This window comes from Lissotriton helveticus, chromosome 1_1 (assembly GCF_964261635.1).
Source record: "Lissotriton helveticus chromosome 1_1, aLisHel1.1, whole genome shotgun sequence".
Lineage (NCBI taxonomy): Eukaryota > Metazoa > Chordata > Amphibia > Caudata > Salamandridae > Lissotriton > Lissotriton helveticus.
The window spans coordinates 865982-1010160 of NC_136057.1; the positions used below are offsets into that span (position 1 = coordinate 865982).

At 45.4% G+C, this 144179-nt stretch overlaps 1 protein-coding gene across 1 annotated transcript; it reads left to right on the forward strand.

Annotated features, from left to right (window-relative positions):
- The first annotated feature begins 22587 nt into the window (after positions 1-22587).
- Positions 22588-101436, forward strand: LOC144766743 (glycine amidinotransferase, mitochondrial-like). The gene is made up of 8 exons (XM_078650494.1): positions 22588-22709; positions 37326-37521; positions 67295-67485; positions 77280-77417; positions 84781-84945; positions 85060-85123; positions 85217-85333; positions 101115-101436. Exons 2-8 carry the CDS (start codon positions 37425-37427, stop codon positions 101225-101227), a joined length of 885 nt encoding a protein of 294 aa, XP_078506620.1. The 5' UTR covers positions 22588-22709; positions 37326-37424; the 3' UTR covers positions 101228-101436.
- The last annotated feature ends 42743 nt before the right edge of the window (positions 101437-144179 follow it).

Consider the following 144179-nt stretch of genomic DNA (forward strand, 5'->3'; position numbering starts at 1 on the left):
CAGTGAGAGAGAGCCAGTGAGAGAGAGACAGTGAGAGAGCAAGAGTCAGTGAGAGAGAGCCAGTGAGAGAGAGTCAGTGAGAGAGCAAGAGTCAGTGAGAGAGAGCCAGTGAGAGAGAGTCAGTGAGAGAGCAAGAGTCAGTGAGAGAGAGCCAGTGAGAGAGAGTCAGTGAGAGAGCAAGAGTCAGTGAGAGAGAGCCAGTGAGAGAGAGTCAGTGAGAGAGCAAGAGTCAGTGAGAGAGAGCCAGTGAGAGAGAGACAGTGAGAGAGCAAGAGTCAGTGAGAGAGAGCCAGTGAGAGAAAGTCAGTGAGAGAGCAAGAGTCAGTGAGAGAGAGCCAGTGAGAGAGAGTCAGTGAGAGAGATCCAGTGAGAGAGTGTCAGTGTGAGAGAGAGCCAGTGAGAGAGACAGTGAGAGAGCAAGAGTCACTGAGAGAGCAAGAGTCAGTGAGAGAGAGCCAGTGAGAGAGAGACAGTGAGAGAGCAAGAGTCAGTGAGAGAGAGCCAGTGAGAGAGAGACAGTGAGAGAGCAAGAGTCAGTGAGAGAAAGCCAGTGAGAGAGAGTCAGTGAGAGAGCAAGAGTCAGTGAGACAGAGCCAGTGAGAGAGAGTCGGTGAGAGAGCAAGAGCCAGTGAGAGAGAGCCAGTGAGAGAGAGTCAGTGAGAGAGCAAGAGTCAGTGAGAGAAAGCCAGTGAGAGAGAGTCGGTGAGAGAGCAAGAGTCAGTGAGAGAAAGCCAGTGAGAGAGAGTCAGTGAGAGAGCAAGAGTCAGTGAGAGAAAGCCAGTGAGAGAGAGACAGTGAGAGAGCAAGAGTCAGTGAGAGAGAGCCAGTGAGAGAGAGTCGGTGAGAGAGCAAGAGTCAGTGAGAGAGAGCCAGTAAGAGAAAGTCAGTGAGAGAGCAAGAGTCAGTGAGAGAGAGCCAGTGAGAGAGAGTCAGTGAGAGAGCAAGAGTCAGTGAGAGAGAGCCAGTGAGAGAGAGTCAGTGAGAGAGAGACAGTGAGAGAGCAAGAGTCAGTGAGAGAGAGCCAATGAGAGAGAGTCAGTGAGAGAGCAAGAGTCAGTGAGAGAGAGCCAGTGAGAGAGAGTCAGTGAGAGAGCAAGAGTCAGTGAGAGAAAGCCAGTGAGAGAGAGTCAGTGAGAGAGCAAGAGCCAGTGAGAGAGAGCCAGTGAGAGAGAGACAGTGAGAGAGCAAGAGTCAGTGAGAGAGAGCCAGTGAGAGAGAGTCAGTGAGAGAGCAAGAGTCAGTGAGAGAGAGCCAGTGAGAGAGAGTCAGTGAGAGAGCAAGAGTCAGTGAGAGAGAGCCAGTGAGAGAAAGTCAGTGAGAGAGCAAGAGTCAGTGAGAGAGAGCCAGTGAGAGAGAGACAGTGAGAGAGCAAGAGTCAGTGAGAGAGAGCCAGTGAGAGAGCAAGAGTCAGTGAGAGAGAGCCAGTGAGAGAGAGACAGTGAGAGAGCAAGAATCAGTGAGAGAGAGCCAGTGAAAGAGAGTCGGTGAGGGAGCAAGAGTCAGTGAGAGTGAGCCAGTGAAAGAGAGACAGTGAGAGAGCAAGAGTCAGTGAGAGAGAGCCAGTGAGAGAAAGTCAGTGAGAGAGCAAGAGCCAGTGAGAGAGAGCCAGTGAGAGAGAGTCAGTGAGAGAGCAAGAGTCAGTGAGAGAAAGCCAGTGAGAGAGAGTCAGTGAGAGAGCAAGAGTCAGTGAGAGAGAGCCAGTGAGAGAGAGTCAGTGAGAGAGCAAGAGTCAGTGAGAGAGAGCCAGTGAGAGAGAGTCAGTGAGAGAGCAAGAGTCAGTGAGAGAGAGCCAGTGAGAGAGAGACAGTGAGAGAGCAAGAGTCAGTCAGACAGAGCCAGTGAGAGAGAGTCGGTGAGAGAGCAAGAGCCAGTGAGAGAGAGCCAGTGAGAGAGAGTCAGTGAGAGAGCAAGAGTCAGTGAGAGAAAGCCAGTGAGAGAGAGTCAGTGAGAGAGCAAGAGTCAGTGAGAGAAAGCCAGTGAGAGAGAGTCAGTGAGAGAGCAAGAGTCAGTGAGAGAAAGCCAGTGAGAGAGAGACAGTGAGAGAGCAAGAGTCAGTGAGAGAGAGCCAGTGAGAGAGAGTCGGTGAGAGAGCAAGAGTCAGTGAGAGAGAGCCAGTGAGAGAAAGTCAGTGAGAGAGCAAGAGTCAGTGAGAGAGAGCCAGTGAGAGAGAGTCAGTGAGAGAGCAAGAGTCAGTGAGTGAGAGCCAGTGAGAGAGAGTCAGTGAGAGAGAGACAGTGAGAGAGCAAGAGTCAGTGAGAGAGAGCCAGTGAGAGAGAGTCAGTGAGAGAGCAAGAGTCAGTGAGAGAGAGCCAGTGAGAGAGAGTCAGTGAGAGAGCAAGAGTCAGTGAGAGAGAGCCAGTGAAAGAGAGTCAGTGAGAGAGCAAGAGTCAGTGAGAGAGAGCCAGTGAGAGAGAGACAGTGAGAGAGCAAGAGTCAGTGAGAGAGCAAGAGTCAGTGGGAGAGAGCCAGTGAGAGAGCAAGAGTCAGTGAGAGAGCAAGAGTCAGTGGGAGAGAGCCAGTGAGAGAGAGCCAGTGAGAGAGAGTCAAGGAGAGAGCAAGAGTCAGTGAGAGAATGCCAGTGAGAGAGAGTCAGTGAGAGAGCAAGAGTCAGTGAGCGAGAGCCAGTGAGAGAGAGCCAGTGAGAGAGAGTCCAGTGAGAGAGCAAGAGTCAGTGAGAGAGAGCCAGTGAGAGAGAGACAGTGAGAGAGCAAGAGTCAGTGAGACAGAGCCAGTGAGAGAGAGTCGGTGAGAGAGCAAGAGCCAGTGAGAGAGAGCCAGTGAGAGAGAGTCAGTGAGAGAGCAAGAGTCAGTGAGAGAAAGCCAGTGAGAGAGAGTCAGTGAGAGAGCAAGAGTCAGTGAGAGAAAGCCAGTGAGAGAGAGTCAGTGAGAGAGCAAGAGTCAGTGAGAGAGAGCCAGTGAGAGAAAGTCAGTGAGAGAGCAAGAGTCAGTGAGAGAGAGCCAGTGAGAGAGAGTCAGTGAGAGAGCAAGAGTCAGTGAGAGAGAGCCAGTGAGAGAGAGTCAGTGAGAGAGAGACAGTGAGAGAGCAAGAGTCAGTGAGAGAGAGCCAATGAGAGAGAGTCAGTGAGAGAGCAAGAGTCAGTGAGAGAGAGCCAGTGAGAGAGAGTCAGTGAGAGAGCAAGAGTCAGTGAGAGAAAGCCAGTGAGAGAGAGTCAGTGAGAGAGCAAGAGCCAGTGAGAGAGAGCCAGTGAGAGAGAGACAGTGAGAGAGCAAGAGTCAGTGAGAGAGAGCCAGTGAGAGAGAGTCAGTGAGAGAGCAAGAGTCAGTGAGAGAGAGCCAGTGAGAGAGAGTCAGTGAGAGAGCAAGAGTCAGTGAGAGAGAGCCAGTGAGAGAAAGTCAGTGAGAGAGCAAGAGTCAGTGAGAGAGAGCCAGTGAGAGAGAGACAGTGAGAGAGCAAGAGTCAGTGAGAGAGAGCCAGTGAGAGAGCAAGAGTCAGTGAGAGAGAGCCAGTGAGAGAGAGACAGTGAGAGAGCAAGAATCAGTGAGAGAGAGCCAGTGAAAGAGAGTCGGTGAGGGAGCAAGAGTCAGTGAGAGTGAGCCAGTGAAAGAGAGACAGTGAGAGAGCAAGAGTCAGTGAGAGAGAGCCAGTGAGAGAAAGTCAGTGAGAGAGCAAGAGCCAGTGAGAGAGAGCCAGTGAGAGAGAGTCAGTGAGAGAGCAAGAGTCAGTGAGAGAAAGCCAGTGAGAGAGAGTCAGTGAGAGAGCAAGAGTCAGTGAGAGAGAGCCAGTGAGAGAGAGTCAGTGAGAGAGCAAGAGTCAGTGAGAGAGAGCCAGTGAGAGAGAGTCAGTGAGAGAGCAAGAGTCAGTGAGAGAGAGCCAGTGAGAGAGAGACAGTGAGAGAGCAAGAGTCAGTCAGACAGAGCCAGTGAGAGAGAGTCGGTGAGAGAGCAAGAGCCAGTGAGAGAGAGCCAGTGAGAGAGAGTCAGTGAGAGAGCAAGAGTCAGTGAGAGAAAGCCAGTGAGAGAGAGTCAGTGAGAGAGCAAGAGTCAGTGAGAGAGAGTCAGTGAGAGAGCAAGAGTCAGTGAGAGAAAGCCAGTGAGAGGAGAGACAGTGAGAGAGCAAGAGTCAGTGAGAGAGAGCCAGTGAGAGAGAGTCGGTGAGAGAGCAAGAGTCAGTGAGAGAGAGCCAGTGAGAGAAAGTCAGTGAGAGAGAGCCAGTGAGAGAAAGTCAGTGAGAGAGCAAGAGTCAGTGAGAGAGAGCCAGTGAGAGAGAGTCAGTGAGAGAGCAAGAGTCAGTGAGTGAGAGCCAGTGAAAGAGAGTCAGTGAGAGAGAGACAGTGAGAGAGCAAGAGTCAGTGAGAGAGAGCCCGTGAGAGAGAGTCAGTGAGAGAGCAAGAGTCAGTGAGAGAGAGCCAGTGAGAGAGAGTCAGTGAGAGAGCAAGAGTCAGTGAGAGAGAGCCAGTGAAAGAGAGTCAGTGAGAGAGCAAGAGTCAGTGAGAGAGAGCCAGTGAGAGAGAGACAGTGAGAGAGCAAGAGTCAGTGAGAGAGAGCCAGTGAGAGAGAGCCAGTGAGAGAGAGTCAATGAGAGAGCAAGAGTCAGTGAGAGAGAGTCAGTGAGAGAGCAAGAGTCAGTGAGAGAGAGCCAGTGAGAGAGAGCCAGTGAGAGAGAGTCAGTGAGAGAGCAAGAGTCAGTGAGAGAGAGCCAGTGAGAGAGAGACAGTGAGAGAGCAAGAGTCAGTGAGACAGAGCCAGTGAGAGAGAGTCGGTGAGAGAGCAAGAGCCAGTGAGAGAGAGCCAGTGAGAGAGAGTCAGTGAGAGAGCAAGAGTCAGTGAGAGAAAGCCAGTGAGAGAGAGTCAGTGAGAGAGCAAGAGTCAGTGAGAGAAAGCCAGTGAGAGAGAGTCAGTGAGAGAGCAAGAGTCAGTGAGAGAAAGCCAGTGAGAGAGAGACAGTGAGAGAGCAAGAGTCAGTGAGAGAGAGCCAGTGAGAGAGAGTCGGTGAGAGAGCAAGAGTCAGTGAGAGAGAGGCAGTGAGAGAAAGTCAGTGAGAGAGCAAGAGTCAGTGAGAGAGAGCCAGTGAGAGAGAGTCAGTGAGAGAGCAAGAGTCAGTGAGAGAGAGCCAGTGAGAGAGAGTCAGTGAGAGAGAGACAGTGAGAGAGCAAGAGTCAGTGAGAGAGAGCCAGTGAGAGAGAGTCAGTGAGAGAGCAAGAGTCAGTGAGAGAGAGCCAGTGAGAGAGAGTCAGTGAGAGAGCAAGAGTCAGTGAGATTAGGGGTAAGGATAAAAGTGATGTTTTTAATGTAAATAAGGAACTGAAAGAACAGAATAAACAAAAGATGTTTTCCAGTCAAGGGAGTAACACTTCCAACAAATTTGATACTAATCATAAGAGTATGAATCAATATAGTGAGAAACGCAGTCATACATTGTTGTGTTTTAGATGTGGTAGTAATTCGCACTTAGCCAATTACAAGAATTGTCCGGGCTTTGATAAAGTTTGTGCTAAATGTAATAGAAACGGGCATTTCACTAAATTCTGTAAGTCATCACAAAAAAAAGTTAATTACATGGATTATTGTGTGGAAGGTGTTTCCAAATTTCCATCTTGTATCGTCAAAGTAGATGTTATCGAGTTAGACTTCTATGTTGACTCTTGTGCTTGGTTACTATTATTTCCCGCAAGATCTTTGAGGACAATTGGCCTGGGAGGTGTTTAACATCACCAGATGTATCTCCTGGTGGATATACGGGCCATAAAATGGATTTAGTGGGATATTTTTCAGCTGAGTTAGTATTTGGCAAAAACCATGCATCAGGCAAAGTTTATGTGACAAAAAGTGGGAAATCATTACTTGGATGGTCACAACAATTTGATTTAGGAATTAAGCTTGACCCTAGAGCAAACCCTCCTGTGTTTGCTATTGAACTACCAACGCAAAATAGTAATGCCTTGGTTGAGAAGCTAGGAAGGGAATTTCCTGAACTGTTCAGTGGGAAATTAGGCAAGTATCTTGGGTTTGAGCACACCATCAAGCTACACGAAAATTCTGTTCCCATACGACATAGGGTAAGAAATGTTCCAATTTCTTATCGTGGTAAATTAAAGGATATGTTGAAAAATTTATGTAATGATGGTATAATAGAGCCTATTGAATCCTCACCGTGGGTTTCTCCGATTGTGATTTCGGTCAAACCTTCTGGTGAGCTCAGATTGTGTGTCGATCTACGCAGTTTGAATCGCTCTATTTGGGTTGATGCTCATCCCTTACCTAATTTACATGAGATGGTTTCCACTTTAGCGGATGCGAAGGTCTTTTCTTGCATTGACTTGACTAGTGCGTACCACCAAGTGGTATTGTCGGAAGAATCTAAAAATATGACTGCTTTTATCACTCCTGAGGGTCTCTACAGGTATTGCCGAATGCCTTTTGGTCTTGCGAGTGCAGCCTCTGTCTTTCAGAGGCTAATGAAGGATACCTTGGACGGATTGGACGGGGCTGTCGCTTTCCAAGATGACATCTTGGTATATGGGAAATGTGATGAGGATCATGATAGCAATTTGTACTGTGTTATTGCTGCATTAGCCAAGAAGGGTCTCACGCTCAGGTTAGAAAAATGCAACATCAAGGCGAAGGAAGTTGAGTACCTTGGTCATACTATTAGTGGGGACGGCATTAGGCCTAAGGGAAAGCATGTTAAAAGCATTGTGAATGCGCCTTTTCCATCTTCTAAGGAACAATTAGTGGCGTTTTGGGGGTTAACTGAGTTTTATGCTAAATTCATTCCTAACTACTCAGTCAAGGTTGATCCTTTTAGATGTCTACTTAAGAAGAATGCTGTTTTTAAATGGTCTGAAGAGATGTCTGTTGCATTTAATGTGCTGAAGGAGTTCATTGTTAATGCTCCATGCTTAAAACCTTTCATCCCTGGGATAAAATGCATTGTGATGGTGGATGCAAGTTGTTTAGGACTGGGTGGAGTTCTTTTACAAAGGGACGATCACAATGAATGGATAGTTGCTTATGCATCTAGGGCGTTGAGGGAAGCTGAAAAAAATTATTCTGTGATCGAAAGAGAATTACTAGCTTGTGTGTGGGGGGCCGAGCATTTTAGAAGTTTCCATTGGGGAACTGAGTTTGTAATTAAAACGGACCATAAGCCTCTTGTGTTTCTGATGTCCCCGGGTGGAGGTAGGTCTATGTCGGCGCGGTTGGCAAGACTTTCCTCAAGATTACAATCCTTTCGATTCTCTATTGAGTATGTCCAGGGGAAAGCCAATTTCCACGCTGATTGCATGTCCAGGTTGCCCATTGTAGAAGAAGGTGTTTTTCAGGAAGATGATTGTGAGGTAGCATTTACTGTTCGTGATGTGAACTTGATTGGTAGTGATAAGCATTTTTTGAAGGAAGAAACTTGGATCTCTGAAATGGAGAAAGATGTGGTGATAAGTGAAGTAAAGAAGTTTATTGTTCAAGGTTGGCCTGAGACGAGGAAATTGTCTGGGGAGTTAATGAGTTTCGCTAAGGTTAATGGTGAGTTAGCTATTGAAAATGGTATTGTTCTAAGGGAAGATAAAATAATTCCTCCTTTTAATCTTAGGCGCACCATCATGGAGATTGGCCACGAGGGACATTTGGGTATCTCTTTAACGCGGAGACGTATTAAGGATATGTTTTGGTGGCCGGGGATTGACTCTTCTATTGAACAATTTGTACGACTCTGTAGTAGTTGTGCGAATAGTGACAAGTCTGCTTTTCCTCTGCCTGCTGAATCTATCCCTGTGGAATTCCCAGACGGGCCGTGGAGGAAGTTGGGCATTGATATTGTCGGACCATTTCATGTGTTGCCTAGGGAAGAGAGTTTTGGTATTGTTTTGATCGATTACTTTTCTAAGTGGCCGGAAATAAAAATGGTCAGAGAGGTCACGTCTCAGAGAATTATTGAGTTTTTAGATAGTGTTTTTTGTAGAGAGGGTATTCCGCAAGTAATCGTCACAGACAATGGTCCGCAATTTATTAGTAAGGACATGGAAGTTTTTTTCAATAAGTGTGGAATAACTCACAAGAGGATTGCTGTTTTCCATCCTGAAGCAAATGGACAGGTGGAGCGCTTTAATCGGGTGGTGAAAGAGGCCATTCAACTTTCTATTAAGAGTGGTCTGAATTGGAAGAATGCTTTAGGTTCCATGCTCCTGTCTTACAGGACCTCTCCTAATTCGGTTACTTTAGTCAGTCCATTTGAACTTTTGAGGGGGAGGAAGCCTAGTACTACTTTGGTTCCTTGGTGGTTAAAAGGGAAAGTTTCAAGTGGTAAATGGAACAACGTTGATTATGATGTAGTAAAGGGAAGAGTTGAGAAGTACAAAAGTAAAATGAAAGTGGACATGGACAACAAAAGAGGTCATCCGAGCCAGCAAAAGGTGGTCACTGGTGATTTTGTTCGAGTTAAAAGAAACAACAATGTCTCTAAGGGATCTCAGTGTTGGTCAGATCCTAAGGAAGTTATTGAGGTCTTTAATAATGCGGTCAGGATAGAAGAGGGAAGTGTGTGGAATTTCAATAGGATTTCATTGTATAAAGGATTTGATCGTTCTTGTAAAACTGCAAGAGGATTAGAGTTGGGGGAAACTGTACGATCTTGTGCTCCTCCTAGTTCTAATCCAGGTTGTTCAAATGGAAATGTGGAAAAACAAAGGGAGAAAAGGGATCATCATGTGCCGGGTAGGTTCAAAGATTTTGTTATGACTATTAAAGGGTAAAAAAAAAAGGGGGAAGATGTGTTACATATGTATTGTTATGTATTTATCTTCCACGTGCACTCCGTGCTCGTGGAAGATAGTGTTCTATTTAGGAATTGTTATGGTTTGCTTGGCGAGTGGGATCACGGGGGAGAATACGGTATTAACTGATAACCTATGACATGAGAGGCTGCATTAAATCTCTCCTCTATAAACACAGTTGTCAATGTGTTTTATTTGACGGATTCAACTTCCCTACAGAATGCATACAAGGAACAATCAAAAGGTGATATATTTTCTACCATGCTTGCAATATCGAGGGCACCAAGTGTATATTTCTCCGCCTCGGAAAAACTGTGAGTGTTGACTGAGAGACTGGTAGGCAGTTGTATTTCTGGCAGGAGTGTGACAACTCTGTTTGCTTAACTAAGCAGGAGTTTTTTTCCCCAATGCATTTGCTAATGTGTGACCATGCAATTTGGGCTCAGAGGAAAGTTGTGATAGAGCGCGGTCACCCAACTATAAATATACCAAATACTCACCTAGGCCCATATTCAAATAAAATCAAATTTTCTTAGATCAGGTAACCTGGGCTCTGACTATCAGATATTTGTACTTCCTAGGTCTATACCTTTGACTTACACTCCTAGTCACCAGTATCTGTGGACCTATGGGATCAGGGAGTCTAGCATAATGGGTATTGTAGCAATACGACAATATGCACTCATATAATACAAACAGACTCGAGAAGTTTTGAAAACCTTTGTCTAATCTTCATCAAAAGTCATAAGTCAAAGATTAACAGCAAGCAAACTATCAATACTCAGAATCACAAACAGCGTATAACTATGCAAAAGATATATTATGCCAACCATTTAGAATTCTAAAAGGAAGGTAGGAACAAGGAACATACTGAAACGAACTTCTTAGAAATCAGACTTGAAATGATACTTTCTAAAGGACCGCGAAAAATAAGGGACATGCTATAAGTCACAGTTTAATCGCTTTCAAGAGGGTGGGTAAGAAGAGGGAACACAAATTATAATGACGTATCTGAATTTACCTATAGGGAAGGTAAGAAAATGGAACACACTAATAATTCAGGATAACCACTTCAGATTTCCTTAAAGGGAGGGTAAAGAAAGAGATCATCTATTTATTCAAAGACGGTACTTAACATCCGATTCTAAGGAAGGGAAAAAATGGAACATGCTAATAAAGGCAAGATTCATGATTTAGTAATTTGTCACAAGGGAAAGGTAAGAGAAAAGAAAATATGCAATTAAGACTTTGGCAAAACTTCAGGGAGGGTGAGAAAAGGACATAATTGATACTATTTGTTCCCCTTACAGATTTATATTTACCTAGAACGGAGTGAAGACCAACCCTGGCCTCGGGTAAGTTAAGGACAGAAACCCCGAAAGTTGCAAACGCCAGTAGGCCAGCAAGTGTAGGTCAGAATCAGGGCAGGAAAGCCAGATTTGGATCAGAACCGGACCACCAAAAGTTAAGACCAGCACCCGCAGTTCAGTTGCAATGCCTGCGCTACTCCCTCTCTGCAGCTATCAGTCAAAACCCTGATTTGGTTATCGAATTCCCCAGCACTTCAGGTCCCAGAACCCCGATTGGGTCAGCGAGTCTTCTGACAGAGTGCTTCGCAGCACCTCTGTTCTCGATGAGATATTGAGTGCGTTGGGTCAGTGACAGGTCAGCTTTTCGGACAAGTCGGACAATTCCTTTAGCTAAACGTAGGCTAGTTATACTATTTTCCAGGTCAGTGTACCACCCCCCAATGTTGCAAGTGTAAGAATCCCCAATTTCGATTGGACAAAAGAAGAGGACAGGTCATCACCCCATCTTAACATTTCGAATTTTCCTGTCTCAAATTCAAATTTGCGCTCCCGCCCATCAAATTCAGGTTCACATAACTTCTTTATTTCAAATAACAATGGATGTTCTATTGACAAATACAATGTAATTTCCCAGAGTTCACTAGGTGAGGTTCCCAGGAGCATCTTCCCAGTCAAACAGCTCCTTGGCTGGATTTCAAAGTTTACTGATATGGAGACTCGCGTATCTCGCGCAGACGCAGTTTTAAGAAAGACGGGGTGCAGCATAGGACAATAGGCCATGTTTCAAAGAGCAACATATAATGGAAAAGAAACAGTTTTAGAACACAGAATAAATGAATACACTGTATACCATGGATCTCTACACTATTCCCATTACTTTATAATAAACTATAGCATTAAGATTAAGCAGAACGAACAGCTTAGCAAAAGCAGCAGTGCAAGCTTCTCGCATGTGAGAACACAAAGCAGCCATTTTATCTCTAGTACGCAGATGCGAACAGTTTCCCACCAAGACAACGAATACGTCACATGGGTATGACCGACGCATGCGCAGTCCTAATTACCGCGTAGCAGCGGCCATTTTAGATGCAAGCGTTTTAGTATTAGTAAACATATAAGCAAGCTTCTCTCGTACACCCGGTATGTACGGGAAAATGTAAGTTTAGTAGGACAAACATGTTGGTTACTTATTAATACTGTTATTCGAGGTTCTTGAATACAAGCAAGTCGCTTTACGTGCGAATCCTTGCTCCATCAGTTGTACTAAAGAAAAATCCAAATCCCAACCTGAGAGTCGAGGGATGTATTTTGTCTGGTTCTTCCCTGAAAAATACAGTACTAACTTTTAAGCAATGCGCTACCTAGAACTTTCAGTGTGCAAACCCTCCATCTCGTTTTCCGAGATGGAGGGTTAGCACACAAGCACCCAACAAACGAAAGTGAAACTGCATTCTACATGGTAAAATACTTATATGGTCCCAAAGATGATGCGAGGACCCAATTGAAACCATGTGGGGTGGACAAGCTGCTGTTTACATAGCATTAAGTCAGGCAGCTCCCTGCTAAGGTCCTCAGAATATTGTTTGGCTTGTGCCCAGCTCACTCATGTCCAAGGTCCACCCTGGCCTGGACATAAGGCAGGCATTTAGGTATGGCAGCAGCCCTTCAGATGCTCTATGCCCTTCAATCAATGAATCAATCAGGGTCTCAAGGCATTGAGGGTGGGGGTCCGCAGATCTGCTTAGCCGAAGAATATCGAAGCGTTATGGGAAACAAAGTGCCTCCTCTCTCTTCACATTCTGCGGGAATAAAGGGGGCATCATTTAGTGTTACATCACTGCTAATTTCCATGGTGTCTTCTAGGAGAGACTGCCACATACACTCTTTGATTTACTGCTGCACTAGTGACCAATGTGTCAACATTGGCTCTAGTTTTCCGCTATGAAGGAGCAGACAATGGTAATACCACCCAGGACATTTTTTACCTTGGTTGTGTATTTCTGCTAGGTTTAGAGTGCATGTTTAAATGAGAGATTTAGACACCTGTTACATTGACTGTAACATCCATTCTGTGGGCTGTCAAATCAAACAAGCATTGGCACAGTGAATATATCTCACCCATGGATGAGCTACTATCTTTGGCAATCAGATGGGGTGGCTAACATTGGGGGACGGGGGATGGGGTAAGAAACCAAAATGAGGCAGATGTGAGGAGTATCAGAAACAGGGACAGGATGATAAGAAACTGCGCCTGGAGTGCAAGTGGGAAAGGATAAGAAACCAGGGCTTAGGGAATAAGAAACAACTATGGCACTCCTCCTTGTGTGTGTCCCTTGCCAAACCCCAGGTCACTCGGGCCACAACTACTAAAGGTTTAGTAGGAGGGGTAGCCAGTGGCACTACCCATGAGGAGGAAAGTGGTGTAAAGTTGGAGCATAGGCTTGATTCTTTCTCCACCAGTGTACCCCATGAGCAGTGAAGAGTCCTGTTGTGGGGCTCGCCGGAAATTTAGTACAACCACAATGGGTCAATTTTGTGGTGTTGTACCCCCTATGGATGTGGGTATTCATGCACACAGAAAAGGGAAGGGGAGACTCTAGGGTGGTCTAGTGATCGGGGTGAAAATTGCACTTCTGTGCAAAGTCAAACTATTCCCTATTGACTGCCAGGAAATCTTGGCAATTAATTTTACTTTATACACATGCTTAAAAATGTAACTTTTTATGTATATAATAGTGGACCTGGGTACAGAGGAAACTAGTACTATAGGCATTTTGGATCACATCCTGACTGCATGCATTGGGAATACCCCATTATTGGTAGAAAAGGATTTTAATTTAACTCTAGAACCTCTTGCCCCTGCCCTTTTAGATTTGACTGAGGAGTGGGACAGTTCTTAACTAATTACAGAGTTAGATCTCCCTGTGGTTGGGTGGATAAAGGGAGAAGGCCAAGTGTTGGCCCTTACATTGCAGCATGCTTTGAAGGCCACAAATGGCAGGATGACATCAGATCCTAATTGTGAAATGACCTTCAATTGACCTGGCTATCCCAGTATGATCAATTACTGTTTGCTTAACCTTAGCCTATGGGCCACTGTGTCCGATATGATAGTGGTTAAAAAATCTCACTGTGTCACACCACAGCTGGGACTGCTAAACATCTGGGCAGCGGCTGACCTTACTGAAATTGAACAACAGCTGGTGATGCTAGGATGCACACTGGTCAAGCGGGAACTGGCAAGAGGGTGGGGGGGGGCAACTTCATCTTCCACTCCGGTATGAGCAAAATAATTAGACAAGTGCATGATAGCGGAGAAGGAAGTATTTATAACCTGAAGGTGCCCCAAAATATGGGAGGGAAATGGACCAAATGGAATGTTTATCGTGGAGACATGTCTATCCCCAACGGTGGAGTTGGAAATGCGCAGAAGCGAGAACAGAGATGTAATCAATTAATGTATATGCTTTGCTTACCCCTGCATAATATTCAAATGTATTAGTAACTGTGCTTTCTACAAATCGCTACTATGTGCATGATTGATGTTGAATTCAATAAAAATAATAAAATAATAATAATCTGACAGTGCCCTGAGCCTTTCCCTATTAAATCATGGCGAATGCGAACCTGATATTAGTAGTTAGACGGATGTGGGCAAGATATCCATTACCAATAACCTGAGAACAATTAAATGGAATTGGGTGGAGGAAAACCCAGGGTTTTTGGAAGATGTTAAATCCAAAGTCTTTGAGGAGGTGGAGGTGCTGTCTAAACTTTCAAAATTGGAAATAATATAGAATTTGAGTAACCAGCATAGGATTCTTTATATGCAGATCAGGGAAATCAGTGGCCAATTTAAACAAGCATTGAAAATGCAATCGGTCTCACCTTTGATTAAGTTAAAGCCATTTGCTTTGCTATACAATACCAATAGTTCCCTGTCTTGTGCACTGATGCCCTGCTGGCATGCTCTCTCTCTCTATCAAATGTTAAACATATCGTGAAAATACAAATTTTACCCCAGAACTATCCCTCTTTGGTGTACACTGTAGGTTTTCGCAGTTAAACGTGTTGGCTATACAACCGAAAAAAGCAAGGTTTCTGTGTACCATTTACAAGTCTTGTCACACAAGCATCATTTCATTCTTTGGTGTGCAGGATAGACAAGAGAAAGAGACAAAGGGAAAGAAAGGGAAGCAATGGAATGTGTCAAAGTTAAAAGTGGAAAAGTGAAGTAAATGAGAGAAAGGGCTACAAGAGATAGCAAGGAGAGAGGGAATAAAAAAATATAAGGAGGAGGAGGAACATGACTCCTTGTAGACTTTTAGCCCATGCTCCCTACAATTAATCATACATGGTGCAGCAGGATATTCGTTTGGCGCACTAACTTTGTGCATACAAAATTCAACATTCCTGGCTTCTAACTTCTTGTCCACAGAAAGAAAACAAGCATTTCAAATGCAATATGAAGCACTCCGAAAGATTTGGGTTGAGTTTGACGCAAGGAGAAGAGGAATATGAGATGCTATTTCGCATGCCATTACTTTGCATGCTATTACTACGTGGTTATTACTTAGCAATAACCGTTACTATCCAAGTTTTTACTTTGCATACACAAAACAAACAAAACACAACACTACAGAAAATACACTACCCTACATATCTAAAACACTAAAACACTACCGAAACACTACACTACCCTACACTACTGAAACAACACAACACATCCCTAAACCCTAAATCACTACCCCCTGAACTAACATACACATTCCCCTACTATGCTCCCTACACTCATTCATTACCCACCACAACCCCCAACACTACACTAAACACTAAAACAATACACTTCACTACACTAGTACTACAACATTACCCTAAACCCCAAAACACTACCCCCATCACGACCCTGCCCCTATCCCCAATCCTGTCCCTACTCCCAAACGCTCCCCTGCACAACCCTGACAATACCCTAAACCCTAAAACCCTACACATACCCCACAACACTACCCTAAACCCTAAAACTATACCCCCAGCACAACCATGCCCCTAGCCCCTGTTCTGTCCCTACTCCCAAACACTACCCTGTACAACCCCTGACACTACCGTAAACCCTAAAACACTATACTACACTAACCCCACAACACTACCCTAAACCCTAAAACCCTACAGTACACTAACCCCACATCACTACCTTAACCCTAAAACTGTACCCCCAGTACGACCCTGCCCTTAGCCCCAGTCCTGTCCCTATTTCCAATCACTACCCTGCACAACCAACGGCACTACCCTAAACCCTAAAACACTACTCCATACTATACTAACTCCACAACACTACCCAAAACCCTAAAACACTACCCCCAGCACGGCCCTGCCCCTAGCCCCAGTCCTTTCTCTACTCCTATGCACTACCCTGCACACCCTCGACACTACTCTAAACCTTAAAACACTACCCTACACTATACTAACCCCACAACATTACCCTAAACCCTAACACACTACCACCAACACAACACTGCCCCAATACCCAGTCCTGTCCCTACTCCTAAACACTACCCTGCCAAACCCTCCAATCGTCTCCCCCTTCTGGCTCCCTCCGTCATGGGCAGGCAGGATATAAGGCTGATTGGGTGCTAGAGGGCAGGCACAGAGAGTGACACTGGGAAAAGCAGCAGCAGACCCCTCACATCCTCACTTGAGCAAATGGCTGCTGTGACGACCTCCAAAAGAGGTGCCAGCCCCCTAAGCATGCGGCGTTACTACACATGCGATGTAACAGCACGCTTACTAAAGGCAATTCGTTGTTACAGCGCATGCGTAGTAACGCTTGCAAAGTAACGGCATGCGCACAAACAGCCACGCACTAATGGCTGTTCACCGGAGAAGGGAGATAGAGATGTGAAATCAGCTCTAAAAAATCTGGGAGGGAAGAAACTGAGAGGAAAGAAAGGAAGGAAAAGGGGCAATGGACATGTGGCCGTTAGGGGGGAGTATCCTCCGATGGCTCTGTGGAAATATTTGCTTGCGTAGGCTCCATCTGCCATCTGCCCTTCTCCCTACAATTAATACCACATGGTGCAGCACGACATTCATTCGGCATACTAACTTTATGCGTAAAAAATTCAATGTTCTTGTCTTCTAACTTCTCATCCATAGAAAGAAAACAAGCATTAAAAATGCAATGAGAAGCGCTCTGCCCGTGCTCCCTACAATTAATCACACATGGTGCAGCGGGAGATTTGTTCGGCACACTAACTTTGTACATTCAAAATTCAACTTTCCTGGCTTCCAAGTTCTTGTCCACAGAAAGAAAACAAGAATTAAAAATGCAATGTGAAGCGCTCCAAAAGCTTGGGGTCGAGTTTGCGCTATATAAATGTTAAGAAAAACAAACAAGCCATGTGCACCTTGGAAAGACGCACAAACATGTGGGCGTCCTACCAAAAGAAGCCTGTTAAGAATGGACAAGCATTCTCAGAGTGCCCAATAAGAGAGCCTGACTGGCTCGTGCACAGCTGCTTGACAAAGCTTCTGATAAGAAACTTCGTCACAACAGCCATAATGCAGGCGACTGAGTCCTTAGGGGCCGTCCAAAAAAACAAAGGGCGGAAACCAAGAACCCTCCTTTTCAATGGGAAGCCAGCGTTTAACATAAACGCTGACGCTACCCAATGAAAATGAGTGGTGGGGCTCGAGTCCCCTTCTCAAAACTGACTTGTTGACTATTGCTCTCGCAGGCGAGGAGCGCATGTGCGCTCCAACGCCAGGCAAGACCTAAAAAGGAAGCGGTTGGCATGTAAAAAATTGGAGGGAAAAGGCGGGCCCCTATGGCAGACTGGTATAATCAGGAATGTAGAGAAGCCAATGGTAAGCTCCTACAAGCAGTGAAATCTAAGATCCGCTAGATACGGACAGGTATTAGATTATGCAAAAAAACGATGGGAATTTCCCCTATGGCCCCTTTCTTCATAGCGCTCTGGTAGCCAAAGACAATAAGTCCTTTTGGAGGAAAGCATCACTATGTCTGGATGGACCTAAGTCTGCTTTGGAGTTTACAGTCTAGCTAGAAGATTTAGTATCCCACTTTGGAGGCCTACATGCTCCAGGAAATAAGGAGGAAGAGGAGACTGTAGGCATGAGAGAGATTGTACCATCTGGCACTGTGGAAGCTCTAGAAATATCCTTTGCGGAAATCTGTGTAGCTATAAGCTCCTGTATCCCAGCCAGAGCTCCAGGCCCTGAGTGAATCCCTACTGACGCATATATAGACAAGGATTTAGAAGTTTGGGTACCATACATTATGTTTCTAACGCCATCCTTTCGGGTATGAACATCTATTTCCTGGAATTCAGCTGAGTTCATACCTATTTATAAGAAAGGAGATAGGGAAACCCTGGCCAGCTAGAGACCTATTAGCTTAATTGACTCTGCAGAACATCTTCTGCAAAGAGTTATTGGCCTGTGTCCAGGACTGGATCTTAGAAAGAAATATCCTGTCCGATTACCAGGCGGATTTTCATGCCGACATCAGTACCCCGGACTAGGTCTTCTACTTTCTCTGCATTTATTGGAAAGATGTTTTTATAAAGAGGGTGGGGGGGCTATAAGTAGCCTTTGTGGGTTTGTGCATGGCTTTTGACTTAGTCCCTCAATCTAAACTCTAGAAGTCGGTGGCATAGTTGGGACTCCCTCTCAATGTATTAGATATTCCTATTTGCACGCAAACTTTTCCTCCAATTCAGATATACGACCCTTCGTACCAAATTGTTCTGTAGCAAGTCGCAAACTAATGTATCCCTTGATGATAAATGTCTGAGCTGTAAAGGTAGCTCTGAATCCTAAGCACATTTGTTATTTTTTTGCACACATTATGAGAACTTGAAGGTCAAGTGGATTATTCCACCGCATAGGCTTGTCGGACCTGGCCACTATCTAGATGTGCTAAGAATTCTTGCTACAGACTCCCGTAGAGTAAAAGTCTTCTTTCTAGCAAACTTTTTTATTAACTCTATGGATCAGTTACTCAAAGTGTTTTTTTCTGTAATAACTTTTTTATTGTTGTTTTTAATTGTATATACAGATTTTACATGCCTCTTATTCTTTAATGATATTTTCAACTGTATTTATAAAATCCTATATTTTTGGGTTTCTTTATAGTCAATCAGGTGTATGTAATTTATACTCGAATGTATTGGGCTGTGATATACTTTTTATCAACTCTAGGAGTTCGAATTCTAAATTTAACTGAATCATTAAAAATATGGGTAGTATGTCCGAATAAACCTTTAAGTATGGGAAGATACTTTATGGAGCGTTGTGTTTTTTTATCAGGAACAGGAATATCTACTATCTCTTGAAAAAAGTTGTCTTTTTGCTGGTTTTACATGTTCCCGAGGGGACCTGGTGAAGATTTTTTCCTGTATCAGGGTGAAGCAATATAGAGTTTTTGCCAAGAATCTAGTTGCTGAGTTAATACCTCGAGTACTGGATGAATGTGCAACTGCTTGTTTTTCATCTCTGATCCTAGTTTATCTCTAGCAACCTTTGTTGCTGAGTTTTTCGGATTCCAAAGCCATCTTTTTTTATGCAAAGTCTGGTCGTTTTTCAGGTCCAAAAATGTTGGTTCTGAAAATGTGCAAGTGTCTGCTTTTGATTGTCGTGGTGCAGAAAGTAGAGTCTATTCCAATGTGGATAGTTTTGGATCGAAGACTTTTGCCTTGGGCTTTTGTTTTAGAGCCGAGCCTAGGCCAGACATTCCAGAATCAGCCAATTGATATCCACCATGTCCTGAAGACAGTGGCATCCCAACAGCAGACCTTTGGAGTGTTTGTTTGGGTGGAGGCATACGGGGCAGTTTTTTCACGGTTTGTTTCCCTGATGTGATGGTATCTTGTTCTGCCTCTCGAGTCAGAGCATTGTTACGGAGAGTACCCTCCTCTGCAGCCAACGGATGTGCCTCCATTTCTTTTTCCTGTTCCTCCAAACCAAAAATGTCCAGTGTGTCTTCGATGCAGCATCAAGACATTTAAAGTCATCTGAGTTTACGATCCCCTTAAGTCTTCTTTGATTGGAACCACTTGTAGCTGTGTAAAAAGTCTTCTTGATGACAAGGAGATTAACAGTAATTACACAAATTGTGTAAATCTGTGTGTGGGAATTTTGTGTAACACAAAGGACAAAATTTGAAAGGTGTCCGTTCTACCATCTTTTGGTAATTTTGTTAGAAAAACATATAAGAGAATTTTCGCCCAGAAGGGCGCGATCAAATCGAGTCCCCCTGGACAAATTCAATGTTAATTTAATATGTCTTAAACCAGTGATGAATCTCAATCAAAAACAATACTAACGGTATTTGAAACAATCCTAATGGCAGTGTGTTTAGAGCACCTTCTGCCACAGAATCTGGTTGGGAAAAGAACACATGCAACTCAATGGATTGATTGATGTGGAAGGCAGAAACAACTTTAGGTAGAAATGTATGGTTAGTGCAAAGAACCACTTTGTTTTGGTGTACTTGTAAAAATGGTTAATGTCCGAAGCTCACTCACTCTCCTCAGTGATGTAATGAAATGAGGAAAGCAATTTCCAAGTGAGAAATTGCATTTCGCAATTATGCAATGGCTCGAAGTGTGAACCCATTAGTCTGGTAAGGACAACATTAAGATTCCAGGCTGGGGCCAGTGGAAGTCTGGGAGGAATAACTCTTTTGAGCCCTTCCATGAAAGCTTTAATAAAAGGCACTCTGAAAAGAAACAGTTGTTGTCTATTTTGAAGAAAAGCAGCTATTGCAGCAAAATGAAAGCGTTTAGATGTGTACGCTAAATATGAGCGTTGTAAATGTAGTAAATAGCAAATGATATCTTGAACGGAAGTATCAAGCGGGTTGATATGGTTATTACAAAAACAATGAACCACTTCCATTTTGCTGCATAGCATGCTCTTGCAGTAGGTCTTCTGGCTAGATCGCAAGGTTGAGAGGCTTGGGGTCAGGATGTCTTACCTCTCCATGGCTCTGAGTGAGGAGAATGGAGGGGAGATGTAGTTTTTGATGAGAAGCTACTCAGAGATCCAACAGGGTAGTAAACCAGGGCATACGGGCCCAAGTGGGAGCTACCAGGATAAGTTTGAGGGATGTTTGCTTGAGCTTCAGAACTACTAGTGGATTGAGTGGGAGAGGTGGAAAAGCGTAAGCAATTATCCTTAACCAGTTCATCCATAGAGCATTGCCTTTGGATAACAGGTGTGGATACCTTTGAGGCAAAGTTTGGGTATTTTGCTTTCTCATGTGTGGCAGACATATCTATATCTGGGAAACCACACATCTGAAAGAATGAGAGGAGAACTTGAGGGTGAAGTTCCCACACGTGGATCTGTTATCTATGAGTCTATCGGACATTGGGCGTTATGGTCCGATAGACTCATATAGGTTATATGACCTCATGTCTTTTATATTTCATTTTTTTAATTACAGTATTATTGCCAGGGTATAAAAGCATTAAGATAACAACAGACTCAACTTCAGTATTTACAGCAAGGATTAAAAGTCGAATATACTCGAGGAGGTGAGCTTTTCATATGTGAATATAAGAAATACTAATTGACCAAATGTCACCTGCAGGATAGATTTGGGATATTTGATAACAGTACTGTCCGAAAGGGGTCACTAGGATCCAAGTTTCAAGTTTGTAGGATTGCTTTACTTTGTATAATAGAACTATTTTCCATTCAGACAAATGTTGGAGTATCCCAATTAGGACTTAAATGGTATGAATCCGATTTAGAATTGTCAGGTTTCTCCTTTCCTTTGGAATGTTAATTCACTAAAGATACAGGTTGCTGTACTGATGTATATTTCAATTTTAGAATGTTCAATAGGTAGACTGGGTATGTGATTGGTGCTTTGTTAAAAGAAAGTAGACTGGTTGTATTTATTTCTGTACTATCTATTCTGTTCTTTTTATAATTTTTATGATATATTGTTTTCCTTATTTTCAGCCCTGATGATGTCCCAAATGGGGACGAAACGCGTTGGCTGTTAATTGTGTTGTATCTGTAATAATCTTGGTTGGAATCTGACTGACATCATTCAGAATAAAGAAAATGAATTGAACATGTGCAGCTTGGAGGACTTTTCTTTGGAGTTAATATCTCTGAATATAAGTTGTGAAATTGTATAATGAGAGGAGAACTTGAGGGTGAAGTTCCCACACGTGTATATTTTTCTTTGTCTTATATTTAACGCTGCTTCTGTATATTGTTTTTTACACTAAAAGTAGTATACTTACTCCAAAGTTTAAGTTACTTTTGTGAATCACGCCCACACTATACTGGTCTGAGACAGGTCAGAAAACCTCAGTCACATCTATCAAGTTCATCAAGTTCAATCTTTGCCGCAGTTTATGGGCAGATTTGTCATATGGGGTGGTAGGGATTAGTAATAGAAAAACATTACTATGACCTAACAACTGAGCCATTACCACAGTGTTGCAATCACTGAATTGGTTACTGATACAAAGAAGATTGGCTACATTTTAAGGCTGAGATGTATGGAACCTTGTGTACAAATGTGTTTTGCAGGCGCAACGTCTGCAAGTCACAAAAACACAGAGGTTATGAGTGCAACATAACATTAAAGCCCTTTTATGGATCAGAAAATGATTAGGCTTTATGCAAACTTTTACTACTCACAAATTAGAGGGAACGTGAAAGAAGTTTTCATCTTCTGTTTGATGTTTGTTATTGAATGTGTTATGGACTTTTATGCACCGTTGACATGGCAAACCATTAATAAGTCTGTTGCCCTGGGTTGGGGGTGGTTACTGGTAAGCAAGGGGAAGTTGTTCCCAGGTCCCTTTCAGGTCTATATACCTGCATTTGCTCCCAAGAACAATGAGTCGCAATTACGAGAATCCTATTTAATATTCATTAAGTAGGTTATTTTGCGAGCCCCTGCGAATGTACAATTTGCAATGCAGCATGATATTGTAAAGGTCACATCCAAATCCACATGCACTATCCCAATCTGCAACCCACGCATTAGGCCAGGCCATTAACTCTGCTGTTGTGGCTCATGCACCTATGTATGTTTTATTACTTTATGGTTATACTGTGATCTATGGGAACTATCTTTAGTGTGCATTTAGGGTATGATACTGAAATCTTACTATCTGAACGAATTACAGGTCTACATTTTCCTCCTTGTTTTGAACATCAACTAAAGTCCTATGCATGTGCTTACTATGGACATTGTTTATGAAGGTATATATGCTATGGATGCAATGCATTAAGAAGGAGGCACAATATACTTAAAGTGCGTCCACAGCAGGGCAGGGCACAAGCCTAGTTGAACGATGTATTGCACTGGCATCAGAAGACTCCACCATATGCAGTATATTTTCGGATCATCGTTTGTGAATGATTATTAACCGTTATTGTTCTCTATGTCTGGTTTTCTTAGTTGAGTCAAGGATTTACAGGATGGGTGCAGCAAACTTTCCAGAGCACCCAAGAAGCATCCGCATCCCAGAGTCCTTGTGCTGCTGATGAGAAGGTCACAGACCCTATTCCAGAGGACTCTCCTGTCTGCTCATATAATGAATGGGACCCATTAGAGGAAGTCATTGTGGGAAGAGCTGAAAATGCCTGTGTGCCTCCTTTCTCACTGGAAGTTAAGGTAACAATCTGAACCAATGGATGTAAATAGGTTTGCCTTTATCAGTGAGTTGTTTATCCTTCAGCAGATATGATAAGCGTATGAAGTAAAGTTAGGGCATCATGTCGAGATGTACCTCTGTAAGAAAATGTCACATCCCCTTAACTCTACGCTCTCCACCATGTTACAAGGTTGTGAGAAGTCATGTGGTCCTCAGCCATCCTGATGGTGGAGCGTGCCGGAAATACCGTCAGCCAAACTGCCTGGCGAGAGCTGGCAGGTATGTCAGCAGTTTTGGCGATACCGTCCCTGAAGGCAGTGTTTGTCAGGTCATCTCAAATATTCATCGAGTGGGGCTTCAAATAAGCGACATCCATAGAAGCTAAAAAGCTTTCTTATTTTCACTCTGGCGGTGACTGCACTTGTTGCGGTGAGTCTCCCTACCTGGATGTATAAAATGGCTCTCCAAATCCTTCACTGCTGGGCCACACTGTAAAGCGTCTGACATTGAGTGACCCACTCAATGTCAGGCCCTTTTCAGTGCAGCACAGTAGTGCCGGATGGTGTAACTACAATGTATTAGTCTCCTTAATCCTATCGGGTGATGTAACATCTTTTTAGATGCGATTTGGCAGTTTAATTTTCTCAATTTATGAACATTAATCCTTAATTTAAGGTGTAAAATAATGTATCATCCATAGACATTGTTTATCTGTAGTAGGCACACATTGGCATCATCATACAACTTTGTGCCTTTCATTGGAATTTTAGATATTGCTCCTAAGAGGGACAATCTTTGTTGTCCTGAAGAAGTTGGTGCTATATTTCATTTCCACTGAAACTCGTCGACGCAATTACTGTACTAAATTTGTGGAAAAGACTCACATTAGATAAGGAGTTGGTTTCCACTATGTGCGTTTTCATCGATTCCCACAAATTAGTCCAAACCAATGACAAATGTTATTATATGTTTTCTCTCTTTCAATTATTGTGTCCATGTTTGTAGGATTGTCTGATTTCTAAGTTGTCATGAATTGTTTTTTGAGTTTATTGTATTCTATTTTTTGATACATTGATTGAATATATATATTTTTTTAATATTGAATTGTTTATGCAACCTCTTACTCAGTGAAGGTTGGGAATAGGAATGTGTTTTGTTAGGGTGTCTGGATGTTCAATTAATAATATAGTTGTTTCTAAAGGGAATTATTTTTTACTGGTAAGCAATTCTTCTCTGCCCTGCCCCACTCTACTCTGCTTCCCTCTACTTTGCACCACTTCTAAACTATGCCACTTCATTATACGCCACAGCATACCACTAAATTCAATGCCACTAGGCCCCACGCCACTATACTCCCAAACACTCTAAGCCAGTGCACTCTACACCAGTCCACTCTACTCTATGCCACTCAAGTGTATGCCACTCTACTCAACTCCACACTATGCCACTACAATACATAACACTCTCTGCCACTCCACACTGCAACACTCTATTCTGCTCTTTTGCCATTCCACTCTACAACACTGCACACAACTCTCCTCTATACCACTAACGTTTAGCCATGCTGAAAAGCAGCCACACTAGTGTACTACGTGGCTAAAACAGATTGGAAAATCCAATAGCTCTTGCATTGGCAAGACATATTGGATTTACCAGTGTGTGGTTTCCACCTATATCCACCACCAAGGCCTAACTATTAGCCTAATAAGTATGCAGTTTCGTCTTGGTACATTATTGATCTTACCAAGTAAAAAAGCATTGCATTTTGTCTAGCATTTTTTAGATCATTAAGTTTAGCACTACATTTTCAATCCACACACCCTCTCAGTCCAAACTCAAACCACAGATTTCCTTTTTCATTCTCTTTTCCTTATTTTCCTATTGCTGCTAAAGAATATATTCTTAACAGACAAGATTATCTTCCAGCTCTTATACTCCATTCATACAGCTTCCATAGGCAGTGTATTTCTTCCAGTATCCAGGCTTTCACCCTAGATGTCATAATTGACTAATTTTTCTCTATTCAATAGTCCTATGAGCTAGCCCAACCATGGAACATCTTCCTTAACACAGCACACAATCCACCTATTATATCCCCAAATGGAAAGAACACTCACCCAGTCCATTGTTTTGTCACCAAGAATTAAAAATGTCCTAGCTACTGTAACGGAACGTTTCAATTCTATTTAGGACTCAGATTATGCCTTCTTTCTTCACTTTATTTCGAATAGCAGCTCACTTTAACAGTTATAAAAACTATATTTCCCATGAACCCTTGGTAAAAGGTAGTTTAGGAAAAACATGGTAACAACATATCAGGACATTATACCACTGTCCAATCATGTTGTCATGGACCCAACATAGTCCTTTCTCACTGGCCCTTCACCCTCTTTCGTTGTGCGAAGTCAGCCGTCGCATCACCTTCATGCATCCTGTCTGTCTGCATCAGAACCTGCAAAGATAGAGAACATATTACCATCTGAACACAAATTACAAAACCTGCAACAGCTAGCAGTGAAAGTAGTGAGTGCGCAATAGAGCAAACTTGTCCCACCGAGCCCCTTATAGACAAGCAAGATTACTTACTTAAATATGGAGAGGGATGTCCTTCTTTGAAACCCTAGAGTGGTATAATCCTTGCCTTTAAGTCCATAATAGAATTGAAATGTTCCGTTAAGGTACCTAGGACTAGAGGTGAAGAATATGCCAGTTAACAGCTTGCTCATACAAGGTAAGCCATGCCCAGCACTGGCTTTAAATAGAACTTTTTAAATTTGGAGTCCAAAGACCAAACTGCCGCGTTGAGAATATCCTCCAAACAAGCACCCAAGCCAAATGCCATTGTCCCCCGGTGTCAAATGTGCCCCAAAGTACCAAAGGCTAATGCCTACCTCCTGCATCACCCTTCTGACCCACCTAGCAATGGCAGGAGATGAGACAACCTGAAAAGTCTTATGGAGTGCAATGAGTAGCTGGCTTTTTCTTGGGAGACAAAACACCTCGTCATTTCTTCATAAACCTTGAGGCATCTGACAAAACACAGTTTTGGAGAGTCTGAAAGTACTGGGAAGGAAGTAGCCCTAGTGTGACACTTTGTTCTTCAATTGAAAGTGAACTTCACTCCATCAGGAGTAAACATTCTGTTTGTGATGTGTAAAGCTTTGACATTGGAGACTTGCCAGCATATGAGACAAAGGCGCGTAGCCAGCTTAACCAATAACTCTTTCCTTGAGAGAAAACGGTTCGGCTGCCAGGACAGAAACAAGTTAAGCACTTGGTTAATGTCCCAAAATGTGGAGTAACAAGGCTTTGGAGGTAAAGAAAGCCAAATACCACATAATAACCTGCAAACCATTGGGTGTTCACCCACAATTGTGCTGTTAATTGGCATATGGCCAGAAGAGATGGCTGACAGAAATAGTTTATCGACCTGTAAGCTATCCCATTGGAAGCTAGTTGTGCCAGGAAATTCATACCATGCACTACATCTGTCACCCGAGGAGTAAGACCCCACCGCATACACCAATGGAACCATCTGCCCCAAACAGATCTGTACGTCTTGACAGTACTGTCTGCCCAAGCCATGGAAATGAAGATTTCAGCCTCCAGCGAAATGCCTTGGACCTCCCAATATCCTCTGAAATCCACCACGCCATAAGCCACAGTGATTTTGCTTGAACCAGAGGGTGTGGAGCCCTGTTAGGACTTAAGAGGATAGTCAGAAACTAGGGGAATAGGATTGGAGAATCCCAGGAAAGTTCCAAAAGAATTGGAGACCAGATTTGCGACCTCCTAGGCGGGGTGATCATGACTAAATCCGCCCACTGTTATCGACCCTGTGCTGTTCAACTGATTGCTGCGTAGGGAGGAAAGGCGTACCCCTTCTCTGAGCTCCAGTCCTGGAGGGAGGTATCCGTGGCCACTGCCGGAGGGTCTGCCTCTAGCTGAAGAAGCGGGGGAGTTGATAGTCCAGTGTAAAGGGAAACAAGTCCACAGAGGAAGGACCGCAGCGGTCATCAACATCACAAAGATGTTTGGGTCGAGCTTCCAGAGGCTAACATCTCTGAAATTGCGGGACTGAAAGTCCGCCTCCTGGGTCTCTCATCCTGGCAAGTATTCCACTGTGACCAAAACTTGGATGTCCATGCAGTACTGCCAGAAACTCGCAGCTAAGTCTAAAAGAGCTCTGGATCTGGTGCCTCCCAAGTGATTTATATATTGGACTGCCGAAATGTTGACCATCTTGAGAGGGACGCATGACGGAACCGAGTCTCTCGTTCAACAACAGACGGCAAAGTAGCCTGCCAGAAGTTCCAAACAATTGATATGCAACTTCTGTTCTTCAGGAGACCACAATCCTCCCTGAGAGAGGTTGCTGCACCTGGCTCCCCAGCCTGACCTACTGGTCAGATCCGGTGCCAAAATGAAAATTGCACAGCCGTTCCAGGCCTCCGTGTGGTACAACCACCAGTTGATCTCCTCTTGCGCTTTGCCGATCAGGGAAACCTTGTGTGAGTAGGGATACCCCTTGCAAAGGTAATATGCCTTGAGGCCCAATAGTGGAGCGGTCTTTGGACGATGGCCTAAATCAATGCAGATAGGAGGCCCACCGCCTGAGCAAATTGGCGGAGAGACACCTGTGTCTGGAATGGGTGCGTCTTAGCTTGTGCCGGATCTTTGCCATTTTCCTGGAAGGAAGCGTTATAGAGGAAGAGGGGGAGTCTATTACGAACCCCAAAAAGGTCACAGACTGAGAGGGCTTTAAAAGTGACTTTGAGAACGAAGCCTAAACTCTGAAGAAGGCAAACCGCCATTTAGAGGTAGGATGACAGCTGGAGAGGGCTAATACCCATTAGTAGCAGGTCATCCAGATACACAATCATTCGTATGCCACAAGCTCTCAGGAACTCCACCACTGGCTTGAGGACCTTGGTGATCACCAAGAGGCTTAGGACAGGCCAAATGGAAGATCTGTAAACTCGTAAGTCTGGTGGCACCAGATGTACTGGAGAAACCGCTGATGAGGCAAAAAAATCAGGATCACTATATAGGCATCTTTGAAGTCTAGACAGACCATTCAATCCAGAGGATGTAAGACATCTCTGAGGTGGTGAATACTCTCCATTTTGAAATGGCAGTTTAGCAGCCACTTGTTGAATTCGCTTAAATTTATATCCGACCTTAGGCCCCATCGGTCTTGTCGACCAAAAATATGATGCTGATGAACCTCCTGGGGTGTGGTGAGGAAATGGAGATGGCACCCTTGTTGAGGAGGGATGAAACTTCCTTGTCTACCAGGATGGCGTCTTTGAGGGAAAACTGAATGGGATGGAGCCTGGTCTGCTGGGTGGGGATCCCATGATGTTCTATGTGGAAGTCCTGCAATGTCTGAAGTACCCACGCATCTCGTGATGGGAAAATCCAAGACAGGAAAAAATTTGCCAGCCGCCCCCCTATTTTTAGTTGGGAAGAAGGGAGAACACTCACCTGGACTTGCGGAAGGCGCTACTACTCAGAAACCTATGCCCTTGCCACAACGTCCTCTAGTGGAGTGGAAATTCCTGAATCAGGACTAATCCTGATACTGGCCTGTCTAGAGCAGTGCCCCCTTTGGGAGTTCTGGTGTGACCGGCGACCAGTCAAGCGGTCCCTACCACGACCGGCCACATGAAAAACATGAGGGAACACCCTTTTAATGGTTGTTTGGGCCTAGTCAAGTGACGTGAAAGTATTGACAAATTTTCCTAATTCTTTCACGAAAGGCTCCCCAAAGAGACCCCCTGGTTCTATGGCACCAGCATCTGAATCCTCCAGGTCCCCCAATTTTGGGGTGACTTCAATGCGGAAGGAGCAGCAGCGCTCGGTGGACAGGGAGTATTTAGTGTTGCCCAAAAAAGTTAAGACTCTCTGGACCCACCCTGATGTGTCTGGAGAAATTATGGAGCTTGAATCCTTGTCCACATCAGCCATATCCGAGATTTTTGTCATGGGCCTAAGGCATCCAGGAGCCATAACCTGTCAATACCCTTCTTACGGTCCCTGATGAATTTATGCAAGAAAGTGGCCATGCGAGGGTCAATCTCAGGGGTAAGTGCCACCTTCCCCTTGAGGGAAGGGTAGGGACACTCCGCCTAGAGGCAATTACAGGCCTCCTCCTCCAGTGGCCTACGAATGCGACCCGCCACATAATTACCAACCTTGTCAGCTGGGGGCCATTTGGAGTAATGTGGGTGTATGAAATTATCAGGGTCAAGCATGTCTGATGCATTCTGGGTAGTCTGGGAAGGGTGAGATGGAAGCCATGGCATGGATGGGCCTGGCTCCTCATCTGCATCCCCTGCAGCATTTATATGTCATTACCAGTGGTGGAGTAGGGGAATTTCCTGCTGGCAGCACAGGTTGACTGTCTAGGAAAGCCTGTTTAAGCCTGGCAAAGGCATCTAAACCACCCAAATCGCACTACCATTTGGGTAGAGCCAGGCTGGTTCCCCATTCCCATTCCCATTATCCATTCGGGATAGAAGTGGGGGGCTTGGTGGATTTGGGCTTTAGCCTCTCAAAGGCTTGATCAATCTGGCAGGAGAGTCTAGCCTCTAACAGAGTCATGTCCTCTGCCACTGCGCGGTAGATTCAGGTGTCTACTGCCTCAGGAAAAGGGTCCTCCATGTCCTAGTAGTCCTCTTGATACTCCATGTTGTAAAAAGTGAATTGGAGGGTCCGGCACAAATTAGGGGTGTCTGGGTAACAACAAGGTTAAAGGTAAGGTAGGCAGTATATTTATTAGGGCTGGTTGTCAGCCTGTTCTTAGTGCGAGCATCTTACAATATTAGGATGGGTTTCTAGCCCCTAGGACACTCATGCTGGTGTATAACCAATTTTTATCAGAAAATTATCCCTGTCACCAGGGAGCCGGTCTGGGCAGTGTCTCCACAGGCCTCTAGACCTCAATAATACAGACCCAATTCAGGGTATATGAAAAACAATGGTACATCCTCTGCTGCCAACTCAAAACTGGGCAGCAGCGTGTTTATTGTCATTCAAATCGATCGGCTGCTAGGAGAGCTGCGCGATCACGTACAGACACAGCAGGGCGTCTTTCCTCAGAGGAGCATCTCATAGGGGAATACACAACCTGACAGGAATTCCCAGAGAGACTTTCTGAGGAATTCAAATCATTATTATTATTATTATTATTATTATTATTACAAGCTTGTACCGCGCTGGGAATCGACTCCCGAAGGAGTATCTCCGCGCCCCTGGCGTCATCTTTGAACAGAGCAGGCCCTACAGTGTAAATCATTGCGCTGCACTCCGCGTTGCCGCCCACGTCCCCTGGCGGTGGAAGATCAGCGCTGCAAGCCAAACACCAGCACAGCCTTGTAGGAGTGAGGAACGCTTTAGATAATATAGATGGAAAAGAGGCTATTGAGGGAACAATGGCGCAATAAGTAAATGACAGCGGCGCGAGCACTCGGTAATAAACAACGCGCCTCCTACAAACAGTGGCAGCAATAAGAACAAGACGCGTTGACATGCGCGAATCAAGGTAACAATTATTGGCACAATTTCCTGACAAGCACCAAAATATAAGCACAATCTCAATAAATTAAGCACCAACAGTAAGACAAACTGAAAGGTACTTATCTCGGCTGCATAGCAGCGAACACAGATGGCAAAGGGCCAGTGAGAGGGGACTATGGTGGGGCCATGAGCCCCCTGATTGGACATAGTTGTACTGTCCTAATTGGTTGTTACCATGTTGTTCCTAAACGACCTTTCCCAAGGGTTCATAGGAAATGTAGTTCTTGTTACCTTTAAAGTGAGCTGCTATTCCACATAAAGGAAAGAAAGAAGGCAATATTCCTCCCCTTCAATCCTGACATAAAATTGTGCAGCCTTCAATCCTTAGGCCTTGAGGCTCTCTCCTTGTAGTTCTGCACAGTTGCAGGAGCCATGTTTCCAGACGTTTCTGATATCACATGTTAGCTGCCCTACAAACTCTCTGTTGTCAACACTTTGTGACACAAAATCCCTTTTGTCCATCTCAAGCTTCTTTACTCAACAAGACCAGTCTTCATACCCCCCATCATTCCATGATACACTGCAACTTTAAAGGATAGAACATGGAGAATTCATGTTTGTAGAGACAGGCACACACAATCATTCTTCCCCTCCCAACTAGAATAGCGCCTACATCCTCGAGCCTCACATTTTTAGTAGAGTCCAAGATCCTCTGCTTCTCAAATCAGACAATCAGATTGTCTATAGATCTGATTCTCTCACTCTCTATGTTAAGTCTTAGCGAGAACAAGTACCTTCTTGTGTCTGCTTTATTGAAAAGCGTATATAGTGCCCAGATCAGACTAGGTAATGAGAGCCACCTCATTTTAAGCCTTATAACCCAGTCAGCTTTTTGTCGACTGCTGCAGGCATGCCTATCGTAGGGGCAGGAGGGCATGCCCGCCTCCGATTCTTGCAGTGGCGGCTGCTAATATTTGAAAATGGTGAGGCATAACAATTGTGGATGAGTTTAAAGTAGCAAGTGAGCAAAGGGAGTGAACCTGAGAGATTAAAGCAGGGTTTGCAGGCTACTTCCCCTGGGAGACCAAATGGGGCCAATTATGAACAGCTGGAGGCATTTCAGTTTGACGTATGCACTATTTAAGAGTGATATTGCAACACGCAAAACTTTTCATTCGTGGATTGCGCACTCACAAACACTGGCTACTCAGTTAAAAGCATGCATTAGACAAGAGTAATATTCAAAACACAAAAAACACAGAAACGCAAGATCTTTTAAATATAAAACTCCTAGTGAATGCAAGATACATTCATGAAATGTAAATGACAGGCACTAAAACGCTAAGGATTGCTTTAATGTTATTAGCATTCATTGTTTAGAAGTTCTTCAGTGTTGTTGCCAGGCAAGAGTTTACTGGCAAAAAACAGTGCATGATTTCTGAACATTGAATGTTTAAAACTTTAAGTATAAGGACATGAAGATAGTGCCCGAAAGGGACCCGTTTCCCTGTCAGTTTTGAATTGCTCACATTCCTGGGTGAAGCTCAAGACAGGAAAGCCTTGTCCTCCATCCAGTCCGTGCAGTCTTGGGCAGTCCAGTCCCAGCAGTAGTCAGTGGTTGCTGTACACCAGTCCAGTCCCAGCAGTAGTCAGTGGTTGCTGTACACCAGTCCAGTCCCAGCAGTAGTCAGTGGTTGCTGTACACCAGTCCAGTCCCAGCAGTAGTCAGTGGTTGCTGTACACCAGTCCAGTCCCAGCAGTAGTCAGTGGTTGCTGTACACCAGTCCAGTCCCAGCAGTAGTCAGTGGTTGCTGTACACCAGTCCAGTCCCAGCAGTAGTCAGTGGTTGCTGTACACCAGTCCAGTCCCAGCAGTAGTCAGTGGTTGCTGTACACCAGTCCAGTCCCAGCAGTAGTCAGTGGTTGCTGTACACCAGTCCAGTCCCAGCAGTAGTCAGTGGTTGCTGTACACCAGTCCAGTCCCAGCAGTAGTCAGTGGTTGCTGTACACCAGTCCAGTCCCAGCAGTAGTCAGTGGTTGCTGTACACCAGTCCAGTCCCAGCAGTAGTCAGTGGTTGCTGTACACCAGTCCAGTCCCAGCAGTAGTCAGTGGTTGCTGTACACCAGTCCAGTCCCAGCAGTTGTCAGTGGTTGCTGTACACCAGTCCAGTCCCAGCAGTAGTCAGTGGTTGCTGTACACCAGTCCAGTCCCAGCAGTAGTCAGTGGTTGCTGTACACCAGTCCAGTCCCAGCAGTAGTCAGTGGTTGCTGTACACCAGTCCAGTCCCAGCAGTAGTCAGTGGTTGCTGTACACCAGTCCAGTCCCAGCAGTAGTCAGTGGTTGCTGTACACCAGTCCAGTCCCAGCAGTAGTCAGTGGTTGCTGTACACCAGTCCAGTCCCAGCAGTAGTCAGTGGTTGCTGTACACCAGTCCAGTCCCAGCAGTAGTCAGTGGTTGCTGTACACCAGTCCAGTCCCAGCAGTAGTCAGTGGTTGCTGTACACCAGTCCAGTCCCAGCAGTAGTCAGTGGTTGCTGTACACCAGTCCAGTCCCAGCAGTAGTCAGTGGTTACTGTACACCAGTCCAGTCCCAGCAGTAGTCAGTGGTTTCTGTACACCAGTCCAGTCCCAGCAGTAGTCAGTGGTTGCTATACACCAGTCCAGTCCCCGCAGTAGTCAGTGGTTGCTGTACACCAGTCCAGTCCCAGCAGTAGTCAGTGGTTGCTGTACACCAGTCCAGTCCCAGCAGTAGTCAGTGGTTGCTGTACACCAGTCCAGTCCCAGCAGTAGTCAGTGGTTGCTGTACACCAGTCCAGTCCCAGCAGTAGTCAGTGGTTACTGTACACCAGTCCAGTCCCAGCAGTAGTCAGTGGTTGCTGTACACCAGTCCAGTCCCAGCAGTAGTCAGTGGTTGCTGTACACCAGTCCAGTCCCAGCAGTAGTCAGTGGTTGCTGTACACCAGTCCAGTCCCAGCAGTAGTCAGTGGTTGCTGTACACCAGTCCAGTCCCAGCAGTAGTCAGTGGTTGCTGTACACCAGTCCAGTCCCAGCAGTAGTCAGTGGTTGCTGTACACCAGTCCAGTTCAAGAGACGAAAGCACTCTCTAGCTGAAAGGCTCTGAACAGACCCATGAGGCACAGTGGAAGCATGCTCTATGTATCTGTTTACAGCTTTTGACAGAGTGACATCCTGTCACTCACAGACTGGTATGTCCCATTGCAATGACCGCCTCTGGTAGCCCCTCCATTTCTCAACTCCTCACAGGCTTGGGTGGGTGATGTCAATATTGTTTGATGACCACACTGAGTGACGACTTGGGAGCAGGGTGGGCTAGAGGCAGCTAAAGCAATAAAGGGACCGCCCCAGGAGGACAAGGCTGACACTTCAAAATCTGACACTTCTTAGTGTCATCAGTGGGTGGTCCACAAAGACCCTCAAGTAGTGATAGCCGGGGCTCGCTTACTAGTCACAATGACTGGGATATGTACAATTAGACATGTGTCTTGGAAAAACTGTCTGGCTTGTGTGACGGCATCCGTGTTAACATGCATCACATCAGGCAAACACAGGCACTGTTTTATTAAAGAAATATGGATGGGAATTAATTTTTGCAGTTACAATCCACATATCTGTCAAACATTGGGTGGGTGTGGCCCATTACCAGCAACTGCCCCAGGATTCTTGATTGAGTCACAACAGTTACATTTACAGGTAATGACTCTAAACGAAACTAAATTGCTAAAACCGTGATTAGCCTGAAAATCTGTCATGAATCCAGCCCTTCTGAATCTAAACCGGTCACTACTCTAATGGCTTCACATATAAAAGTCAGTTAGTTGCCCTCAAAATTTTAGAGTAGGAAAACAAACTACTCAAATAACGAAGTCAGATTGGAGGATGGGTACTTGGGCTAAGATTCACTTTTTCTAGAACAGTTTACCCTCAAACATTTATAAATTTAGCATTGCTAACCCCACCATTTACCTGGAATATTCATTTAGAACCATTACATGTCTAGAGCTTTTTTCTAGATGAACAGTGAAAAGCAGTCAAGAGATATTTATGGGAAAATGTTATTTCTACACGCTGTAGGTAATATAGGAAAGCCCGATTCACTTTTCGGGGTTTCTATAAATTCTGAGTTACAGCAATTTTTTAAATGCGACTTGCATTAAGCTTATTCTAATATCTTTTTTCAACAAATATATTCATTTTAAGGTACTTTATTTTTGCATTTATAACAGTGGCCGTCAACACTGTAACGGTAAACTAACATATAGAGGCAAAGAAAACAAAAAACAAGAGAACAGCCATAAGAAAAAAGTTGTAGGTAGATGAAACATGTGCATATACTGCAAATCAGTGACTCATGAAGATATCCCCAATACTATTTCGCATGTGTAAACTGGGGTAGTAATACAGTTTGCAAAAAATATCTAACTGCTTTTTACTGTATTTAATTTTTCACTTGAGATTCTAATTGTGTTAGGGATTTGCCTAGAATCATAGAAAATTGAACCAATGCCAGGACTCTAACCTGGTTCCCCATTTTTTAGAGTCAGCAGGTCTGGCCATAACACCCTATGCCCTCCCAAGTGTTATGGGGAATCCATGCATTCTAAGGAATAAAGTACTCCCTGATGTACATTATAAGGGTATTTTAAATCATCTCAGAGTTTCATGACCATATTAAGGAACCTGGGGGCATATTATCAAGGGGGTTTATCTCCGCTTTTCTGGCTTTAAAAGCCAAGAAAGCGGAGATAAAATTATCTCCCTATTACCTAGCTGTCGCTAACACCAGTTAGCGACAGCTAGTAGGAGATAGCGACCATCTTGGGCCCCGCTTTGCATAGTGGAGAAGTGTGGCTCAGGGGTTAGAGGCAGCAGACCCGGAAGCTGAGATCGGTCCTAGACCAGGGTTCAATTCCCCGCCTCGGCGGGTCTTGGGCTAAAAATTCCACGGACTCGATAATTCTCGCCCCGGTGCCTCCTCGACTCACGGGTTCACACTCTGCGACTCTGGGCAATAGCTTGCTTAATATCCACAACGGCCCCTCGCGGCGGGATGCCTGACTTTCACCTTGTGGATACCCTGCTATCTCACAGGGGAATACCAGGACGGGTTCCCTAAGCAAGCGCCGGGAAACCCACTGCGGGTAGCTGTGCGCTATATAAGCTCAACTACATTTACATGTCGGAGATATTTATCACTAATGACATGCAAAGTGGGCATCTCCTATTACCAACTTTTGGAGATATTCGCGCTAAGCGCGAATATCTCCAAAAACTAACACCTGCCCTGAGCAGTTCTTAGCCATGTTATCCAATGGGAGGTGGATAACATGGCTAAGAGCATTAGCTCGGTAATGCATGAATATCGCAGACTTTTCAGCGATATTCATGCATTGCGGCCGTTTTTTATCGCATTTGCGATAAACCTTGATAATAGCAAGGTTTATCTGCGATAATTTCTGACGATGCTTAGCGTTAAAAAATTCGTTGCTAAGCATCGTTAGCGATAAATATCGCTTAACGTTGGTAATATGCCCCCTGGGCTTTTGCCTTGTTTCACTGTTAGGTCATACAGCAGGGGATGCTTTATCCCATAAAAATTGACCCCTCGGGTTGGTGGTGAGTTTATAATATACAGAGCAGAAAGCTGGATGGTTTGTAAATGTCACCAGAACCTTGAGATAGCAATATAAGAATGTTTCAAAAAAGTTACCTGACATATATGTTGTGTATTACATGTTATAGTGCACTTAGTATAAATGATTTTCTTAAACAGGGTAAGATTGTTTGAAGGCAGCTAGTAAAATACTAAACTATATTGATTGTCTGTAGTCAAAAGAAGAGGGAATATTTAATAATGTAGCTAAGAATAATACATGGTTCCAATGTTTGCTTTCTTAAAATTCTGACTATATGAATCAGAGATTATTGAGCCCTCTGTCAGCATTCTAGAACTAACAAAGCCTTGATTGCTTTCACTGTGTTTTGCTTTCAATAATAGCATTAATAGACTATTGATTAAATAATATGCTGTGGTTGTGCTGAGAGATTCTTTAGACTACTTCTGCAGTATTCAACTAACAATGGCCCCTCATTGTAGATAGGATTTTCAGATTTTGCTTACCTTTCTCAATAGCCTGCCAACTAAACAATAAACATTTACTAAATTCAGAGGTGTTTGAAATTTCTCCTGGGACGTTCATTTAACAATGAGCAATGATTTCAGTTTAAATTATCTGGTTTTGCTTCAGCTTTCATGAAGAGTTTACAAATTAAACAATGGGCAATAGCCCATTTCTTCAGAGGCTGGCATTATGTCTTTTCCTCAATACTTTGAAAAATATCTGTCCCTTTAAAATATGGGGGCATATTACCAACAACTAGCGATAATTTTTGTCTCTAACTTGTTTAGAGACAAAAATTATCGCCGCACATCGGCGATTTTTATCGCAGATAAACCTTGGTATTATCAAGGTTTATCGCAAATGCGATAAAAAACGGCCGCAATGCATGAATATCGCTGAAAAGTCAGCGATATTCATGCATTATCGAGCAAATGCTCTTAGCCATGTTATCCACCTCCCATTGGATAACATGGTGAAGAACTGCTCAGGGCAGGTGTTAGCTTTTGGAGATATTCGCGCTTAGCGCGAATATCTCCAAAAGTTGGTAATAGGAGATAGCGATGTTAGCAACTGTTTCCAGTCGCTAACATCTTGGCACGCCCACTTTGCATGTCATTAGTGATAAATATCACTGACATGCAAAGCGGGGCCCAAGATGGTCGCTATCTCCTATTAGCTGTCACTAACTGGTGTTAGCGACAGCTTGATAATAGGGAGATAATTTTATCTCCGCTTTCTTGGCTTTTAAAGCCAAAAAAGCGGAGATAAACCCCTTGATAATATGCCCCATGGTTTTTGAAGCAATTGCATTTTAGTGCAATTAAAGCACTGAAACATATAGACTGTTTGTGCACAAAAAGAGGAAATAGCATTTTAGAAAACATGCTTTGCAAGATCGTGTTCCATTGATTTAAGATGTTGGAGAGAGAACGTTTGACTTTTTCTTTTTTTATTAATATGTCCTATTCTCTTTTAGGCAAACATTCATGAAAAACTCTGGCCATTTTACCAGAAGCATGGGGGGCAGAGCTTCCCTTGTGAACATGTCAAAAAGGCTGTTGCTGAGATAGAGGAAATGTGCCATATACTGAAAATGGAAGGGGTGACTGTGAGGAGACCAGAAATAGTTGACTGGTCAGTCCAGTATAAAACTCCGGATTTTGAGTCTTCTGGTAAGCCACAGCGATATAACATAGATACTTCCCAAAACACCTAAAAGAGCACCAGTAAGGGATGGTTTGCAGTTTCTGAACTCGATATCTAATGGCCCCTTTAACATTCTGTTATTCAAGGGTGTGATGACGTGTTTGCTTGAGATGCAAAAGATCGAGGGGGCGTGCATCCTGGTGTTTGAATCTGGTCTGCAGGTTTGCCGTTATAATACATTAATATGTGTGGATTTTTATTTCTTCTTTTCTTTTCTTTTTAGGTCGAGCTGTTGTAAGTGTGGCTTACAGCTATACTCCTGCTTTTGATTTGTTTGTTTTAGTGTCCTCCAAAAATCCTTGCTTGCCAGTGGTCTGTCCTGCCTCTTTGTCCCTCCTTTTTCTCTTCCGTTCCTCCCATGCAGCAGGAACTAAGTACTATTTCATCACACTACAGTTATTTGTCTGTTCTCAGGGGACTACTTTTTTTCCGTTTCCTGCTCTGTTTCTATTTGCCATAGCTGATTACATTTAAATATAGTTTTCCTGCCTCCCACCTCCTCCTAATTCCAGAGTTGTATTGGGAGTATGTCTTTTGCAATGATCCTCTTTGTTGGTTTCAGTTTCAGTTTATTTAGCTTTATTCGATTTTTAGACAAAATCATAAAAGCACATACATACAATATATTCAATAAAATCAATTCAATTAATCAGCAAAGTTCACAAAGATATACTATGTTCCCAGCAGTGTACCTATTGTTACGAATAACAAGACATACTGAAAAGCTAGCTAATCTAATATTACATACGTTAAATAAAACTGTTAACGCGTACTTTAAAAACAGATAAAATTCCTTATATTACATAAAAGTTGTTTAGTGTAAGAACAAGATTAAAAAGGTCACAATAAAAAACATGAATTTGCTAACACTCTGAACAATTCTCCTAAGTTACATGGTCTTCCTCAAGGCAATCAAAATTCTTAGATAAGAAGCCACTGCTTTGACCTCCAGGGCTGCTTCCAGCTGCTTTAATTTATAATGCACTGCCCGGCATCCTCTTGTGCCCCAATTTATAAAGATTGGTTTCAAAAACAATATCCCGGGTCCCTCAAAAAATGTACAGAAAAGAATCGAATGAATATTCGATTGCTGGGAACGACCGCCACAAGGGCATTTCCCCAGATGTTTTGACCAGTCATTACGATTGGAGAATGTTATCAGTCGGAAAAAAGTGTCGGCCCGAAACCTGGTCAGTAGCATTCTCGAAAAAGGACTAGGGTCCAGCAATAGATATGGCTGTATGCCTGTGTAGTAAAGTAAAACCCTGACACATTTTGGCAGTGAGCTTGTGTTTTACGGAGAGCCATCTTTTATTATCTAAGAAGTCCATGATCATCTTTTTCAACACCCGTCTTGGGACAAATTCCAAACACAGAGGATTCTCAAAACATTCTATATGACCAATATCTATTGCTATAGTTTTTACATATTGCAGCCATTTAATATTTCTCCCTCCATCTAACTGTAAGCAGTCTGAGATAACCTCTCTATTAAGTGATGTTTCTGGGGTAACCCAGATTTTGTACCACATGAGGAGTGGAGCGGATTTAATTGTATCTTCTATGTGTGCAATGCCCAGTTCCCTATGGCTAAAAAAAATAGACATAGATGTTGGTGTCGCGAGCAGGTAGCGAATAAAATCATTTTCTGTGCGTTGTATCTGGTCGGTTTTAACAAAACCCCAGATGCCCGCTCCATAAGTGCCAGTAGGGATACACTTAGCTTTATATATTTGCAAAAGTTCTTTGACGGGGCGACCACCTAACTTCCTTGAAAAGTTTTTCAAGGCTCCCTATGCTCTAGTGATCGCCAGATTTCTGGCCTGTACCGCCTTAGTCCAGTTACCCCCACTATCGAAGGTTACTCCCAAGTAGTTCAAATTAGTAGTATTTTCGATTTTTCTTTTATTCAGGTAGATTGCCTTATTAGATTTTAAAGAGGTACCACATCTCATGGAGTATGTCTTGGAGACATTGATCTCTAGCCCCCGCATATCCATATAATCTGAGAACTTGACCACTGCCCGTTGGAGACCAATAACTGTTCGTTATATAATAGCGGCGTCATCCGCGTAAAGGAGGATGGGGATAGGAATCCCCCCACCGCCGGGTAATCGCATTGGAAGGACTTGAGGTGCTGGCCCACACTATTAATATAAAGAATGAATAGGAAGGGTGCCAGAATGCACCCCTGCCTTACTCCTCTTTTGATTTTAAATTTGTTAGAGCATGCACCATCCCTCCCATACCTCACCCTCGCACCTGCGTCCCTATATAGTTCTTTAATGAATGTTATAATCTGCAACTCCATGCCTATGTCGGCTAATGTCTCCCATAGCATGGAGTGGTCTACGCAGTCGAACGCGGAGCTTAAATCCACGAACGTTACGAAAAGGGCTTCATTTTTTGCTTGTGTGTATTTTGCTGCTAGCAAGGCTATGTTAAGGCCCTGTCCAATCGTCCGTTTACCTGAGCGGAAGCCATATTGTAAATTAGGGATAATCTCATTCTCTTCCGCCCACTCCGGTAACTTTTTAAGAACGATCCTGCCTGCTACCTTCATTAAAGCGTCCAAGAGGGATATTGGTCGGTAGCAGGCAGGATCGTTCCTGTCTCCCTTCTTCCAAATCGGCACCACTATAGCCTCCGGCCAAATTGGAATAAAGCCTAAGGCATTAACACTATTTAAGACGTTAGTTATGATAGGTGACCACAATGCTAGTTCCGATTTGTATATATCAATCGGGACGCAGTCTGGTCCCGGTGCCTTTCCAGGGGCACTTTCTTTAATGGCCCTTATAACCTCCTTATGGTCAAAAATAATCCCCAAAGGAAACGCCTCTGAATTCTCTTGATTATCAATGGGATTATTATGCAGCCTTGTGTCAGATCTTTTATACAAGTTAGAATAATGGTTAACCCATACATCTCCTGGGACTACTACTTCAATGATGTCAGTGTCTCTTTCTGAGAAAAAGGGAGCATTTACTGCCCTCCAGAATGCAGTTTTATCATTTTTTAAACAAGCTTCATGGAGGCTCTGCCAAATTTCTTGCTTTAGTTCTAACTTCCTGTTAGCTATGGCATCTCTGTATGATTTTCTTGCCTGTCTGACTAATTCCAGTGACCTTGGGGATTCATGCAAAGCTGATATTAATTTTTTGTGGGCCTTCGAGCAATTTCCCTTTAGGAGGGCGGTTTATGTAGGTGGCAATCAACAGATTCTTTATCTCGCCCGTAATCACCATAAAGGATGCAAGGATTTGTTGATGACCTTCAGTTTCAGACAAACAGATTAACAAATGCTCAAAATCTTTGGTGACCAGCCTCTCTAGGAAGATTTTTGGGTCAATTCTCCCCCACTTGATGGTGTAACCATTTGTGCAACCTAAAGTTATAGGCTTGTGATAAGTCATCTTGTTAGGTTTTGCCTGTGCCTGAGATGTCAGGGAGACCGCTATTGGGTAATGATCACTATATGCAAGATCTAGAGTCTCCCAGGATCGCACTAATAACCTGTGCATACGTGACAGAAGGGTAAAGTCAATTATCGAGTTTACCCCTCTTCCATTGGAAGTTGGTGCAATATCCGCCATTGGGGTGCAAAATTCGTTAATAAAACCCATATCGAACTCAGAAATCAAACTGTTCAACAGGTCCCCTATCCCTGAGTGAATGAAGTGGGTCAAAGCTTCTTCTCTATTATCCTTCAGAAGGCATGTACCTGTATTATTGCTGGTACAAATAAAACTATTGAAATCGCCCAGCCAAAAGAGAATCAAATCACCGCCACCTAATTGCTCTAATGTTTTTATATGCCTTCGTAAGTTACAAATAATGCCGTCCCATAAGGGAGCATGGGCGTTGTTATAAAAATTTATGATAGCTTGCTTTTTTATTCCCGGCCAGCTCACTAATATAATTTGATAGTACTCTGCTGAGATAAATTTGAGAACTGTTATGTCGGATGTGTTTAAGGTATAGGTGCACAACCCACCTTTATTTCTACCGTTGATACTATTTTTGCTTGGGGTGGCTGGTGTATTGAAGGTTCGATAGCCCCTCAGATGTAACTCATAAGCCAGCCACGTTTCTTGGAAACACAGAATGTTATATTTAAGATATTGTATCTTGCCATTCCTGATCTCCCATTTTATTCCTTAATCCCGCGATGTTCCAGGAAATAACTAATTGACTTTTGTATGTATTATTTACAATATTACCTGCCCCTTCCACCATGCTATTTACATTAGTTTGCCCGGTTTTCTTACTTGCTTTCTTATCACCTGAGATTGGGAGGAGTCCACAATCCCTCACAATGTTATCACTACCTGACGGCAGTCAGTCGACCCCCTCCATCCCCATCAATGAAGAGAAGCGATTTGAGGTAGCGACATTAAACATGGGGGGCATATCAAAGAGGGTGTTACAATTTCTTGGTCTCTGTGGGTTTCCCATTAGGGCTTTTGGGTAAAAATAACCTAAGTCTCTGGTAGATATCCCTCCCTCGCAGTCTCCTGGAAACTAGTCTCGGATGTAGTTTGACACCCTACGATCCCTAAAGTTTATAACAATTATATTCCCCAATACATCCTTCGGTCTTTTTCCCATCCAGTCCAGCCTTCTGACATGTAGAATTTCACCATCCAGATTGGGCGGTAAAGGCCTATTAGCTCTTAGTCAGTACATGACTTTGTTTTTAAGAGTCTGGTAACTTTCAAATGATCCTGCCGTCAGCTGTGGTACCCCGGTAAGGACAATAACAAAGGGTTCAGCCTCCGGTGGGAGGTCTATGTACTGAGCATGTCCTATGATCTGTCTCTCCTTGTGGGTATTCTTCTGATTCTTACCCTGTATTTCCTGATTTATCAATTTGACTTGCATTTTTTCTGATGTTTCCCCAAGGGTGATAGGCTTGGGGGCTGGGTTCCTTGTATGAGCGCCCGTAATGGTTTCAACATGGGTTTTAGGTGGCAGCTTTCTATTAGCTACATTATTGGGGGCATTTGACACTATCGTTGTCTCCGCTACAGTGGGGGTGTTTCTTTTATTTGCCATTTCTTTCAGTAGATTAGAGTTGGCAATTCCCATGTCTGTAATGGACCCTTTTTGCTTAGTCATACATTTAATCCTCTCAATTAGAGGCAAAGACAACAACATATTCAGATGTTCAAAATTTTTCATGAAAACTTGCTCAAGATATGTTATAAGGTGACCCTGGATGGATTCACTTGTTTCTACGCTTTTAGACTTGATGGGCGTCCCTTCAGCTCGGCAAGCTTTAGCTCGACTTCCCTTTTGTTTTGTCCCACCTCTCTTTCTTTTCATGGGGATAGGCGGCCCTGGTTGTTTAATACTGGTCGGCTTTTCTAAAGCCTGGCTACTAGGAACTGATATTAACGATTCTTCCGGTGAGGAAAGAGATATAGTGTCCAGGCTAATGTCAATGCTAGCGGAATCATGTTGGTTCAATAAGGATGCTGGGAGATCCTGTAACTGAGGGGGAATACCTATAACGCTAGTTAGTACAGAGCGGGAGCTAACAGGGCCGGACTGGGAACATAAACCGGCCCTGGCAAACTGCTCAGCTGCCCCCCCCCCCGGGTGAGGGGGAGTGCAGCCGAGCAGTTTGCGAGGGTCAGTTCCGGCCGAATTTGTTACCCGGGCCGATATTGCTGACCCCCGGTAACAAAAACGGCCCCCAGGGACCCAAAACCGGCCCCTGCCCTAGCGGCCTACCGGGGAAACGCCCGGTGCCCGCTATGGCCAGTCCGGCCCTGGGTGCTAACATGCGTTGGGGTTTTGACTGATTGAATAGTCCCTATAGATGAGCGTTTTCTCTGCAGTTCTAGCGATATACGTCGCTCAGTTAACATAATTTCTTTCTCTAAAACTGAGCTAGCCCTTGTGATAAATGAGTCCCTTGCACAGATCCTCCTATAGAAAATCTTTGTCCTAAGCTCAGGATATCAGTCATGGTGTATGTATAGATTCCACCACGTAAACCTTGAATAAATGTCAAAAAGTCTTACCTCCAGGTTCTGTGTTGGTGAAGAGTCAAGGGGGGTGGCCCAGCCCAGCCCATCCGGCCCCGGATGGCTACAGACGACCTGCCCTTCGCCCGGGCCTCACCCGGCGCTGCCTGCGCGCTCCAGCGATGCAGGGAGTCACGCTGATCTTTATGCGCCTCCTGGCGCGATTGACTGATGTGCGGCTTCCGGACGCAAAGGGTGCTGGGAGTTGGAGTCCCCTGGAGCACCTGGACCCGCTCTCCGCACAGCAGCCGCACTCAGGGTGACAGAGTGTGTGGCAGCGGGAGGCAGGCTGACGCGGCGGCTCCGGTGTCTAACAAGCAATTTAACTGCCACAGGTAAGATCACGGCAGTTCCAAATGTTTCCGTGAAAGCTCCCTGCTCCGCAAAGAGTCGCGCTGATCTTTATGCGCCTCCTGGCGCGATTGACTGATGCGCGGCTTCCGGCCCCAAAGGGTGCTGGGAGTTGGAGTCCCCTGGAGCACCTGGACCCGCTCTCCGCACAGCGGCCGCACTCAGGGTGACAGAGTGTGCAGCGGCGGGAGGCAGGCTGACGCGGCGGCTCCGGCGTCTATCAAGCAATTTAACTGCCACAGGTAAGATCACGGCAGTTCCAAATGTTTCCGTGAAAGTTCCCCACTCCGCAACGAGTCACGCTGATCTTTATGCGCCTCCTGGCGCGTTTGAATGATGCGCGGCTTCCGGCCGCAAAGGGTGCTGGGAGTTGGAGTACCCTGGAGCACCTGGACCCGCTCTCCGCACAGCGGCCGCACTCAGGGTGACAGAGTGTGCGGCGGCGGGAGGCAGGCTGACGCGGCGGCTCCGGTGTCTAACAAGCAATTTAACTGCCACAGGTAAGATCACGATTCAAAAAGGGGGTGGTGATGGACAGAGTATCTGAGTTAATCAGAACACTCCTACCCAGTCAACAGATCAGGGCTTGATCCATCACCGTTTTTTAGATCACTGCACCATCCCAGTTCGGAACCTGGCTATATGCAAATTAGTCTGTCCCTGGCCCAGTGCATCATGGGAACAGGGCAGACCAAACTACCAAGCCAATTCTTTACTGGAAAGGAAACAAGCTTCCGGGGACCGGTTTCTGGCATTACAGCCGTCTTCGGCCCGGCTTGCTTGAATCCTGATGGTGCAGTGAGCAAGGGACTCACATCTGAGCATACCCTTCCATGCTTGTGGTGGCGAAAACGATTCAAAAAGGGGGTGGTGATGGACAGAGTATCTGAGTTAATCAGAACACTCCTACCCAGTCAACAGATCAGGGATTGATCCATCACCGTTTTTTAGCTCACTGCACCATCCCAGTTCAGAACCTGGCTATATGCAAATTAGTCTGGCCCTGGCCCAGTGCATCATGGGAACAGGGCAGACCAAACTACCAAGCCAATTCTTTACTGGAAAGGAAACAAGCTTCCAGGGACCGGTTTCTGGCATTACAGCCGTCTTCGGCCCGGCTTGCTTGAATCCTGATGGTGCAGTGAGCAAGGGACTCACATCTGAGCATACCCGTCCACGCTTGTGGTGGCCAAAACGATTCAAAAAGGGGGTGGTGATGGACAGAGTATCTGAGTTAATCAGAACACTCCTACCCAGGCAACAGATCAGAGCTTGATCCATCACCGTTTTTTAGCTCACTGCACCATCCCAGTTCAGAACCTGGCTATATGCAAATTAGTCTGTCCCTGACCCAGTGCCTCATGGGAACTAGGGCAGACCAAACTACCAAGCCAATTCTTTACTGGAAAGGAAACAAGCTTCCGGGGACCGGTTTCTGGCATTACAGCCGTCTTCGGCCCGGCTTGCTTGAATCTTGATGGTGCAGTGAGCAAGGGACTCCCATCTGAGCATACCCTTTCACGCTTGTGGTGGCCAAAACGATTCAAAAAGGGGGTGGTGATGGACAGAGTATCTGAGTTAATCAGGACACTCCTACCCAGTCAACAGATCAGAGCTTGATCCATCACCGTTTTTTAGCTCACTGCACCATCCCAGTTCAGAACCTGGCTATATGCAAATTAGTCTGTCCCTGGCCCAGTGCATCATGGGAACAGGGCAGACCAAACTACCAAGCCAATTCTTTACTGGAAAGGAAACAAGCTTCCGGGGACCGGTTTCTGGCATTACAGCCGTCTTCGGCCTGGCTTGCTTGAATCCTGATGGTGCAGTGAGCAAGGGACTCACATCTGAGTATACCCTTCCACGCTTATGGTGGCCAAAACGATTCAAAAAGGGGGTGGTGATGGACAGAGTATCTGAATTAAGCAGAACACTCCTACCCAGTCAACAGATCAAGCCCTGATCTGACTCAGATACTCTGTCCATCACCACCCCCTTTTTGAACAGGTAAAATCACGGCAGTTCCAAATGTTTCCGTGAAGGTTATATTTGTTAGGCTTTTAACAGTTTTTTTTGTTGAATGTCATTTGGGCTTTTTTTTAGTAAGGTGTTAGTTGTTTTGGGGCTTTGTTTTAAGGAGTCTTGGACTTGTTACTCTTGTGAAGCTGCTACTGCAGTGCCCCCTCTGTACAAGCAGCATGCTTTATAGGCGCGAGCACTAGGCACTTGGTGATGAGAGCGTGCCCAACCCCTTTGCTTCTGTGCGGGGCAGTCGCAGAGCTCGGCCAACAGTCTTTAGGTATGAGCAGCCTATATACTGGCATGCAGTGCAGGCTGTTCACTCTGGGCGGTTCCCATCGCGTTCTTGCCTTCAACAAGTGGCAAGGTTTTTTTCCCCTGTTTTTTAGATTTTGTTTTAACCGTAATTTTTAAACAAATGTTATTTAAAATGATTTTAAATACTGTATGTATCGATTTTCATGCTCTTTAATGGTATCTTTTTAAGTACCGAATAAAGAAAATTTGAATTTGAAGTGGCAAGGTTAAAGGTAATCTAAAATGAGTTATACAGTGAAAAATAAACAGTAGACATCTTGATATAAACAGAGGCACTGAAGTCCCTCTTTCAGCTAGGTTAGCGCTCTCCCCACAAAACATTTGCCCCAGGTGCGATACTCATATCAGTGTTCAAGCTTTAGGGCACTCCTTCTTTTCAGACAATCCTCCCCCAGGCATTCACGCTTTGTGTATCAGCTGAAAATGTCACGGTTCTGGTGGAAACACGTGTCTTTTAGAACTTCAGAAACGTGAGTATATATTTAAAAAAGTCTTAATTAACGGTTAATTAATTTTTGTGGACACAGGTATGCAAATTTATACCATGTTTTTAAATAGTTAACAGTTGGTAAATTTTGGGAGGTGCTTGTTGAAGGTTTTTTCCAGTAACTGGTGTGAGGTTGTCAAGACAGACTCCTAGGTTAACGCTCCCGTAATTCCGGACACTCTCAAATATTTGCCTGAGACGCGTTCCTCACATCCGTTTTCAGGCTCTCAGGGCAGGACTACTTTTCACACAATCCTCCCCCAGGCATTCACGCTTTGTGTATCAGCTGAAAATGTCACGGTTCTGGTGGAAACACGTGTCTTTTAGAACTTCAGAAACGTGAGTATATATTTAAAAAAGTCTTAATTAACGGTTAATTAATTTTTGTGGACACAGGTATGCAAATTTATACCATGTTTTTAAATAGTTAACAGTTGGTAAATTTTGGGAGGTGCTTGTTGAAGGTTTTTTCCAGTAACTGGTGTGAGGTTGTCAAGACAGACTCCTAGGTTAACGCTCCCGTAATTCCGGACACTCTCAAATATTTGCCTGAGACGCGTTCCTCACATCCGTTTTCAGGCTCTCAGGGCAGGACTACTTTTCACACAATCCTCCCCCACGCATTCACGCTTTGTGTATCAGCTCACGACTGCCGCTAAAGAGGTCACATGTCTGCGAGAAATACGTTTTGGAACTTCAAAAACATAAGTTTACACAAAATCTTCTTTTTCACAATTATCAGTCGGTCAATTTTTACAAAGAGTTTGTGGAACTTAGTTTTTTTGACAGTAACTCGTGTGAGGTTGTTAGACACACGGGCTGCTTTCACTTTACACATCTATTTACTGAGTTGGTGAAACGGAGTTTATTTAAAATGGGCTCCTGATTATCATTTTACGCTTGCTTGCGTTTATTTTTCCTACTGGATTTTAGGACTCTATTTCAAATTCTTTGCCTTTACTGAGTTATGTTTCTTCCCCAGGTATAGCGCCGGGACGCCCCTTTGCTGGGGCAGCTGTGCGCTTTAGAAATGGAAGTAACATAACATAACATAGCTTGCCATCTAAACAAAAGAGAGAAAGTTATCTTGTTGCAGCTTGTTTGATAATGGGCCACAGCTGCCGGCTCTGATTGTCTCATTCCACAGGTGATTTACCTGCACTTCCTGCCAGCTCCAGCCGGCATACTGTTTACTCAGTGCTTGTCAGGCACAACCTACACTGACCCACGTACATCTTGAAGCCTGGGCAACGCAGCATGTCAGCGTTAATGCACATCAGTGTTGTTTGAAGTGACCATTCATTTATTTTTTAATAGTGTGGTGTGCAATTAGGCCTGTAACCCAGTTAGGTATTTATGATTGTGACACTAAATATTTAATACAAACAGATTGAAAGGGTGAACACTTAACATGCGGGCTGCAAAGTGAAATAAACAGTGATCACTTGCATTTTTTAATGCATGTCACATTTCACCTCTCTTACTCATCTAAAAAACATAAACTGTAATACTCACTGAAATGTCTCGGGCATTGCATAACTCCATCACTAGAAGTTAATATATTGTCAAACATAATGGCTACTGAGAAGTGCTCATCTCTAAAAGTTGCCTTACATTTCACAGACAGAACAGAGAACCACATAATTTAGGCTAATGTGCTCAAGATCTCAAATCTTGCTCTATAGTTTTTCTAATGTAGCCAGTCTGAAACAGTCTTGAGTCTTGGTTTAGACATAGCACATGTTAGAACACTGCTTTTGAAAACATTTGTTGCTGAGAGGGCTGCTGGAGAGCCAGATGGTCTACTCGCTTTGACTAGTTCATTGAATTCAGTGTTATAAAACAGTTTGAGAGAAGGACGCAAATACCACATAAATAAACTCTTCAAAACTACACTCTATGCCATGTAGCAACACTCCGCATAAATAGCCTCAACGCCACACTGCATGCCAGTCTATTTAACTCCACACAAATGCATTCTACACCACATAATTCAACACCAACCCACACAATTCCACTCCACAACACAATTCCACTACAACCCACATATATCCGATTCACAACACATAATTCAAGTTCTTACCACAAAATTCAACAGCACACCACATAATTACACTCCACTATATACCACTCAACAATACAAAATACCATTCCACATGATTACACTCCATGACACACAATCCCACTCCACATAATTCAAGGACACTCAATACCACATAATAACTATCCACATAATTCCACAGCCCCAGATGCCAGATAATACCTCTACACAAAACAACTCCACAGCATTCAATGCCACACAATTACACAACTAGCAAAATCAATTCAAAAGTAACTTTATTCGATTGAATTTACAATCATAAAAGTAAATCGTACAATACATATACAGTTATTTACAACATTTTGTTCTTCATATAGTAGTTGGCTGCTATGTACAATAATATGTCAGTTTTGGCATAAAATCAGTTTTCTTTATAACAACAGTATAAAAATAATATTTACTGTGCAGACGCCGCGAGGTTAGACCGAATTTTGATACAAGCTTTTAAATAATAAGCAACTGTTTTTGCAACATAAGGAGAGTCTAAGCATTGTAGTGCCAGGAGGGCAGGTCTGCATCTTCTCAGTCCTAGTGATCTAAGCAAAGGGACCAACCAACGTTTGCGCGGAATTTCATAAAAAGTACAAAATAAAGTTGCATGTAACATAGACTGAGGGGTAGAGTCATCACAGGGACATTTGGCCAATTCACGTGACCAATCTGAGGGTATAGGAAATGAGACAAGGCGGTAGAAAGAGTTAAATCTAAAACGAGTTAAAACATATCTGTCATAGTTAGACAAGTAAAAAGACAGGTAGGGTTGCAGGCCATATGAGGATTGAATCGACATTAGATGGATAGTCGACTGCTTGCTGATTTCAGCGCACAAGCGTAGATCACTCAGATGCGAGACACATAGCTTCTTTAAAGACTTTCTAGATATGGTCAAGAGTGAAGTAGGGTTTATAAAAAACTCTAGGCAGTTCAAATCATTCAGAAATTTATATACATACAACAGCCAATGAATCTTTTTCCAATGGGTCAAGGTGAGGCAGTCCGTTATTAGTGACCGAGTTAGGAGACATTGTTCCTTGGTCCATATACGGTGCCACAGGAGAATCGGTTGATACCTTATGGTGTCAGATAGGTACTCCCAACCGAGTTCCATATGGCTACCGTAATTGGAGGCACTTCTGGGTAGAGCTAATATGTACTTCAGGAAGTCATTTTCGACTACCTGGAGTTCTTGGACAGGGGCATAGCCCCATACACCCGCTCCGTAGGTAGCCACACTGATGCATTTAGCTTGATAGATTTGCAATATTGCTGCAGGAGCGGGCTTGCCCAGTTTCCTTGAGAATGAGGTTAGTGCTGATGTTGTGCGCTGAAGCTGCAGTTTTCTACTAGATATGGCAGGTTTCCACGACATTTGATAGTCAATGAGAATTCCTAAGTACGGATAGTACCTAGCGCTATCTAGCCTAGTGTTCTCAATATAGATGGACTTACATTTCTGGGCTTTCTTACCAATATGCATTACAAAGGTCTTAGATTTGTTGACTTTAAGACCAAGTGAAAGCATATATTGGCAATACTTGTTAAGTTGTAGCTGGAGCTGGTTGGGCGTCCTTGCTAAAATTACCGAATCATCGGCGTAAAGAAGTGCTGGAACCGGGCGAGCTTTTATACAGGGGAGGTCCTTGTTCCCTATCAGCATTGCTTGTTCCAAGCCATTAGTATAGATGTTGAATAGGAATGGGGCAAGGACACACCCTTGTCTAACTCCTTTTGTGATTCCAAATGAATCCGTAAGTTCTCCGTTAATACCAAACCTCACACAGGCTTTGGCATCCGAATAGAGCTCTCGGAGGAACTTCAGGATTGGAGGGTCTACTCCCAGTTTGCTTAGGATCTCCCATAGCTTGGAATGTATCACACAGTCGAATGCGGAAGTTAAATCCACATAGACCAAATAAAGATTGCCACCTTTGGCCCAAGCATATTTCCCCATAAGTAAGGTGAGATTAAGAGCCTGTTCCACTGTACCTAATCCCTCTTGGAACCCAAACTGGAGGTCTGTGATTATCTTATTCTCCTTCGCCCAGTCCTGGAGACGTTCCAAAAGAAGTCTCCCAGCGACCTTACCCAGCGAGTCCAAGAGGGAAATTGGTCGGTAGCAAGCTGGATTGTCTCTATCTCCCTTCTTGAAGATAGGGAGAAGGACAGAAGTGGACCAGGAATTGATTAAACCAACCTGAGAGGCTGCGGACATAACTTGAGTTACTATTGGGGACCATAATTCGAGGTTGTTTACAAAGATATCTAGGGGAACCCCATCAGGGCCGGGGGCTTTACCAGTCTTGGAAGACGTTAGCGCTGTGTTCACGTCTCCAAGGTCAAAATGAATGTCTATTGGGTAGATGTTATTACTATTGGTACAGGTCTCCCCAGATGTGATATCATCAGTAGTTGGTGATGGATCCCCAAATATCTGGGAGAAATGGGTTACCCATTTTTCAGCAGGTACCGCCACATCTAGATGGGAAGAGGCGGTATCGTCTGCCAAAAAAGGGGACTTAACTGTTTGCCAAAATAACGTGCTATCCTTTGATTTTATACTCTCATGAAGTTGAGCCCAAAGGTTATTTTTTATTTCACGTTTGCGAGCTTTTATGGCCAGTTTATATTGCCTTCTTAAAAATGAAATTTGAACTGTGCCCCTGTCTTGGCTATGAAGGGCTCGTTTGAGTGCGTTATGGGCCCTACGACAATCGGAGTCAAACCACCCCCGACTATCTTTATCTTTTTTCATGCTGTGATGGCGGGTAAGTTCCTGCCGCATGGTTTCTAGGATCTTTGCAAAACTACACAAAACCAGCTGTGGAGGTGAAGTCTCATCTAAACAGGTGTATATTTGAGAGAGGGTTTGTTGGATAACCTTTTCAGTGACCTCTTTGGGGTTAATCTTAGACCACTTTACTGTGTAACCATTAGTTCGACCCATCTCCAGTGATTGCTGCATTAAAATACTGGACTTGGTGCTAGATACGGGAACCAAGGTAAAAGTTATTGTAATACTATTGGGAAAGTGGTCACTAGAAGGGTCTGTACCGGTAGAAAAGTTTTTTAATCTGGGTCCTAGAATCTGCGAACACAGTATAAAGTCGATCGTTGACAACAATCCTCTACCATGGAATGTTGGCTTAAAGTCGACGGCAGGTGTTACAAGTTCGTTCGCAAATTCGAGTTCCAGTGAGAATAAAGATGTATTAAAAGCTGACCCTAAGCTAGAATGGACAAAGTGGGTGATGGGAGAATCATGCTCATCTTGGAGGCCACATACACCTTTGTTGTAATTACTACATAAATAGATATTAAAGTCCCCACCCCACACAAAATAACATTGTGACTGAGCATTTATGGCTTTCTGGTCATGCAGAAATAGAGTAATTTCCGTCAATGACTTTACACTGTCAACCGATGGCACATTGTTATACATATTTATAACATAGTAAACAGAGCTTTTAACAGTAAACTTAAGGATTTGAGAGATTGCGGACACCTGAGATAATTCGGTCATGCTAAACGGAATTTGGTTCGAGACATAGATAGCCAGTCCGCCCTTGTGTCTACCTTGAGCAGATGGAGTAGCGGACATGTGAAAGGTTTTAAATCCGTGGATGTGAATCGGCTCAATGGCCCAGGTTTCCTGGAGGCAGACTATGTCATGGCTGTTAACCAGGTCGATCCAGGGTTGTAAATGTGTTTTTGACCTAAGGCCCGCTACATTCCAGTACATGATAGCAAGATCCCTAGTGGAGGGTGAAGGGGTATATGAGGTCAAGGGGTGATCAGGCGGTGTTAGATCACAAATGTGAGGGGACGGAGTGGTGGGAAAGACAATGTTATTAGGTAGACTAGTTGATATAGATAAACTAGTTTGTAGGCTTATATGTATCTCCTCCGAAGTAATAGGAGGAGCAGAGCTGAGAACACAAACCTGCGAAGATGACAAATGTAAAGAGGATTTTGACAGTGGAGTGAGGGGTTCAATGACAGCACCGGGCAGGGAAAAATAATTGGGTGTTGCCACCCAATTGTTGCCTAAAGAATGGGTTGTGGGGATCTGGGTATCTATGGTGTCTTGGATGTTGTCGGAGAGAACTGATGGTCAGTCAACCATGTCCAGACATTCATATCTGTTGGATAATGGTGGACCTCTCCAGTTGGAAGGATGTCCAAAGACTGAGTTGGAAGAGCCATAACCTGCCCAGTGACCTTGGTCTCTGTTCCCATCCCAGTTACCCACTCTCGTCCAGCTCCAAGGGGGGACTGTGTTGTGACGTGGAACCGGGGGGTAGAAATATGACAGGTTATGGGGGGCTATCCCTTCAGCAGAAGTGCGATCGCCCCAGGAGCAAATGTGCTCTACCGTATTGGGATCATCAAAGTTCACTATGATGCAGTCGCCCTGAATGTTTTTGGGCACAGTACCGAGCCATGGTACTCTACGAACGGTGGTAACTCTGTTGTCCAAAAAAGTTGGTAAGGGTCTATTGTTGGACAACCAGTAGATAACTTTGTTCTTGAGTGACCAAATTGGCTCGTCTTGACTGGGGGGGAGTTCAGGGACACCTGTCATAATTACCACATAAGGAGATGCCTCAGGTGGAAGATGTACCGGACGGGGCCCTCTCTTTCGGTTCTTAGGGATGTTGTTAAAGCCAACCAATTGTTGCTTCGGATGGGAGGGTGCTGGGGTGGGAAGGGAAGACTGAGAAGGGGTTTTTTGTTGAATAAGCTGTTGATCATTTGGTTTGTTAGAATTGATCAGGGATTTGGGTGGTAAGAGTTTCGGTGCCTTCGGTGGAGGTTGAGGCTTAGACTGGGCAGGTGGTGGTTGTTTTTGAATAGGTTTCGGCACGGACATTTGGTTAGTGTTGTTGTTAGGAGAAATCGTTGTTGTTGCCAAGCTAGGCTTAGTGATTTTACTATTATTTGATAGGGGTTTCCCTGAAGCAGGATTTGAAATTTGTATACTAGTCTTGATTTGGTCGGGAGCGGAGGACAATTGAGTTAGTTGAACTAGTTGGATTTGCACCTGATGTAATACCTTTTCAATTGGAATAAGGTACGACTTAAGTAGTTCACCTATTTTATTAAGCAATAGGGTATCGTTACCACAGGTGATGTTAGTTGTATTCCCGTTGTCATCCAGGCTACTGTCGCTATCGTAGCTACTAGAACTGCTAAGATTTAAGTTATCATCGGTGAGAATCGTTGCAGGTGCTAGCATGAGAGAGGATGGTTGGTCAGGGGTTGGTACAAGGTTAATAGGTTGGAGGGGGAGATGTGAAGTAGAAAGGGTATTGGGGATAGTCGTGGATGGAAAGGTAGTGAAGTTCTGTAAATGAGCAGTTTTCCTTCTTTTTGACTTTCTTTTAGGAATGGCCCCTTCTCGTATACCCCTATCTGTGACTGGAGAGGGATCGGGGGCACTGTGAGTGGCAAATATAAGTGGGGATTTTTCAAGAGACAGGTGAGATTCTGACAAATCTAGAGTTGCCGAGAGGTCCACTGTACTGGGCACCGTGTTTACCTCGGCGTGGACTAACACTGGCAGAGGTAGTTCTGCTGAACGTAGCGGAGTTACCGCAGTGGCCAGTAGGCCAATAGAGGAACGTCTCGCTATGGCCAGGTCCTGGGAGACTCGGCGATTTAATAAAATAATACCCTGCTCGATGGCATCGTTAGCCTTAGTTATAAATTGGTCAATCGGACCGATGACTTCGGCAGCGGCCAAAGCCTGTTTTTTAACAGTGTTTCTAGTATTTCGAGGAGACATACTATAGATCAGTTAATGGCTCACTAGTACTAGTGTAGCTAAGAGAAGCAAGTTAAGAGATAAAAGTTAAAATACTCTGACAGTAACAAATGAAGGGAGGAACATAGAACGAACAACCATAAATGAGGTAGCCCAGTCCAGTCTTGCACAGGCTTGAACGGGCTTAAACGGGCCCGCCCTTTGCCCGGGCTTCGCCCCGCGCTGCGTCCCGCGCTGCGGGAGGGACTGAACTGGTTTATATGTTGTATTATAATAAGGGGGCGTGGCCGCCGGGGGAAGAGGCACCAGCTGTGCAAGCTAGAGGCTGCTGGTCCTCGCAGTCCCCCGGTGTGGTCGGCAGTAGTTTGGTTTTAATCTTTGGTCCAGCGCACACTGGGAGCATGCAGAGTTGCCGCCGAATGCGGAACTGCTCCCACCAGCAGCGCGACCTGGCAGCAGAGCCCCTTTGAACTGAGGATCCCTCCGTGGGTGATGAACAGCTTCCTTGTCCTAAAATCCGGCAAAACAGAGTAAGTGAGCGGCACCCGCGGAGCGGGTGTCGCGAAAGTTAAATGAACAGTGATGAGGGGGCGTGGCCGCCGGGGGAAGAGGCACCAGCTGTGCAAGCTAGAGGCTGCTGGTCCTCGCAGTCCCCCGGTGTGGTCGGCAGTAGTTTGGTTTTAATCTTTGGTCCAGCGCACACTGGGAGCATGCAGAGTTGCCGCCGAATGCGGAACTGCTCCCACCAGCAGCGCGACCTGGCAGCAGAGCCCCTTTGAACTGAGGATCCCTCCGTGGGTGATGAACAGCTTCCTTGTCCTAAAATCCGGCAAAACAGAGTAAGTGAGCGGCACCCGCGGAGCGGGTGTTGCGAAAGTTAAATGAACAGTGATGAGGGGGCGTGGCCGCCGGGGGAAGAGGCACCAGCTGTGCAAGCTAGAGGCTGCTGGTCCTCGCAGTCCCCCGGTGTGGTCGGCAGTAGTTTGGTTTTAATCTTTGGTCCAGCGCACACTGGGAGCATGCAGAGTTGCCGCCGAATGCGGAACTGCTCCCACCAGCAGCGCGACCTGGCAGCAGAGCCCCTTTGAACTGAGGATCCCTCCGTGGGTGATGAACAGCTTCCTTGTCCTAAAATCCGGCAAAACAGAGTAAGTGAGCGGCACCCGCGGAGCGGGTGTCGCGAAAGTTAAATGAACAGTGATGAGGGGGCGTGGCCGCCGGGGGAAGAGGCACCAGCTGTGCAAGCTAGAGGCTGCTGGTCCTCGCAGTCCCCCGGTGTGGTCGGCAGTAGTTTGGTTTTAATCTTTGGTCCAGCGCACACTGGGAGCATGCAGAGTTGCCGCCGAATGCGGAACTGCTCCCACCAGCAGCGCGACCTGGCAGCAGAGCCCCTTTGAACTGAGGATCCCTCCGTGGGTGATGAACAGCTTCCTTGTCCTAAAATCCGGCAAAACAGAGTAAGTGAGCGGCACCCGCGGAGCGGGTGTCGCGAAAGTTAAATGAACAGTGATGAGGGGGCGTGGCCGCCGGGGGAAGAGGCACCAGCTGTGCAAGCTAGAGGCTGCTGGTCCTCGCAGTCCCCCGGTGTGGTCGGCAGTAGTTTGGTTTTAATCTTTGGTCCAGCGCACACTGGGAGCATGCAGAGTTGCCGCCGAATGCGGAACTGCTCCCACCAGCAGCGCGACCTGGCAGCAGAGCCCCTTTGAACTGAGGATCCCTCCGTGGGTGATGAACAGCTTCCTTGTCCTAAAATCCGGCAAAACAGAGTAAGTGAGCGGCACCCGCGGAGCGGGTGTCGCGAAAGTTAAATGAACAGTGATGAGGGGGCGTGGCCGCCGGGGGAAGAGGCACCAGCTGTGCAAGCTAGAGGCTGCTGGTCCTCGCAGTCCCCCGGTGTGGTCGGCAGTAGTTTGGTTTTAATCTTTGGTCCAGCGCACACTGGGAGCATGCAGAGTTGCCGCCGAATGCGGAACTGCTCCCACCAGCAGCGCGACCTGGCAGCAGAGCCCCTTTGAACTGAGGATCCCTCCGTGGGTGATGAACAGCTTCCTTGTCCTTGTATCAGGAGCACAACTACAACTTTCCAACTAGCAAAATCAATCCCACCCTCATAATTCCAATACATACCACATACATACACTCCATAATACATAGGAAAAAGACTTAGCCAATTACAATGACAATAGCTATTGCATTTCTAATGCTTGTTTTTTATTATTATTATTATTTTTCTTACCAGTTTTATTTAGCGCAAACTTGACTTGAAGGTATTGGGTAGCAGAGTGTTTTACACAAGAACCAGTTGTGTTACATGAGCACACATTCAGTTTTGTTAGGCACTGGGAGATTAAAAGTGATTTGTCCAGAATCACAGGCGTTTGTAAATTCATCAGAGTAATTTAGCCGCTTAACCGTGGCATGAATTGAGCTGCGCTGCGGCAGTTTGAATAAGTGTGCGGTGCCGCATCTGCCAACGGACGTGGGCAGCACTATGGGGGTAGTGCTCACAATGGCCGTTGGCCGGCGGGCGCAGCGAAGGGGTTAGTCTTGTTTTAAGGCTTTCTTCCTAGTAAGGTACATACTAGATCCAGCTCCCCTGTTGCATATCTTATATTTTTAGTGTTTGATTTCCACTGCTAGACCGGTGTCTTGGTGCTCATTGCACAAGTGACGAGCCTCTCTGCCGATCTGGTCATGTAGATGAGTCCACACATGTAGTAAAGTGCACCCTGCCATAGTGTTGTAAGGCCTGCTGTGTGGGTAGCTTACCTATACTGCATGCAAAGTCTGCAGGAATGGCACACAAGGGGTGTGCCATATTGTGTTTTTACTTTTCTCTGCACAATGGCACATAGGCTGCAATGACAGTGTGCATCCATTAGGATGGCACAATACATGCTGCAGTTGTTAGAGACCCTCTTTACTCTCCTTGCCCTAGGTACCAGGGGTACTATTTACGAGGGATGAACAAGGGGTGATAAAGGTATTGCCAAATGGGGAACCAATTGTACAGAATTGGTAAAGAGATCTGGCACATGGCAACTGGACAGCAGGAACCCAGTGTGTTTTCTGTCAAAATTGCATCGGGTACCCTGCTAAAAAGTGGCACTTTTCTACAGTAATCCTACGCATGGAAAAGGGTGAATCCTAGAGATTTCCTTGCAAGTACCATTTATGAAGTTTGTGAGAGGAAAGCTAGTAGAGTGCAGAGTCAGTGATGCCCGACTTGGCACAATAGTGAATAGCACATCATGATCAACTACTTGGAGGTTGAGAAGGATGAGGATGGAGGAGAGAGGATTATGTGCAAAGGTTATGATCTATCAATGTTGGGTTTGGACCATTCGGACTTTTCAGATTGGGGTGACTTTGGAATATTTGTAGCTGGTAGTCAAAGAAACTATGAGGGAAAGAAGAGACGTATAAGAGAGAATATCCCCCTTGCGTCAGCAACATTCTGAAATTCTTTTTTGTAGCTCCGCGCCAACGTGGACGACGTCATAGAGGCATGGCATCGCGCGCGACTCCGCTGACGTCACCGACACCATAATAGGCCCACGCCGGTGTGATGACATCAGTTCCGCCCTTTTTTCCATGCCTTCGAGGCACACGGACAGGCCAATGACAAAATGATATGTACACAGTATACAAAGTACATAAATGTCAAGATAACACACACAGTGTGAAGCAAATGCAGGAAACCAATTGAAACAAAACATTTCCTTGACAATAAAATATATATACATTACATTACAGCAACTCAGGTATAGAAAAGTGGACAACGGGGAGGCGGGTGGGTCAGTGAGGAATCCACAGGCAGATACTGTATCTACCAGAAAAAGCGTTACCGAAGGTAAGTAACTTGTTCTTCTGATAGATACATCTGCCAGTGGATTCTTCACCTTGTGAATAGAGTCCCACAGCCGTCCCCACTCCCAGAGGAGGGTGTCCACTCTCCTATACCAGAAAATCCTGGAGGACAGAGCGCGCAAAGTGACTGTCCCTCCTCACCTCAGCATCCAAACAGTAATGCTTTGCAAAAGTGTGGAGGGAGGCCCAAGTAGCCGCCCTACAAATGTCCTCAACAGGTACACCTCCAGACAAAGCATATGTTGCTGACTTTGCGCTAGTAGAGTTAGCTCTTATACCCTCTGGAGGGTCCTTACCCGCCAAGGAGTAGCAGATCTTGATGAATAGAATAATCCATCTTGAAAGAGTGCGCTTGTGCACCGCTCTTCCTTTCTTGCTGCCAGCAAATCCCACAAAGAGCTGGCCATCCACACAATAGTCTTTAGTCCTATCGAGATAAAAGCTCACCGCCCTCTTAAGGTCCAGACAGTGTAGTCTCTCCTCCTCCTTGGAAGGGTGAGGGGGAGGATAAAAGGTAGGAAGGGTAATAATAGACTGTACTAGATGGAAGGGAGTTACCACCTTAGGCAGAAAAGCAGCCCTGGTCCTAAGAACCATTCGTTCATCATGAATGGTCAAGAATGGGGGCTTTGAACTAAGAAACTGATGCTCACTTACCCTCCTTGCCGAGATAATTGCGACCAGGAAGACCGTCTTAAAGGACAAAAGTCTCCTGGGACACTTGTGCAAGGGTTCAAAGTGAGAACCAATCAAGTAGGTTAAGACAAGTTTTAAGTCACATTGAGGCACAATAAAGGGAGTAGGAGGGTATTTATTAGTGAGACCCCTAAGAAACCTTATAAACCACAGGAGATTTGAATAGAGACGGCTGATCTGGCAAACAGAGAAATGCCGACAATGCCGAAAGATAACCCTTGACTGTACCCACAGCAAAACCTTGCTGTGGCAAAGAAAGTGCAAATTGTAGTATATCAGACAAACAAGCCTTCAATGGGTCAACGGATTTCTCTCCACACCAAGATACAAATTTAGACCATCTGTACGAATAGATAGATTTAGTGGAGTCCTGCCTGGCTGAAAGAATGGCATCCACCACATCGTGTGGGAGAGAAAAGGAATTCAGGTTGCCCCGTTCAATCTCCAGGCATGAAGGTGTAAGGTCTTGAGGTGGGGGTGTAGAACCTGCCCCTCCATCTGAGAGAGGAGATCTGCCCTGAAAGGGAGACGGAGCCGTGGGCATGAGGAGAGGTGAATAAGATCTGTGTACCACACCCTTCTTGGCCAATCCGGGGCGATCAATATAACTTGGGCCCGGTCTTGGCGAATCTTCCTCAGAACACGAGGAATCAAGGGTATGGGGGAAATGCGTACAGGAGCTGTGAGTCCCAAATCAACTGAAACACGTCCCCCAAGGCTCCCCGCATCAGATACTGAAGGCTGCAGAATGACAGGCAGTGAGCATTCTCGCGAGTGTCGAACAGGTCCATCTGAGGACACCCCCATGTCCGAAAGACGTGACAAACCACCTCTGGATGAAGCCTCCACTCGTGGTTGGCCGAAAACTGCTGACTGAGACTGTCTGCACGCAGGTTCGGAACCCCGGCCAGATGATTTGCCATCAGACAAATCTAATGGTCCTGAACCCAGGACCAGAGATGCAGAGCATCTCTGCAGAGACACTGCGACCCTACTCCTCCCTGCTTGTTGACATACCACATCGCGGTGGTGTTGTCCGTCAGGACTTGAGCCGACGGACCGCGAAGGGAAGGGAGGAAGGCCGTGAGCGCCAAACGTATCGCCCGCAATTCCAGAAGGTTGATGTGAAGCAACCTTTCCTTTGGAGACCAAAGACCCTTGACCTCCAGATCCCCCAGATGAGCACCCCAACGTAGAGTGGATGCATCCGTTATCACTGTGGCCACCGGAGGAGGCAACTGAAAAGGCTTCCCCTGAGACAGGTTGCCTTCCACGCCCCTCCAAGACAGATCCGCTGCAGTTTCTCTGGAGACCCTCACTGACTCCCTGAGATCTCCGCTGTGCTGATACCACTGCCTGCGGAGGCACCACTGGAGCGCCCTCATGTGCCAGCGTGCATGGTTGACCAACAGAATGCAAGAAGCCATCAGACCGAGCAGGAGAAGGACCTTCAGGACTGGAACGACCGCTCCATTGTGAAATAAAGGAATTAAGTCCTGTATGTCGCGAATCCTTTGAGGTGGAGGGAATGCACGACACACAGTTGTGTCCAGTATCGCACCTATGAACAGGTTGCGCTGGGTGGGCACCAGGTAAGATTTGGGTACATTTATCGAAAAACCCAACCTGTGTAACAACTGAGTTGTTTCTTCCAAATGATGGAGCACTATCTCTGGGGATTCGGCTTTGATCAGCCAAACGTCCAGATACGGGAATACCGCTATCCCCAATCTTCTGAGATGTGCCGCCACCACAGCCATCACCTTGGTGAAAACTCGAGGCGCAGTAGTAGTAAGACCAAACGGTAGGACCACAGACTGGTAGTTCTGTGAACCCACTGTAAAACGGCGCGGCTGTTGAAGGAGAGATCTAGGAGGGATGCTCAGCGCCTCATGGAAGAACAAATGTATAGTGAGGCTGAGGCTGAGATGGAGGAAGGTGAGCTTCAAGATGATTGTTTTGAAGAGAATGCTCACTGCCTGTCATTCTGCAGCCTCCAGTATCCGATGCGGGGAGCCTTGGGGGACACGTTTCAGTTGAGTAGGGACTCGCGGCTCCTTTAAGCGTTTCCCCCATACCCTTGATTCCTCGGGTTCTGAGGAAGATTCGCCGAGACCGGGCCCAAGTTATATTGATCGCCCCGGATTGGCCAAGAAGGGTGTTGTACACAGATCTTCTCCACCTCTCCTTGTGCCCACCGCTCCGTCTCCCTCGCAGGGCAAATCTCCTCTCTCAGATGGGAGGGCAGGTTCTACACCCCCACCTCCAGACCTTACACCTTCATGCCTGGAGATTGAACGGGGCAACCTGAATTCCTTTTCTCTCCCACACGATGTGGTGGATGTCATTTTTTCGGCCAGGCGTGACTCCACTAAATCTATCTATTCGTACAGATGGTCTAAATTTGTATCTTGGTGTGGAGAGAAATCCTAACCAGCAGCGTTGACCCTTTGAAGGCTCGTTTGTCTGATATACTACAGTTTGCACTTTCTTTGCCACAGCAAGGTTTTGCTGTGGGTACAGTCAAGGGTTATCTTTCGGCATTGTCGGCATTTCTCTGTTTGCCAGATCAGCCGTCTCTATTCAAATCTCCTGTGGTTTTAAGGTTTCTTAAGGATCTCACTAATAAATTCCCTCCTACTCCCTTTATTGTGCCTCCATGGGACTTAAATCTTGTCGTAACCTACTTGATGGGTTCTCCCATTGAACCCTTGCACAAGTGTCCCAGGAGACTTTTGTCTTTTAAGATGGTCTTCCTGGTCGCAATTACCTTGGCAAGGAGGGTAAGTGAGCTTCAAGCTCTTAGTTCAAAGCCCCCATTCTTGACCATTGATGATGAACGAATGGTTCTTAGGACCAGGGCTGCTTTTCTCCCTAAGGTGGTAACTCCCTTCCATCTAGGACAGTCTATTACCCTTCCTACCTTTTATCCTCCCCCTCACCCTTCCAAGGAGGAGGAGAGACTACACCGTCTGGACCCAGAGCAGTGGCGGTGCGTCCATTGGGGGCGTTGGGGCGTTGCCCCACTAGCCATGGACGACCGCACTGCCAACACATGCAAATAAAAAGGATTTTTTTAAATAAATCTGAGTAAAATAAATCTCAGCGCACTGCTCCCTACCGGCCCCGGGACAAACCTGACAGACTCGGGCATCGCATAGGAAGTGGGCCGTGGGGGGCGGGGCTGCGGCAGAGAGTGACAGGCAGCGCACAGGCAGAGCTGAATAGCGGAGGAGTAGTAGACTTCACTGCGCATGTAAAATCCAGGAGTACTCGCTATTTAGACTGGCCCGCGCATGCGCACAGTGGTAGACCTTCAGAATCTGTCAGGCAGGGACCCGGGGCTCCGGTCTCATCATGGGGCAGATAGTATCCTGCTCTTAGCCAATCCTGGCGCAGTGGCGCATGCGCACAGTGGTAGACCTTCAGAATCTGTCAGGCAGGGACCCGGGGCTCCGGTCTCATCATGGGGCAGATAGTATCCTGCTCTTAGCCAATCCTGGCGCAGTGGCACATGCGCACAGTGGTAGACCTTCAGACTCTGTCAGGCAGGGACCCGGGGCTCCGGTCTCATCATGGGGCAGATAGTATCCTGCTCTTAGCCAATCCTGGCGCAGTGGCGCATGCGCACAGTGGTAGACCTTCAGACTCTGTCAGGCAGGGACCCGGGGCTCCGGTCTCATCATGGGGCAGATAGTATCCTGCTCTTAGCCAATCCTGGCGCAGTGGCGCATGCGCACAGTGGTAGACCTTCAGACTCTGTCAGGCAGGGACCCGGGGCTCCGGTCTCATCATGGGGCAGATAGTATCCTGCTCTTAGCCAATCCTGGCGCAGTGGCGCATGCGCACAGTGGTAGACCTTCAGACTTTGTCAGGCAGGGACCCGGGGCTCCGGTCTCATCATGGGGCAGATAGTATCCTGCTCTTAGCCAATCCTGGCACAGTGGCGCTGTTAACGCTGCACCAGGATTGGCTGCTGCAGCAGGATGGTGCCGCCCGTGGGTGTTGGTTGCTCTGCTGAGGGGCCGCACTGTATGGCCAATCACATATGGCTATATCCAGCCATGTCGAGGTGATTGGCCATTTCCTACGTCACCGCGCGTGGCGCCCACTGCCAACACAACAACTAAAGTGAAAGTAGAAGAAGTAAGTAGATGACGAGTCAGAGTCTGAGAAAGCGTGACCCCAGGCCAGTTTGTCGTTGTTGTTGTGTGCCTACTACGGAGTCCGGACGGTCCGGACCACCTGGTGCTTTGTTGTGAATGTGTGTACCACTCACTGTCTGCACTGCCACTGAGTCTGCGAATCTGCGTCGTCGGTCGGAAGTCGGAAGACATCGAGTAGAAGTCGACGTCATCATGGTAACCACCGCGTCCACGTAAGTTTTTTACTGTGCCACCAGGCCTCCTCTGAGTCACTCTGACGGACCTCTGCATTGCCATCCCTAATCAGCATTGGACCAATGCTACTCCAGTCCAGCTGTTTTGGAGAGACGAGTAGAACAAATTGAAGTGGTAAGAGCCCAGAACATAAGTGTGAGCTGACGGCTAGCCCTACTTCTATGTCTACTTCACTGTTTTCGGTTCTCTAATTATGGTCACCTTATTCATGGTGTTAGCGGTTTGTGGTTTTTTGGACCCCAGTGCTCATGGTGTTTGACAGAATTTGTTCATGATGTTGAAGAGCGGCGCTTGATTTATGGTTTTGGAGTCAGACCCCAGTGTATAGCAAATGGTGTTGGACAGAAGTGTTTAGTTTGTGGGGACAACACAGTGCTTTGCTCAGTTTGTTGGACAGTAGCACTTCATGGTGTAAGACAACAGCAGCTTCTTGCGGTATTTGCCAGCGGCGCGTGGTTGAGTGCTTTGCACAGCAGGCCTAGTGCTGGCCCAGGAGAGGTTGTCTGAATGGGTTTGTGCCGCACAGAAGCCAGAAGAGTATGTGGGGTGCAAGATCATTTTCGGAGGAAATCAAAGCAACGCGATCTAAGGCAATCATCCTCATATCCAGGGAGACTGAACCACACCTCTTTATTCTGAAATTAAATGCTGCCCGTAAACACGTTTGCTTTTTCAAAGAAGGGCTATTTGGTTTATTTATTTGTTGCACCTCAAAGAAAAAGTGCGCCCATGGACTGCAACTTGTATAGTAAACTGAATTGTGTAATGTTTAATGCAACTGTATATTTAAAAGTACTTTCTTCTGACATTAAATGCTGCCCTTAAACACGTTTCCATCTTCAAAGGAAGGCTATTTAGTTTATTTATTGAACTTGTGCATCACTCAACAGCTCGCGGTAGGCGGTGTCACCATCATGGGCACTGGCAGACTCATATCCCGAACACCCTGTAGCCTTAACCAATCATTGCTCATCTATAGCCCCCGGGCCCTAATGGAAACCCCATCCATCTATTTATTGCTGATACTAAATGTGCTTCATTGAAAGCTTGGAGTCCCATGCTGGGCCTAAAGGAACCCCGGGTCTAACTTACTGACTTATAGGCTGTGTTAGATCAGCTCAGCTGCTATGAGTGTGACCGCTGCCAGCAAAGGGAACTTCTGCCGGAAGCTTGCATCTCCGTAGACAGGGCAGGATGGGTCACGTGTAAAGGCAGGTACTGGGGAAGAATCGGGCAACTTGAAGGCAGGTACAGGCCAGTTCTACCTCCTGCTCACCATTTCGAAGTTCTAATTTCATGACAATCGCTCATTTAGTTTATTTGGAGCGAACCTCAGGTCAGGAAAGAAAGTGTGCACATGATTATGACAACACGGTTCAGCAGCAAGCAAGCCAATTATGCTTTTGCCTATCTTTTTGTGTGAATGTTCGGTGTTCAGTTTATTTATGTTTGCACTGTACCAAGTACTGACCTTGGCAGGATTGTGCTATTTTGTGTTGTTTATGTTTAGTGAGGCTTGAAACAGGATGATAAAATTGACCTTGGTGTGGGTGTGGCACAGGGAAGCACTGCTGCCAGTATCATGCCAGCTCCAGAGCCGTAACCTTCCCTTTCCAGTGCTTTCCAACCCTGTGCCTCACTAGTGGCAATTTGAAAAAGAAAGCATGCACTGTGTTCTCGTAAACAGGCCTGTGAGTTAGCATAGCAGTTCTCTGATTATACATAATAAGCAGTTACCACCGACAATATCATAGGAAATATTTTTATTGATATCATAACTACAGTTTCACAATTGCTTTTCTAATTTGTACTTGAAAATGCACCATTTGCCCACACATTTTACAAAATGTTCCCAGGGGAGAATCCCTGGAACCCTTGTAATGACAGTCAGGCTCACTCGCTACGCTTGTGAACTTTTACGCCCCACCACTTTCAAATGTCACCAGTCGCCACTGCCTAAGAGGGCGGTAAGGTTTTATCTCAATAGGACTAAAGACTATCGTGTGGATGACCAGCTCTTTGTTGGATTTGCTGGCAACAAGAAAGGAAGAGCGGTGCACAAGCGCACTCTTTCAATATGGATTATTCTATGCATCAAGATCTGCTACTCCTTGGCGGGTAAGGACCCTCCAGAGGGTATAAGAGCTAACTCTACTAGAGCAAAGTCAGCAACATCTGCTTTGTCTGGAGGTGTACCTGTTGAGGACATTTGTAGGGGGGCTACTTGGGCCTCCCTCCACACTTTTGCAAAGCATTACTGTTTGGATGCTGAGGTGAGGAGGGACAGTCACTTTGCGCGCTCTTTCCTCCAGGATTTCCTGGTATAGAGGAGTGGACACCCTCCTCCGGGAGTGGGGACTGCTGTGGGAATCTATTCACAAGGTGAGGAATCCACTGGCAGATGTATCTATCAGAAGAACAAATTACTTACCTTTGGTAATGTTTTTTCTGGTAGATACAGTATCTGCCTGTGGATTCCTCACTGACCCGCCCGCCTCCCCGTTGTCCACTTTTCTATACCTGAGTTGCTGTAATGTAATGTATATATATTTTATTGTCAAGGAAATGTTTTGTTTCAATTGCTTTCCTTCATTTGCTTCACACTGTGTGTGTTATCTTGACATTTATGTACTGTTTATACTGTGTATATATCTACTGTCATTGGTCCGTTCGTGTGCCTCGAAGGCACGGAAAAAAGGGCGAAACTGATGTCATCACGCCAGCGTGAGCCTATTATGGTGTCGGTGACGTCAGCGGAGTTGCATGTGATGCCGTGCCTCTATGACGTCGTCCACTTCAGCGCGAAGCTACAAAAAAGAATTTCCGAATGTTGCTGACGCAACATATTTACGATAAAAGGAATTCAGGTTGCCCCATTCAATCTCCAGGCATGAAGGTGTAAGGTCTGGATTTGGGGTTGTAGAACCTACCCCTCCATCTGAGAGAGGAGATCTGCCCTGAAAGGGAGACGGAGCGGCGGAAACGAGGTGAGGTGGATAAGATCTGTGTACCACACCCTTCTTGGCCAATCCAGGGCGATCAATATAATTTGGGCCCGGTCATGGATGCAAGAAAAGATGTCAAACAAATGATTGCTGCTTCAGATCTCTCACATACTGGTAAAGCGGACAAAAGGAGAAAATGTGGAGTCATTCACAAAGGGTTAAAGCAAAGGCTGCTTTAAATTGTATTTTCTCTCTAAAGACATCAATAGTACAGTCTTATCTTACGTCTTGTCTATTTATCATCTATCTCTATACCTCGCCTTTACTACTAGGTCACTTGCTGTCACATAAAATCGGGTGAAAGGTTCATTGAGGAGAAGAAGACCTGGCAGAAGTCAGGTGTCTTGCATTTCTTCTCGAAGGCCTCTCTCAGAATTATAAGAGTGCTAAGAAAGTTCTTCCCGTCAATACAGTTGTGGGCCTGCCAAGAGTCCCAAGATTCTGCGCACAACACTTAGGTGCCATGTATTAACCATGAATTATCCATGAAGTGAAGTGGCGTTCATGGAAATTGTTATATCAATGCCATTGCAATGATATTCAGCGCCATAGTTCAAACGTCAATTGCAAGGAAGTAGAGTTTCACAACCTGGTCTTAAGGAACAGTGGACCCTTATTGAAAAAAGAGCTTTATGATGTGATTACATGCTGTTATTCCCATGTATTTTAAATAGGATTATATTTGTTATGCAGGCCTTTATGCTGCAATGCCAAGAGACATTCTACTGGTGGTTGGAAATGAAATAATTGAGGCACCTATGGCGTGGCGTTCTCGCTTCTTTGAATACAGAGCATATCGACCTCTTATCAAGGAATACTTTCGCCGCGGTGCCAAATGGACCACTGCACCAAAACCCACGATGGCTGATGAACTTTATGACCAGGTATCTCAATGACTTCTATTTATGTGCACGGTGGTGATTGGCCTACAGACATGCAACCCTTTGGATCACATGTGATGTTACCAGTGACCGACTTCTAGCATGTCCAGTCCTGGGTTTTAAACTACGGAATCTAGGGTTAATCCCATCCCTGAATGTCTGGAAAAGGAGTAAAAGAGCAGAATTGGACCCTGGATCTAAGGCCAGCTTCAATCTCGGTTCAACACTCCTTTTATCAAGAAAGATTATTTTTAGGATGAACCTAGTGCAGTGGCAGCAGCCCAACGGTGCAGCACCGCGCGTCTGCAACCCTCTACTCTTACATATGACCTGTGTATAACTGCACAAGTAAACTGCAAAGAGAAAATGAAATACACCAATTCTACCCTCTTCCCGCCGTCCCCACTTCTTAAGGCAGGCAGTCGACTCTCCGTAGACGTTCTCTCTTCAGCATGGCTTTCATGTCCCCACCAATCACAGCCTGTCTCGCCTGTCACCTGCAAAATATATACCCTGTCGCCCACATGTCCTCGTGCTGTGACGGTCACTACTCTGTATTCACCAACCACCCCTTGCCCAACAGTCTTCGCTGCTCGTCTCACAACCTCCACCTCACTCTTGCTCTCTCCTCCTCGTTTAAGTTCCTCAGCTGTTCTTTCCTCTCATATTCAGACTCGTGCTAGCCAGTGTGCCCGCCCCTCTCTCTGGCTGGGCCCTCTCCTCGTCAAACTTTTCTTCTCTCCCGGTACCGATGTCCCCCTTTCATCTTGCGTCACATCTCCCTCTGTGTCACTATCTCTTTCCCCTTTAACCTCCCCTCGATCACTTCCTGCCCTCTCACCCTTACCTCCCGGTGTCTCTGCCGGTTAGGCCGTCTCTCGGCCTCTGCTCCCCTGGGCACCTTCCCTCCAAGACTGATGCACTCATAAAGGCATGCAGAGTGGCGGGTGGAAAGTAAACATGGCCGGGGAATCCCCGCTCCGGGCCCTCGGCCATCAGTCCTCCACTGGCAACATCAAATCCTACCTCGACAGCACCCCACCACCCTTTAAAACAGGATCGCAGGGTAAGGGTGTTGTAAAGAGGTGTTGTTTTATGCAGGAAATAATCCACAGAAAGTATTCAGGTAAAAGAGTAGATTTAATCCAGTAATTTGCAGAACATCACGGGAGTGCGTCCTTTCTCTCCGGAGCATGAACGGTAACTGACAAGTACAACCGTCCATGCCAGAGAGTCAGGCCGCCCTCACGAGAATGCATATTTAAATAATAATACACAATGCTAACAACATTAGACTTCATGCACACCTAACAGAAAGTGTGCGCATGAAGTCGGAATTGAAAGGAAACAATGGCGCGTGCAACTGCACGTGTACATGTATACATATTATATCACCCTTCCCCTTTCATAAACAAATAAACAAAAATTAAGAATCTTTGTACCTTGAAGGAAAAGAGCAATTACGTGTGGGTCTTATTTGTTCAGTACACTCCAGATCATTACTTAAAGAACTTGAAATTGTCGGACTAACTGAAAAGTTTCCCAACTCCTGATCCTGAGGAGGAGCAGGTTGAACCTGACAGTCTAAACTATTTTTCAAACCTGTGTTTTGGGAAACCGGTTCAATAGGAAACTCACTTTGTACACCTAAATCTTCCAAGAAATGTGAAAAGTGTAAATCATCTTGTAACACTTCTTTTTTTCCAATAATCCTTTTAGCTTGATCTGGTGTCAACCTCACCAAAACTCTTTTACTCCACCAACCTCTTTGACCAAGGAATAAAGATCCCTTTGAAGTTTTTAAAACCTGTACAGGAAGAGAAAACCTAGAGAGACCCTTCTTGACTTTCATTGGAGACTTAATCAACACCCAATCTCCAATTTCAAAATCAGAATCATTTTTAAATTTCCTGCCACCATAATATTTCTTTTGAACAGCTTGTTTGGAACCAACATTCTTGAGCATCCTCTCTTTATCTTTACAAACCAAACATGAATTGCCACTTTTCTTCAAATCCCTGATCCATGAAGGACACAGAGTACCATTGGGTTCCCTTTTCCTCAAAAGTCTAAAGGGAGAAACACCAGATGTTGTGTGTGGGGTAACAAGATATGCCCAAAGTTTTTTTTTTAGAAAAATATCCACAGGAACTCTCTCAGTTAAAGCTGTCTGTATCCCCTCTTTTATGTCTCTATTCATGCGTTCAACTAAACCGTTGGCTGCTGGGGAATACAAAGCAACTTTTAAATGTTTGACATCATGAGACAACAAAAAAATTTCCGTACTAGATGAGGTAAAATGTGAACCATTGTCCGTGACCAACTCTTTGGGAAAACCCTCAGTCATAAAAATTCTTGCCAAGAAGTTAATCACAGAAGCAGAAGAGGCTGAAGAACAAAACTCAAATTCCACCTATTTTGAGTAATAATCTACTAACACCAAAATGTATTTTTTATCATTAGGAAGGAGATCAAACGGGCCTGCAAAATCTAGTGCCAATTTCACCCATGCTTCCTCAGGTGTTGGTACGTTGTGATAGAGCGCGCGGGTCACCCGACCAATAATTTCGCCACTTCCGGCTTCGGGCCCATATATTTCAAATCACCATATACATTGATTGGATGACCTCACGGTCTGCTATCAAAGTTTGTGAGTTCCTTTCGTTATTCTTCAGAGTACCCGACTTACAGTCCACCGATGCGGGTACCTATGACCACAATGGATCAGGGAGCTAGCTGTAAAAGGAAAGGCAGCAAAATACAAACCCCACAATATCATTCAAATTCTTAGCAAATGACCACGGACAACTGGAAGTTTTAAAGTCTTTATCTAAAGTTCGTTCTCAGAAATCATTAGATTTACAAGAATAAGACAATCAATAATCAAGATAATGAAAAGTACATAACTATAGAGAAATAAAGTCAGGGTAATCATTGAAATGCTAATATGAGATGCAACGGGAATATGCTATGCATTTAGGGCAAAAGTTCTTTAGACAGTTTAAGTAAGGAGGTTCTAGACCATATCAGAAAATGACAAACTGCAATGCAAAATATAATTTCTAGCAGGTAGGGTAACATAGGAACACTTTATGAAATGAATGCAAATGACTTTATGATTCAATGGTTGCGGAAAAAGCATGGAAATTTAACATATGCAAAGGTATGTCTTTATTAAAGCAAAAGACAGAAATTCAGGAAGGTGCAAGATTTAAAGATTCAGACCAATATTTACCTAGACTGGTGTGGAAACCAAACCCTGGCCACGGGTCAGTTAAGGGCAGGAAACCCTCAAGGAAGGATACCCCTCAGTGGGCAGCAGGTGCAGAATGGACACCCAGGACAGGACAGGAAACCCTCAGATTAGGAATCAGGACAGGAAACCCTCAGGACAGGAAACCCTCTGGACAGGACCCTCTGGACAGGACCGGCACCCGCAGTTCGGAAGCAACGCCTGCGCTCCACCCTCTCTGCAGCTATCGATCAAGACCCCGATTTGGGTCAGCGAACTCCCAGCAAAGTGCTCCGCCAGCACTTTAAGGTTTAGTAAAACCTTAGTCTATGGTCAATTTCGAACAGAGTGCTCCGCAGTACTCTGTATCTTCAGTCACCTATTGAGTGCGTTGGGTCAGTGACAGGTCAGCTAAACCAGACAAGTCGGACAATTTCCCTAGGTGAACCCAGGGTAGTTATACTGTTTTGGGACGGTGTACCACCCCCCAATGTTGCAAAGTGTCTGAATCCCTCAATTTGGATTGGTCCTAAGGTAGGATTTGGGTAACACACCAATCAGAATAGACTATTTGGAGGCCTAATTTACATCTCTGGGCACCGCCTAGCAAGATTGGGGTTCCCATGAGAAAGTCGCGCAGAATACAATGAAGAGAATACATTTTCGTTACAATTGAACAAATCATGATGCCTCGGCTGGTCGAAGGTGTCCTTTCCCAGGGTGGCTCTGGCATCAACCTTCTTTGGCCTCAGTTCAATGCCATAGTAGCTTCTGGCGAGTCTGCGCAGAAATACCCTCCAAGATGGACTCCCCAGCCCAGCACCCCTCCGAGTCGAGGATACATGAAAAGTAGGCGAAAACAAATTAAAACATAGAAGTGACGGTATGAAAACACATCATTGGTTTTGTACTTTAAACTTATCATTATAAAAATATACTATGCAGTTTAAATGTTAGCAACATATACACTTGTCACAAGAGCATCACCACGTTATTCACGAAAGCTGTGTATTACGCATCTTTTCCCACCAAACTTATAACTACGTCAGGACACGTGAGTGTGACTGACGCATGCGCAGAAGAGATTTTCCAAGCGGCGGCCATGTTTTAGAGACATGGATTAGTTATATTAGAAAACACATAGAAAAGCTTCATCTACTTCGGTCGAATATAAAAATAAACATTAGTAAGACGTACAAAATGTATTAATTGATTACACACGGGCGAGGTTCATGACTCGAGCAAGTCGCGATGCGAATCTTGCTCTATCAGTTGTATAGAGGGAGTTTCGCAATCTTCCAGTGCTTGTCTGAGACAAGACATGTACCACAGGCATTTATCCAATCAGTAACATTAGACTCTAGAGCAGGCCACCAAAAACTTTCTTTTAATCTTCTAGCCGTTGCTCCTATGCCTAAATGGCCCTCATGCGCTATGTCAAAAATCCTTTTCCGTAAAGAAACAGGGGGTACTGCCAAATCTCCACGCATAACTAAACCTCCTACTATAGAAAGTTCTTCACTGACTTGTGCAAAAGATTTCAAAGTGGATGGTAAGGACCTTTCTTTAGGCCAGCCAGTCACAATCATGTTCTTAACTGCCTGAAGAGTAGAATCCTCTACAAAAGCTTTTAACCAATCGTCCTTTGTTACATGAGGAAGGTTAGAAATAACATCCTCAATAGTGGCAACCACACTTTCTACATCATCAAACCTTGTGGGCAAGTAGCTATCTTTTAATGATAATCTAGATAAACAGTCCGCTCTACCATTACGACCACCTGGTATATACTTGATAATAAAATTATATTCATGCAAGCGAGACAATAATCTTACCAGCCTTGATGACGCTTTACCTGTGCCATTTCCTGACAATAAATGAATTAAAGGTGTGTGGCCTGAGAAAATTTCAAACTGTGTGCCCCAAATAAAAGTTCTAAATTTTTCAACAACCCAGGTACAAGCCAGAGCCTCCCTCTCTATTGTGCTGTAGTTAGATTCGGCAATAGAGAGAGATCTGGAAGAGAAACCCACAGTGTTCTCTTTCCCATTTACCCATTGGGATAAGACTGCCCCAGTCCTTTTTGGCTCGCACCCACTGATAATAAACATTTAAAACCAGGTGAAAATGGAGACAAAGCAGGAGCCTGAATAATTAATTTCTTCACTAATTCAAACGCTCTTTGTGCATCATCATTCCATGTAAAATGAACATTTTTCTTCAGTAAAAGGCGTAGTGGTTGGACAACCAGTGCATAGTTCGATATAAATCTAGAATAGTATTCCGTCATACCCAGAAATGACCTAAGTAAATCCTTGCTATGAGGAACCACCACTTTGTCAATAGCCTTTGTAAGGGAAAATTTGGGACTGATTCCAGAAGCTGAAATGGTGTGTCCTAAATAATCTAGTGATTGAACCATAAATTTGCACTTATCTGCACCCAGTGTGACTCCAAATTCTTTAAACTTCTCAAGTACTTTTCTTAAAGTAATAATGTGTTCATTCTTATTTTTTGAGAAAATCAGGACATCATCCTGGTAAGCTTGAACTGAAGTAATACCTGCCAACATGTGATCCATGAACCTCTGTAAGACGCTAGCCGCAGAGGCTAAGCCAAAAGGCAGCCTGAGGTACTTATATGCACCAAAGGGTGTTATAAATGTCGTGAGGTCAGTGGAAGAAGTGGAAAGAGGAATCTGGTAATAAGCCGATTTTAAATCTAAAATGGAAAAGCAAGTGGCACCAGAGATATTTGATAAAAGATCCTGAATTTTCGGTAATGGGTGACAATCTACTAGTATGTTTTTATTCAGTGAGCGTAAATCAGCACACAAACTAATCGAATTATCTTTTTTGCGCACAATAACAATGGGACTCACCCATTCAGAGGAGTCTGTGGGAGTTATGATCCCTTCTTCCACTAATTTATCAAGTAAGATCTTCAAATCAGACCTCACGCTTAAAGGAATGGGCCTGGCCTTATGTACAACGGGGATAGCATTCTCCTTTAGCTTTATAAAATGCTCTACCTTTGTGATCTTACCAATGCGTGTTGTGAACACATCCGAAAATTCACTTAACATTTTTGTTTTGAAAGATGAAACATCATTCTCTTCAGAATTATCAATAACATCAATAGAAACGTCATAATTGATTTGAATGGGATTTTCAGCACCAGGAACTAACTTTAGTCCCATCTTAGCCAGATCTTGCCATCCAATAATGTGCTTACCCTTGAGGAGCCACATACACTTTTGTATACATTTTTCTCCCCAAACAAGACACAAATTCAAGGAAATAACCATGCATTTCAATGATTTTACCCCCATAACCTTTAGGAATAATATCTAATGTTTCCAATTCTTTGCCAGGCCAATGTTTTTCAAATAGTATGTCTGAAATGATCGTAACTGGTGCTCCAGAATCACCCATCATTTCTATTTTTAAATCACCAATTATAAATTCACCTAAAGGTTCCTTGACCTTTTTCTCAGAGATACTCATATTTACAATATCAATATCAATAGAAAGCATCATTCTTTCCATACTATTAGAAAGAATGAGATTATGTTCAGAAGGATCTTCATTTGAAATTTCTCTAGTATCTAAAGCACTCACTCTAACAATTCTCTTGCTTCTACAAACACTATAAAAATGACCAGTTTTACCACATTTTGTGCATTTTCTACCTAACGCTGGGCAAATGGGGCTGTCACCCAAGTGCGATTTCGCTCCACATCTGTAACATAATGATGAACCTTTGTTTTGTCTTGTTTGAAAAGGCTTGCTAAAGCATGACCTGTAAGAAATATTGTTAACAGAAGAATCATGTACAACAACATTAATAGGAGAAACATTTTCCTGATTCAGACAAGTAGACGTAATGATGGATCGTTCTATTCCCTTTGCTATCATAATAACTTCAGTTAATGTTGGATCTCTGCAACTAAGAATTCTCTCCTGTATTTTTTTATGAAAACAAGAGTATACAAATTGGTCTCTGATGTGATAGTCTAGTTCTGCTCCAAAGTTACATTCAGATGCCAAATTCCTGAGAATCGATATATAGTCTTCAACTGACTCGTCTGAACTCTGTTTCTTCTTTCTAAAGTTAAATCTTTCTAGCATTACACTTGTTCCAGAAATTTCTTATTTAATCTCTGAACAGTAGCTGTATAGACATTCCATCCTTCACCACCACTTGGAAGTGGAATAGTGACCGGTAAGTTATTAAAAGTTTCACGTCCAACTCTCCCTAAGAAATTGTATAGGATGGCAAGTTTGCGTTTAGCTGAGTAGTCCTCTGCATCTATGGCTACTAAATAGTTTTCAAAAGATTTAATCCAGAGTTTCCAAGGTTCTTTAGGTTTACCTTGGTGAGGTAAAAAATGTTCCAATTGAAATATTTCTTGTTTTGCCATTAGTGATAAAGGCTTTGCCTTTTAGAAAATAAAGTTTAAGCACTTCCTTCATTTTACAAGGTCAAATATGTATTTTAGGTTCAGTTTCCACAAGTAAGCATTATTCTTTTTTAAAAGAAAGTATGTCTCTTAAGAAAACAGTCTTAGGAATGAAGAGAATAAGAAAGTAATTTTTTTTTTTTTTAACTTACAGTTCCTTTCTGTCTCAAAATTGTGCTCCGGTTTGCTCCAAAAGCCAGTAAAATCGTTTTCCAGAGAACGATTGTGCTTTAGTACTTTAAACAACAAGGAACAAGTGATAAGCCAATCACTTGATTTGGGGGCGTGGTCGCACGAGGGAAAACCAATAGAAATGGGTTTACCAGCAAGGCGCCCCCTTGGCTTGAAGGAAGAATCATGTGTTTCCTCTCCGGTCAGGATGCCTGCCGGGTAAACAGAGATGCAGGAAGCAGATCGAAGGAAACTTGAAGCACAAAAGACTGGTGATGTTCGTGCAAAAAATGCCGAAAACGTCGCCAATTGTAAAGAGGTGTTGTTTTATGCAGGAAATAATCCACAGAAAGTATTCAGGTAAAAGAGTAGATTTAATCCAGTAATTTGCAGAACATCACGGGAGTGCGTCCTTTCTCTCCGGAGCATGAGCGGTAACTGACAAGTACAACCGTCCATGCCAGAGAGTCAGGCCGCCCTCACGAGAATGCATATTTAAATAATAATACACAATGCTAACAACATTAGACTTCATGCGCACCTAACAGAAAGTGTGCGCATGAAGTCGGAATTGAAAGGAAACAATGGCGCGTGCAACTGCACGTGTACATGTATACATATTACAGGTGTCCAGCCAGCAGCGAGATCCCAACCAGTGGCCAGGACCATCAAGCATCATCTCAGATTCCTTCCTGGAAAGAGTAGGCACTGGGGTAGAGTCACAAACTACCAACAAAATAAATGACCAAAAACCACACACAATTCCACCCGCTCCACCAGAGGCTCGATATGTAGGCACAAAAGTTAAAGTTCTGACCCATCTTTGTGGGTGAGCTCTCACCACTTACATACATTTGACTGTTAATCCTATACTTTCTAAAAGTCCCTGTAACAGCCCAAAGTGCAGCAGTCTACTACTGTACTTCAAGGGTAGACATGTACCTAACAACGTAGCACTTGAACATACTGTGGGGCTTTCCTCACCTTTTTATCCTGGATGTTTGTCTGGGTCAGCACCGGATTACCAGAAATACTCAGTAGGTAAGCAATCTCCCACCCAGTGCTACCCGTAGTAAAACGTGTAAATGTTAACCACCCAGAATAATGTGCTGCATGGCGTCAAACGTATAAGGTCCCAAGTCCCAAAGGCGAGATCCAATTGGATATGCCAAAGCTTGTTTTTGTTAACTACGCTTTATTCACTTTCACTTAAATCAAGGGACTATCTTCCATGCTTCTTCACAGTGTCACCCGTAACTGCCAGAAAAGCAAACCTCTTCACATGTCAAAAAAAGCAAAAACGTTTCTTGTCATTATGTTGCATACAAATGTTAACTTTTCTAATCGCTTTGTTTTAAATTTGCCAATACTTGTTTTATTTGATGCTAACAATTATTCTGAGACGTGTTTGTACTTTGTTTCCTATTAAGACGCAAAATACCAATTCTATAGTTAAAGGGGCAGATTTATGAAGGCCTTGCGCCGCCGGTGCGTCATTTTTAACATGGCAAAAAGTGACGCACCGGCGGCGCAAGGCCTTCATAAATCTGCCCCAAAGTATTCAGGAAGACTATAGTCTACTGAAGAAGTATTTTAATTCACTTTATGAACATTAGTTTACAGCACTAACACTATTAAATGTCATACAAACGAGGAACAGTTTAATCAAACCCCTGGTATTTCTGCTGCATCTCTCATAGTACAGCTCCCATTTTACTGAAGACCTTGCATTTCGTGGCCACGCCCTCGCTTGTCGTGACCCAGTCATCACCTCTCTGAGAAATCCAGGCCTAAACCATCTATTACAGCAGATATTATCTTATACTTGTGTTCTGATTTCTTTTGTTGCCCTTGAAAACATGGCACCAGGTTTGCGTTTTTAGTCCACTAACTGTGCCTCACTAGCTTTTTTTACCCATTTGTTATTTCCAGGATTATCTAAAACGTACTGTGGAAGACAGGCATAGACTGGCTGCTCAGGGAAGATTTGTGACAACCGAGTTTGAGCCGTGTTTTGATGCTGCTGATTTTATGAGAGCTGGAAGAGACATTTTTGCCCAAAGGAGTCAGGTAGAAATCGAAAGTTTGTATGTATTCCTTAAAATAATTCAAGATTCAGCATGTTGCTTTTACGATATTTACACTATGTTCAATGTTGACCGGCCCCACGGAAGCAAAAGGTTATTAATTTTAGTTATGGGTTATGTGGAAGATCTACATAGGCAGTTATACTTGTGTACCTTTCAATTAGTGATAGTAACAACGTTTCTTTGAAGCTCTGCAAAGCTTGATCAAAGCAGGTGATAAGCTTTGGCCGCTATTCCAGTAGTCATGTTAACTGGAACAAATCCGTATTATTTCCTCTCACAGATGCCACAACCCCCTTTAATTCTGACTACCCTTTCATGTGGTCCTCCGAGCCAACTAAGTATCTGGGCATTTAGTTGACCAGTGACGTGGATAAACTTTAGATAGCCAACTTTGGCCACTCTGTCGATTGGTTAGAATCCAAGATCCCTCTTTGAAACCACGGCTCTCCAAGATGGTGATGCTCCCAATATTGTTATATCTCTTCCTCAACATCCCCATCCCTCTCACCGCTTATTTCTTTCGCAAGGTCCGCTCCTTATTACCCTGGTTTGGGCGGGGCGATAACCTAGGATCGCTTACAACACCCTGACCCTTCCAATGTTGCGTGGCGGGCTGGGAGCCCCGGATTTTAAGCTCTGTGCTCTTAGTGTTTTCTTCATTTCTCACTCCAACCCATGCCGTTTCAACTAACCCTGGGAGTAGTTTGCATAGTAGCTCTACGCATAGTTACTCAAATTGCACTTCACACTATGCATGCTATGCGTAGCTACGCAAACAGCATAGTTCACTGTGCAAAATGCTGTTCGCACTGATTGCTGTGCCGGTGCTTGTCCGCACTAGGCAATCAGTGCAAACTGCATCTTGCACGGTGCAAGCGGTTGTTTTCTGCTGCTCAAGTAGATTTGTACTTGAGCGGCAGCTTTCTCAACGTGGACTGGTAGTTTCTCATCGTGAGTGGTCGCGAGCAAACGCGACCACTAGCAATGAGAAACTTGACCTCCCCGCATTGAGAAGCTCACCGGGAGGCTTATTTTCCACGCTCGCGATCGCAACTTGATGTTGCTGATGGCAAACGAGGAAAAAGTCTCACCTGGATGTCTTTTTGCTCACTCGCAGTCGCCAACTTTAAGCTGAGGACCTCAAGCAAGCAAAAAATGACTGCTACACTACGCGTGTTTGCACTGTGCTACGTGCAATTTGAATAGTGCGAAGTAGCGCAAACTTCACAAACTACTTGAGCGTAGCGTAGCACTATGCCCAGGGTTAGTTCCAACCCAATGTGGCAGTGGAGGCCGACCTTGCCGCCCATTCGCCGCTCACAACTGCACTGTTTGCCCCGACGAAGCTCCTGCGCACTGAGATCGATTCGGTCGAGAACTTGCGCTGGACCTGGGAAGGCATTTCTAAGATCTCTGGCTTGGAAATGCTATTCGCAAACTCTATGCCCATTACACATCACACCGCTTTTCCTCCACTCTAGATGTCCATGATGGCTAAACACGCTGCTCGCCTGGACCTCTCTACAGTTTCAAACTTTTATCCTGGGGACTCCTTTTTTCACTTGGCCCTGACACTGGCCCCTTGGACACTCTGTTATATTACCAGCTCTGGGCTGTTTGCAGGAAGCTTCACTCCACCTTTCCCCAACCTCCCCCCTTGCTAGCCACTCTTGATCTACTCTATGCTTCTTCCTCACCCAAGAAATTGGTTACTAAAATGTACGCTTAAAAACTAGCAGCGTCCTCCATTTCTACCAATTGGGCGCACACTGCATGGGGCAAGGGCCTGGGAATCGAGATCTCACAAGCGGATTGGCTGTACTGTTGCAATCAGATCAAATGCCTTTCCCCTAACTACTGCTTGCATCTGATACACTTCCAATACATACACAGTCAGGATCGCACCCTCGCCCAACTCCATAGATTAGGCCTTGTAACAAGTGACAGATGCTTGCGCTGCTCCACGCCCGTGGCTGATTTTGCTCATCTCGCCTGGTTGTGTCCGTGAGTCTCGGCATATTGGCTGTAGGTTTGTGCAATTAGCTCTGAAATCACCTCTTCACCACTCCGACATGACTCGTGTTCTGCCTCTTCGACTTCATAAAATTTGTCCGGACGTCTCCCGCTGTTTGACTGCCATGCTTTTGGTCCTTTCACGGTGCAGGTTCTCAATGTCTTGGGGCAGTAGACCCGCGCCCAAGGCAACACTATGGCTTGAAGATGCATCCTGCTGGAAAACCCTCCTGTCTGAGTTCTGGGACGTCTTGCCAGCCAGGTCTCGTCTACTTGATTTGTGGGGTCCACTTGTTACCTACCTCTCAAGTTATGACCCTCAGCAATCTGAGACTCCTGCCGTGCTCCCCGCCGGCTCTCCAGCAGTAGCGTCCGCCGGTATTAGTCCATAAGCTTTTCCCCTCTAGTCCACGGCCTTTTCATTATCCCTGCCTTTCTCCTCTATGTCTGGTGCCTCCCCTGATCATCTGCGTTTGCCTCACACAGGAGTTTATGATAACTCTTCACGTTAAGTGTGCACTTATCTCTGCTGTGCTGCAATGTATTGGTGTGCCTAATTTTCTGCATTTGTGGAACTATGTAATTGTACTGTGCAATCTTTTTCAAATAAAGGTTTTTGGAAAAAAAAAAAAAAAAGAAGATAACCTTTAACTTCTCTTTACCTTCGAGGACATACACACATTTTTGCTTGCAAACCTTTTTCATTTGGAGAAACCCTTTCCTCTACACTCCCACTATTTTCAGTAGGAGGCTGGGGGGTTCGCGTATATCTTTCCCCTTTCTTCTCTAAAAATGAATTTACTTCAGCTCTTGACGCAAGTCCAACTCTGACCCTGACCATTACTAGGATGAGAAGGGATGATAGATAGATCACTGTTTGTTCTGCTGCCGTTTTCTCGTTTATTTCGTGTTGTCCGGTAAGTTTTGTCCCATTGTCCTCGTTGTTCCCTGCCCCACCCCGCTCCCTGCCGCTGCTCCTCCGCGGCCCCACCCCCGCTCCCTCCAGCATCTCCGCACGCTCCCCCCCACTCGCCACCCCGCTCCCGCCTCCCAGCGGCTCCTCCCTCCCACAAAGGTACATAAAGAGTGGCTCACGGGACAAGGAGCTGTGACCTGACCTGACCTGGTCAGTCCGGTCGCTCCTCTTGCCGCGTGGCCACCCCGAGTGTGCCCGATCCCCTCCCGCTGCCGCCACCGCTGCCGAGTCAAGACTGCCCCTGTCTTGGTTTGGCCCCTGTCCCTGACTGTCCCTGTACCTGCTTGGTTTTCTCGTGTCAGCTGTTTGTTCTGCTGCCGTTTTTTCGTTTATTTCGTGTTGTCCGATAAGTTTTGTCCCATTGTCCTCATTGTTCCCTGCCCCACCCCGCTCCCTGCCACTGCTCCCCCGCGGCCCCACCCCTGCTCCCTCCAGCATCTCCGCACGCTCCCCCCCACTCGCCACCCCGCTCCCGCCTCCCAGCTGCTCCTCCCTCACCCCGCCCCCCCACTCTCCTTATGGCAGAGTGTATGCGTACGCGCAGTGGGCGCGCCAAAGGTAAGCCCATCTGCGCCCGTCCACGCCTGGACCGCGCCCTGCGCCAGAACCCCTGGCCCCCGCAGAGGCCAGCCCACCCGCCGGACCTACGACGCAGCCACCCTCAACGCACTCAACAACGGCCTGACCCCCGGCTGCCACCGAGCCACCCCTGGACGCACCCACGGACCCTTCACCTGCCAATCCTGCAAGTTCTCCTGCATCCGGACCTGTACCGCACCCGCCAAGCCAAGCACCAGCAGCAACCACCTAAAGTGCATCCTGCTCAACACCCGCTCCGTCCACAGACACGCCGTTGAACTCTGGAACCTCCTCGACTCCACATCCCCAGATGTCGCCTTCCTCATGGAAACCTGGTTGAACACCTCCTCAGCGCCCGACATCGCCATCGCCATCCCGGACGGATACAAGATCACCCGGAGGGACCACGTCAACCAGACAGGAGGAGGTATCGCCATCATCCACAAGAACACCATCCGTATCACGACCAGCTCCGATGACACCTTCGCCGCCGCCGAACACCTGCACTTCCAGATACACACCGACCCCAAGACCACCCTCAGAGGTACCCTCATCTACAGACCCTCGGGACCACGCACACTATTCAGCGAAGACATCGCCGACTTCATCAGCCCGCACACCCTCCCCTCCGCTGACTACATCCTCCTAGGGGAGCTCAACTTCCACCTGGAGAACAACAACAACCGTAACACCACCACCTTGCTGGACAACCTCACCAACCTCGGACTCAAGCAACTGGTGACCACCCCCACCCACTATGCCGGCCACACGCTTGACCCCGTCTTCTCCTCCAGCAAGGACATCTCCTTCAGCCATGCCACCGGACTCCACTGGACAGACCACAGCTGCGTCCACTTCAGCTTCAGAAGGACAACGCTTCACCACCACCCGCAACAGTTTCCCCGCAGAAGCTGCCACAAGATCACAGCCGACCAGCTCGCCACATCCCTGAGCCAGAACCCTCCCGCCAGCTCAGCGAACCCCAACCAAGCCGCCTACAACCTCACAAGGTGGATCAGCAACTGCGCAGACGACCTCGCACCACTGAAGACCCCCCCGCCAGACCCGGCAACAAGAAAGCATCCTGGTTCACCGACGAACTCAAGAACTCTAAGAAGAACTGCCGAACCCTCGAGAAAGCCTGGCGCAGAGACCCAACACCAGACAACATGACCATCCTCAAGCTCGCCACCAGAAAACACCACCAGCTGATCCACACCACCAAGAAAACCGCATTCAAGGAACGACTAGACAACAACGCCCACAACAGCAAGGAACTCTTCAACATCGTCAAAGAGCTCTCGAACCCTAGCGCCGGAAACAACAACATCACCCCATCGCAAGACCTCTGCAACTCGCTCGCCTCGTTCTTCCACAGCAAGATCGCAGATATACACAACAGCTTCAGCACACAGCCGACGCACCCTACGACCACACCAACGCCCCCCACCACCACCCTCCGCGCCTGGACCCCGATCAACACTGAAGACACCATCCGCACAATGAACTCCATCCACGCCGGATCACCAACTGACCCCTGCCCTCACCACATCTTCAACAAGGCCGACTCCATCATCGCACCCCATCTCCGGGACATCATCAACACCTCCTTCGACACCACCACCTTCCCAGAGAGCTGGAAACACGCCAAACTCAGTGCCCTACTGAAGAAACCATCAGCGGACCCCACCGACCTCAAAAACTACCGCCCCATCTCGCTCCTTCCTTTTCCAGCCAAAGTCATCGAGAAGACCGTCAACAGACAGCTTCCTCGAGACGAATGGATCCTTCGACCACTCGCAGTCCGGTTTCAGAGCCAACCACAGCACCGAGACCACCCTCATCGCAGCCACAGACGACATCCGAGCCCTGCTCGACAATGGGGAAACAGCGGCACTCATCCTCCTGGACCTCTCCGCGGCCTTTGACACGGTCGGCCACCGCACCCTAGTGCAGCGCCTCAGCAACATTGGAATCCAGGAGAAGGCACTGGAGTGGATCAGCTCCTTCCTCGCCGGAAGAACCCAGAGAGTCCGCCTCCCCCCGTTCAGATCAGAGGCCACCGAAGTCATATGCAGCTTACCACAAGGATCATCGCTCAGCCCCACGCTGTTCAACATCTACATGAGCCCCCTCACGGCCATCGCACGCCAACACAACCTCAACATCCTCTCCTACGCCGACGACACCCAGCTGATCCTTTCCCTCACCAACGACCCAGCAACCGCCAGAACCAACCTACACGAAGGGATGAAAGACGTAGCCGAGTGGATGATGAACAGTCGCCTGAAACTGAACTCAGATAAGACAGAAGTCCTCATCCTGGCATCATCACCCTCCGCCTGGGATGACACCTGGTGGCCCCCTCCCCTGGGCAGCGCACCCAAACCAACGGACCACGCACGCAACCTGGGCTTCATCCTGGACTCCTCCCTCTCGATGACCAGACAAGTCAACGCTGTCTCCTCGTCTTGCTTCAACATCCTACGCATGCTACGGAAGATCTTCCATGGATCCCCACCGAAACCAGGAAGACGGTCACCCAGGCGCTCGTCACCAGCCGACTGGACTACGGGAACTCCCTCTACGCCGGAACCACAGCCAAGCTTCAGAAAAGACTCCAGCGCATTCAGAACGCCTCAGCAAGACTCATCCTGGACATCCCCCGACACAGCCACATCGCCGGACACCTGAGAGACCCACACTGGCTCCCCGTCAGCAAGAGAATCACGTTCCGACTCCTCACCCACGCACACAAATCTCTACACAACCAAGGCCCCAGATACCTCAACGACCGCCTGACCTTCTACACTCCAACCCGCCAGCTTCGATCGACCAGCCACGCCCTCGCCGCCGTTCCCCGCATCCGAAGAGCCAAAGCGGGAGGAAAATCCTTCTCCTAACTGGCAGCCAAGACATGGAACTCCCTCCCCATCCACCTCCGCCTGACCCAAGACCACCTCTCCTTCAGGAAGTAACTCAAGACCTGGCTGTTCAAGCAGTAGCGGACCCCCCCCTAAGCGCCTTGAGACCCTCCGGGTGAGTAGCGCGCTAAACAAATTCCTTGATTTATTGATTTGATTGGTTTATGAATACAACACACATACGCAAATCATAAACACATATGACTGTGCCTGCTCACAAACTCCTAGCTCATCTGCAAACCAGAACTCCAACTTCCCACAGCCAACAGGATATTTACTCATACGAAGTCTCCTTGTAAGTAAATCCTTTTACTAGTGCCTAAGTTTTATGAATTTCAAAAGGGGTTGTCACTCATAAATTACTATTTCAACCTTATTTCCAGCTTCACATGCACAAAGAAATCTATGTGAACCTGCCTCCAAGTGCCTAATGACCTCCTACAAATATGGAATTGTCCTAAAGTCTCATTGTCTTGAGCTCCAGAGTTTCTCTGCTACACTCAATAGACACAATCATCTGGGTCATGTTCAGTTCCCACGTGGAGCTTGATACCAGGGTCCTAACCGGTTTTTCCCTCTTCTTCTTTAATGGATCACATATAATTAGTCTGGAAGAATACGGCATACCTGTGTCAAGGCCAGTCTCTCATGCTTTTCTGCCTCTGCACTGAGTCAGTGAAAATGCTTCTGGTACTGGGAACTGCCAGCAGCACACTGTAGGCAATTGTTAAGTAGGTAATAGGGAAAGAAAAATGAGTTGCTGAAAGAGTTGATTTCCACTAATTAGAGCATTCAGCAAAATACCTTGAGCAGGACCTTTGAACTCTAACAAAAAATACATTTTCTTCTAGGTTACAAATTACCAGGGCATTGAGTGGATGCGAAGACATCTTGCTCCAGAGTACAGAGTCCACATCATCTCTTTTAAGAATTCTAACCCAATGCACATTGATGCTACCTTCAATATCATTGGACCTGGCCTAGTGCTTTCCAACCCAGACCGTCCTTGCCACCAGGTACAGTTTTACACCTTAGATTATCTGAAGACCAGTGCAGCATTAAATCATGGTGAAGAATATATATTTGTAAAAGTTGTCACTAGCTTTATATTTTAGGGGTTGTTTTTTTAGATTGACCTCTTCAAGAAGGCTGGCTGGACTATAGTCACTCCTCCACCCCCCCTTATGCCTGAAGGTATTCTTTGCTTATTTCTGAAATGTAAAATCCCAATATTTGTTTTGTGAGTCCGTATCAGCATCTCTAATAGTGTTGGTTTTCTGGTTTTAGATCACCCACTTTGGATGGCATCCAAATGGCTCTCTATGAACATCTTAATGCTTGATCAAAAGCGCGTGATGGTGGATGTCAACGAGCACTCGATCCATCAGATGTTTGAAAAATTAGGTAATTAGTGACACTGGTATTCGTTTTCACACTTGCACCTGCCTTTCCACAGAATCACAAACACACAAAGCACTGGGCTCAATTAATCACCAGGACTATAGAAAGTGTATAGGACCACTGTTAGACCTGACACCTTTGGCGTGGTTTTTCCCCCATCTTTTTGCCTCTGACTCATGTATTTTTGATGCTGTGCTGGATTTCGTTTTTGCTGGTTTAGATGCTTTGGACACTCTGCCACTGCTGATCAGTGCCAGAGTGTAAGTGCTCCCTCTGTAAATTGTCATATTGATTGGATATACCTGATTGGCATATTTGTATCACCATGAAGTCCCTAGTAAAGTGCACTGTGTGTGCCAGGGCTGGTGATGACAGCCTGCAGCGCAGATTGCGCCACCCACTTGAGTAGCCCTAAAGTGGTGACTCAGGCCTGCCAGCGCAGGGCCTGTGTGCAGTCAGTAACTGCCATGTCCGCCTGGCCAGTGTCCCCACTGGCTGGGCCTAACCCTTCCCTGTCTCTGCACATCAGTCACCCCTATGGAAGGCTCAAGGTACCCCCCTGGGCAGGGTGCAGTGTATGGATAAGGTCGAGCATGTACTAGTGCAGGTCACATGCTCTGGTAGTGAGCGGCAGCCATTTTGTGTGCTCACTGCTGTAAGGCTATCTTGCTCCATAGAGTAACATGGGGGAGGCTGGTCCCAATGGATACCACCCTATCTTCCCATAGGAACAAGATGGGACATAAGTGAATGATATCCCTGAACTCAGAATTTAATAACACATCTTTTAGTTAAGGTTGTTTTTAAATCCTGTGTTTGAGAATAGTACTTTTAGAAAGTGGCTGTTCTCTTGTCTAACCTTTCTGTGTGCCTGGGCCTGTTTGTGGATTGACTGTCTGGCCCGAGTGTGACAGGGGCTGCAGAGCCCCCAGGGGATTGTCTGAGTCAGCCCGTGGATGAAAGGCAGCATCTGCTGCCAGGGAAGTGGGAGGAGATCACACCTGATAGTGACAGGGCTGTGCCTGCCTGACCACAAAGCTGGCTCCACCCCCCTGTTGGCGACTGTCACCTCTGTCCCTGATACTGAGAGGAAGAAGGAAGCCAGGAAACCCCCAGTGCCTCAGCTACCCCCAGAACTGGTTTAGACCGGGCTCAGGGCCCACTTGCACAAAGACTTCAAAGGACTTCAAAGACTTTTTGGGGTATAAGAGAAGGACCCCTGACTACAGGAAATCAGATTCTACCATCAAGAAGGAACCTCTGCTGGAAGGACTGCTGGAGAACAAGAGGAAGATTGCCTTGCTGTGTGCTCTAAGGGCTGACCTGTTCTGCTGTTGCAACTGAAAGCTGAGGAGGAGAAAGGGACTTTGCTGTGTGCTGTGACCCTACCTGCTTTAAACTGCCAAGACTTTGCTGTGTGCTGTGTCTGCAAACTTGAATCTCCAAGGGCCTGAGAAGAGCTGGCCTCCTGTCTGCAACCCAGGGACATAAAGGTTGCCCAAGGACTAGAAGACTCTGCTGTGCCCCCTGAAGCTGCTGTGTGGCGAAGAGATCGTGAAACCCTGTAGTTTGACTTCTTAGAGCACTGGCTGCTCTCTAATTTGAGTGAGGGCGCCGCGCTGACCCAGCCTGCTGTGTGGCCGAGATCGACGTGTTCATCGACACGTGTGGGGTGCAGACCGGAGACTTGTGGGCCTCCCCAGTGCAAGAAGCGCTGAAAACAATTGTGGGCCGTGTCACCGTCGCAGCCCGGGGTCAGTAAACCCCCGTGGAAGTGCCCCGTATTTTGCCGGTGTTGACGCCACGAAGATCGAGCCCGCCGCGCTCTGATTGGGTGAGAGAGCCGAGCCCCCTCACCAGAGCCGCGACGGAATTGGCCCGTGGAGCGTAGCGTCATCGGCGAGGCCGCGCTGCCATTGGTTGGCGGCCTCCCGTCCAGAGGGGCTCGTCGCAGGAGCCGCGACGGGATTGGCTGGTCCAGGCAAGGAGAGAAGGAGGAGAGGAGACGACCCGTCTGCGAGAGCCGACCTCGCCGAGGGAATCTAAGAGCGTCCCGCACCCCTGGCCTGCCGTCCCCCCAAGGTGAGCAGCACCACCGCCCCCGCCGCTCGTTGGATTGTCGAGAGCGGGTGGGAGAGGAAAGGGGACCGGCCGGGGCGGGGACGAGTGCGATCTGCTCGGCGAGGTACGCCTGGGGCCATAAGAAAGAGCGAGGCTGTACCGGGGGAAAGGAAGAGTCCCTGGACCTCGCGGTAAAGCGCGTTGGCAGCGCTTGAAGGCACATATAAAAACGTACGTGGGCATTGTGTTTACTGCTCGTTTTTAAGAGCACATTGGTACAGTGAATCAATATCACTCGTTTTTGGGTATTGAAGAGACAAGAGACTTGAGACTATCGTTTTTTGATAAAGAGACTTCCTGAATGTAACTGCAACCACAAGATTAAGATCAACATATTATTGACAAAGTGATTATCGTGCAACTGCTTTATTTACCTGGCTGAAACTAGATAAAGATATATATTTTTTATAAAATAGACTTACCTGTGTGGTCTCAGTTTGTGGTGGATGGGGGATTACTGTTGTGTTAAGTGCAAATATTATACACATTGCCTTGGGGATAAGCCTGCCTGCTCGCGCCAAGCTACCTAGAGGGAGAGCGGAGGTTGTCTACTGTGTGTATTCCTTCACCCTGACTAGAAGCAAGGGTCCCTACTTGGTCTAAGGTACTTACCTCTGCCAACTAGAGACCCCCAGATCTAACAACCACTATTAATAGACGTGCTATCCCTCAGTATACCAGATCCCATTGTACTGGAAGATAAAACAAACCAGGGAGCTGACAGGATACATCTGGATCACCAGCTATATAAGAGTACAAATTTGGACGATAACCTAGTACAAGCAAGTCAATAACAGTAATCTGACTTCAGCTACAAAACACTAAAATAAATGATATCAAGTTCAAACAATAGATTTCAATATTGTGTATACACCCCAAGAAATCCTAGTAGCTTTGTAAATTAAAAGGGACATTTAGATGGCAAACGTTTAAAACTGTGCATGCCAATATAAAGAAAGTGATTCAAATATCCCATGAGTTAGAGAATAAAACTCAATGAAAACAAGTTAGCGAGGTGCTAAGAAGGATAATGACATTTTTATCAAGAAGAATTATCGAATAGCGACCAAGAGTGTTCATGAAGCATGAAACCACACATTTTTTCAGGTCCAAATTGTAGATAAAATTGCAGTGCTTCGTAAATATCAACATGATCTGCAGTAGCAGGAGATGGTGATCTGTAGTCAATACTGCTGACATTTCTAGTTAAATGGAAAACAGTGAAAAGAATCCACGCACAAAGATCCTTTTTTTTTTAACTCTTTTTTTTATTATTGCAGGAAGAACATCTTCATCAAATTTCAATACAACAAAAAGAAAATACAATTTCTCCTTTAACAGCTAAAGCAGAGAATAGACATATATAATTTCAAAAAAATGCTTTTTAGAAAAGCGTAATTGCAACAGCAGATTTGACACTGGTCTGTAAACATATTTACAATTCAAAAAAAGTTCCCCAGATTTTTTCCTTCTTTGTCAAAGCGTTAGGACATCTAAGTCTTGCTAGAGAGAGTTCCATAACATTAATTTCATTTATGAGACTCCACCATTCCATTACACTGGTAGGGTCTTTTGAGATCCAAGATCTCGCTATGACTACCCTAGCACATGCATATACTATAGTTAATAGATCCCTATGTTGGCTAGGGTTATCATGAAGATCGAGTAAGATCAACTGTGGCGATATCGGCGGAGTATTAATTAGTTTCTTCGACAAAACGTCAGTTAACCCATTCCAAAATATAGACAACTTTGGGCATAGGACCAACATATGTTCAATACCTGCTGCTTCCGTATCGCATTTCGGACACTTGGTACGATCATTGGTCTGATTGTCACGTGTCCAACTAAATATTCTTTGTGGGGTGTAGTATAACTGAGTGACTGTTCGATATAGCTGGAGCCTCAAGTTGGAAGAATGGACTACCCGGTTTATTTGGCATAACGAGGCTGAAATCTGTTTAGGGTTGATGTTGACGCCTAATCTCGATGACCATTTAGCTGCTAGTTTCTCACTATCGTCCCTTTTGTTTGCAATCAAATGGCCATAGCTTGAGCTGATAAGTGATTTAACTTTATCTGAGTAAAGACACGTTAAAAAGTCCGAATGTGATACTTCTACAACCTTCATCTTGCGGCGTAGAAAATCCCTGATTTGGATGTATTTAAAATACATATCATCATTTAATTCAAAAATAAGTTTAAGTGTGTCAAAATCTAGAAAACGATTCGGGCCATAAAGGTCTCCCAGAGTGGTAATTCCATGCCTAGCCCATGTCTTCCCCAAGCCATCTGAAAAAATACAAGGCAACCCAGGATTACCCCAGAGTCTAAGCTCAGCATTATAGTAAGACATTTTTCCTAGATTCATGATTTGGTCCCAAATTTTCTTAATGTGCCTAGCGGTCTTGAATTTGTCTCTTTTGAAGTAATTGGGATCGTGTACACGAAATAAAAATTGATTGCAGTCAGATCCCAGCATGTAGTGGTGGTAGAATAAAGAACTCTCATTTTTCAGCAAGCTCCGTATACGTAGAACAAAAGTGGCAAAATAATATAATCTAAAATCAGGAAACATCAAGCCTCCCTTTTCAATTGGTAACTCCAATATTTGATGGATCTTCGCGCTTTTTTATAGCCCCATACAAAGCTACTACAGATGCCTTCTAGTTTCTTAAAGAAAAGTTTGTTAATTTGCAAGGGGATTGATCTAAATAGATATAATAATTTGGGCAGAATCTTCATTTTAATTAAATTTATTCGCCCCACTAGGCTGAGCGGTATCATGTGCCATTTTTTTAACCCCTTCCATGCTCATGACAAGGTCAGCTCGTCATGAGGCACACTGGAGCTGTGCTAATGACGAGCTGACCTTGTCATGAAGAATGGGATCTTGTAAATTTCAGCACCCAGCGGGAATTGCCTTAGCACCAATGTGGTTAAGAGTAACATAATTTCCTTTAGCATAGAGTCATAATACCTAGTTATCACCTTGTCTATATTAGCTGCCAACTTGATTCCAAGATAAGTCGCGCTTTGGCATAAACCCAAGATTGGTTCCAATGGTTTGTAGTTTGCAATAACTTGTGTCTTGCTTACATTAAGTTTATAGCCGGACACAGCTCCAAAACTTTCAGCCTCTTGTATTATTGCCGGAATGGCTGTAACCAAGTCAGTAGTATATATCGCTATATCATCTGCGAAAGCAGTTATCTTCAGATTTTTACCACCATGTTGTACAGGTATAATATTATCCTGAGCTGTCAAGGCATTTAAGAAAGGCTCCAAAGATAGCGCAAAGAGTAGAGGGGACAGAGGACAGCTTTGCCTTGTTCCCCTTTCTATCAAGAAGGTAGCTGACTCCGCTCCCCCGTAACTGATCTTCGCCCGTGGTGAATCATAAAGCGAGCAAACCCAGTCGAAAAAGGGGCTGCAGGGTTTCTAGGTAGTCAACATTTAGGCATGATTTTATCAAATATTTCTATACTTAGTCTTAATTCATTTCCAGTGAATTTTATGGATGGACAAAGATCCATAAAATTCACTGGAAATGAATTAAGACTAAGACTAAGTATAGAAATATTTGATAAAATCATGCCGAAATGTTGACTACCTAGAAACCCTGCAGAATGCATTTTAATACTCCACATTTCAAATTAGAGTAGGACATGTCAATGAGGAGTTGGATTATGTAGAAACATTGTATTTGGCGGCAGCGGAGGGCACCAGGCTCAGCAAGAGTGCTGTTCCCCCATCTGTACTGCCCACACTGATCCTAAATGGGTTCGGCTTTACCCATACTTACTCCGCACTATTCATTTTTCTGTCCAAGGCTCTTTTATTTCATTGTTTCAGATCCAGCTTTCACTGTCTAGCCAACCTCATGTTTTCCTAAGAGTGCATACATATATAGAGACATTCAGTCAAATGTTTCTTGTCATTTGTCTATTCAAATGTGATATTTATTAATTTCTATAGTGCTGAATCACACCAAAGGGGTATCTCTGCGCTTAGAAAGGTGTGCTGCAGCCAAACCCAAGGGACTAAAAAATAAAGGTCGTTAAAAGTTTCCTGAATTTAGAGAGGCTCTGACAATCACGAAGCTGGATGGGCAATTTGTTCCAGAGACTAGGGGCAAAATGTGAAAATGTGAAAATGCTTTGCCACCTTTGCAAGCCTTTTTAGTTCTAGGGGTACAAAGAAGAATCTTGGAGCCTGATCGAAGGGGCTGTGGGGGGAGTGTACTTGGTAAGTTTGGCAGACAAGTAGGAAGACCCCTGTCCATTGAGAAGCCGGTCTGTGGAGGGCATTTGCTACTAGATGAGTGGCTGCGTTCTGTACGACTTGTAATGTGTTTAAGGAGGCTTTGATGGCCAAGGCTAGCTGTGCGTTACAATTGTCCAGACGACGTAATACTAGGACTTGCATAAATGTGTTTTTAGTGGAAGAAGGCAACATGGGGAAAACTCTTCTGAGCAAACTTAGTGTGTGGAAGCAGGTGCCACAGTAGCAGTAGCATGAGCATCAGTTGTGAGGTTTTGGTCGATCGTGATCCTAAATTCTTGACCACTTCTTTAGGGGAAGGGGCCGTGCCCAGCTCCCCCAGCCACCATATGGGAGTCCAGCTTATAGCTGCTCCTCCAAACAGCATGAACTCTGATTTATCGGCGTTCAGTTGAAGGAAGTTCATCCTCATCCAGGCAGCAATGGTCTTTATGCCCTCAGAAAAGCTGACTTGTATATGAGGTCTGTTTTTATCAAAGGTAAGGAGGAGATGCGTGTCGTCCACGTAGGAAATGGGACTGACCCCTAAGTTTCTCATGAGTTTGGCCAAGGGTGTAACATAAATGTTGAAGAGAGTAGGGCTCAACAAGAACCCTGCGGTACCCCCATGGTGGTTTTAGATCAAAAAGTCCCCGATGTAATCGTCTTGGTTCTATCTGTACTCCAATGCCATGAAGTCCCTCCACTAGGATGTTGAGCGAGGTGGTGTCAAACGCCACAGATAGGTCAAGCAGCACCAGCAGTGCCACCTGACCATTGTCCAGGGCCATTCTGAAGTTATCAGTTACCTCAATTGGGTCAGATTGGGTACTATGCTTGGCCCAGAAACCTGACTGGGAGACGTCAAGGCAGCGAGAGGTTTCAACAAAATCAGACAAATATCTGTTTATGTACTTTTCAATAAGCTTGCTCTGAAGGGGGAGTAAAGAGGCGGGGCTGTAATTGGAGAGCTTGGTTGTGGAGATCTTAAGATTTTTATGAATAGGTACAACTTGAGCCGCTTTCCATTCTAGGGGGGTCTGCCAGTCCTCAAGTAACTGTTAAGAATGGTACAGATGGGTTTTGCAAACTGTGTGGAAAATGTAGAAGAGAATGTTGCAGGAATAATATCTAAGGGGAACCAGGTTTAATTTTGGTAAGGAGAGAATCAACCTCTACCGGAGTGAGTAAGGGAAAGCGGACGAGCTGTGAGGTATTGTTAGGGGAATTAGGATATACTGTTGTAGGGTTTGATGACATTTCATTGGATGAGGTAATCGTTTGGTAAATGACTTAGATTCACTGGGTAAGAAAGGAAGCTATATTCTCGCACAGCAACTGTGAGGTGGATACCACCGTTTGCAAGCCCTGGGATTGGTGTAAGACTTATGGATCTGATCGAGAGTCCTAGAATTGTTCCAGCTGATGAGTAATGTGTAGCTTGCAAGAGGATTTAATATTTTTATGATAGGAGGACAGTGCCGTTTTATATCTCTCTTTGTCTAGCCCACTGTGTGAGTGTCACCATCCCTGTCCCTTTTCAGTTCATAAGGCAGGGGAGTACCAGCTAGTGGGTGTGTGTTTTGGAGAGTGGGTCAGAGGCTTCACAGGGGCTACATTATCTATGGTGGCCCTTACAATGGAATTAAAATGAGCTAGCTGTTCCTCTACACTATAAGTGTTAGTTTCAATGTTCCAGGAGCAGAAAGGGGACAGGAATTGGTTGGGCTTTAGTTTATGCCAAGGTCTATACCAACGTGTGGCGTGAGAAGTAGGAGTGGAGAAGCTTCTGGGACTCATAAAACACAATGCCCAGGAAGTGAAATGAGCGGCAATTGATTTGAACATTTTAAAAAGTGAAAACAGAATCCAAATGAACTAAAAAGATGAATCGCAGCTAGCGTGAGTGTCACGCAACTAAAATGTGATGTTTTATGTTGTTTGCGGGAGCTATTGTGCTAACTCGCTAGTACCGCACTCCGGAGGCCTCAGGAAATGGAAAGCAGGCAATCCTCTCTACTCTCCGCAGCAATCGGGTGAACCCGCGTTGGACCGGAGTAAGAGGTAACGAGGTCAAAACCTGCTAAGGTAGGAGTCTTTAAAAACACAGGGGCATATTACCAACAACTAGCGATAATTTTTGTCTCTAACTTGTTTAGAGACAAAAATTATCGCCGCACATCGGCGATTTTTATCGCAGATAAACCTTGCTATTAGCAAGGTTTATCGCAAATGCGATAAAAAACGCCCGCAATGCATGAATATCGCTGAAAAGTCAGCGATATTCATGCATTATCGAGCAAATGCTCTTAGCCATGTTATCCACCTCCCATTGGATAACATGGCTAAGAACTGCTCAGGGCAGGTGTTAGCTTTTGGAGATATTCGCGCTTAGCGCAAATATCTCCAAAAGTTGGTAATAGGAGATAGCGATGTTAGCGACTGTTTCCAGCCGCTAACATCTTGGCACGCCCACTTTGCATATCATTAGTGATAAATATCACTGACATGCAAAGTGGGGCCCATGATGGTCGCTATCTCCTATTAGCTGTCGCTAACTGGTGTTAGCGACAGCTTGGTAATAGGGAGATAATTTTATCTCCGCTTTCTTGGCTTTTAAAGCCAAAAAAGCGGAGATAAAACACCTTGATAATATACCCCTCAATGCCCAGAAAGTGAAATGAGCGGCAATTGATTTGAACATTTTAAAAACAGAAAACAGAATCCTAATTCACTAGAAATATTAATCTCAAATAGTGCGAGTGTCATGCATCAGCGCGCGTCCGTTGCACAACTAAAATGCCAGGTTTTAATTAGTCTGTGGGAGCTAGTGTGCTAACCGGCTAGTACCGCCACCCGGAGGCCACCGGAAATGGAATGCTTCACAAATCATGCTGCCTCCCACACTGCAAAAAGTATAGATTAGTGGATAAGCTAAGTTCAGCATTTGGATGTCTTTACTTTGAGTGAATGCCTTTTGCTCTTGCACATGTATACAGGCACCTAAAAACTAGTTACCCAATAAGAGGTCTTTTTGGACACTTGTACTTACCAGTAACTACTAATACTTGTGTGTGGTAGGTTGTCTTTCCTATACACTCGTTTTGCAGTAACATGTGTGATCATTGTGTGAACAAATTCCAGAATAGTAGGGTGTTCCCTGAATAGTTGTGCAGCTGGCATTACGTATTTGAGTGCACATTCTAATTCCTAAAGAGTAAGGAAAGGTTTACCGTGGAAGTCAGTGCATGGCAAATGTGATCTTCCAGAAAGTTAATATTCCATTTATTGCAATTGTTTGAGGAAAACATGAGCCTTGGTGTAAAGTAGTGTTGTATGTATTTTCTCCAGATGTCAATATTGTGTGCCTTTTGCACAAACCAGCCTTCTAAAATGTAAGTATACACCCAGGAAGTGGAAGTGTTTTGGGTGGAGGTTCTCCAAAAATTAAGAATTGCCACAGTTTGGGAGGTTCCCAAAGAAGTGCGGACCGTAATACTGGGACTTTTACCAACACTGAAAAATAGAAAATTGAGCAGGAAATGTGTGAATCTAGGCTTAATACTTGCAGAGAGATGCATTGCCATTTAATGGCAAACAACGTTGCTCCCAATGCTTGACCAATGGCTGAAAGACATGACTGAATGGGCAATCGCCAGGAGTGTCCGCATGGTGCATGTTAGGAGGGATGAAAAACTAGAGGACGACATCCAGGCATGGTCGACAATGATAGCGGATTTATAACCCCCTAGGGTAGAGACCTCACAGACGGGGACAGACAGCCCACAGACTCTTGAGAATACACGACTGGAGGTTACTGAAATGAGTGACTTAGTGATCAGAGACCGCATATGGAAGACAGAGAGTGCAGTTCACTAAACACTTATCGACTAGGGGGAGAGAGGTGGGGAGGTGGGGAGTTGGGGTTGCAGTTTCTTTTGGTCAATATGGTGCAGGGTTATGGAACAGTGTGGACGAAGGGAGGGGGGCAACATTTGTATTGAGCAAACAATGTGATGTAACCTGTCAATGCTAAAATGTATACGTGTGAAATTGTTGCAATGTCGCTTTATTGAAAATGCCAATAAAGTTTACATTTCTAAAAAAGTATATACCCAGGAAGTGCTATGAAACCATTTTACTTGTCTGAGAGGACTAGTGTTCGTGTAATAATGAAACATGCTTTACATCTCCATGTCACTCATCTGTGAGGACCTCTATTGGTAGTATAGTGCAAACTCACCTTTTCATCTTCATTGTACTCTTCTGAGAGGACCACTGTTGGTAGTAGATTGCAACACATTTTCCATTTCTGTTGCACTCTTCTATGATGACCTCTGTTGGAATTTCAGCATTCAAGCATTCTTGTGCTCTTGTCTGAGGACAACTGTTTGAATTGCAGTGCAACAAGCTTTCTCCCCTCCATACTACTCTCCCACAAGGTCCTCTCCAGGCTGTATATTAATGTTTCAGCTTTCCAGCACTTATCTGAGGCTGTGAATGTCATGGACCTAGATACAAAGTTCTTCTGTATGTATTTCCTCAAGATGTCAACTTTGTCAGCACACACTCATGCCTTTGTTGCGTATGCTGCAAGTATGGTTTCACATTTACACAAGATAGATACAGAGACGACATAATTCAGCCTCCAAGGCCTATGTATGAAGAGTGCAAGAAGGCCAGCTTTATTTTCTTTTTGGTCTAATACTGCTATTCCTGTGTATAGTTATTAATGGAATATTGCGACTACCAGATTGCAGTCAAATTGTTACTGAAAGAGCCATTAGGTATGTGTTGGAAATGGCCCTTTTTGCCGGGTCACCCCAAACATTTTGTCTTCCTCATACTTATTTGTTTTTACTGGCCTTAGGACTCTGAGAATTTTACCACTGCTAACCAGTACTAAAGTGTATGTGATCTCCCCTCTAAACATAGTAATACTGTCTCTTATTCAAATTGGCCTATTTTATTTACTTATAAGTCTCTAGTAAAGTGCCCAGGGCCTGTAAAATAAAGCCTACTAGTGGGCCTGCAGCACTGATTGTGCCACCCACTTGATTAGCCCTCTTACCATGTCTCAGGGCTGCCATTGTAGAGCCTGTGTGTGCAGTTTTAAACTTCCATTTCGAACTAGCAAAATAAACCTTTTGTCATGCCCAAACCTTCCTTTACAATATATATGCCACTCCTAGGGTAGGCCCAGGACAGTCACAAGGTACTGGGTGCACTGTATTTAAAAGCAGGATTTGTACTTTTAAGTTTTACATGCACTATTAGTGAAAAACCCATAAATTCATTTTTCACTACTGCAAAACCAATATCTCCCATTGGTTAACATTGGAAAGATATAACTGGTTCAAGTTTAGTGTCTTTGGACTACTAATTTAAAATCCTAACTGTTTAAGAAGTTGGATTCTAAATTAAACTTCTGAAAATGCGACTTTTAGAAAGTTAAAAGGAGCAAACCCAGATAAGTACCCAGAAATACCAGGGCACTACTAACAAGTCACTGTATAATGTCCACAAAATTGTCCATAGCGATTATTTATAATACACAATATCTCAATTGTATGCAACAATAAACCAAACAATCTTCGAGGAATCCAAAGATGTAAGTAAAATCTTCAGAACATGGAGTTGATTTTAATCTGGTTTATTCTTGATAGTTGCAGATATGTTTCCAAATAACAAACGATACAGCTTGCAATCAGAGTAAGCGTCAGAGTATCAGAACGCTTTTTACTCATTTCCACTCAAGTGTAAACGCACTCTTCAATAGTCTTGTTTCTTTGCAGTTACTTTTGGTGTGTCGACGGCCTCTGCGTTTTGTCTTTAGTTCACGAACACAAGCGTTAGAGGTATGCTGCACACCATCCGCATCATGATTTATTCATGCACTTTCTAATTTCATGAGCACTTGTGCTCTATTTTGTTCACGCTTTAATTTGCACATTTAGTTTCATTTCAACACAAATCTGTTTTTTTGCACCAAGCATGTTAGATGTCGGTCTCATGTCACAGCACAAGGTGGAGACTCTTCGCTCGCTTTTTTTCGTCCTGCCCTCCATTGAGCCCCAATATTACCCACATATATTTTTTACGATTGCTTCAGCTATTGTTGTCAACTTTTCAATAAAATAAGATTATTGATGCCTTGCAGATTTCCCCGATGAAGGGCTCATTACATAGCCCGTAATGCATTGGGATTTTTGAAGTTTTGTTTCTTATGCTGATTACAAGCTGTATTGTTTGCTATTTGGAATAATATTGTCATCTGCAACTATCAAGAATAAAGCAGATTACAATCAATTCCATGTCTGGAAGATTTTACTTGCATCTTTGGATTCAATGAAGATTGTTTGGTTTATTGTTGCTTACAATTGAGATATTGTGTATTATAAATAATCGCTTTGGACAATTTTGTGTACACTATACAGTGACTTGTTAGTAGTACACTGGGTATTCCTGGATACTCATCTGGGTTTGCTCCTTTTCACTTTGAATCAGGTGGGCCACAGAGCTCCTCACCCGGTGCACACAGGATTATCTTTCAAGTTGGTAAAGAGATTAATTTGTTTAAATTAGAATCATTGAGTGCATTCCAGCTGCATATTATTTATTACTTTTAGAAAGTTGGCATTTTCTTTCCTTAGCCATTTGGTACCTGTCTCTAATCACATGACTGGTGTAGTTGGCAGTTGTGCATTGTGTATTCTAACATACAGCCACTCGCAATGGGAGCTTACGTGTGTCTCAAAGGACCCTCTCCGGAGGAAGGGGAGGAGGGAGTCGGGCACAGCCTCACTTATACCTGAATCGGCTGTGTCCTGCCTAAACACAAAGGGCTGCATTTCTCCCTGTATTGAGTCTGGGGCCAGGGCAGAAAGGGAGGACATGTGTGCACTGCAAAAGGCATGTCTTTGAAGTCTCCCCCTCTTCAAAGGCATCACTGCGTATAAGTACTGGGCCTCAGACTCCATCACTGCAATACACTTCTGGACCTGTACCTACCCTGCCAGGAAGCATTGCTGTGCTCCTGAAGGACTGCCACTCTGCTGGACTCCTACTTTGATGTGGTAATCTGCTGCCCTCTCACCCCAGACAGAAGGACTGAACCTGTATCTCTTGACCCCTCAAACGAGAATGACTCCAAGGGTTAGTTTGCTGGTCTCCTGATCTGAATCCTCAAGGACATAAGAGGATTTCAACCCCTGTACCAGGACTCTGTGATCTGTGAGTGTACCCTGCCGAGTGGTCGCACCCAACGCTTGGCCCCTTGGAAGTGGGCCAAAGGTGCTGAAGAGCAAAATCGATGCATCTCCACTGAGCAACGAATCGTCAAGCAGAACATACACATTACTTTGGCTGAGCGGCACATCCATGAGCAGAAGCAGCACATTGCTGTTGCTGCGTGAATTGAACCCATGGCAATAGACTTGCATCGACACCACATCCCATATCTTGGGTCCGACTCATCGCCTTCAGAACCACCACTTTGTTCTGCATTCCCCAGCGGAGGTCCTCACATATCTCGTCAACGGCAGCCCCGGTGATTGCGTTGAGAATCTTTATCGTATTTACACTGCTCGTTGGAATTGATGCACCTCCTCAGCTGTGCATCACATCCCTACACAGGACTTCGCTTCACAAGACCAGTCAACGGAATCCTCAATGTTGATGCAACAGTACCTTTTACCACAGCCTTGCCACATCTGAACCACTGCATCGCCTCAAGTCTATCAAGCAGGCAACTGGGTCCCGTAGATGGCCTGTGCTTTATCACGCCCCAGCCAAACATCAAACTTGGCCCCAGTCCAGCATGACCAGTTATCCATATAGCGCTTTCTGCTTTTGGTGCAGTTTCACACTATAAAACGTAAACTTCAATAATCCCAGTTCTACTTATTGTAGTTCTGTTATTTTGGTCTTGTTGTATTTATTAAACTCAGTTCTATTTTTCTAACTTGGTGTGGGATCCTCTTTGTATGATGTTTTCACTGTGTTACTGTTTAAAGTGTTGCACAATTACTTTACTCATTGCCTCTAGGTTAAGACTGACTGTTCTGTACCAAGCTACCAGAGGGTGTGCACAAGTTAATTTAGGGTTTGGCAGCCCCTAACCCTGACTACGTTTTTGATCGCAACTTGACCAATGTTGTTACCCCAGTCAACCAGTAACCCAAATTGGTAACAGTGCTCACTCCAGAATGGCCTTGACACTCCCAAAGTGTTGCCATCCTCTGAATGGTACTCCTCCTTCTGCCCTCTTTAGGCATTAGTCTTTTTTAAGAGGCTGTTTAGTGTAGCTCCAGTTTTCTTCACCATTTACATTACACTTTTACGAGAGCATACCTTTTCTTCCCTGTAGTACAATTTCGGTCTTCCATCTTCTCTGAGGACACCTCTTAGTAGTATAAGACAACTGCAGCTTTCCATCTCTATTGTATTTTTCTGTGAGGAAATCTTTGGCTGTGTACTGCTCTGGGTAAAAGAACGACCGTCCTTTTACATCTTTTGGCCACAGGCGGCTCCTCGGCTAAGGCAGAGGAGCATCTCCCTTGCTTTTGTGCATTGCTGCATTTCTGTTTTCTTTTTTTTACTTCACAGGCAAAATTAAGCATTTTACCTACTTTTCCACCAATTTTGGGAGAACTGCCTCAGTTTTCCCACCGTGGCAAGATGTACTCCCTGACTGTTCCAGGGTAGGAAGGAGTCAGTAGTATGAGAATACCCACGGTCTAGTGTGAGGGTATTTCCAAAATTGCCAAGGAAACAGTGACCTGCAACAGTCACTCTTTAAAGGGGGCTTCCAGTGTTCAAGAAAAACAGCCCATTTACTCACTTGTACACCTGCACAGATCACCAACATTCAGCATTCCAGAATGGTGCTTGTCTAGAAGGTATTATGTTAAACAATGCGATTTGTACATTTCACAAATATTCCATGATACCTACTAGAATCATGCAAAGTGCTTTCTACTAGACCTAGTCGAATTTAATTTATTCTGGCACAATTAGCATCATTTCTGGAATTTTGAGTTCCTGGAATTATGCCACATTGCCTATTTATGAACAGTTTGCGACAACATTTTACCCGTAGCATGCAGAAATAACACGAACGGCTAGCTCAGAAAATGTTGCTTGTGTTGACTTTTTCATGCTATTTTTTAAACTGCAAAATGTTTCCTCAGTAATTGATGCAAGGGCGCATTTTGCGATTAAATATGGCACTCGATGATTGCATTTTGCGTAATTACGTGTGATTGTGCCTAAATTTCACTTAATTACACCAATTTTGCAAACCCTCGCATGCTACATGTGATAAAAATAGACAGCTTTTTTAATATCTGTACAGTAAATGTCCACACAACTCACACTTTTTCCTTTTTATTTTGCACAGGTATATCCACCATCAAAGTGAATATCCGTCATGCTAATTCCCTGGGAGGAGGCTTCCATTGCTGGACCTGTGACATCCGTCGCCGAGGCACCCTGGAGTCCTATTTCAACTAGGCACTGCTCAATAGGTAGCAGCAATTTCAGCCTACACGAATCGACTTGGAAAAGGAAAAGCGAGTTTCTCTTCTCCTGATGTATTGACTGTGTAATGCATCAACAATGCTGCCACTTTAATGGTCCCCAGCTCTCATCCTCTGCCCACATATTCAATTTCTGTTTGATAGGGGATTTTATATGTTAATAAACCTGTTTCTTCGAACTTGTAGCATTCGTTATAAATCATAGATTTGCAGTTTATAAAGTATCATATTACACCTTCCAGGAGATGGTTGAAATGGAAAAATGCTGTAATGAGACCTCACGTGTAAGTTAGAATTGTGTCTTAAGTCTGTCTTAAGTCTGTCTTAAGTTTGTCTTAAGACAAACTTAAGACAAAGGGCCCGATGTAGGTGGCCATTACCGGTCGGTAACGGCCGAATTCGGCCGTTACCGACCGGTAAATGGGTCATTGAGATGTAGGGGGCTATATTTTACAGAATCGGTAAATTTACCGATTTGGTAAATTTACCGATTCTGTAAAATACCGAATTGGTAATTTTACCGATTCGGAAACTTCCTGATGTAGGTAGCACTGTTTCCAGTGCTACAGGCCTTTTAGATTCGGTATTTTACCACCCAATCCAATTGGGTGGCGAAATACCGAATCCAGGTGTGCATGCACATCTGTGCATGCACACCTGTGCCATGTGGCACACAGACATGCCCTTAGGGCATGTCTGTGTGCCACATGGCACACATGCCCGTCTTTGGGGTGCTAGAGGGTGTCAAAGTGACGCCCCCTGCACCCTTGCAAAATTCGGTATTTACCGATTCGGTAAATGCCGAATCGGTAATGCCCATTGATTCCTATGGGCTTCAATGCCCATAGGAATCAATGGGTATTACCGATTCGGTATTTACCGAATCGGTAAATACCGGATCCTTCCGATTCGGTAATTGTAAAAATACAATTACCTACATCTGCCCTCCTCATTTTTACCACTTCTTAAATACCGATTCGGTATGAATCGGTATTTAAGAAGTGGTAAAAAAGATTTACCTACATCGGGCCCAAAATCCTAACTTCTGTGAATACCAAAAGTAGTAAGTTTAGGATTTTGTCTTAAGTTAGTTCTGTGAATCGGGCCCTGAGAATAGGCCTGACCGCAGGCAAACATGGACGCGTGAGCTTCTTGCTCTCGCAAATGGCCCAGTGAAAGCGAGGATCTGGAGACCCACCTTAGTGACCGGAAACGAGCTTGGAGCACTCTGGGGCAGCAATAAGACCGATCAGGCATGCTAGGGAAAGGCGGGAGTGGGAACACCAAGGAGCTCCCGGGGCAAACCTGGGAGGACCATAATACAAACAGAACAGACTCCCTACTTGGAAGTATAGATCAGGATTATCTCTCTAAAAATCTATGGCGCTAAGAAGACTTAAAACAGCCTTGAAATTAAAAAAATAAAATAAATGACGACATCTTATATATTAAAACGGTATTTCAATTTATTTATTCACAATACTATTCAATCATAGATGTACAAAAAAGGCTATGAATAGAACAGAATTCAATAGTGTCCCTTGGGGTCACAACTCACTACATAAAGAAAAATAAAGGAAACAACAATACTTATACCTAAATATACGCATAAAGATCCAATATAAACAACATGCTGCTCACATCTCATATACATTTATACTGTCAATCGAACTCAGACATCATATTTACACTACACATGTCACCCATAGTGACCTCTAACATCCGGGAAAAAAACATGTTTAAAGAACGAAAATGGCTTGAGAGATAACAAAGTCAAACATCAAGATCACATTGAGTTTATACATAGCCAGCAGATGCGCACAGCTGGCGTGCGGTGGTGCGCCAATGGCAAGCTTGTATGCAACCGTCTGCAACCCAACTGCAACCAGCACCAGGAACCCTGGACTCCGCCAGCCAACACGATGACCCAGCAGCACTCCACACACTCAAACCAAGCCTCAACAATAACTGCAAGCTAGCATCAGCAGCCGCCACCCACGAACCCTTCACCTGTCACCGCTGCCGGCACACCTACAGCACCGCCAGGAACATGGACCCAGTGCAACCCAAAAACAAGAACGCACCCAAACTGAAGACCCTGCAATGCCTCCTCCTCCACATCAGATCACTCCACAAACATGCTACAGAAATCAGCGCCCTCCTTGACAGCACCAGCCCGGCCATAGCTTTCAACACTGAAACCTGGACCTACAACACCTCCGGGCCAGACATCGCCATTGCCATTCCCCACAGATACAAGATCTCCACGAAATACTGCCTCACCCGCCCTTTTAAAGGAATCACCATTATCCTCAAATCTACCCCTACGCCTGAGCACACTCCCAGACGAGCCCACAGATCTGATGGAATACCTGCACTTCAAGATACAGGCCAGCCCTACCATCACCCTTCAGGGAACCCTCACCTACTGACCCCATGGACCCCACAGAGCTTTCACTGACTCCATCACAGACATCATCTTCCGCATGATATTGCATCCACTAACTGCACCCTGCTGGGAAACCTCAATGTCCTCCTCGACAATCAACTAAACCCCAACACCACATTCCTCTCAGACAACCTCCACAACATTGGACTTCACCAGATTGTGACTGAATCCATGCACTCAGCGGGACACACCCTTGATCCTCGCTTCTGTGGACAGACCATTTATGCATCCACTTCACCTTCAGAACACCCAACCTCCACAGACACCAGCACCGGCTCCCACTAAGAAACTGGACCAAAATCATTGAATACCAGCTCACCTCCTCACTCAGCAACTCCACCCCAACCACCATGGAAGACAACGCCCCCAACACCGCCACTGAACTCTACACAGATGGATCACAAAAACCATGAGAGCATTAAAGGAAATCCTCAAATCTGATCCTGCCATTACCAATTCTTCCTTCATTCTCCAATGTCTTGAGATCGTGCTCGGAGATACAATGACCCTACCATTAGGGTATAAGTGTGGGCGCTGCCTGTGCACCTAGTCTAGCTTGTCTTTACATGGGACACTTTGAGGACTAGAATATATACAATGAAATGGCCCCGTTCTTTGAGAACGTTCATCAGTGGTCGCATTTCATTGACAATATTTATTTCATCTGGAAATGCAACCCTGAGGCCCTAGATGAATTCACCCCATGAATAAATGTGGCAGATCCCCAACCTCAAGTTTACTGCCCCCTCGAGTAACACCAAGGTGGAGTTTCTTGACGTTAGGGTCAAACATCACGACTCACACTTTCAGGTTTCCTTATACACTAAACCTACGGCAAGAAACACGCTATTGCAATTTAATAGCTCCCATCCTCGATGCCAGAAGGAGGGGATACCCTTCAACCAATTTCTTTGTGTCCGAAGAAATTGTACAAATGTCAGAGATTTCTTAGAACAAGCAGATATCCTGAAAGAGAAACTCATAAGAAGAGGCTATCCCACCAATTGATCAAAGACGCTCTCATGAGAGCCAGATTTTACAACTTGGATGCAATGTTCAGACCTAAGAATTCCGAGGAACTTGATCAACTTGTCTCTGTTACAAAACACTCTAATTTTCACCATAAGGTTTGCCAAATCTTAAACTCACAATGGCACCTTTTAAACATTGATGGCCAGGAACAAAAACTACAAAAACCTCTTTTTGCATTTGAAAGGAACAAAAACCTCAGGAACTTCTTGGTGAGAGCAAAACGCCATGTAATGTAACAACTCTTGCCAGAAATCCATCACAGTGGGTGAAGCCATCAAAGGCAAACACAGATGTGGTTCTTGCCAAGCATGCCTCATTGCTATCGTCAGTGACAATATTCGAATCAATGAAACTGTAGTGTAGTTCCTATATTCCCAATAGGCTCTGCGCATTGGAATACCATAAACGGCAGTTTAGACGTAGGACTGAGGTCATCTAGGTCTCTACTGAATATGTTAGACTTAATTAGGTTTGCCAGCTAGGTCAGAGGTCACTAAAAACGTTCTCGAATGTTCAGGAGTTAACTTTCCTGATTAAACAAGAAGGGATTAGTTTCTGACAACCGCATAAACATGACAACTTTGCTCCCTCGGAATAAAGAGTATATCTCCAGAGTCGTGTGAAAACAATAGACAGCTATTTCACTCAGTCAATCGTGCATGCTTAATTTCACCAGAGTGCAGAGAAATAGAGAGACGAGCGTTTTCAATAAAAGTTGTTATTTATTGAGCAGTCTTCTTTCTCATGCAAGAGAAATGAGTTGCCACAATTGCAATACTTATCATGAAGTAAAGTGCGTACAGTAAAAGTAGTATCATAAAATAATACTGTAAAAGCATTGATATGGTTTCTGAGCCATATGATACTTAAAACGGATAAAATACATAAAATACATACAACGATAAAAGGTTGACTAAATGTGCTCAACTGGTGTTTCTAAAATAAGCCTACAACGGTGTACCTGACCTAAGTCTAATACGTGGGAAGGAGTAAGTAAGTTAAGATAGCTTTTGCCAAGAATCTGAATCAATAATTCTCTTAGGATCTAATCAGTTCCATACCTTGTTTATAGAATGAAGGAGGTCTTGTATCTCTCTTTCCTTACTGGTTACCACCTGGTTTGGATTCTCCTTAAATTTTTGGGTTTTTCGCTATTTGCGATTTGTCATGATTAGCTATTGCGATTTATTTGCGATATCGCAGTTTCATTCGCAGAATCTGTGCTTTCTCGCTATTACAGATTCGCTAATGAGCTTCTTCAAGGATTCTGCGAATTTTATTGCGATATCGCTAATAATGTTTTGCGAATTCGCTATTTCTGGATTTCAACTGTCTTGAATTCCATTTCTGGAAATTGCTATCGCAATTGCTTTTTCGCAGCTATTGCGATCGCAATTTAGCTTCATGAATCTGGCTCCATGTCTCTAGTGTCTCTAAAAATAGAAGTTCTGTTCTCTAAGAATAGTTTTACTTTAAGCAGAGTACCATGTGCCAGAATAAAGGTAAATTTTTTGGAAGTGGAAAAAATAATTTCGCTTTCCGGGGAAAAAATAGTGCCAATTGTTTTCAGTAGTGTTGTTTATCAAAAACTGGAGGCCGAATTCAGAGTTCAGGGAACGCTGTGTGCTCGTTTGTTTTAAAAGTTATTCTCGTTGTTGGGAGAGAACATCAAATCAGACAGGCTTGCGAAAAATTGGTCTACAACAGTAGGTGAAAGTTCGACCAAGTTCGAAAAAGCTGAACTAGTGCAAATGTGAGAATCATTGCTATCTCGATGTCTGGATCAGCAATGCTCACAGACGGTTGTACCTTGGTGATGCTGCTTTCATCTCGTACTTCACCGCCACCTAATCGTAATGGTGAAGTCTCAATGAATGTCGTCATCAGAATAGGTAGCAGCTGGGGACAACACGATGCATGAGCCGTTACCGAACCAAGCAAAGTACCGATATCCATAGGTACTGCTGATGGTAGTGTAAGACAGACGTCCAACACACATTCTTCTCCGCATAACAGACATCGAAGCACAGGTAAGATGCAATCTTGCCAGATTGGTCTGAATGAAAGAAACCAAGTTGTATTCAGATCTCTTAGCCGGGCCAATCCGAGGACTCCAGTGATTCGGTCTCAGTAGCGTATTGCTAGGATCGTTTCTTCCATTGTAGCTGGAGTTTTGTCTGTGGCTTGGCTTGCCATATCGGAGCAGAAGGATCAAAAATAAAATTCCTGCTACGAGTCCCAAAAGAAGAGGCAGGCCGCTGAATAACGAATGCACAAAATTCGGGAAGATGCCCAGAACTGTTTCAAAAGGTGCTAACAGTCCCGAAAAAATTGTCTTAAATACATGTGCGATGCCACTGGTATCAGACATGTTTAAAAATTGGCTTAACATTTCTACGAAATGCACGGGTCAATTTGTCGATAATAGGGTATGGTGCGGTGTACCTGACCTAAGTCTAATACGTGGGAAGGAGTAAGTAAGTTAAGATAGCTTTTGCCAAGAATCTGAATCAATAATTCTCTTAGGATCTAATCAGTTCCATACCTTGTTTATAGAATGAAGGAGGTCTTGTATCTCTCTCTCAGGACTCGATCTCCCAGCAACCCGCAAGGGTGACTGGAAACACTGGAGCTGGATTTCTCGGCAGGAGAAAAGACAGCGTCTCTCTCAGTGCGTCAATGGGAGGGTCGGCTTCCTTCAGCACTCGCAACAGCTGGGCGTCGGGCAAGTAGATAGCCGCTCTGCTCCAAACCACCGTGTGTTTGCTTAAGGCAAGTGTTGGTATATTTATACCTGAAAGGTGCCGAGTTTGACGTAAGGTTGGACATAAGACGTCACTAAGAACTAACAGTTCTTTCTGGACTCCAGGAGTTCTTGTGCAAATCAAAAGAAAAGCAGGGGGAATTCCCGGGCTGCTGGAGGCTTGGTTTGTTTAAAGAACGTGTTGTACTTTCTAGGAGTCTATGGGAGTAGCCTTGCCGTATTTGGACTGCATTGGCTATGACTAAATATGAAACAACAAAAGGAGAGGCAGGGAGATTCAGGAACACTCTCTTAGTCCCCGGTTATCGTATATAAACAAAAGAAGAGAGGTTAAATGTGTCTCAGAAGCCACAGAGACGGAGCGATGCAAGGAAGGAATATCAAACCCAATTTGGGTAGATAAGAAAGCCCTCACACACCGACCTAGTCAGTGTCATGCTTCATCATAGGGCCCCACCAAAGAGGCCGAGTGCCTCTTTGGTGTGCTACGACGCCAGAAGACTGCGGAGCTGGTTGTGTGAGTGGGCGTGCAGTGAGGTATAAAGATAAAAGTGCCTATAGAGTATCTCAAAACAACATTTTTTTTATTGATAGATCCCTAAGACACGGTTAAAAAGTTCCTATGTGTCTGGATTTACATCCAAAGGTAATGGTTTGGTTTAATTCAGAAATTACATTAAGTCAGTCAACATGTTTCAGCCTTTTACAGTGGTGTTAATTTACCTAGGCATTCATCAGGACTAGTGTAAACCCCGGCGGTATGGACTCTCTAATCGTCCACCCTAACCTGGGGACGTGAAAATGAAAAAGTAAAAAGTGTAGTGAAGTGCAAAAGAAAAGGGGGGAGGAAGAGCAAATAGCCCGTTCCTAAAAAGCTCCTGATTTAGGAGTGTTTCTGCACTTTAGGTTATGGCGCTAGCTGCACCATGGGTCTCGGGAGGGGGGTAGGAGCGTACCTGGCACACCGCCCTCAACGCTCGCCACCCGCTAAGCACCTATCTTAACCTCTGAACCGGACTCGTTTGATTGTCGTTCGATTGTCTTTGCATTGCATACCATCTGGATATTGAGGGAGTGGTAGGACTTGAGGTTGCGATACATGTATTCCGTTTGTGCTGGTGGGCAGATGTGGATGTGGGAAACAGTCAATGCATCCTATTACATGTGGGAATTGTGCTACATTGTAAAATTGCAGCTTGGTGTCATTCAAGTCCTGTTGGCTGGTGGGGAATGAGATGTAGTGGTGTAGGCGGGTCAGCATGGCCTCCAGGAAACTCCTTAGGCAGCGGGACATGGTGGGCTGGGATATTCCCCCTGCAACAGCGACTATCCCCTGGAAGCTTCCAGAGGCCAGTAGGTGCAGGCTGCACAATACCTGCACATGGGTGGGAACGGCATTTGTCCTCCTTGTTGGGTGCTGCAGGAGGGGGTGTAGGTCCCGGATCAGCTTCCGGATCATTGGCCTATTTAGCCCGTACTTGGCGTAGATTTGCTCCCTGGTTTGGCCCAGTAGGGTGACCCGCTGACGGAATATCCGCTCCTGGATGCGACGTCTGTTCCGTGCTGCTCGCTGTAGCCTTCGCCGCCTGACCACCATGTAGAGTCCCGGCATTGTGAGAGTCCTCAGGCTCCAGCTGCATGTCCTTAAGTATGTTTGGTCAGGCCTGCACCTGTTGCTAATTAGGAAATGGTTTTTCCCCCCTTTTTTTTTTTTCCTTACTGGTTACCACCTGGTTTGGATTCTCCTTAAATTTTTGGGTTTTTCGCTATTTGCGATTTGTCATGATTAGCTATTGCGATTTATTTGCGATATCGCAGTTTCATTCGCAGAATCTGTGCTTTCTCGCTATTACAGATTCGCTAATGAGCTTCTTCAAGGATTCTGCGAATTTTATTGCGATATCGCTAATAATGTTTTGCGAATTCGCTATTTCTGGATTTCAACTGTCTTGAATTCCATTTCTGGAAATTGCTATCGCAATTGCTTTTTCGCAGCTATTGCGATCGCAATTTAGCTTCATGAATCTGGCTCCATGTCTCTAGTGTCTCTAAAAATAGAAGTTCTGTTCTCTAAGAATAGTTTTACTTTAAGCAGAGTACCATGTGCCAGAATAAAGGTAAATTTTTTGGAAGTGGAAAAAATAATTTCGCTTTCCGGGGAAAAAATAGTGCCAATTGTTTTCAGTAGTGTTGTTTATCAAAAACTGGAGGCCGAATTCAGAGTTCAGGGAACGCTGTGTGCTCGTTTGTTTTAAAAGTTATTCTCGTTGTTGGGAGAGAACATCAAATCAGACAGGCTTGCGAAAAATTGGTCTACAACAGTAGGTGAAAGTTCGACCAAGTTCGAAAAAGCTGAACTAGTGCAAATGTGAGAATCATTGCTATCTCGATGTCTGGATCAGCAATGCTCACAGACGGTTGTACCTTGGTGATGCTGCTTTCATCTCGTACTTCACCGCCACCTAATCGTAATGGTGAAGTCTCAATGAATGTCGTCATCAGAATAGGTAGCAGCTGGGGACAACACGATGCATGAGCCGTTACCGAACCAAGCAAAGTACCGATATCCATAGGTACTGCTGATGGTAGTGTAAGACAGACGTCCAACACACATTCTTCTCCGCATAACAGACATCGAAGCACAGGTAAGATGCAATCTTGCCAGATTGGTCTGAATGAAAGAAACCAAGTTGTATTCAGATCTCTTAGCCGGGCCAATCCGAGGACTCCAGTGATTCGGTCTCAGTAGCGTATTGCTAGGATCGTTTCTTCCATTGTAGCTGGAGTTTTGTCTGTGGCTTGGCTTGCCATATCGGAGCAGAAGGATCAAAAATAAAATTCCTGCTACGAGTCCCAAAAGAAGAGGCAGGCCGCTGAATAACGAATGCACAAAATTCGGGAAGATGCCCAGAACTGTTTCAAAAGGTGCTAACAGTCCCGAAAAAATTGTCTTAAATACATGTGCGATGCCACTGGTATCAGACATGTTTAAAAATTGGCTTAACATTTCTACGAAATGCACGGGTCAATTTGTCGATAATAGGGTATGTATCTCTGCTGCTGTCCTTGCAACTTGCAGATCATACGTCTCTTTGGACGAGGTTAAAGTTGTCTGTAAAAGAATAGACTTCATTCTGCTTAAAGTATGAATTCGAATAGAAGAGATATTCAGAGAAGGCCATATGGCTGCCTCCATGTCTGGATTGCTGTTTGGATACAATACTTGCATACAGCAAATGACACTGGAAGTAACAGTTACAAGATAGGCTTTTCCTGGCCCCATGCCACAACAGCTGTGGTCACTTATTATAACGTAACTACCGTTGGAAAGCTGTCTGAAAAAAGGCTCTATCTGTGTTGCAGGAGTGCCATGCAGGTGACATGAAAGGTTATTTCACGACCCTTAGCAGGCTCCATGCAAGTTAATACCTTGACACAGAAGTGTACCGCTTAGTGATTTTTTACAGTTGTTACCGCTAAGAAATACTTCTTTTTTCCCTTCACTATAACATTTGTGTGTATAAGGTAAATTCCAGGTTGATTTGATGTATCCTTTACCCAACCTTTCATACAGGCCTGCTGGTATATACTTTTGGCAACATTTAAACTGGAAAGTTGTTATTGGGATTGTAATCGTTCCATGTATTATCCATTCAATGACAGGTCTCTCTGACATTGTCAATGGTAATCTCTCAAGTTTTTCAATGCTCAGAATCGTATAGTCTGCTCCTTTTTGTGCCAAACTGATTTGTTTATCAGTAAGGTTAAAGATAGAAAATAATGACGTTGTGTTGATTAGACGCCATGGCACGTAGCCTGAATGCAGGTTTTGCAACGTCCAGCCTAGCTGTACAATAGAACGCAATTGGGACTGGCCATTTTGTAACATTAGCAAGTCCTGCTCTATTATATCAATAGCAGATGATACAATGCTGTCCAGTGAATATATTCTGGAGGACAGAGTCGTTAACCCATTGTCCACTACAGAAAGGGATTTTTCCAAATTTATACGATCATTGTCTCGTATTTTTTCTGCAGTTTCAATTTGCGTCACTTTCCAAGCTTCGTTGTAAGCAGCGTATATACCGGCGTATATGAAACGTTTTTGACGCTGTTTGCGAGGTCCCAGTATGAAATCTCGCAAGTCAGCACCTTCTTTAAGTAAAGTCAAGTGTTGCTTAATTTCAGGCAGTGTGGATTTCTGTAGCCACTCAAGGCATAGTTTCCCTACACTGTATGTTGTAACTATCCCTGGATGTTGTCTCTGGGAATATCTTGGGTCTGGCCTGTTCTGTTTGAACCCCTGTGTTTTGTTCAGGAATATATCTTGACAGTTATTTGTGTCTGTGGGCCAGATCAACCATTTTTTCCAATCAGGATTTGTTCTGTTTTGGTGTAATATATGGGATACGTCTATCTCCACATCTGTAGTGCTATTACTATCAAGTATGGGCTTCGGAATAGATGGTTTGTTTAAGTCTTTTGTTTGTTGAATGGTGTTATTCAGGAATATTATCTGTTCTGGGATCATGCAGGCTCTAAATAATGATTCTAAACCTTGTACCAGCCAGTCTTTTGTACCCCAGATGGTTTTTGTCTCAATGTTGTTTTTCCAAAATTCAAAACCAAATATAGACATTTTATCATAAATTTTTTCTGAATAAATCAATTTAGTATTTGTCAACATTGTTTTCATACCTGTCTTATTTAACATTTTAAAATAAAACGTTTCTGGATCACTGTTGTCAAACCCTGAGAAGTATTGGCATTTCTTATAAAATGTTTTCGAACTGCCTTTTGGCGGTGTTGGACAATGTTTCCATTGGTTATAAGTTAAAACATTTCTAGGTTGAGCAGATTTATGCAAATAGTGATGACCATAGTGGTTAAAACAGTACATTTCTTCATAATTAGATGAACCCTGCAAATAATCGTGTTCTGTGAATTTTGCTGACATTACTAAATCTGACATCATATTATTAATATTTTCAAAGTCCCAATCATTAGAGAAAGTACTTGGTGTCACAAAGTCACTTAAGGAAACCTTGAATTAATATGGATATTTCAAGAGCTCAATCGGGCCATAGATTTCATAATCCGTTTTGTCCCATGCTACCCCACCGGGTATAGGATTGGCTGTGATGTTCACTGATGACAGTTCTCTTTTTTCGATGTGTGAGGATCTGTGAGGCTTTAGGACCAAGTTGATGTTCTGACTTGCTGTGTCCATTGTACTATATTTTCCATCAATAAATCTACCCAAACATAAAACCATGATGAGCCAAAGTAGGAGGAAAAGTACACCTAACACAATCCAAAATTCAATCCACGGTGAAATCAGATATGTTTCTTTGAGTTGATGAACGAGTTCAGTCATTTTTTCTTTGAAAGTTTTTGTTGCTGGCGTTTCTTCATGCTCACTTGGATCATCGGAAAAGTCATCGAAATTGATGAAGTAGCCAGATGCAGTTCTGTCAATTGTTGGAATTGCTTCCGGATTGTCATTAATCTTTGCATTTTTCTTTGTTTTATTAGCATAGTCTGAGGCTACATCATTGTAGACAGGGGTTTCTTAACAACTGTTGAAATTTGGGTTTCAAGAGGCACAAGTTCCATGGCTTTGTTGCATAGTCCTTTTTTATTCACTGTAGGTTTATCAAATATGATTAGTCTCTCAGTTTGAACCTCTTGGATTGTAGCAAGATTTGATCTTCTGCTATTTCTTGGGAGTCCACTGGGCCTACTACTTATTATTGGCCACATGATTGTGGTTTTACCAGGTCGATGGATACAGCTCTGTTCTCCTTTTTACCAGCAAGGGGTGGTAGTACTACTGATCTTGCTCCACTGACAGCTAAGACAAGTACTATTTTTCTGTAAGAAGGCCCAAATTCCTTCTTCACCGCGATCTTTTCTCTGACTAGATCCCCAGTCTTTGGAATCCAGACAGGTCTTGCTGGGACAGGTGGTTTTTCTTCAGTGGCTGTTGGCTTTAACTTTATGTTACTTAGACTTCTTCTTGTTTCATTTAAGTCCTGTAAATCAGCCAATTGATCTTTGATATCAAAGGCTTTTTCTTTTACCACTGAAGTCTGACAATCTAAGTCCTGGATTTTCATTCTAGTACCGAACAATAGTTCGTATGGAGTGATACCTCTTAGAGAATTTCTTGGCAGATTGTTAAGACTACGTTGGACACTTGTTAGAAGTTTCACCCACCCATCACCCGAAACTAATACCCTCGCCGTTATAGATTGCTTTATGTCACGGTTTTTTCTTTCCACCACCGCATTTCCCTCAGGATGGAAGGGAGAAGAGTACCGCAATGCAATGCCCATGCTGGTCATGGCCTCTTTGTAAGCTCTAGAGCTAAACGCAGGACCCAGGTCAGAATGTAGCATGCCAATTGCGTATGTGCCGATAAAGACTCGCAAATCCTTTTATAACAGTTCTGGCGTCAGCCGAGCGCTGGGGCCTACATTATAAGTGTATCTAGTCCTAATAATCATGGGAACGCATTTCTCCGGCTGGATTTCTGCGTATAGATAGTCTGATGCTTTCTAATAAAAGTGTCCTGGCAATAGTCTGGTCCGGTTCACAACTGCGATATCTGTTGCAGTCGTGACAATCCATTGCAAAGTTGTAAATTTGCAAGCTCATCCCCGGCCACCAGTACTCTGATTGTAATTCTATTAGAGATTTCAAGATTTCTTGGTGCCTCAGACCCTGTCCCATGTGTGCTTCTTGAATCAAGTAAGCCCTCCGTTTCATGTTTGGAATTACTCTGTCCCCCACTCCAGGGATTTGAGCAAAAGGAACGGAGTTTGCATCAATTATGTATGTATTACTGAGTGGATAGTTGAGAGGTAATGCTGCATAGTCGCCTTTTAATGAGGCTTTACTGCCAGCATGGTTTCTCCATCTATGTGTTTTTTTAATGCTTTTTTGTGGCTACGGAAGCCGGTTGAACCGCTGCCGCTGTGACTCTGTTAGCCAATGAATTCCCTGCAACGTGAACGCCATAACATTGATGACTCAGTGTATGTATCACGTGAGTCTTTCATAGTTCTTTCATCGAAAGAACTACTTGTTCCCAAAGTTTTTTATGCTTTATTGTGGCACCTGTGTCATCTTTGTAACCATTTTTGATCCATGTCTGCATGTCACTATTGTAATACCTGACGCAGTAATGCGAATCGCATACTATTAGTGTGGGGAATTCACGATCGGCATTTTCAAGCGCCATCTTTAAAGATCTTATTTCAGCTTGCTGAGCTGTACAGTTTCTGAGTGATTCAGTTTTTGTTATTATCGGTCTGAATTTACCTAAGCGCCAGCGACCTTTGACAATCGCACATGCTGCATTGTAAGATTTTTTATCCACAACATAGTGTTGTGCAAATCTGTCTGTGTAGATTACATAGCTCTATTGTTCTAGAGGCAGAATTTCGATTGGCAGAGGATATTCATGTTCATATTCTAGATCTTCTAGTTTTTTATTTTCAGAACAAAAGCGTGTTTCACGTCTTCTGCAGCAAGAGAATTTTCCCATTGTATCCATTTTGGATCTAATGCCACTGCATTTGGAATGCGTGGTCTTGTTACTGCTTCAAGGGCTGATACAGCTGTTAAAACAGATATGTGTCTCCCTTGGACTAGGGCTCTTTCTTTTGCTACAGCAGTTTGAACCGCAGTTAGAATTTTTTCAGTTGAACTGAATTTCATTTCAGCTTGTGCGTACAAGTTTGATTTAGAAGCTATTGGTACCGTTTCTCCCTCATTAGAGAACAGGTATGTGAATCCGCATCTTCCTGGGATGACTCGGATTACAAGGTTGCATACGTTTTCGCTTGTTCGCAGTTTTGTTTTAGCTAACATGTCTGTTTGTAAAGATCTTAACATTTCTGTGTGTTTTTGAGTCCAATTGATTGGTTTGAAATCAGGTTTTATTAATTCGTAGAGAGGTTTAACCCTCTCTGCATAATTTAGAATGTATGTTCTTCTGAAATTCAGGAAACCTAGTATTGATTGTAAGTTCTTCAGTGTTTTTGGAGCTTGGAGTACAGCACACTTCTCTAATAAGTTATCTGCTAGGCTTTTGCCTTCACTTGATAATTCATATCCTAAAAACAGGACAGTTAGATGAGCAATTCGTGACTTTTTAAAGTTGAATTTGTACCCTTCAGCTGCGAACCCAAGTATTATGGTGTTCACTCTTTTTAAGTGAGTCTCCAGGTCATCGTCAGTGAGATAGATTTCATCAACATAAGATAATGCCTCATCATCGTACATTTGGAGTAACTCTGTTACCCTTGCTGAGAATAATCCTGGGCTATTCTTGAATCCCTGTGGGAGTCGACAGAATTGTTTTTGCGCTCCCATTGTTGAGAAAGCGGTCAAATACCTGCTTTCAGGTGCAATGTTTTGACAAAAGAAACCATTTGAAATGTCTAATGTCGTTTTATATTTTTTGCGCACGATGTTATTCATTAGTGCTGCACTGTGTGAGTTTTGTACTGCAAATGTTTTGCAGCAGGAGTTTAGGTGTCTGTAGTCCAAAACTAGATGATATGAATCGTCTGGCTTGGAGACAGGAAACAAAGGATTGTTCATTTGTGAGGTGCATGTTTCAATCACCCCCTGATATTCAAGTTTATCTAAGATCTCCCTGACTTGTTTTTTAGCTTCTTGCGTAACTGGGTACTGCCTTTGTGCAGTGGGTTGATTTTTTAACTGGATTTTGTGGTGTGGAGAATCCTCATCCCATCCTACGTGATTTTTATATAATGCAGGGGCTTGGGCTACTGCCCATTTTTTTGCAAATGTGTATTTTTTATGAATTGGAATGTGATTTGAGAAGGCAGGCATAATAATTACTTCGCCATTTGGGCACTCCCTGACAAACTCTGGTGGTCAGTCTTTTTCTGCTAGAAGGATATCATAGCCTTTCGAAAGGTTATCCCAAAAGAGACCCCTTATTTTCCTAGTTTTATCCTCCTCTATACGTAATGTTATTTCGTATAATTTATGAGGTTTGCTAACTCTGGTGTCTGCAGTTTCCACCTGAATGTATTCATTCGTGTCCACTGTCTCCAGAAGATTCATCAGGATCTTGCGAGCTATGGTCACTTCTGCTGCACTGTCTAGCACTCCCTGGGCCCATTCTCCATTTTTCAGTTCTGTCCTCAGAATTCTCGGCATGTTTTATTTTATTACTAGCTACCTTCTTCTTTGGATATTGTCATTTTTTACTTTGATGAGCAGGTTCCTTGTCTTTGGACTTGACGTGCTCTTCTTTGTGTTCTGACCGTCCTCTTCTTTCCGATTATTGTGAGGAAGTCTGAAAAGATCGAGAGGGACGCGTATCAATATCTTGATATCTGTCAGGTTTTCTTAATTTATCCCTATCTCTAAGGTTGTATCTTTTTTCAGAGGGTTCCCTGTGGGGAGACTTGCCACCTCGTTCTGGAGATCTATCTCTCCGTTGAGGAGACCTTCCTCTGGACTGAAACCGTTTTTCTCTGGGAGTGGATTGTTTATAACCCTCCCAACTCTTTTTTGGAGTGTTGAGATTATTTTTAATGAATGTTTTTTTCAGGATTTTCATTTAGTTGGGGTTTTAGTGGTTTCCCACCCAAACTATCTCTACCTAGTTCTTCATAGGATTTTTCTATGATTCTGGCAAGTTCAAAAGGTTGTGCAGCTATATCTGTTTCTTTCAATTTCTGGTGGATCGCCACAGATGCTGCTTCTCCTTTTATATTGGCTAGTAATATAGCCGAGACCTGCTTAAAGTCTTTCTGTAATTTCATACCTGAAGTTAAAGCAGGTTCTGGGCCGTATTCATTTTGAATCTGTCTTAGTACATCTGGTATAACCACCATGGACGGAACACCATGTGTTTTTGTGTATATCGAAGCAAAGTCTGTGCCCCAAGTGTCACAGTCCTCCACATGTGGTGCGATTCCCATTGGAAGACAGATAGTCAGAATTCTGGGTTTCTCATGAGGTGTAGTATCAGGAAATACTGCCTCTATTTGAGTGATTTTCTGAGCTAACCAGCATGGAATTTGTTCCTGTTTTGCGGGTATTTTGCCAATGGCTGATTGTATATTCTGTGGTGTGATTTTATTTGTGTTCCCCTGGTGAGGGGTGGTCTGTGGAATTTTTATTGCTGGTTGGACTGTTGAAGTCCACATGACATATTGGACCAATTGTCTATGTATTTTAATTAGTTGTTTTAGCTGAGCTAAAAGTTCCCGGTCTGACATTTTTTCAATGTCGGGATGAGGTGTGTAGCTGGCTAGAACCGGTCACGTGGCTCCTGGTCTACCTAGTGGACCGAGCCTGGTGATGTGATTTTGAAGTTTTAGGGCGCCATTAAACCAGAGCAGGTGCTCTTGGTATGTTAGTGGAATTTCAACGTCCTCGAAAGGAGCGTATTCATCCAGAGATTCCTCTATTTTGTAATAGTGGAAATCTTGTGTCACAGCGTGTGCTGCTGGAAAATGTATCCATGAATAGAATACCTCTGTCTGCCGATATTCATGGCCTCTACCACAAATATGACTGTACCACCTCTTGTTGATAGTCCATTTTCTATAAATGTAAGAGTTATAGTTTTACTTACATTTATCGGAATGATTATAGCATTCGGGTCTTCTTCTCGGAGACTTGTGTCATCCGCTAGGAGTTGAGCTGCTATTCTAGCTCTCTCCCTTTCGTCTTCACTTTCTCCCATTTTACTGACAGAAAGTTTTGTTGCAGAGCAAGTTTCAAGGAAACAAAGATTAGGTGCACAATATTTTGGAACACTGTATCCTTCAACATTGACTAAAACCAAAAACTAATACATAGGAATCTCTTCCTACTAAGTTCCGGCGGATATTAACCTTTTACCCACTCCAGACGTCTTTTGGAGTTTTTACGGGAAAAGGGGTCTGTGTGAAAAAGCACGACTGAGTTACTCTAGTATATTGCGTTAGATTATCGCCTTAACAAACGTTGGGCACCATGTAGTGTAGTTCCATATTCACAATAGGCTCTGCGCATTGGAATAACATAAACGGCAGTTTAGACTTAGGACTGAAGTCATCTAGGTCTCTACTGAATATGTTAGACTTAATTAGGTTTGCCAGCTAGCTCAGAGGTCACTAGAAACTTTCTAGAATGTTCAGGAGTTAACTTTCCTGATTAGACAAGAAGGGATTAGTTTCTGACGACCGCATAAACATGACAACTTTGCTCCCTCAGAATAAAGAGTATATCTCCAGAGTCGTGTGAAAGCAATAGACAGCTGTTTCACTCAGTCAATCGTGCATGCTTAATTTGACCAGGAGTGCAGAGAAATAGAGACCAGCGTTTTCAATAAAAGTTGTTATTTATTGAACAGTCCTCTTTCTCATGCAAGAGAAATGAGTTGCCACATTTGAAATACTTATCATGAAGTAAAGTGCATAAAGTAAAAGTAGTATTATAAAATGATACTGTAAAAGCATTGATATGGTTTTTGAGCCATATGATACTTAAAACGGATAAAACACATAAAATACATACAACGATAAAAGGTTGACTAAACGTGCTCAACTGGTGTTTCTAAAATAAGCCTACCCCGGTCTACCTGACCTAAGCCTAATACGTGGGAAGGAGTAAGTAAGTTAAGATAGCTTTTGCCAAGAATCTGAATCAAGAATTCTCTAAGGATCTAATCAGCTCCGTACCTTGTTTATAGAATGTAGGAGGTCTTGTATCTCACCCTCAGGACTCGTTCTCCCAGCAACCTGCAAGGGTGACTAGAAACACTGGAGCTGGATTTCTTGGCAGGAGAAAAGGTAGCGTCTCTCTCAGTGCGTCAATGGGAGGGTCGGCTTCCTTCAGCACTCGCATCAGCTGGGCATCGGGCAAGTAGATAGCCGCTCTGCTCCAAACCACAGTGTGTTTGCTTAAGGCAAGTGTTGCTATATTTATACCTGAAAGGTGCCGAGTTTGACGTAAGGTTGGACATAAGACGTCACTAAGAACTAACAGTTCTTTCTGGACTCCAGGAGTCCTTGTGCAAATCAAAACAAAAGCAGGGAGAATTCCCGGGCTGCTGGAGGCTTGGTTTGTTTAAAGAACACGTTGTAATTTCTAGGAGTCTATGGGAGTAGCCTTGCCGTATTTGGAATGCATTGGCTATGACTAAATATGGAGATGATTCTTATGCCTTTATAAGGATATTATTTGTTATAACCACATAAGGGCATGAATCGGGAATATTTAAATAGGGTCCTAGATACATTCACAACAAAACAACGGTCTTCCTTAAAGATATTACAAACTGCAGATCCTCTAATATGATATATATATATATCATCCTGTGCCCCTGCAATCTAGCCTATGTGGGTGAGATGGGAGAGAGAAAGCCCTTGTGTCCCGCACCTTAATTGACCTAACCGCCTCTGCCGTGTACCAGTTCTCAGTAGTCTGCATGTCCATATTGCAGTGTTTCTGATCATGCATACCAGTCTATTAACATGCAGTAGCAACACTTATCGACATATTCGTATCTTGCCCATTTTGTCACCGTATGGGATTTTACGATCGCATTCCTACTTTTCAGCATTTTCTGCGGTTTTGCTCCTTGCCCTCATGTCTATCTTATATTTATTAGCTTCCCAAGTACTGGACCCTGTACTTTTAGACCTCCTTATGCAGTTACACTCTGCCCTTTTGCATATCAGTCCATACAATGGTGTGCCCCTAGAGAGTGGCGTTCCCTATCACTGTAGAGCAGAACACATCCTGTGATCCTCAGATCATCCCGTCTTTGAACCTCCTGTTTTAGCTACCTGCTCTTGCCTCATTGGTTGTTAATTTTTGGTTTGTCTAGGTGAATCCTCTCTGTCTCATTCATCATATCTAAAGCATAGCGCCCGTTCCGGGCCCCAACCAGCAAGATCTTTATTGTCCGTATTCTTTGAAAAATCATTATACCTCTCGGTTCTCCTTTTAGCAAGTTTGGGTAAGCTGTGTTATAATATAGCTATACAGATATGCTCTTGCTCTCCTGTCCCTTGGAGATACTAAACTTTTGTGCATTTTCATTTAAGCATTTTGTATTTGGTATCTCTATTTTCATTTTCAGATCCAAGTGTGGAGCTCCATCTTCCTTATCTTCTTGCTTAGTTTGACCCGGTGGTAATTTGTTTTCCACCTGTTTCCAGGTATTTTTGTCCTATGATAATTATGTTAAACGTCATTTTACTGCTTGGTATTCTGGGTAATTTGGCAACCACAATAAAGGCCTATCTGGTTCTGATTCTCACATCTTTGAACCATTTCCCTTTTCGTACACGTTTGTATCACAGTGGTCTCTACGGTGATATGCGGGCTTTTCAGCCAGTTACTTCACTGGTACTCTGTACTTTGGGCACAAAAAACTGAACGGAATTACAACTCTTTTTGTTAAATGGTGTAAATCTATTGAGTAGTTTTTTAAATATTATTTCAAAAGAAATACATATATCTGTGTGGCGCCTAACCACACATCTCATCGTTGTTGGACTTGGCCCTCTTGGTAGGGTCAACCCTGAACTTTTTGCCTTCCTCCAATACTCTCTCGGACCTGTTTTTGTTGGTTTAATGACTCTGGGCACTTTACCACTGCTGACCAGTGCTAAAGTGCATATGCTCTCCCTGTGCAAAATGTATATGTGATTGATTTCCATGATTGGCTCATTGGATTTACTGTCAGTCCCCAGTGAAGTGCACCAGGAATGCCAGGGCTTGTAAATGCCAATACTGCTAGTGTGCCTGCAGCGCTGGTTGCGCCACCCACAGAAGCAGCCTTTTAAAATGTGTCTAGGGTCTGCCATGGCAGAACCTGCGTGCAGTCTGGTACTGTCATGCTGGCTGGGCAAGTGCACACACTTGCCGGCCCCTAAACCTTCCCTTAACTTCATATGTGTCACCCCTATGGTAGGCCCAAGGGCAGGGTGCATTATAAGTGTAAGGTAGGACATGCTCTGATGTGTGTGGCATGTCCTAATAGTGAATTACAGCCAAGTTCGTTTTTCACTATTGTAAGGCTACCTGTTCTCTTTAGGCCAGATGGGCTACTGGAATTATTACACTCTATAATCCCAGCAGGCTCAGGGAACATGGTAGAAAATAAAGTTTAGTATGCCTGAACTCAGAATATTAAAATACTTCTTTTAGTAAAATTCATTTTAATATCCTGTGTTTGCAAATGCTACTTTTAGAAAGTTAGCATTTGCTTGCCCAACCATTTCAGCCCGCCTCTGCTAGTATGTGTATCTGACTGTCTGGGATGTGTGAGTGACAGGGCTGGGGGATGACAGGTGGTGAATGCAAGGATTACACCTTAGTGGGAGGTAGGAGTGCCCCATGACTCTTAATAGGGCTGTGCTCTGCCACCACAATGCTGGCTCCGCCCCCTGGGGAGCGACTTATGACTCAGCCTCCACCTGGCCCAGGAAGGGCGAAGCACCGTCAACAAGATACTCCTGGCTGCCCCTGTCCACACAATGCTGGCTCTACCTCCTGTGGAGCGTCTGATTTGCCTGCCCCTCACACTGAAAGCAGAAGCCAGAGTATACCCAACAAGTGCTCAGAGAGTGAATGAAGTTATGTAAAGGCCCCCCTGGCCTGAAAAGACAAAAGAAATGCTGTATAAAAGTAGGAGCCCTGCTCCTTGTAAATCAGAATCTCCTTCTGCCCAACTAGAAGGAGAAGAAGACGCTGGAAGGACTGGCCTGCTGCTTGCCTTGCTGAGGAAGGAGAGGAAAAGACTTTGAAAAGACTTTGCTGACTTGTGCTAGAAACTTTCTCCAAGGGCTTGACTGAGCTTGCCCCCTGAACTGAACCCCAGGACTAGTGGGTTAATTGTGTCTTCGCTCGTTGCCATCTGCCAGCCGTGTGTGCCTCCCGCCGGAGTAAGACTGCGCCCCTCATCGCCCCCTCCTAGGGCTGTGGCACTCGGGAGCTCGCCTGCCCTTCACCCGTGAGAGCCTCGCTCCTTGGAGTCGCTCTCTGCCCCCGGGTCAGGCTGCCTGCTCCTTACCCTGCCTGCCACTGGAGCGCGCTGAAGTGCTCTTGCCCATCCCGCCGGAATTTCCTCCAGGCTCCTCTCATTGCCTGCTTGCTGCTCCACAGCTCAGCTCCCACCTCCGGAAAAGGCCCAGGGTTTCCCGAGGCCCCTCTCTGGTCTCCATTCAACCCACACCGCGAGATGCGTGAGCATTGGTAGGGCCCGGGGTTTTCTTCCGTGTGGAGCACAGAGGAGCGCTGCGAAGCCCACAGAGGCGCTTGGGAGCGCCATACCTTCCAGGAACGGGGCAAGAGGCCCCAATTATTGCATAACTGGAACTGAGAGAACTGTTTACAAGTGAGTTGAACAAGACAGAAGATACATTGGAACTGTAACTGAGAAATGCTTGCCTATTTACAATCTTGTGGCCTAATTTAAAAGCGTTATTATTGGTCTTGTGATAAGTCTTACCTGCATATATATTTTTACATAAAGTAACGTATTTTTATATTCAGAGCCTGGTGTCCATTTGTGGGGGGATTGGTACATTTTACTGTGTGTGTTATTACAAATGCTTAACTCAGAAACGCCTGTAGAATAGCCTTGGCTGCTCACGCCACGCACCTAGAGGGTGAGCAAGGGTAATTCTAAGGGGTCATCCTTCGCCCTGACTTAGAGGAGAGGGTCCCTGCTTGTCACAAGTGAATACTTGCACCAACCAGAGTCCCCCAATTCTAACATTGGACGCAGCGGTGAGGATTTGCGAATTTGCATTTGTAGTTGACATACAGTGAATTGCTGATCACCACATAGTGAGAGCAGACCTATAACGCAGCCACAGATTTCCATTTTTTATAATTTTGCTGGGAGATCTCCATGTGTTTTTGAAACGTCATGCCTGGTTCTGTGAGGATGGAAAAGGCAGCAACCAGATGCCTGTCGCCAGAGGAGTTGGCAGACATGGCAGCAGTCAGGGCACATGCAATGGAGATGGAAAAGTTAGCTGGACAATTGGAAATGGAAAAGCAAAAATTGGCAATGGAGGTGCAAAAACGCCAAAGAGATCACTTCTTGAAAATGAGAGAACTTGATTTGGAGCTTGAAGCCAGGAGGGCTTCAGCCCCGCAACAAGAGATTTGTGTAGCTCAGAGATTGAGCTTTGCTGAGTTGGAGGTGGAGTCCAGCTCAGCTGATGGCAGCAACATTCAGGTATCAGTGCTGAAAGCATAGTGCGCCCACCTAGAGATATGGCACCTGACTTGGAGGGGGTTAACATACACCAGGAGGTTCAAGGGCATGAGAGAGCTCCAGTAGTGCGCAGCGTCCCTGAAGGGAATAGGGTGGCTGGCGTGGGAGTTCATGGTCCTAGTGGTGGGAGGGATTCCCCCATGGTTGAGGTCCTGGTGGGTGAGTGTAAAGACCACCCAGAAGAGTGTGGGTTGTGTGACAGAGACAGTTCGCTACTGTCTGGCCAGTCTCAGAAGAATGGTGTGGAGTATGTGTGTGAGGCACTGGATGGTGAGGTGAAGGATAGATTGGTTAACCCTGCTAGGGGGCTGTGTAATCCAATTGTGGGAGACCATAATGTAAGTCCCAGTTTTCCAGAGCTATGCCAACACCTGTGTGAGAGTGAGTTCTCTGACCCCAGGGAGCTCACATTGGAGGCAGACCTTGTGGTGGATTCCAGGGGGTCTGGAGAGGCATTGGGGTGTGATCCTGTGGGGAGTGGCTCAGGTATCTTCCAGCCCAGAGTGGTGGAAGTGGCGCAGAGTAGCCCAGCTAGATCCTGTAGTAGTGAGAGGGGGGTAGGGCCTCACGTCCTGTCCTTAAGGGGAAGGAGTGAGAATGGGTTTTGTCCCGGTAGTGCCCAACCTCAGTCTCAGAGCCTGGATGGTTCTTTAAGGGAACACCAGGTGGGGAGCCTAGGCTGTCCGGATGAGTCACCCTCTGAGGGGGATCCCCCAGTGGCTAGAGAACGTGGAGGCTCTGTAAGCAGAGCTCCAGTAGTTCTGGTGTCTGGCAGTACCGCTCCAGTTGGGAGGGTGCAGAGGTCCAGATGGAGGGGCGAGAGGGGGAAAGAGTCCCCAGTGGAAGAACCAGTGGGTCAGGGGCCAGCCAGCAGGGCTGTGTCACCAGTGAATGACCAGGGGGACACTACTTCTGTCTTGGGGGATCTTCCCACACTGTCAGAGGGACAGGGGTTGGGAGGTCTGCGCCAGGCAGATTGCCGCACGACACATGAGCTATGTGCCACCCTCAGGGGGAGCATGCGTGCTCCCCGGGAAGTCCTGGTGCGCCAGGCAATTGTTCAACTGCAGGGCTGGGTCCCTGAGTTGGAGAGCCAGGTTCAGGTGTTGTCTGACCTGGAGGGTGGGACCACTGTAATCAGTGTCCTGGCCCATGTCGCTTCTAGGGGTACCCCTCCAGTGGGGAGTGGGTAGTACTCTGGAAGGGGGTGCAGAGGGAGGGCGTCATTGCCTCTGACCCCGGTGTGGTTTGAGGGTTTAGACCCTAGGATAGAGGGCCAGGTGCAGGGTGTCCCCCCTGACCTGGTGCCCCAGTTGCAGGATAGCACCCCTGAACTGGTGGGCGAATTGTGCAGGTCACCTGCCACAGGTGCCCTGACAATTCTGGAAGGGGGTACCACTCCAGGTGGGAGGGTACAGAGCCCCAAGGAGGAGGACCGGATGTGGGAGAGGCCACCCCCGTGTTTGGTCCAGCCGCCAGGTACAGGCCTGGGGCTGGTGGGTCAGTGCCAGGATGACATACCTGACCTGACAGGAGGGAGAGTGGACAAAAGGTGCCACGCACCTGGGGCTACTGCCCCCAGCTCCTTAATGCCCCAGAGGTTTGAAAGCCCTGAGAGGCATAAGGCCTGGGTCTCATCCCTGACTACTGTCAGTGGCCACTATTATTTGATGACTGTCTGTTGGGACACACCTGTGAGCAAGTTGAGGTTAGAGGCTGCACAGGTGGCGTCCACAGAGGAAGAGAAGGGTGCCCCATGGATTAGCTTGGTGGACCCTGAGCGTATGGACAGAGGATTTGAAATAGGTTCAGATTGGCGTAGAACTGGAATGTGCCCCTCTTGTTGCGGGCCAGGTCCATGTTCTATCGCCCAAAGCAGGGAAGCCCATCACAGTGGTGAATGGTCTACCCTGCGTTTTGGCTGGAAGGGGGTTGTGTTGGACTTGGCCCTCTTGGCAGGGTCATCCCCGAACTTTTTGCCTTCCTCCAATACTCTCTCGGACCTGTTTTTGTTGGTTTACTGACTCTGGGCACTTTACCACTGCTGACCAGTGCTAAAGTGCATATGCTCTCCCAATGTAAAATGTAACTGTGATTGATTTCCATGATTGGTTCATTGGATTTACTGTCAGTCCCCAGTAAAGTGCACCAGGAGTGCCAGGGCTTGTAAATGCCAATACTGCTAGTGGGCCTGCAGCGCTGGTTGCGCCACCCACAGAAGCAGCCTTTTAAAATGTGTCTAGGGTCTGCCATGGCAGAACCTGCGTGCAGTCTGGTACTGTCATGCTGGCTGGGTAAGTGCACACACTTGCCAGCCCCTAAACCTTCCCTTAACTTCATATTAGTCACCCCCATGGTAGGCCCAAGGGCAGGGTGCATTGTAAGTGTGAGGTAGGACATGCTCTGATGTGTGTGGCATGTCCTAATAGTGAATTACAGCCAAATTCGATTTTTCACTATTGTAAGGCTACCTGTTCTCTTTAGGCCAGATGGGCTGCTGGAATTATTACACTCTATAATCCCAGCTGGCTCAGGGAACATGGTAGAAAATAAAGTTTAGTATGCCTGAACTCTGAATAATAAAATACTTCTTTTAGTAAAGTTTATTTTAATATCCTGTGTTTGCAAATGCTACTTTTAGAAAGTTAGCATTTGCTTGCCTAACCATTTCAGCCCGCCTCTGCTAGTATGTGTATCTGACTGTCTGGGATGTGTGAGTGACAGGGCTGGGGGATGACAGGTGGTGAATGGAAGGATTACACCTTAGTGGGAGGTAGGAGTGACCCTGGACTCTTAATAGGGCTGTGCTCTGCCACCACAATGCTGGATCCGCCCCCTGGGGAGCGACTGATGACTCAGCCTGTACCTGGCCCAGGAAGGGCGAAGCACCGTCAACAAGATACTCCTGGCTGCCCCTGTCCACACAATGCTGGCTCCACCTCCTGTGGAGCGTCTGATTTGCCTGCCCCTCACACTGAAAGCAGAAGCCAGAGTATACCCAACAAGTGCTCAGAGACTGAATGAAGTTATGCAAAGGACCACCTGGCCTGAAAAGACAAAGGAAATGCTGTATAAAAGTAGGAGCCCTGCTCCTTGTAAATCAGAATCCTGTTTCCCACAACGAACATCTGCCCAACTAGAAGGAGAAGAAGACGCTGGAAGGACTGGCCTGCTGCTTGCCTTGCTGAGGAAGGAGAGGAAAAGACTTTGAAAAGACTTTGCTGACTTGTGCTAGAAACTTTCTCCAAGGGCTTGACTGAGCTTGCCCCCTGAACTGAACCCCAGGACTAGTGGGTTCATTGTGTCTTCGCTCATTGCCATCTGCCAGCCGTGTGTGCCTCCCGCCGGAGTAAGACTGCGCCCCTCATCGCCCCCTCCTAGGGCTGTGGCACTCGGGAGCTCGCCTGTCCTTCACCCGTGAGAGCCTCGCTCCTTGGAGTCGCTCTCTGCCCCCGGGTCAGGCTGCCTGCTCCTTACCCTGCCTGCCACTGGAGCGCGCTGAAGTGCTCTTGCCCCTCCCGCCGGAATTTCCTCCAGGCTCCTCTCAATACCTGCTTGCTGCTCCGCAGCTCAGCTCCCACCTCCGGAAAAGGCCCAGGGTTTCCCGAGGCCCCTCTCTGGTCTCCATTCAACCCACACCGCGAGATGCGTGAGCATTGGTAGGGCCCGGGGTTTTCTTCCGTGTGGAGCACAGAGGAGCGCTGCGAAGCCCACAGAGGCGCTTGGGAGCGCCATACCTTCCAGGAACGGGGCAAGAGTCCCCAATTATTGCATAACTGGAACTGAGAGAACTGTTTACAAGTGAGTTGAACAAGACAAAAGATACATTGGAACTGTAACTGAGAAACGCTTGCCTATTTACAATCTTGTGGCCTAATTTAAAAACTTTATTATTGGTCTTGTGATAAGTCTTACCTGCATATATATTTTTACATAAAGGAATGCATTTTAATATATTCACAGCCTGGTGTCCATTTGTGGGGGGATTGGTACATTTTACTGTGTGTGTTATTACAAATGCTTAACTCAGAAACGCCTGGAGAATAGCCTTGGCTGCTCACGCCATGCACCTAGAGGGTGAGCAAGGGTAATTCTAAGGGGTCATCCTTCGCCCTGACTTAGAGGAGAGGGTCCCTGCTTGTCACAAGTGAATACTTGCGCCAACCAGAGACCCCCAATTCTAACAATCGTGAGATCTGATTGGCTGTCAGCACTTCATCCAAGAAGTGTTGGCAGCCATCATGGGACCAATATGCATAATAGCACCTCATTTAAAAGCATTTCAGTTAATAGAAAGTTTAAGACTGTAGTTACATTATAAATCATTTGTTGATGGTACCATACTCATTTTAGGAATTGTGGTGTGTTCTAAGGTGATTTTACCATGTGAAAAAGCCTTCTGCTGGGATATCATGAGAGAAAACACAGAGGTTTGGAAGGAGATCTATAAGCTAAACTGAGAATATATTTTCTGTAAATTCACATTATCTTTCTCAGTCATGTGAGAATGACGTCTGACATTCTCAGTAAAACATGTACATCCAACAAGAGCAGAGACTGTCAGTTGATTCCTTTGTGTTCTATTGCAGCTTCCCAGAGTGTTCTAAAGAACAACTAGAGCGCTAACAGTCCTACTTATGACAAACGTATGGCACACCTGAAGCCATATTGATTGGAATAAAGTGGTAACTATTAAAACATTTAATTTAAAAAGGAACAAAATGAAGGGGTTCGTTTTGCCATGGAATGTATGATTAGTGCTCCAAAAAGAAAAATTAGGGCATATTTTGAGTGACTTCTCAAATCCTATTCTATTTCATTAAAAAAATTCTGACATGCAGACTGAAACATTTACTTTCAATACCATCAGCAGACTTCCCTGGTGAGCAGTAGCTTTACTACAATGACCTAATAAGCAAATGTGTGACACATCAGAATGCCTTCTTGATGGAATCAAAGTAAAAAACTGAACGTATTTCCTACTGAGCGGACTGTAGTAAATGAGGAAATTAGAAAACTTCATAACAAGACGTCTCCCAAGATGGCCACCAGAGACAAAAGAGCCCAAATGTAGCACAAATATCACGCAGATGTAGCCCAAGTATAGCCCAATGACAGAATGTCCCAGAGTGTAGTAAAGAACGACTAGAGCGCTAACAGTCTTACTTATGACAAAAGTATGGCACACCTGAAGCCATCTTGATTGGAATAAAGTGATAACACTTAAAACATTTAATTTGCAAAAGTACAAATGAGGGGGTTCATTTTGCCATAGAAATTATGCAGAAAGAAAAATTAGGGCACATTTTGACTTCTCAAATCCTCTTCTATTTCAATAAAAGATTCTGACATGCAGACTGAAACATGCACTTTGAATACAAGCAGCACACTTCCCTGGTGAGCAGTAGCTTTACTAGAATGATCTAACAAGCAACTAGAGTGCTAACATTCAGAGTTTATGGCAAATGTGTGATACATCTGAATGCCTTCTTGATGGAACCAAAGTAAAAACTGAAAGTATTTCCTACTGAGGAGATTGCAGTAAATGAGAAAATTAGCAAACTTCATAATAAATAAGTCTTCCAAAATGGTCACCAGAGACAAAAGAGCACAAATGTAGCACAAATATCATACAGATGTAACCCATGTATAGCTCAATGACAGAATGTTCCTGAGTGTTCTTAAGAAGAACTAGAGCACTTACTGTCTTACTAATGACAAAAGTATGGTACACCTGAAGCCATCTTGATTGGAATAAACTGGCAACACTTAAAATATTTAATTTAAAAAGGAATACAATGAGCGGATTCATGTTGCCATATAAATTATGATTAGTGCTAAAGAAAGAATAATTAGGGCACATTTTGAGTGACTCATGAAATCCTCTTCTACCTCTTTAAAAAAATCTGACATGCAGACTGAAACATGCACTTTTAATACCTACCCGGTTTCTGGCACTTTTAATACCACCCCCTCTTTTTGAATCGTTTTAGCCACCACAAGTGTGGCAGGGTATACTCAGATGTGAGTCCCTTGCTCACTGCACCATCAGGATTTAAGCAAGCCGGGCCGAAGACGGCTGCAATGCCAGAAACCGGTCCCCGGAAGCTTGTTTCCTTCCCAGTAAAGAATTGGCTTGGTAGTTTGGTCTGCCCTGTTCCCATGATGCACTGGGCCAGGGACAGACTAATTTGCATGTAGCCAGGTTCTGAGCTGGGATGGTGCAGTGAGCTAAAAAACGGTGATGGATCAAGCCCTGATCTTTTGACTGGGTATGATTGTTTTGTTTAATTCAGATGCTCTGTCCATCACCACCCCCTCTTTTTGAATCGTTTTAGCCACCACAAGTGTGGCAGGGTATACTCAGATGTGAGTCCCTTGCTCACTGCACCATCAGGATTCAAGCAAGCCGGGCTGAAGACGGCTGCAATGCCAGAAACCGGTCCCCGGAAGCTTGTTTCCTTCCCAGTAAAGAATTGGCTTGGTAGTTTGGTCTGCCCTGTTCCCATGATGCACTGGGCCAGGGACAGACTAATTTGCATGTAGCCAGGTTCTGAGCTGGGATGGTGCAGTGAGCTAAAAAACGGTGATGGATCAAGCCCTGATCTTTTGACTGGGTATGATTCTTCTGTTTAATTCAGATGCTCTGTCCATCACCACCCCCTCTTTTTGAATCATTTTATCCACCACAAGTGTGGCAGGGTATACTCAGATGTGAGTCCCTTGCTCACTGCACCATCAGGATTCAAGCAAGCCGGGCCGAAGACGGCTGCAATGCCAGAAACCGGTCCCCGGAAGCTTGTTTCCTTCCCAGTAAAGAATTGGCTTGGTAGTTTGGTCTGCCCTGTTCCCATGATGCACTGGGCCAGGGACAGACTAATTTGCATGTAGCCAGGTTCTGAGCCGGGATGGTGCAGTGAGCTAAAAAACGGTGATGGATCAAGCCCTGATCTTTTGACTGGGTATGATTGTTCTGTTTAATTCAGATGCTCTGTCCATCACCACCCCCTCTTTTTGAATCGTTTTAGCCACCACAAGTGTGGCAGGGTATACTCAGATGTGAGTCCCTTGCTCACTGCACCATCAGGATTCAAGCAAGCCGGGCCGAAGATGGCTGCAATGCCAGAAACCGGTCCCCGGAAGCTTGTTTCCTTCCCAGTAAAGAATTGGCTTGGTAGTTTGGTCTGCCCTGTTCCCATGATGCACTGGGCCAGGGACAGACTAATTTGCATGTAGCCAGGTTCTGAGCCGGGATGGTGCAGTGAGCTAAAAAACGGTGATGGATCAAGCCCTGATCTTTTGACTGGGTATGATTGTTCTGTTTAATTCAGATGCTCTGTCCATCCCCACCCCCTCTTTTTGAATCGTTTTAGCCACCACAAGTGTGGCAGGGTATACTCAGATGTGAGTCCCTTGCTCACTGCACCATCAGGATTCAAGCAAGCCGGGCCGAAGACGGCTGCAATTCCAGAAACCGGTCCCCGGAAGCTTGTTTCCTTCCCAGTAAAGAATTGGCTTGGTAGTTTGGTCTGCCCTGTTCCCATGATGCACTGGGCCAGGGACAGACTAATTTGCATGTAGCCAGGTTCTGAGCTGGGATGGTGCAGTGAGCTAAAAAACGGTGATGGATCAAGCCCTGATCTTTTGACTGGGTATGATTGTTCTGTTTAATTCAGATGCTCTGTCCATCCCCACCCCCTCTTTTTGAATCGTTTTAGCCACCACAAGTGTGGCAGGGTATACTCAGATGTGAGTCCCTTGCTCACTGCACCATCAGGATTCAAGCAAGCCGGGCCGAAGACGGCTGCAATGCCAGAAACCGGTCCCCGGAAGCTTGTTTCCTTCCCAGTAAAGAATTGGCTTGGTAGTTTGGTCTGCCCTGTTCCCATGATGCACTGGGCCAGGGACAGACTAATTTGCATGTAGCCAGGTTCTGAGCTGGGATGGTGCAGTGAGCTAAAAAACGGTGACGGATCAAGCCCTGATCTTTTGACTGGGTATGATTGTTCTGTTTAATTCAGATGCTCTGTCCATCACCACCCCCTCTTTTTGAATCGTTTTAGCCACCACAAGTGTGGCAGGGTATACTCAGATGTGAGTCCCTTGCTCACTGCACCATCAGGATTCAAGCAAGCCGGGCCGAAGACGGCTGCAATGCCAGAAACCGGTCCCCGGAAGCTTGTTTCCTTCCCAGTAAAGAATTGGCTTGGTAGTTTGGTCTGCCCTGTTCCCATGATGCACTGGGCCAGGGACATACTAATTTGCATGTAGCCAGGTTCTGAGCTGGGATGGTGCAGTGAGCTAAAAAACGGTGATGGATCAAGCCCTGATCTTTTGACTGGGTATGATTGTTCTGTTTAATTCAGATGCTCTGTCCATCACCACGCCCTCTCTTTGAATCGTTTTAGCCACCACAAGTGTGGCAGGGTATACTCAGATGTGAGTCCCTTGCTCACTGCACCATCAGGATTCAAGCAAGCCGGGCCGAAGACGGCTGCAATGCCAGAAACCGGTCCCCGGAAGCTTGTTTCCTTCCCTGTAAAGAATTGGCTTGGTAGTTTGGTCTGCCCTGTTCCCATGATGCACTGGGCCAGGGACAGACTAATTTGCATGTAGCCAGGTTCTGAGCTGGGATGGTGCAGTGAGCTAAAAAACGGTGATGGATCAAGCCCTGATATTTTGACTGGGTATGATTGTTCTGTTTAATTCAGATGCTCTGTCCATCACCACCCCCTCTTTTTGAATCGTTTTAGCCACCACAAGTGTGGCAGGGTATACTCAGATGTGAGTCCCTTGCTCACTGCACCATCAGGATTCAAGCAAGCCGGGCCGAAGACGGCTGCAATGCCAGAAACCGGTCCCCGGAAGCTTGTTTCCTTCCCAGTAAAGAATTGGCTTGGTAGTTTGGTCTGCCCTGTTCCCATGATGCACTGGGCCAGGGACAGACTAATTTGCATGTAGCCAGGTTCTGAGCTGGGATGGTGCAGTGAGCTAAAAAACGGTGATGGATCAAGCCCTGATCTTTTGACTGGGTATGATTGTTCTGTTTAATTCAGATGCTCTGTCCATCACCACCCCCTCTTTTTGAATCGTTTTAGCCACCACAAGTGTGGCAGGGTATACTCAGATGTGAGTCCCTTGCTCACTGCACCATCAGGATTCAAGCAAGCCGGGCCGAAGACGGCTGCAATGCCAGAAACCGGTCCCCGGAAGCTTGTTCCCTTCCCAGTAAAGAATTGGCTTGGTAGTTTGGTCTGCCCTGTTCCCATGATGCACTGGGCCAGGGACAGACTAATTTGCATGTAGCCAGGTTCTGAGCTGGGATGGTGCAGTGAGCTAAAAAACGGTGATGGATCAAGCCCTGATCTTTTGACTGGGTATGATTGTTCTGTTTAATTCAGATGCTCTGTCCATCACCACCCCCTCTTTTTGAATCGTTTTAGCCACCACAAGTGTGGCAGGGTATACTCAGATGTGAGTCCCTTGCTCACTGCACCATCAGGATTCAAGCAAGCCGGGCCGAAGACGGCTGCAATGCCAGAAACCGGTCCCCGGAAGCTTGTTTCCTTCCCAGTAAAGAATTGGCTTGGTAGTTTGGTCTGCCCTGTTCCCATGATGCACTGGGCCAGGGACAGACTAATTTGCATGTAGCCAGGTTCTGAGCTGGGATGGTGCAGTGAGCTAAAAAACGGTGATGGATCAAGCCCTGATCTTTTGACTGGGTATGATTGTTCTGTTTAATTCAGATGCTCTGTCCATCACCACCCCCTCTTTTTGAATCGTTTTAGCCACCACAAGTGTGGCAGGGTATACTCAGATGTGAGTCCCTTGCTCACTGCACCATCAGGATTCAAGCAAGCCGGGCCGAAGACGGCTGCAATGCCAGAAACCGGTCCCCGGAAGCTTGTTTCCTTCCCAGTAAAGAATTGGCTTGGTAGTTTGGTCTGCCCTGTTCCCATGATGCACTGGGCCAGGGACAGACTAATTTGCATGTAGCCAGGTTCTGAGCTGAGATGATGCAGTGAGCTAAAAAACGGTGATGGATCAAGCCCTGATCTTTTGACTGGGTATGATTGTTCTGTTTAATTCAGATGCTCTGTCCATCACCACCCCCTCTTTTTGAATCGTTTTAGCCACCACAAGTGTGGCAGGGTATACTCAGATGTGAGTCCCTTGCTCACTGCACCATCAGGATTCAAGCAAGCCGGGCCGAAGACGGCTGCAATGCCAGAAACCGGTCCCCGGAAGCTTGTTTCCTTCCCAGTAAAGAATTGGCTTGGTAGTTTGGTCTGCCCTGTTCCCATGATGCACTGGGCCAGGGACAGACTAATTTGCATGTAGCCAGGTTCTGAGCTGGGATGGTGCAGTGAGCTAAAAAACGGTGATGGATCAAGCCCTGATCTTTTGACTGGGTATGATTGTTCTGTTTAATTCAGATGCTCTGTCCATCACCACCCCCTCTTTTTGAATCGTTTTATCCACCACAAGTGTGGCAGGGTATACTCAGATGTGAGTCCCTTGCTCACTGCACCATCAGGATTCAAGCAAGCCGGGCCGAAGACGGCTGCAATGCCAGAAACCGGTCCCCGGAAGCTTGTTTCCTTCCCAGTAAAGAATTGGCTTGGTAGTTTGGTCTGCCCTGTTCCCATGATGCACTGGGCCAGGGACAGACTAATTTGCATGTAGCCAGGTTCTGAGCCGGGATGGTGCAGTGAGCTAAAAAACGGTGATGGATCAAGCCCTGATATTTTGACTGGGTATGATTGTTCTGTTTAATTCAGATGCTCTGTCCATCCCCACCCCCTCTTTTTGAATCGTTTTAGCCACCACAAGTGTGGAAGGGTATACTCAGATGTGAGTCCCTTGCTCACTGCACCATCAGGATTCAAGCAAGCTGGGCCGAAGACGGCTGCAATGCCAGAAACCGGTCCCCGGAAGCTTGTTTCCTTCCCAGTAAAGAATTGGCTTGGTAGTTTGGTCTGCCCTGTTCCCATGATGCACTGGGCCAGGGACAGACTAATTTGCATGTAGCCAGGTTCTGAGCTGGGATGGTGCAGTGAGCTAAAAAACGGTGATGGATCAAGCCCTGATCTTTTGACTGGGTATGATTGTTCTGTTTAATTCAGATGCTCTGTCCATCCCCACCCCCTCTTTTTGAATCGTTTTAGCCACCACAAGTGTGGCAGGGTATACTCAGATGTGAGTCCCTTGCTCACTGCACCATCAGGATTCAAGCAAGCCGGGCCGAAAACGGCTGCAATGCCAGAAACCGGTCCCCGGAAGCTTGTTTCCTTCCCAGTAAAGAATTGGCTTGGTAGTTTGGTCTGCCCTGTTCCCATGATGCACTGGGCCAGGGAAAGACTAATTTGCATGTAGCCAGGTTCTGAGCTGGGATGGTGCAGTGAGCTAAAAAACGGTGATGGATCAAGCCCTGATCTTTTGACTGGGTATGATTGTTCTGTTTAATTCAGATGCTCTGTCCATCACCACCCCCTCCTTTTGAATCGTTTTAGCCACCACAAGTGTGGCAGGGTATACTCAGATGTGAGTCCCTTGCTCACTGCACCATCAGGATTCAAGCAAGCCGGGCCGGAGACGGCTGCAATGCCAGAAACCGGTCCCCGGAAGCTTGTTTCCTTCCCAGTAAAGAATTGGCTTGGTAGTTTGGTCTGCCCTGTTCCCATGATGCACTGGGCCAGGGACAGACTAATTTGCATGTAGCCAGGTTCTGAGCTGGGATGGTGCAGTGAGCTAAAAAATGGTGATGGATCAAGCCCTGATCTTTTGACTGGGTATGATTGTTCTGTTTAATTCAGATGCTCTGTCCATCACCACCCCCTCTTTTTGAATCGTTTTAGCCACCACAAGTGTGGCAGGGTATACTCAGATGTGAGTCCCTTGCTCACTGCACCATCAGGATTCAAGCAAGCCGGGCCGAAGACGGCTGCAATGCCAGAAACCGGTCTCCGGAAGCTTGTTTTCTTCCCAGTAAAGAATTGGCTTGGTAGTTTGGTCTGCCCTGTTCCCATGATGCACTGGGCCAGGGACAGACTAATTTGCATGTTGCCAGGTTCTGAGCTGGGATGGTGCAGTGAGCTAAAAAATGGTGATGGATCAAGCCCTGATCTTTTGACTGGGTATGATTGTTCTGTTTAATTCAGATGCTCTGTCCATCACCACCCCCTCTTTTTGAATCGTTTTAGCCACCACAAGTGTGGCAGGGTATACTCAGATGTGAGTCCCTTGCTCACTGCACCATCAGGATTCAAGCAAGCCGGGCCGAAGACGGCTGCAATGCCAGAAACCGGTCCCCGGAAGCTTGCTTCCTTCCCAGTAAAGAATTGGCTTGGTAGTTTGGTCTGCCCTGTTCCCATGATGCACTGGGCCAGGGACAGACTAATTTGCATGTAGCCAGGTTCTGAGCTGGGATGGTGCAGTGAGCTAAAAAACGGTGATGGATCAAGCCCTGATCTTTTGACTGGGTATGATTGTTCTGTTTAGTTCAGATGCTCTGTCCATCACCACCCCCTCTTTTTGAATCGTTTTAGCCACCACAAGTGTGGCAGGGTATACTCAGATGTGAGTCCCTTGCTCACTGCACCATCAGGATTCAAGCAAGCCGGGCCGAAGACGGCTGCAATGCCAGAAACCGGTCCCCGGAAGCTTGTTTCCTTCCCAGTAAAGAATTGGCTTGGTAGTTTGGTCTGCTCTGTTCCCATGATGCACTGGGCCAGGGACAGACTAATTTGCATGTAGCCAGGTTCTGAGCTGGGATGGTGCAGTGAGCTAAAAAACGGTGATGGATCAAGCCCTGATCTTTTGACTGGGTATGATTGTTCTGTTTAATTCAGATGCTCTGTCCATCACCACCCCCTCTTTTTGAATCGTTTTAGCCACCACAAGTGTGGCAGGGTATACTCAGATGTGAGTCCCTTGCTCACTGCACCATCAGGATTCAAGCAAGCCGGGCCGAAGACGGCTGCAATGCCAGAAACCGGTCCCCGGAAGCTTGTTTCCTTCCCAGTAAAGAATTGGCTTGGTAGTTTGGTCTGCCCTGTTCCCATGATGCACTGGGCCAGGGACAGACTAATTTGCATGTAGCCAGGTTCTGAGCTGGGATGGTGCAGTGAGCTAAAAAACGGTGATGGATCAAGCCCTGATCTTTTGACTGGGTATGATTGTTCTGTTTAATTCAGATGCTCTGTCCATCACCACCCCCTCTTTTTGAATCGTTTTAGCCACCACAAGTGTGGCAGGGTATACTCAGATGTGAGTCCCTTGCTCACTGCACCATCAGGATTCAAGCAAGCCGGGCCGAAGACGGCTGCAATGCCAGAAACCGGTCCCCGGAAGCTTGTTTCCTTCCCAGTAAAGAATTGGCTTGGTAGTTTGGTCTGCCCTGTTCCCATGATGCACTGGGCCAGGGACAGACTAATTTGCATGTAGCCAGGTTCTGAGCTGGGATGGTGCAGTGAGCTAAAAAACGGTGATGGATCATGCCCTCATCTTTTGACTGGGTATGATTGTTCTGTTTAATTCAGATGCTCTGTCCATCACCACCCCCTCTTTTTGAATCGTTTTAGCCACCACAAGTGTGGCAGGGTATACTCAGATGTGAGTCCCTTGCTCACTGCACCATCAGGATTCAAGCAAGCCGGGCCGAAGACGGCTGCAATGCCAGAAACCGGTCCCCGGAAGCTTGTTTCCTTCCCAGTAAAGAATTGGCTTGGTAGTTTGGTCTGCCCTGTTCCCATGATGCACTGGGCCAGGGACAGACTAATTTGCATCTAGCCAGGTTCTGAGCTGGGATGGTGCAGTGAGCTAAAAAACGGTGATGGATCAAGCCCTGATCTTTTGACTGGGTATGATTGTTCTGTTTAATTCAGATGCTCTGTCCATCACCACCCCCTCTTTTTAAATCGTTTTAGCCACCACAAGTGTGGCAGGGTATACTCAGATGTGAGTCCCTTGCTCACTGCACCATCAGGATTCAAGCAAGCCGGGCCGAAGATGGCTGCAATGCCAGAAACCGGTCCCCGGAAGCTTGTTTCCTTCCCAGTAAAGAATTGGCTTGGTAGTTTGGTCTGCCCTGTTCCCATGATGCACTGGGCCAGGGACAGACTAATTTGCATGTAGCCAGGTTCTGAACTGGGATGGTGCAGTGAGCTAAAAAACGGTGATGGATCAAGCCCTGATCCTTTGACTGGGTATGATTGTTCTGTTTAATTCAGATGCTCTGTCCATCACCACCCCCTCTTTTTGAATCGTTTTAGCCACCACAAGTGTGGCAGGGTATACTCAGATGTGAGTCCCTTGCTCACTGCACCATCAGGATTCAAGCAAGCCGGGCCGAAGACGGCTGCAATGCCAGAAACCGGTCCCCGGAAGCTTGTTTCCTTCCCAGTAAAGAATTGGCTTGGTAGTTTGGTCTGCCCTGTTCCCATGATGCACTGGGCCAGGGACAGACTAATTTGCATGTAGCCAGGTTCTGAGCTGGGATGGTGCAGTGAGCTAAAAAACGGTGATGGATCAAGCCCTGATCTTTTGACTGGGTATGATTGTTCTGTTTAATTCAGATGCTCTGTCCATCACCACCCCCTCTTTTTGAATCGTTTTAGCAACCACAAGTGTGGCAGGGTATACTCAGATGTGAGTCCCTTGCTCACTGCACCATCAGGATTCAAGCAAGCCGGGCCGAAGACGGCTGCAATGCCAGAAACCGGTCCCCGGAAGCTTGTTTCCTTCCCAGTAAAGAATTGGCTTGGTAGTTTGGTCTGCCCTGTTCCCATGATGCACTGGGCCAGGGACAGACTAATTTGCATGTAGCCAGGTTCTGAGCTGGGATGGTGCAGTGAGCTAAAAAACCGTGATTTATCAAGCCCTGATCTTTTGACTGGGTATGATTGTTCTGTTTAATTCAAATGCTCTGTCCATCACCACCCCCTCTTTTTGAATCATTTTAGCCACCACAAGTGTGGCAGGGTATACTCAGATGTGAGTCCCTTGCTCACTGCACCATCAGGATTCAAGCCGGGCCGAAGACGGCTGCAATGCCAGAAACCGGTCCCCGGAAGCTTGTTTCCTTCCCAGTAAAGAATTGGCTTGGTAGTTTGGTCTGCCCTGTTCCCATGATGCACTGGGCCAGGGACAGACTAATTTGCATGTAGCCAGGTTCTGAGCTGGGATGGTGCAGTGAGCTAAAAAACGGTGATGGATCAAGCCCTGATCTTTTGACTGGGTATGATTGATCTGTTTAATTCAGATGCTCTGTCCATCACCACCCCCTCTTTTTGAATCGTTTTAGCCACCACAAGTGTGGCAGGGTATACTCAGATGTGAGTCCCTTGCTCACTGCACCATCAGGATTCAAGCAAGCCGGGCCGAAGACGGCTGCAATGCCAGAAACCGGTCCCCGGAAGCTTGTTTCCTTCCCAGTAAAGAATTGGCTTGGTAGTTTGGTCTGCCCTGTTCCCATGATGCACTGATCCAGGGACAGACTAATTTGCATGTAGCCAGGTTCTGAGCTGGGATGGTGCAGTGAGCTAAAAAACGGTGATGGATCAAGCCCTGATCTTTTGACTGGGTATGATTGTTCTGTTTAATTCAGATGCTCTGTCCATCACCACCCCCTCTTTTTGAATCGTTTTAGCCACCACAAGTGTGGCAGGGTATACTCAGATGTGAGTCCCTTGCTCACTGCACCATCAGGATTCAAGCAAGCCGGGCCGAAGACGGCTGCAATGCCAGAAACCGGTCCCCGGAAGCTTGTTTCCTTCCCAGTAAAGAATTGGCTTGGTAGTTTGGTCTGCCCTGTTCCCATGATGCACTGGGCCAGGGAAAGACTAATTTGCATGTAGCCAGGTTCTGAGCTGGGATGGTGCAGTGAGCTAAAAAACGGTGATGGATCAAGCCCTGATCTTTTGACTGAGTATGATTGTTCTGTTTAATTCAGATGCTCTGTCCATCACCACCCCCTCTTTTTGAATCGTTTTAGCCACCACAAGTGTGGCAGGGTATACTCAGATGTGAGTCCCTTGCTCACTGCACCATCAGGATTCAAGCAAGCCGGGCCGAAGACGGCTGCAATGCCAGAAACCGGTCCCCGGAAGCTTGTTTCCTTCCCAGTAAAGAATTGGCTTGGTAGTTTGGTCTGCCCTGTTCCCATGATGCACTGGGCCAGGGACAGACTAATTTGCATGTAGCCAGGTTCTGAGCTGGGATGGTGCAGTGAGCTAAAAAACGGTGATGGATCAAGCCCTGATCTTTTGACTGGGTATGATTGTTCTGTTTAATTCAGATGCTCTGTCCATCACCACCCCCTCTTTTTGAATCGTTTTAGCCACCACAAGTGTGGCAGGGTATACTCAGATGTGAGTCCCTTGCTCACTGCACCATCAGGATTCAAGCAAGCCGGGCCGAAGACGGCTGCAATGCCAGAAACCGGTCCCCGGAAGCTTGTTTCCTTCCCAGTAAAGAATTGGCTTGGTAGTTTGGTCTGCCCTGTTCCCATGATGCACTGGGCCAGGGACAGACTAATTTGCATGTAGCCAGGTTCTGAGCTGGGATGGTGCAGTGAGCTAAAAAACGGTGATGGATCAGGCCCTGATCTTTTGACTGGGTATGATTGTTCTGTTTAATTCAGATGCTCTGTCCATCACCACCCCCTCTTTTTGAATCGTTTTAGCCACCACAAGTGTGGCAGGGTATACTCAGATGTGAGTCCCTTGCTCACTGCACCATCAGGATTCAAGCAAGCCGGGCCGAAGACGGCTGCAATGCCAGAAACCGGTCCCCGGAAGCTTGTTTCCTTCCCAGTAAAGAATTGGCTTGGTAGTTTGGTCTGCCCTGTTCCCATGATGCACTGGGCCAGGGACAGACTAATTTGCATGTAGCCAGGTTCTGAGCTGGGATGGTGCAGTGAGCTAAAAAACGGTGATGGATCAAGCCCTGATATTTTGACTGGGTATGATTGTTCTGTTTAATTCAGATGCTCTGTCCATCACCACCCCCTCTTTTTGAATCGTTTTAGCCACCACAAGTGTGGCAGGGTATACTCAGATGTGAGTCCCTTGCTCACTGCACCATCAGGATTCAAGCAAGCCGGGCCGAAGACGGCTGCAATGCCAGAAACCGGTCCCCGGAAGCTTGTTTCCTTCCCAGTAAAGAATTGGCTTGGTAGTTTGGTCTGCCCTGTTCCCATGATGCACTGGGCCAGGGACAGACTAATTTGCATGTAGCCAGGTTCTGAGCTGGGATGGTGCAGTGAGCTAAAAAACGGTGATGGATCAAGCCCTGATCCTTTGACTGGGTATGATTGTTCTGTTTAATTCAGATGCTCTGTCCATCACCACCCCCTCTTTTTGAATCGTTTTAGCCACCACAAGTGTGGCAGGGTATACTCAGATGTGAGTCCCTTGCTCACTGCACCATCAGTATTCAAGCAAGCCGGGCCGAAGACGGCTGCAATGCCAGAAACCGGTCCCCGGAAGCTTGTTTCCTTCCCAGTAAAGAATTGGCTTGGTAGTTTGGTCTGCCCTGTTCCCATGATGCACTGGGCCAGGGACAGACTAATTTGCATGTAGCCAGGTTCTGAGCTGGGATGGTGCAGTGAGCTAAAAAACGGTGATGGATCAAGCCCTGATCTTTTGACTGGGTATGATTGTTCTGTTTAATTCAGATGCTCTGTCCATCACCACCCCCTCTTTTTGAATCGTTTTAGCCACCACAAGTGTGGCAGGGTATACTCAGATGTGAGTCCCTTGCTCACTGCACCATCAGGATTCAAGCAAGCCGGGCCGAAGACGGCTGCAATGCCAGAAACCGGTCCCCGGAAGCTTGTTTCCTTCCCAGTAAAGAATAGGCTTGGTAGTTTGGTCTGCCCTGTTCCCATGATGCACTGGGCCAGGGACAGACTAATTTGCATGTAGCCAGGTTCTGAGCTGGGATGGTGCAGTGAGCTAAAAAACGGTGATGGATCAAGCCCTGATCTTTTGACTGGGTATGATTGTTCTGTTTAATTCAGATGCTCTGTCCATCACCACCCCCTCTTTTTGAATCGTTTTAGCCACCACAAGTGTGGCAGGGTATACTCAGATGTGAGTCCCTTGCTCACTGCACCATCAGGATTCAAGCAAGCCGGGCCGAAGACGGCTGCAATGCCAGAAACCGGTCCCCGGAAGCTTGTTTCCTTCCCAGTAAAGAATTGGCTTGGTAGTTTGGTCTGCCCTGTTCCCATGATGCACTGGGCCAGGGACAGACTAATTTGCATGTAGCCAGGTTCTGAGCTGGGATGGTGCAGTGAGCTAAAAAACCGTGATTTATCAAGCCCTGATCTTTTGACTGGGTATGATTGTTCTGTTTAATTCAGATGCTCTGTCCATCACCACCCCCTCTTTTTGAATCATTTTAGCCACCACAAGTGTGGCAGGGTATACTCAGATGTGAGTCCCTTGCTCACTGCACCATCAGGATTCAAGCCGGGCCGAAGACGGCTGCAATGCCAGAAACCGGTCCCCGGAAGCTTGTTTCCTTCCCAGTAAAGAATTGGCTTGGTAGTTTGGTCTGCCCTGTTCCCATGATGCACTGGGCCAGGGACAGACTAATTTGCATGTAGCCAGGTTCTGAGCTGGGATGGTGCAGTGAGCTAAAAAACGGTGATGGATCAAGCCCTGATCTTTTGACTGGGTATGATTGTTCTGTTTAATTCAGATGCTCTGTCCATCACCACCCCCTCTTTTTGAATCGTTTTAGCCACCACAAGTGTGGCAGGGTATACTCAGATGTGAGTCCCTTGCTCACTGCACCATCAGGATTCAAGCAAGCCGGGCCGAAGACGGCTGCAATGCCAGAAACCGGTCCCCGGAAGCTTGTTTCCTTCCCAGTAAAGAATTGGCTTGGTAGTTTGGTCTGCCCTGTTCCCATGATGCACTGATCCAGGGACAGACTAATTTGCATGTAGCCAGGTTCTGAGCTGGGATGGTGCAGTGAGCTAAAAAACGGTGATGGATCAAGCCCTGATCTTTTGACTGGGTATGATTGTTCTGTTTAATTCAGATGCTCTGTCCATCACCACCCCCTCTTTTTGAATCGTTTTAGCCACCACAAGTGTGGCAGGGTATACTCAGATGTGAGTCCCTTGCTCACTGCACCATCAGGATTCAAGCAAGCCGGGCCGAAGACGGCTGCAATGCCAGAAACCGGTCCCCGGAAGCTTGTTTCCTTCCCAGTAAAGAATTGGCTTGGTAGTTTGGTCTGCCCTGTTCCCATGATGCACTGGGCCAGGGAAAGACTAATTTGCATGTAGCCAGGTTCTGAGCTGGGATGGTGCAGTGAGCTAAAAAACGGTGATGGATCAAGCCCTGATCTTTTGACTGAGTATGATTGTTCTGTTTAATTCAGATGCTCTGTCCATCACCACCCCCTCTTTTTGAATCGTTTTAGCCACCACAAGTGTGGCAGGGTATACTCAGATGTGAGTCCCTTGCTCACTGCACCATCAGGATTCAAGCAAGCCGGGCCGAAGACGGCTGCAATGCCAGAAACCGGTCCCCGGAAGCTTGTTTCCTTCCCAGTAAAGAATTGGCTTGGTAGTTTGGTCTGCCCTGTTCCCATGATGCACTGGGCCAGGGACAGACTAATTTGCATGTAGCCAGGTTCTGAGCTGGGATGGTGCAGTGAGCTAAAAAACGGTGATGGATCAAGCCCTGATCTTTTGACTGGGTATGATTGTTCTGTTTAATTCAGATGCTCTGTCCATCACCACCCCCTCTTTTTGAATCGTTTTAGCCACCACAAGTGTGGCAGGGTATACTCAGATGTGAGTCCCTTGCTCACTGCACCATCAGGATTCAAGCAAGCCGGGCCGAAGACGGCTGCAATGCCAGAAACCGGTCCCCGGAAGCTTGTTTCCTTCCCAGTAAAGAATTGGCTTGGTAGTTTGGTCTGCCCTGTTCCCATGATGCACTGGGCCAGGGACAGACTAATTTGCATGTAGCCAGGTTCTGAGCTGGGATGGTGCAGTGAGCTAAAAAACGGTGATGGATCAGGCCCTGATCTTTTGACTGGGTATGATTGTTCTGTTTAATTCAGATGCTCTGTCCATCACCACCCCCTCTTTTTGAATCGTTTTAGCCACCACAAGTGTGGCAGGGTATACTCAGATGTGAGTCCCTTGCTCACTGCACCATCAGGATTCAAGCAAGCCGGGCCGAAGACGGCTGCAATGCCAGAAACCGGTCCCCGGAAGCTTGTTTCCTTCCCAGTAAAGAATTGGCTTGGTAGTTTGGTCTGCCCTGTTCCCATGATGCACTGGGCCAGGGACAGACTAATTTGCATGTAGCCAGGTTCTGAGCTGGGATGGTGCAGTGAGCTAAAAAACGGTGATGGATCAAGCCCTGATCTTT

What these genes read in the sequence shown, in the direction of transcription:
- LOC144766743 (XM_078650494.1), top strand. Translation starts at nt 37,425, where the DNA reads ATGTGCCATATACTGAAAATGGAAGGGGTGACTGTGAGGAGACCAGAA. An exon ending in TCCGGATTTTGAGTCTTCTG is followed by an intron (nt 37,522 to 67,294) that starts GTAAGCCACAGC and finishes TTTGTTATGCAG; the next exon opens with GCCTTTATGCTGCAATGCCA. An exon ending in TCAGATGTTTGAAAAATTAG is followed by an intron (nt 85,334 to 101,114) that starts GTAATTAGTGAC and finishes TATTTTGCACAG; the next exon opens with GTATATCCACCATCAAAGTG.